Source organism: Malus sylvestris, chromosome 7 (assembly GCF_916048215.2).
Source record: "Malus sylvestris chromosome 7, drMalSylv7.2, whole genome shotgun sequence".
NCBI lineage: Eukaryota > Viridiplantae > Streptophyta > Magnoliopsida > Rosales > Rosaceae > Malus > Malus sylvestris.
In genome coordinates this window covers 33,402,019-33,511,260 of record NC_062266.1, presented here as the reverse complement: position 1 = coordinate 33,511,260, position 109,242 = coordinate 33,402,019, and the positions used below count along the sequence as shown (strand labels likewise).

At 38.5% G+C, this 109,242-nt stretch overlaps 17 protein-coding genes, 1 long non-coding RNA gene and 1 pseudogene across 30 annotated transcripts; 10 read left to right on the top strand and 9 right to left on the bottom strand.

Annotated features, from left to right (window-relative positions):
• Positions 1–2,961: 2,961 nt before the first annotated feature.
• Positions 2,962–6,931, top strand: LOC126628124 (uncharacterized protein PAM68-like). The gene is made up of 3 exons (XM_050297711.1): positions 2,962–3,163; positions 5,534–5,985; positions 6,494–6,931. The coding sequence occupies exons 1-2, from the start codon at positions 3,053–3,055 to the stop codon at positions 5,975–5,977; spliced, it is 555 nt and encodes a 184-aa protein (XP_050153668.1). The 5' UTR covers positions 2,962–3,052; the 3' UTR covers positions 5,978–5,985; positions 6,494–6,931.
• A 2,799-nt stretch (positions 6,932–9,730) lies between these two features.
• LOC126630666 (heavy metal-associated isoprenylated plant protein 39-like) lies at positions 9,731–10,913 on the bottom strand. The gene is made up of 3 exons (XM_050300822.1): positions 10,748–10,913; positions 10,493–10,568; positions 9,731–10,302 (listed from the first exon to the last, which is right to left on the bottom strand). The coding sequence occupies exons 1-3, from the start codon at positions 10,751–10,753 to the stop codon at positions 9,989–9,991; spliced, it is 396 nt and encodes a 131-aa protein (XP_050156779.1). The 5' UTR covers positions 10,754–10,913; the 3' UTR covers positions 9,731–9,988.
• Positions 10,914–16,986: 6,073 nt separating this feature from the next.
• Positions 16,987–21,090, top strand: LOC126630375 (protein REVEILLE 6-like). The gene is made up of 8 exons (XM_050300492.1): positions 16,987–17,287; positions 18,484–18,541; positions 18,704–18,827; positions 18,912–19,088; positions 19,201–19,314; positions 20,057–20,166; positions 20,382–20,441; positions 20,547–21,090. Exons 1-8 carry the CDS (start codon positions 17,058–17,060, stop codon positions 20,643–20,645), a joined length of 972 nt encoding a protein of 323 aa, XP_050156449.1. The 5' UTR covers positions 16,987–17,057; the 3' UTR covers positions 20,646–21,090.
• A 1,722-nt stretch (positions 21,091–22,812) lies between these two features.
• Positions 22,813–25,733, bottom strand: LOC126629407 (heat shock protein 83-like). Its single transcript, XM_050299441.1, has 4 exons — positions 25,456–25,733; positions 25,064–25,205; positions 24,477–24,757; positions 22,813–24,387 (listed from the first exon to the last, which is right to left on the bottom strand). The coding sequence occupies exons 1-4, from the start codon at positions 25,591–25,593 to the stop codon at positions 22,837–22,839; spliced, it is 2,112 nt and encodes a 703-aa protein (XP_050155398.1). The 5' UTR covers positions 25,594–25,733; the 3' UTR covers positions 22,813–22,836.
• A 943-nt stretch (positions 25,734–26,676) lies between these two features.
• Positions 26,677–28,219, top strand: LOC126630310 (probable serine/threonine-protein kinase At1g01540). Its single transcript, XM_050300396.1, has 4 exons — positions 26,677–26,846; positions 27,183–27,269; positions 27,738–27,861; positions 27,944–28,219. Exons 1-4 carry the CDS (start codon positions 26,677–26,679, stop codon positions 28,217–28,219), a joined length of 657 nt encoding a protein of 218 aa, XP_050156353.1.
• An 841-nt stretch (positions 28,220–29,060) lies between these two features.
• Positions 29,061–31,808, bottom strand: LOC126630667 (probable polygalacturonase). Its single transcript, XM_050300823.1, has 5 exons — positions 31,676–31,808; positions 30,834–31,157; positions 30,320–30,615; positions 30,104–30,174; positions 29,061–29,985 (listed from the first exon to the last, which is right to left on the bottom strand). The coding sequence occupies exons 1-5, from the start codon at positions 31,697–31,699 to the stop codon at positions 29,273–29,275; spliced, it is 1,428 nt and encodes a 475-aa protein (XP_050156780.1). The 5' UTR covers positions 31,700–31,808; the 3' UTR covers positions 29,061–29,272.
• Positions 31,809–38,651: 6,843 nt separating this feature from the next.
• Positions 38,652–41,233, top strand: LOC126629879 (beta-carotene hydroxylase 2, chloroplastic-like). 2 transcript variants are annotated; one of them, XM_050300025.1, is made up of 7 exons: positions 38,652–39,171; positions 39,283–39,342; positions 39,605–39,676; positions 39,998–40,132; positions 40,250–40,375; positions 40,781–40,837; positions 40,979–41,233. In XM_050300025.1, the coding sequence occupies exons 1-7, from the start codon at positions 38,770–38,772 to the stop codon at positions 41,054–41,056; spliced, it is 930 nt and encodes a 309-aa protein (XP_050155982.1). In that variant the 5' UTR covers positions 38,652–38,769; the 3' UTR covers positions 41,057–41,233. The 2 variants fall into 2 exon arrangements, with proteins under 2 accessions (XP_050155982.1, XP_050155983.1); XM_050300026.1 differs by lacking the exon at positions 40,781–40,837.
• Positions 41,234–46,048: 4,815 nt separating this feature from the next.
• Positions 46,049–47,690, top strand: LOC126628634 (uncharacterized). 7 transcript variants are annotated; one of them, XR_007625511.1, is made up of 5 exons: positions 46,049–46,352; positions 46,594–46,783; positions 46,864–47,016; positions 47,124–47,193; positions 47,554–47,690. XR_007625511.1 is itself a non-coding variant. In XM_050298401.1 (5 exons), exons 3-5 carry the CDS (start codon positions 46,988–46,990, stop codon positions 47,625–47,627), a joined length of 339 nt encoding a protein of 112 aa, XP_050154358.1. In that variant the 5' UTR covers positions 46,049–46,352; positions 46,594–46,783; positions 46,864–46,987; the 3' UTR covers positions 47,628–47,656. The 7 variants fall into 7 exon arrangements, 5 of the variants coding, with proteins under 5 accessions (XP_050154358.1, XP_050154355.1, XP_050154356.1 ...); XR_007625510.1 differs by having other exon boundaries at positions 47,505–47,656; XM_050298401.1 differs by having other exon boundaries at positions 47,124–47,310; positions 47,505–47,656.
• A 103-nt stretch (positions 47,691–47,793) lies between these two features.
• Positions 47,794–49,126, bottom strand: LOC126628631 (septum site-determining protein minD homolog, chloroplastic-like). Its single transcript, XM_050298393.1, has one exon. It carries the CDS (start codon positions 48,931–48,933, stop codon positions 47,947–47,949), a length of 987 nt encoding a protein of 328 aa, XP_050154350.1. The 5' UTR covers positions 48,934–49,126; the 3' UTR covers positions 47,794–47,946.
• A 2,620-nt stretch (positions 49,127–51,746) lies between these two features.
• LOC126628633 (uncharacterized) lies at positions 51,747–54,479 on the top strand. Of its 2 annotated transcripts, none has more exons than XM_050298396.1 (2): positions 51,747–51,919; positions 53,098–54,479. In XM_050298396.1, the coding sequence occupies exon 2, from the start codon at positions 53,506–53,508 to the stop codon at positions 54,148–54,150; it is 645 nt and encodes a 214-aa protein (XP_050154353.1). In that variant the 5' UTR covers positions 51,747–51,919; positions 53,098–53,505; the 3' UTR covers positions 54,151–54,479. The 2 variants fall into 2 exon arrangements, with proteins under 2 accessions (XP_050154353.1, XP_050154352.1); XM_050298395.1 differs by having other exon boundaries at positions 53,095–54,479.
• Positions 54,480–54,933: 454 nt separating this feature from the next.
• Positions 54,934–58,004, bottom strand: LOC126628632 (deSI-like protein At4g17486). The gene is made up of 4 exons (XM_050298394.1): positions 57,459–58,004; positions 56,627–56,888; positions 56,171–56,238; positions 54,934–55,499 (listed from the first exon to the last, which is right to left on the bottom strand). The coding sequence occupies exons 1-4, from the start codon at positions 57,591–57,593 to the stop codon at positions 55,215–55,217; spliced, it is 750 nt and encodes a 249-aa protein (XP_050154351.1). The 5' UTR covers positions 57,594–58,004; the 3' UTR covers positions 54,934–55,214.
• Positions 58,005–63,069: 5,065 nt separating this feature from the next.
• On the bottom strand, positions 63,070–66,285 carry LOC126629794 (probable receptor-like protein kinase At5g24010). The gene has a single exon (XM_050299938.1). It carries the CDS (start codon positions 65,943–65,945, stop codon positions 63,480–63,482), a length of 2,466 nt encoding a protein of 821 aa, XP_050155895.1. The 5' UTR covers positions 65,946–66,285; the 3' UTR covers positions 63,070–63,479.
• A 2,035-nt stretch (positions 66,286–68,320) lies between these two features.
• Positions 68,321–69,920, top strand: LOC126630669 (uncharacterized). 3 transcript variants are annotated; one of them, XR_007626071.1, is made up of 4 exons: positions 68,321–68,499; positions 68,684–68,787; positions 69,633–69,706; positions 69,800–69,920. It is a non-coding gene; the product is annotated as an uncharacterized LOC126630669 (long non-coding RNA). The 3 variants fall into 3 exon arrangements; XR_007626070.1 differs by having other exon boundaries at positions 68,323–68,499; positions 69,633–69,920; XR_007626072.1 differs by lacking the exon at positions 68,321–68,499 and adding an exon at positions 68,506–68,597 and having other exon boundaries at positions 69,633–69,920.
• Positions 69,921–77,509: 7,589 nt separating this feature from the next.
• Positions 77,510–78,752, top strand: LOC126630668 (uncharacterized). The gene is made up of 2 exons (XM_050300824.1): positions 77,510–77,978; positions 78,089–78,752. Exon 1 carries the CDS (start codon positions 77,546–77,548, stop codon positions 77,825–77,827), a length of 282 nt encoding a protein of 93 aa, XP_050156781.1. The 5' UTR covers positions 77,510–77,545; the 3' UTR covers positions 77,828–77,978; positions 78,089–78,752.
• Positions 78,753–80,721: 1,969 nt separating this feature from the next.
• On the top strand, positions 80,722–86,176 carry LOC126629694 (ferric reduction oxidase 4-like). 2 transcript variants are annotated; one of them, XM_050299795.1, is made up of 7 exons: positions 80,722–80,915; positions 81,021–81,117; positions 81,213–81,410; positions 81,579–81,813; positions 83,918–84,245; positions 84,618–85,544; positions 85,723–86,176. In XM_050299795.1, the coding sequence occupies exons 1-7, from the start codon at positions 80,759–80,761 to the stop codon at positions 85,860–85,862; spliced, it is 2,082 nt and encodes a 693-aa protein (XP_050155752.1). In that variant the 5' UTR covers positions 80,722–80,758; the 3' UTR covers positions 85,863–86,176. The 2 variants fall into 2 exon arrangements, with proteins under 2 accessions (XP_050155752.1, XP_050155751.1); XM_050299794.1 differs by having other exon boundaries at positions 81,021–81,126.
• A 1,716-nt stretch (positions 86,177–87,892) lies between these two features.
• LOC126630309 (ferric reduction oxidase 2-like) lies at positions 87,893–90,848 on the top strand. The gene is made up of 8 exons (XM_050300395.1): positions 87,893–88,109; positions 88,246–88,348; positions 88,437–88,628; positions 88,796–89,030; positions 89,116–89,443; positions 89,545–89,788; positions 89,873–90,582; positions 90,669–90,848. The coding sequence occupies exons 1-8, from the start codon at positions 87,893–87,895 to the stop codon at positions 90,806–90,808; spliced, it is 2,169 nt and encodes a 722-aa protein (XP_050156352.1). The 3' UTR covers positions 90,809–90,848.
• A 516-nt stretch (positions 90,849–91,364) lies between these two features.
• Positions 91,365–97,618, bottom strand: LOC126628745 (uncharacterized). Of its 2 annotated transcripts, XM_050298534.1 has the most exons (6): positions 97,261–97,618; positions 96,260–97,167; positions 95,999–96,088; positions 95,457–95,780; positions 93,115–95,345; positions 91,365–93,035 (listed from the first exon to the last, which is right to left on the bottom strand). In XM_050298534.1, exons 2-6 carry the CDS (start codon positions 96,272–96,274, stop codon positions 91,817–91,819), a joined length of 3,879 nt encoding a protein of 1,292 aa, XP_050154491.1. In that variant the 5' UTR covers positions 96,275–97,167; positions 97,261–97,618; the 3' UTR covers positions 91,365–91,816. The 2 variants fall into 2 exon arrangements, with proteins under 2 accessions (XP_050154491.1, XP_050154492.1); XM_050298535.1 differs by lacking the exon at positions 96,260–97,167 and having other exon boundaries at positions 97,261–97,617.
• A 4,277-nt stretch (positions 97,619–101,895) lies between these two features.
• Positions 101,896–103,426, bottom strand: LOC126630308 (proline--tRNA ligase, chloroplastic/mitochondrial-like; annotated as a pseudogene).
• A 95-nt stretch (positions 103,427–103,521) lies between these two features.
• Positions 103,522–104,463, bottom strand: LOC126627919 (uncharacterized). Its single transcript, XM_050297484.1, has 3 exons — positions 104,174–104,463; positions 103,842–103,953; positions 103,522–103,733 (listed from the first exon to the last, which is right to left on the bottom strand). Exons 1-3 carry the CDS (start codon positions 104,281–104,283, stop codon positions 103,617–103,619), a joined length of 339 nt encoding a protein of 112 aa, XP_050153441.1. The 5' UTR covers positions 104,284–104,463; the 3' UTR covers positions 103,522–103,616.
• Positions 104,464–109,242: the final 4,779 nt, after the last annotated feature.

Here is a 109,242-nt window from a genome sequence, read left to right as displayed (position 1 = left end):
AGTTTATTGTTAATGACTTAAGTTAATACACTTGTTTTGGACACTAATGACGACAGATCTTACCAAACATATTTGATCATGTCTTCAGTTGCGTCCGAAATGGGAAAGGGTGTGGCTACGCACACCCCTTTCCTTTTTTACTATTCAACGTTCTACTCAATTTTTGTCTCTAATTGAATTAATTGAAGATGATTATTTAATTAACTAAAATTAACAAAGAGTGTATAGAAGATTAAAAAAACGTGTGAATAACACTACCTAATTATTAATCACTCTCAGTTTGAACTTTGAAACAAAAAAATGCCAAGAATATTATCTTTTTAATTTGTTGATGGCCCAAAAAAAAACTTCGGAATATACTTCAAGATATGTATGAAGGCAAAACATACCTAAATTACCTAATCTGATTTCGATCAAATGTTAGCCCTGTTCAGGTTGTATATTTTTTGTTACGTTCGAGGAATTGTAATCGGAAGCAGATTGTCTGCCCACCCACTTCCTGTGCCCTCTCATGTCCTTTTGTTTTGTGTGATCAAGGTTCAGTCACATCAACATTTTATATTATTTTTATAGAGATAATAAAACAAAAAAAATAATAATATAAAATATTGACGTAATATAACCATGACTACATAAATAAGAGGGCACGGAAAGTGAGAGGGCAGATAATCTGCCTCCATTGTAATCTTCAATTTATTTGAAGGATGGGGCCACAAGCAGAGCTACAGCAGGACAAGGAGGGGCCGCCCCTCTTGGCCTGCACGGAAATTGTTCGACAAAATGCTTGAATGAAGGCTGGGCAGCTTTCCGAAATTTTCATGATTTGGATGCCCAAACACAAGGTAAATTAGCTAATATTGATCGGAAAAAAATGGTGTCACGGCTGCCGCTTGGTTGCAGAAGCGCCCAAATTACTCCGCATGGAAGAAAGATTCAATCTGACCTACCTAACATTGACGATGAGACAACGTCGTTTTACTACAAAAAAGGGGTTTGGTATCTTAGCTATGTTCCGTTTAGTTTGGATAAACTCCAAGATAGGTCTACAAATGCTATTCTTATCATGTTTTTGTACCATAATTGTATATTATCTTAGGTGACATCTAAATAACCACATTATTTAAATTAATTAAAATTTAATTTCCATTAAAAACTATTTAATTAATCAATAACTAATAAAAATATAATTAATTAAATAATGATTATAGTATACGAGGAGTCCCCTTCTTCCTTCCCCTTTCAATTCTTCTTCTTCCTTTCCCTTTCTTTTTCACGCCAGTTTTTTTTTATTAATTTATGTTGATTTCCATGATTATGATCAAGTTTTATAGAATTCACTCGTATACTATAATCACCATATATTGATTTCTATCTTCAGACTCATGCCCCGTAGCCCAGTCCTCATTCCGCTTCATCTTGTGATATTTTTTTTTTTGTCTTCTTTTCAAAAAAAAAATTGTGGTTTAAAAGTAGGATTTCATCTTATTATTTCATTGAATAACGTATATTAGCTTTCATGAGAATTAGGAGTCAAAATCAAATTTGTTTATCAGATTAGGGTTCATACCCAATTAAGTTATTAATGCCAATGGGAGGAGACTTGAAGTCTGCAATTTTCTTTATTTAAGTGTTTTAATTAATAAGAAAATTGAAATTAAATGATGTGGCATGTCCAACTCATCTGCTACCTAAAATGGTAAATAAATGTGGTATAGAATTGGGGTAAGAATAAAATTACTCAAATTAAAAAGATAATGATGTGAACTAAAAAGATAGATTGGAACTATATAGCAAAATACGCTGTATAATGAAATATAATTAGATATAATATACTAAATTTATACCAAATATTACTTTATATATGAAATATCTTCTCCGTGTGGAAGATAAAAAAAGGGTTTTGATTATCACTACCTATAATCCTAACTCATCTGGTTTATAGGGACCACTTTCTCTACAGATTGAGTAGGGGTCCAACTTCAAAATTGGATCTTATCAACCAGATCTTAATATGTAATATTGTTCATACCATTTTATCGAATACACAATTTTTAAGTACCAACCACTTCTATATATTGTGGAGTTCAATTACACACCCTATGATTAAAAGAAAATACTTTTATATATTCTGGTCTCTTGTGAGGCGAAAAAAAATTAAGAAGAACGGAAAATGACACTTTGGTAAGGAAGTTTCTCTCCTTTTTGGTTGATTGATGAGCTAGTGATGACGTGGATCATGACCTTTGGGACACAATCGCTTTGACTCACTGTGAGTTTTGCTTATACGCTCGTATGCACGCTTTGAAAAACAGAAACAACACTAATACTATATAAATCACAAAACATCTCAAGGTAGACATTTCTCTCTAGTAGTACTACACGATATGAAGTTAAACTAGGAAGTATTATGGATTGACATCATAATTAAGTAGGTTGAGTTTCTTCATATCAGAAGCAGAGTTGGAGAAGTATTATGGATTGACATTTTAAGTTGTTTTTCATTTTTTAGATTTTGTTTTCACTCATTCTTCCCCTCCCTCACATCACGATTCCTCATCCATCATTTTTCTTATAAATTTTTGTCGTCACCTATATCAAGCACAAAAAGTAAAACTAAAATCTAAAAACGAAATAGTTATAAAACGACCGTTAGTGTACGTCGTTTGCAAGAGCACAAGTAGGTCAAGTTGTGATTTACTAATTTGGTTCCTTTCTCACTTTATTATGAATTTTGCTTGTTTAGTATAGAACAAATTATCCTAGCTTAATTTGGTGATCAGAAAATTAAAAAGGTAGTGCACACTCATTTTTGCTTTTCACACACTTTTTAATTTTTGACCGTCGGATTGAATAAATTGATCAAGAACAAAGGACTAAAATTAATAAAGATGTTTAGGACGTAAAAAAGATGTACGACTAATTAAAAATCTCAAAATAAATCACAAAATATCTCCAGAGACCATGTCACCACCATTCATTTGTGATAAGGTTTATAGCAATAAGACCATACAACTTAACTTTAACGTTATAAAGAAGTAACCTAGCCCAAGCCATGAAAACTCTGATTTTTTCCTCCCAACCATCTCTCTCTCCTTCAAGCTCGTCGCCATGGAAGCCCAAAACCCTAACCTTCCACCCCAGAACCTTGCAGAACCAAAGCCACATGTTGACCCTAGAAACTACAAAGCCTACGTGGCGTGCAGACCGAGTAATCTATAAGCTAACTACGTTCTTCGGTGATTGCGGGGCGTGCCAACTCGTCGGCCGAGCTCGGCCGAGGAGTAAATTTGTTGATGTTGCGTTGGGTGCACGGCTGACTTCTACGTCTTGCGATTGCGGCCGAGAAAGGAACACGTCTCGGCCTCTTGGGCTCTCGAACCTGAAGACAAGGTTACTATTCTTACGAAGTTCAATATCAAATTCGGCTTTCAATGTGCCGAATGTAATAACTTGTAACACCTCACTTTGCCGAGAAGGCTGATGAGATGACCTCGACCAATAAGGATTCAGAAACCCTTCTCGACCGAAACTTGGATAGGTAATCAACCGTTCTCGCCACAGTGCTGTTGATGCCAACGGAAGATACTGCGAGACCGATTGATTCTACGGTGACAGAGCTATCTATGCCGACTTAAGATATCACCGGTTGCTTCCACAGTGCTGTTGATGCCAACGGAAGATGTGTCAGCGAAAAAAGAAAATAAAAATCTCAAAGTTGTTGAGAGGGTTTGCGCATGACAGTTTTGTGTGTTGCATTGGAGGTCTTTTCTCAGCGTTCGAAGCCTTGTATTTATAAAGTTCTTAATGCTCAGTCGCCAAAATAGATTTTCCCAGTTCCACTCTAACTCTTCTACATCCGGATATTGTGATAAAAACCCTTTGATAATATCACTTCGCCTTAGTCAAAGTGTCAATGCCGTGCTCCAATTTGTATCATTATCTTAACATATTAATTGGAAAGATAATTAATTGGAAATATAGTTCACTTCCCAAAACAATCACCTTACTTCTCTCAAGAATCCGTATCCCCCACACATTGCAGATGCCTATCCAATTTGCAATTCAAATTCATCCCATTTGCAAGTTACCCATGCATACATGGAGACCACGTATCCTAACAATTCTGATCAAATTGTATTGCCACCTTATCACCACCACATGTAAAATCTTTTCCATTGTTCCACATGGCTTTGTACGCGAGTCCATTCAACCATAGACCCCATGCAGCCAACTAGATACCAAGCTGACATCCATCACCTAACCTTATTGGATTTCCTATTCACCATTATCTTCGGCTTGCAGATCCATGTTAGGCCATGTGAAGAGTCCAAGAATTTGTATAATTTATCTTGTATAAGAAAATTAAGATAATTTATTAAAAGATAATTATTATGATTAAGAACCATAATATTATCTCTTAACAATAGCAAATTATTTTAACTTTTTATCCGACGATTAAGAACCATGCTTACCCAACGGCCTCGATCGCTTGGGCCGATGGTGTAAAATCGGGTCCAAACATTGCCCCCCCCCCCAGTTTCCTTGAACTTCGGCTCGTAAGCCGAAAGGTTAAGGAAATTAATTGTTCGTATCACCGAAAAAAACTTTGTTCCTCGGTAATAACATGTATGTTCTGCCAACGTTGCGGCCTCCTTCGACTACTACAACTCCATACCAGGCTCGGCAATTTTACCAGAGGGTCGAGAAGAATTTTTCTTGGCAACTCGTCCTGCCTAGATATATATACACTAAGCCGAGGTCGAGAAGCTCAGAACGAAGGCAAGCAGAAAGAATACAGCAACAGTGAACATCATGGCGCTGAGATAATACTCTGTTGACTGGCACTTTTTCGTAGTCGCATCCACATGTTTACCATCTAATCCCTCGACCGCTTAGTTCCTCGAAAAACTCAAAACTTCACGTCCAAGCTTTATATATATATATATATATATATATATATATATATATATATATATAGTTTTGGCCAAGGCTTATATATGCAGTTTTGTAAAGTGGCCGAGGAAAGTCTATGACGTCGGCATGCCTTTATACATATATATATGGGTCACGATAGTACCATGTTTGAGTCACATCAAATCTTTTCTGCTTCACCAAACCACTGCCCACCATTCAACTATTGTAAAATAAAGGGAGGGTGGAATCTTGTCAGGGAAAGTGGTTTCAATCCACTTTTCTCGGCCAGATGAGAAAAGTCACCTACTCTTACATCGAAAGGTCGATTAAAGGTAAACCAAATGGCGATCGAACCATAACTTGAGGGTTAAAGGTATTTATTGATCTTAATTTTCAACCCACTTTCCTCGACTTTTCTACCTTCGACTTCGGCCTAATGGTCCTTGGCCGAATTCTTATGCATAATCACATGCATTGGCCTGACGCCGACTGCACACTGCACGCCAAAATGCTTGCAGCATATAATGTTTTTGCAGTAGTCAAATCTGCTCGATCAGCATGATCCTACTTGTCTGCCTTGCCAAAAAAATTTAACGCAAAAATCGGGTCCAAACACCACCCTAAAAGAAGTACGTACAAAACACATGCAAATGCAAAAGGCTTTGGCAGTGTGCAACCAGCCACCACAAAAGAAACGCCGACAAGCAAAAACTCCGGCAAAAATGATAACAACGATGGCGACGAGGAAGTTCCGCAGGTCGTTTTCGAGAGAATGCTAGTGAGAATTATCGCCGCCGTGGGGCTGCCTTTGGCCACGGGCTTTGCGTTTTTGAAAATTTTTGACGCGGTGAAGGAGAACCACTGGTGGGACGTGCCGCTTTGGCTACCATTCTTCACGACCTTGTTGACTTTTGGGACATCGGCCCTTGGGATTGCGTATGGGGCATTGTCTACAAGTTGGGATGCAGAGAAGAAGGGTTCAGTTCTTGGATTGGAAGAAGCTCAAAGCAATTGGGTTGAAATGTGGAGAGAGGAAGACGAGAGTAATAACAGTAAAAAATGATGGTTTAAGTAATTAAATTGATAGATTTTGGTTACCATAGCTTCAAGCACCATTAGTTAGTTTTTGTTTTCCCCTTATTCTCTTAACGTAAATTTATGAGTGTGTCGATTACACGGTATTATTGATTCACTTGTTATAAAATTAGAATGATGTGCCATAAATTTATATGCATTATTTGAAAATAAATTTGCACGTACTATCACATAAATAACTTAGTAATAATATATATATATATATATATATATCAATATGACAGTCATGTTAAAAAGTTTAATGCTAAAAAAATGATGTGTCATAAAAAAAATGAGCATGTTAATCAACGTTTAAGTAATAATTCAACCATCAACTTTCATGTCATTTAATTTTCAAAAGTATTATCTACAAATTTAATCTCCCTAACATTGCATTGTGCTAAAATTAAACTTCTCATATGTATATATGTTAACGTGAGTATGTGATGGTTTGCACAGTTTTTACATTCTTCTTTCTATTCATTTAACTTCAATTTAATTGAAGGCTGTGGAGGGGCGGATCTATTAAGGGACCAGGGTGATTCCAGGACCACCCGGAAACTTGGATAAATGACTATGAGGATCTTCAAGGACCACCCAAATCTAGGCAGTAGTGGAGAAGAACAGCAGTCATGGTTGCTGCAAGCTGTGCAAAACAGAAGGAGAAGAAGAAAACTAATTTTTCTTTTAAATAACTTGGCCAAACGACGTCGTTTTGAGCCAAGTTATTAAAAAAAATTTAAAACTCCTCACCTTCATGTGATAGAACCTGACCAGTCACCATCTTTTATTCTTTATAGAATAGTCAGACTCACCGATCACCATCTTTTATAGAATAGTGCTTTCAATCAACTTGCTCTACCAATAATGGAGGCAGATTGTCTGCCCTCCTTGTATCATACTCTTCCCATCCTTTGCTATTTATGCGATCACGGTTACACCATGTCAACATGTCTTATTATTTCTATAAAAAAAATCAATATAAAATATTAACGTGGTTTAACCGTGATCGCACAATATAATAGGGGATGAGAAGGGTCAAAGAGAAAAAGTTGATTTTTAATACTTTATATAATATTAAAGTGAAAAGTTGCTTTTTAAATTTATAGAATCAAAACTAAATGGTTTACTAGTGAATCAAAGAGAAAAAGAAGAGAGCAAATATGGTTTTAAAAATTTAGTGAGTTGAGTTTGAATTGTTAGTAACAAAATATTCAAAATTTGTTAAAACAGAAAACCCACCTATTTGATTAATCTGGGTTGGGTTTTTAATAAGAATAGAAAGATTAAGTTTACCTGATCAATCAGAGAGTAAGGTTGTACGAGAGCGAGAGGAAGGGTCAAAGTAACTTAGCTTAAGGAAGATGGGACCTTTTTTGAAAAACAGAGAACAAAGAGAAGAAAGAAGTGAAGAATCACCAGTAATATTGTTCGATGCATCCGAAGAAAGTACACAGCAAGTATCCATTGGCTAAACAGGGCCAAGAGCTATGAGCTTAGGAACTGAGACTTCAGTTTTCCTAGTTGCCTTACTCATTTGGGGCTTAGTCTGGCTCATCATGAAATTGCGTAGAGTCATGTGCGAATCTTCAACCAGTTTGAATTCAAATATGTTGTTGAAAATAAAAAGTTAAACTAAATAGTTAAAATAATTTTTTTAACATTGTTCGCTTGTTAATTTAAAAAATTTACAACTTTTTTTGGAGAGTTCCTAGGTATATTTAACTTAAGCTACTAAGGACTGGTTGTGCATTGATGTGCTTTGAAAAAAAAAACTGCTTCCGTTAGTAGAGTGTTTGGTAAACTTTTTTGTAAAAGTACTTTTGAAAAAAAAACAGTATTATAGTGTTTAATAAACTTTTATGTAATACATATGTGAAAAAAAACTAGTTTTTCAAAGCTGGGTTTTGCAGCTTTGTATTTTTTACTTTTTTTCACCCAAAACTGTGAAAAAAAAGCTGAAGCTGAATGTTTACCAAACATAAAAAAAGCTTTGATAGCCACTTTTTTCATAATCAACTCAGTACCAAACCAGGGCTAAGCCTACTATTAAATTATGAGTAGATGTCACTGCAAGTTGTAATACATGTAGGTGCTTAGATCTGAGGTATTACATATGTATTGATGTCATCTCAACAATTATAAAAAAAAACTTCTAATTAATCATTTTAAAATGAACTAGACGACAGTTATGTGGTAATCAGTGTTTAGTGATCATATTATCTTCTCTAATTAAGTACTATTATGTTTTCTATTCTCTTTTTATGTGGTTCAATGTGCTAGCTAGAAGAAGTAAAACAAAATACACAACTTTTTTTTTTCTTTTAGTATTACAGTCTAGTAATTTTCTTATTTACTTGCAAGTGAGAAGTCTTAGGTTCGATTATCGCCAAAAAACAAATTTGAACCACATTATTATTGGTCAATTGTGAGACTAAGCTCATCTCCTTCCCTTAGTGTAGATAATATCTTTTGTTCAAAAAAAAAAAGAGCAGTTGGTGGTTTTACCACAGCAGCTCACTCATTTAGAGGTTAAGAAAACTCATAAAGACATTTCAGCCTCCTCTAATCATTACTGTGTCATTCATGATTATCAAGAATTAAATTCAAAATATATTACGTGGAATGTGAACCTCTAATTCGTTATTAACCATTGAATCACCCCCCAAATCAATGCACAACTTAATTAGACATAACAAACTCTGCAAACACTAACCAAGCTGCGTTAGAAATTTTAAGTAACGACACATATGTACCGCACAAATAATGGTTAATTATTACCGACATTGATGACAACGTAATGGAACCATCTACCCACCAACGGCGACGTTTTCCATTCGATGTTGATGTGGGGAGAGATCACTAGAATAATTAACTAACCAACAGGAAGCCTACTGTTATACGTCTACTTATAGGACAAAGATTGTCTTGTGATCACGGTTAAGTTATGTTAACATTTTATATTATTTTTTTATAAAGATAATAAGACAAAAATGAATTGTAATATAAAATATTAACATGATTTAACTGTGATCACACAAAACAGGAGAGCACGGAAATACAATCCTTGTCCCTACTTATATCATTACATCATACAGAATCCTAATCTTCCGTGCCGATTGAGACATTTTGCATCTGTATTTTGTTTGCACACAGGGAAGTCTTCGTCGCATTTGATTTAATTAACCAGGCTTTTTAGATAAAAATTGTTATTGTGATTAATATAATTTTTCACATTCATTTTTATCATTTCAATAAAACTAATTCATGAGTTTATCCATCGGAAATTATTTTGATAATTCTGTGTAAAAATTTGTCAATTTTCTTATTAAGTTAAGGGGTTAGATTGATAAAAATACCCTTAAAAAGATAGAGTCATTGAGATCTATCAAAAATGATACAAGGTTTTCAAATTTGTGATCAAATATGGAATAAGTATTGTCCTCTCGCAATCGCGCAATCACACACGTAATATTGCCCGTTAACTTTTTGGTGGATGACGATTACAAAGATTGTGGCATGATGTAAACCTCAACGTTGACATTTAGTATCAATCATTAATCTCAACTTTGCATTCTCAAAATCAACAAGTGATTAGTAGATAATAGTGCACTAAAAAAGAAGCACCTAATCAACAAGCGATCAGCAGAAAATTTTACACTAACAGAAAAAAAAATGTGAGAAAATCACTTTTCACTTAAATATTACTAATTTTCATTTTTTTTTAAAGGGAGACAACTGGTGGCAAATCACGGTTATTCATTTCTTTCAGAAGTTGAGAAGACTCACAAAGACATTTCAGTTTTTCTGACGACAAGTCTGGCGGCCACACCAAAAGAAAAATACAAAATAGTACATCAAAAATACCAGAGACTTCTCGATCATAGAAAACCAACACCAACCACATATTACTCTATCGAATTTTACCCGCTGTAGTACTGTACATCTGATTTCTCCTCTTGAAAAACACCATGCATGTCAATAAAATTTTACCAACCATTCAGCAAATGACACAAGAATTGGGATCCTCTTCTGCACTTCTTACGCAGTAATATGTAGGCATTGGAGGATACTGAGCTTGGTAGGCCCTCATAATCTCAGCCAATTCGTCCTTTGGATCTTTCTTCTTCGGCTGCTCCTTCTTTGGCTCCTCCTTCTTTGGCTCCTCCTTCTTCTTCTCCTCCTTTGCCGGTCCGACTGAGAGTATCTCAGTATGGTAAAGCTTCCTTAATCTTGCCACCAACTCCACCGGATCTATGTCCCCTGTGACCGTCAACTTCTTGTCCTTCATATCCATGGAAATTGAATCAAGCCCTGCAAAAAGAGAATTCCATTAACAAATAAAATTAAATAAGTTCGTCACTCAATAGATGTGGATTCGAACTTGAGAGACTAGCAAACTGCTGTAACTAACTTGGCTACGCATAAGTCTGCTAATTCGAAAAACTATTGAAATCGGAGTAAAATGTTGAACAAGAGAGTAATATGGCCATGGATTTAGTACCTTCAAGCCCCGACACGGCCTTCATGGCTTTCTTCTTAGACTTCTCGTTGTATACTTCCAATTTCAACACTACTTTCTGTCATGAAACAAAATAGTATAGTTGAGACTCGCACCAAATTATAGTCAGAAAAAATAAAGCAAAGATCAAAAGTAGCAGCATCAGTCATGCATGCATATCTTTTATGTAAAAAGAATCACCTAAAAAAGTTGTCTGCAAAAAGAACTAGCTTTGCAGCAAAGTAAAAACCCAATTACCTTCATTTTATCTGTGGAGCTTGAGAGATCTGAGAGCAAGAAGTTGAATAAAAGGCTTCAAATATTTCAGCAGAATCCAAGAGATTAAGAAAATAAAAAGAGAGTGTTGGTGAAGTGAAGAGTCCTGGGACTGTAATTTATACTGAAGAACTGAGGAGGGAAGGAAAGAGAAAGAAGGAAGTTACGAAGGAAGGAGCTGAGTCAACCCGTCTAGACGTTATAGTCAAGACGCAAGATTAGCAGAACCGCAGTCTACGGTCAACAAAATCATGTGCTATTTTTGGCTGCAAGAGAAATTTAATTAACTTTCAATTTGTATTTTGCATCATCAAGATATCTAATAGTATTAATTCAGACCTTGAAGAGAAGGGATTTACCTTTTTTTTTTTCAAATGTGGATTAGTCGTGTGATCCATTTCACATCAAATTTCAACATTCCGAAAAGTTTATTTTATAAGCATCGATTCATAAATCATTTTTGCAAAAATTCAATTCAATTCGAAATTATTTATCTATTTAATTATCACGATAAAATTGCACTAGTTTCTTAGAACCTATTGTCCGTCAATTTCCTAGAACTCAATTAGATATCTTAAATATTTTCGATTTAACTAATATTTTGCAAGAAAGATTTATGAGGTATAACTTAAAAAATAAATCATTCGAATTGTTAAAATCTAATGTGATGCAGACTCTACAACTAATCCGCATTTAAAACAAAATTGGAAATCAGAGATCCCTACTTTGAAAAGATTCGGATTACTTAGGGGTGGTTCGGTATGGGATCCCATACCGAAACCCTTGTCCCGATTCCCAAACCAAAAATTTCGGAAATCCCAATTTCAATACCGATCCCAAACCAAATTTTCGAGAATCCCGAAATAGTTTCGGGATTTCGGAACAAATCGGGAATCCCGAAATGATTTTGGGCTTTTGGGCTTTTGGACTAAAATTGAACCTTTTAACACTTTTGGGCTGCAATCTGCTAAGAAACCCGTTGCAATATGTGCCAATTGCAAGACTATGTCAATTTAAATGTAGATGCTACAATTGCAAGACTGCCAATCTGGATTCAAATGTAGATGCTACAATTGCAAGACTCTGTCGATTTAAATCATTCATACATAAATATGTGCAACTATTGAAGCCTTCATTTTCTATGGACTCTGTTGATCTAAATATATATTTAAAAATTAAATAATATATATATATTTTTTTCGGTTTGGTTTGGGAATACCGAAATCTCAAAAACTTGAGACGGATTCCCGTACCAAAATTTCGGGATCGGTTCGGTATTGGGTACCGAAATTTTCGGAAATTTCGGTTTGGGATTTTTTCGGTTTGGTTTTGGGAATTTTTCGATTTGGTTTGAGATTTTTGGGATTTTTTTCCAGCCCTAGGATTACTAATTAAAGCTTATGAAACTTGTTACATCATCAGTGATCGGATCTCCCACTGAAACGGCACCCTAGTGGCTTCTTACACTTTTTGACAAGTGGTTCGGGTTTTTGAAAAGTATTTTGCAATCATAGAGTTCGTATCCAATTTCCAAGAAGGAACCGTTTGGCATTTGGCATTTGCGTGAGCAATTTTTTTGTAGGATTCCAATTTCTTGTGGGGTCGTCGTCGTTGGTAGGCCTTCCACATCTCCACCATAGCGACCTTTCCTTTATTTGTACGATCCTACGCGTTTTTCAGATCATGTCCGGTGAGAAACTGTAGAAAAAGACTTGACTTGGGACTTTGGTTTGATACAGCATATCACTCCAAACCAGTGACGGATCTAGAACTTTATAGGATCATGATCTAAACATAATTGAATAAAATTTAAACGAAAATAACAATAAAGAATTAAGCCGTAGTATATTCATTCATGATTCAAGGCAAAAGTAATATTAAAAACTATAATTGTTCACGGCATCTTTCATATTTTGAAAATATTGTAGTTCGTTATAGGTGCGTTTGGTACGCAGACGGGACGGAACGGGACGGGGCGAGACGGGACGGAACGAAGGTGTAATTTTTGAAAAAGACATGGGGTATATTTGTCTTAAAATGGTAAAACATTGTATTCTACAGACGTGGAACAAACCCGTTCCAGGGGGAGGTGGGACGCAAAAACACCCAAAATCTGTCCCGTGGAACAGCCCGTTCCATCCATTTTTGGCGCACCAAACGCGGGACGGAACGCCTCGTTCCGTTCTGTCCCGTCCCGTCCCACGTACCAAACGCACCCTATCAATATAGACGACCACAAGTTCGTCGGAGGTGCTCACCCGTCATCTTTCCTGTGTTCACGAGTCACCTGATGACCCAATTTGACCCCTTGTAGCACCGCCATTGACTCCAACCATGGAGAACACAAATTTTTGGCACCTCCTTACTGTATCGACCTTAATGCATGGCCTTTTCACTCATTTTGTGAATGGCTATTGTCCGCACCCAAGATTCCTTCTATGTCGCATAATTTTTTTTTAAACCTTTCTAAAAATTTATTTATCGCATCACGTGACTATGAAGTCACATACGTTTGTATTCGATAAAAATGAGCTCTACTTTACTGCATTTTATTCCATTCCCAGCCGTGGTCCCATGGGCTATTTTTAAAATTGTATACGGCCAATTGGACATGAAGGTTTTCTTTTTGGATCTGGATTGTCTGCCCTTCCCATCTCATCCCCTCCTATTTCTGTGATCACAGTTAAGTCACGTCAACATTTTATATTCCTATTGTTTTTTGTCTTATTATTTCTATAAAAAAAATCAATATAAAATGTTAACATAGCTTAATCATAACCACAGAAATAGGAGGGGATGAGAATGATATGAGATGGGAGAGGCCAGACAATCCAGGTCCCTTCTTTTTTTGTTAGGGGTGCTCATAGTGTGAATGGTGAATTTTTTAGTCTAAATATATAATAATTAAGGTAAGGTCTTGGGTCTCTGGTGTCACATGAGTGGAAGGTATAATGTCTGCTAGATAGCCTATATATTTTGCTGGGTTTCTACTTCTTCCTCTAGTAGACTAGCATATCCTCTATTTTCAAGATTCTCATTGCATTAACCCAAGCTAGATTAACATGCTTAATTTAAGCAGCAGATGGAAACGTTTATTATTTGAAATATGAAAATTAAACTAATCATCTCGGGGTGATTACGTGGTTAAGAGCGAATTTCAAGTTCTTATTTCACGGCACTTCTTGAGTTTGATCCTGATGCTTGTGAATCATACAATTGTGATCAGAGGAAGACCAAAATGTCTTTGTAAGCCTTTTTAACCCCCAGAAAAGTGGATTGTTATGTCAAGCCACCAACTGTACCGCATGGGTAAACAGTTAGTTGCCTTTAAGAATTTATTGCACTTGCTAGACGAAGCTGGATTTTGTAAATGGATTGGGCTATTTTCTTCTAATATTGGGCCTGGATAATAGCCCAACTTCTACCAGCAAAACTTGCTTAAATATGAAAAACATATAATTTGACACCATCTTTAATCTTTACTAATTAATAACACTCATTGTCAATCAAAATCTTATGAAATTACCAGTTTAACTCTCTAATTAAAAACGAACATGAATAAGAAATATAGGGCAGAAATGTAATTTCACACAACCAAATTTTGTTGTTTTTTTTTCAAAGCCCCATCTACATGTAATCATAACATATCTTTAATTAAAATAAAAATAAAAAAATTCTCACTCCCACATTTTCTATCACTCTCTTTCTCTCTCATTCTATTTCAAAAACAAAAATAAAAAATGTTCTCACACACTTTGTATGTGCCCATATTATAGTACTTCATTAATAAAAACTTGCTGTTGACCAGAAGATTCGATCACAAATACTTAAGTTTTTATACGTTTTGTTCTAATCCTAATATTAATGTAGATCCTAATTATATTTAGAACTTTGAAACTTCCAATTAACTATTTGTTTGCACATGTGCACTGATTTGATTTCTTATTTAATTTTTGTTTGAAGAAAATATTTCAATGCGACACTAGTCCAGCTACGATTGACAACCTTTTATCATGAAATAAGATGTTTAAACACGACCACACGTACTTCAAGTGCATAGACATGCTTGCATGGCTGCATAGCCGATTTGTGTGCTTGAGATTTTGCCTTATTTGCTCTCAGATATGTACACCAACTTCGGACTTTATCGAAGATGTAAAATAGGGGGCGAAGATTTATCCTCATTTAAAAAAACCAGATACAAAGAGACTTCATAATGTAAACATCACATTTCATATGCCAATTTCAGCCAAAAAAAAAAAATAGAAAAAGAAAAGAGTTACGAGTTATATGCAAGATTTAACCGTTGTATAAATTTACAGAGGCATGGCTATGAAGGGACCAAGATGGTCACAGACCCATCCTAACATTTTTTTTACGCATAAAAGTTAAATGTTATGCTTATGGTTTTCAAGATTTTTCATAGGCGCCTTAGGGACCAATCCAATGTTTTTACTTTAATTTTTTTCATTGGGGTTAATTTGAAGCTAGTGGCTCTTATGAAGTTCAGGCAACCCGTTGGTTGTGAGCTTTGATGAGGACTTTGGTTTGGGATCAGTGGAGGGAGAGAGAGGAAGAAAGTTAGAGAAGCATGAGGTTTATGTTTAAGGAAGAGGATGACACCATATCAAACCCAAACAACGTTAGTCGGTTATTCATTACATGACAAAGTATTTTTGTAAGATCGCAAGAGCGTTTCGGATTGAGACATTTAGGCTCCTCCTAAGCTAAAATTTTGACTCCGTCATTGTAAGTTTATTTTTATTTTTATATCAAAATTAACCATTAATGTTTTGAATGGTTCTATAAAAGAAAAAAGAAAAAAAGAAAGAAAGAAGCTTAAGTGGCATGAAAAGCAAAGGTGATGGAAATATCATGTGGCCTAGTGTGTGGCCATTCATTCAAATAATACATAGAGAGGGAATGGACCATAGATTTTTCCAGTCCAAAGACCATGTGTCTGCATCATTCGGGTCCCTATTTTGCAAACCCTAATCAAATCAAATCATTTTCTCCACGATCCACACTCTTCTGGTGTCCTTTTGAGTGTTGGTTGGCTGGTAAAAATTGAGAGGTGATGTACTAGTTCTTGGTTCACACAAGTCCACCGTTACCAAGATCCAACATATAAAATTAATTTTGGTGGATGGGAACAAAGTTCTTGCTTTTAACAGGAGTGATTTCTGCGTACTTTATTTTTTCATTTTTTGCGTGCCTTTTTATTTGATTTTTTTTATATATTTTTTCAATTCAACGACTAAAATAAAATGTGTGCATAAATTATTTTTCATAAATTTAAAATCGTTGTTGTCACTTAGTATTACGATATAGGGGTATTCCTTTTCATTTATAATTGAGAGGTCTTAATTCGATTTTTGTTAAAGACGAATTCAAACCATATTATTACTAACATATTGTTAAGTTAAGTCTCACCCCTCTATTTTAGTGTAAATAATATATATATATATATAATCGTTGCTTTGGTTTCGCTATGCTTAACTAATGTCAATTGAATTATGACAGAATGATCAAAACCAATTTGCCAACCATGTTCAACTTGTCGTCCTCCTTTTGTGGGAGGCAGATTGTCTGCCTTCTTGTTACCGTGCCCTTCCCATTCCCTTATATTTGTGCGGTTACGGTTAAATCATGTCAACATTTTATATTCATATTGTTTTTTGTCTTATTATCTTTATTAAAAAATCAATATAAAATGTTGACGTGGTTTAACCGTGACCGCACAAATAGGAGAGGATGAGAAGTGCACCGTAACAGGAGGGCAAACAATCTGCCTCCCCTTTTATGAGGTACTCTACTTATCTCATGTCCTCTTCATATCTAGGTCATTAATTAGGCATGCTAACTAAACTGTTATTAGTTTGTTTCCAAATTTGAAAAAGCTAAGGTGATTTTTTCAAGGTGAGACTCTTCATAAACGCTATGTCACCTCCTATTTTAATATCAGTTCACACGTTAATATTATAAAATATTATGAAAAAAATATGAGATAACAAAGAATCCATATAAAATCTCAATCTTAAGATGATTCCCTTAGAAATTCACTCAAAATTTCCTTGCATCATCAAATAAAAAAAACCAATCAGTCAATGCCACGAGACCCTTAAACGTGGCAAGCAACTATTGGCCAGCTCCGCGCCCACCAAAATCTCCGCCGCGTGGAACAATCCCCAAGTCCTTATATAAAATTTCCGCCGCCTCCGGAAGAGCCGCAGGTCCTTTCGCTCTTGCAATTTAAAAAAAAACAAAGGGGAATCCGACTCTTCCGCAATTTATGGTATCCAAAAACCCGAACCCGCCAGAGGGCTTGTACTTGGATCCGAACGAAAGCGGCATGCCGTTGCCCGGACTCGGGCCGTTCGCCTCGGCCACTGCGACGACGTCAACGACTTCGTCTTCGGCGGAGGATCTGAGCAAGAAGATTCGGAAGCCCTACACAATTACCAAGTCCAGAGAGAGCTGGAGTGAGCCGGAGCACGACAAGTTCCTCGAAGCCCTCCAACTGTAATTGTCATTTCTATTCATTTTTATTATTATTTTATGCGTTTGATTAGCTTCACATTTCTCTAAAGTCTTCAATTCTGTGTGTATGAATTTCTGGGGTGCGGGGGGGGGGGGGAGTTGTAGTTCTGATTTGGGTTTTGAAATGTGGTGAAATAAATGGTGTAGATGTTATGTGTGTGTTGAATTTTGTAAGGATTTGTTTGGTTGCTGAGAGAATTCAGGAATGAAATAAAAGGGAGAAAAATGTGGAAAAGGAGTAAGATTTTTTGTTTTAAATTGGTTTTAAAATGTGGGAAAAGGAATGATAGAGTTTTTATTGTGTTTTGAAAATTTGTATGATTTGTTTGGTTGCTGAGAAAATTTAGGGAAGGAAGAAAAAACGAGAAGTTTCAGGAATCAGGAATGTGGGAAAGAGTAGGATTTATAGGGGTGTATTGAATTGAGAATTTGAGAGACTTTAATGAATTTATAAATTCATGGATTTTTATGGAGTTTAATTGATTTGTTGAGATTTTATATGAAATTTTGATTCAATTCCATCGAAATCTCATGTGGAGAGATGAGATTTGTGGATGCTTAAAATACACTGCAAAATCTCTCAAATTCCTTCTAATTCCTCAACTTTCTCAAAAATTTTAAAATCAATTTCTAATTGAACACACCTGGAATGTTATAATCTTCTTTAAAATCCTAATTGAATACACCCGAATTTCTAAAGATTTTAATAAACTATCTTAATGTTCTAATTGAATACATCTTGAATTTTAGAGAATCACTTAAAATCCTGATTGAATACCCTAGATTCATTAAAAGAATTAAAATCCCTTAAAATCCCAATTGAATACACCCCTTCTAGTGTTGAATAGGGTTTTAAAATGTGGAAAAAGAAATGGTATAAATTTTGGGGTTTGTGTTTTAAAATTTGTAAGGACTTGTTTGGTTATTGAGAAAGAGAACGCTTTAGAGGAAAAAGAGTAGGATTTTAGTAGGAAAGAAAGAAAATAGAGAAGTTTTCTCATTAAACTTCTTAACAATAATTTGGAAAAAGAGTAGGATTTTAGCGGCAATTCATTTTCTCAACAATAATTTGGATTATTATTTGTTATGATGCTGAGCCCATTTGAGTTTAAGCTCAATTTGGTATAAATTTTGGGGTGGTTCCCTATTTTTGTTTATGTTCCCTCTGTTGTATTCAGCTTCGATCGCGATTGGAAAAAGATTGAAGCTTTCATTGGGTCAAAGACGGTCATACAGGTTAGTTTTCTTTAGTCATTCTATAGTTTCCAATGCAAAGAGGAATAACTGCTTGAGTTCCAACTATAACCAACTTATGCTTTTGGTTTAGTCTTACATCTACAAATTTATAGATTAGAAAATAATGAATTCCCTTACTCATAAGAAGGATTCCTTTCTCAGATACGTAGTCATGCACAGAAGTATTTTCTGAAGGTTCAAAAGAATGGGACGAGCGAGCATCTACCTCCCCCTAGGCCAAAAAGGAAAGCTGCTCACCCATATCCTCAAAAAGCTTCAAAAAATGGTGCAGATAGTTTCAGTTTTGTGTATCGTATTTTTCATATGACAAAGTCGTTCAACCCTTACTCACATGTGCTTTGTTTTCCAGCTCTGGCACTTCCGCCAGTATCTTGGTCATGTCAGTCTTCATCTGCTTTACTTGAATCTGGGTTTAATCAAAGGCCAGATTCATCATCAATGCTTATGAGTCCTATCCCTGGCCCTGTAGCCCCTTCCTGGCCTAATGGTTCTGTGCAAACAGCCAATCCATCTCACGAGTCCAAAGGTGAGACTATTAAATAAGTTAAATATTCGTCCCAATGACTTGTTCTCAGTGTTCATTAATGTTGTTGTTTGCAAACTTGATGATTTAATTGCATTTCTTTTTCATGTTGTAGTTGTTTCAGGGCCAACTGTGCTGAACAACAGTTGCAGTACCACAGAAAGCACCCCTAAAGCTCAACCAGTTGGTGGAACAACTGATCAAGTGAACCATAGCCATGCATTGAGAGGTGAGGTTTCAGTCTTCCTGCTTGCATTTTTTTCTCACCCGACAAATATAGTCACATAATGATTCTAATTCTTTGATATTGAATTTGAACTCTTTTTCACCTTGAGGTGGGATAAATTGTGGCAAGAACATGGAATTTCGTTCTTGTATGTGCTCATGGGTTTTCTGTTTTAACATGTAATTGGGTACTCAACATATCTAACTTTTAGGAGGTAAACACAGCCATATGCACTTTTCCTTTGTTTGTTCTGTTGTAAACAGTGGAAAAGTTCACGTCTTTGTCATCATTGCCTTGGTTTCCATTTTTGTTGAGCATAGGGTATGTGTCATAAAGAGGTCGCACTTGGTGCGATGGCAAGTGCCTTCGCCCATGAGCGGTAGGTCTCGGGTTCGAGACTTGGGCGCAGCCTCTCCATAAATGGGGGTAAGGCTAGCCGACATTCACCTCTCCCAGACCCTGCGTAAAGCGGGAGCCTTGTGCACTGGGTACGACCTTTATAGGGTATGTGTCATACATGAGGAATTGCACTATTTATTTACTCTCTTTCTTTTCTGGATAAGTCTACACACGGCACGTCACAGTTGGAACCAGTAAAGAATCTGGATTTGTATTAGCAAGGCACACTTGCAACTTTTGAATTTGTATCTCACCTGTTTTGTGTTGTGGCCTGAGATATTGATTGTAATTTATAGCTAGGAAAAAGCATTCTTCCATGAATTTCATACCTAATTGTTTCTTGCAGTTCTTCCCGACTTTACTCAAGTATACGGATTCATTGGCAGCGTCTTTGACCCTAATGTTACAGGTCATCTTCAGAATCTGAAGAAGATGGATCCGATAGATGTTGAAACGGTACTCTTTTCTCCTTTATGACCTCACGTGCCATCAGTTTTAAGTTATGATTGTGGTCTATATATTTGTTTGTTATCTAAACTAGTGTTCGTGAAGAAGTTACCGCCTAATCTTGAGCATTATTACTGCCTCGTAAGGGTTTCCAATTTTTTTGTACTTGATAATGGCATGGTTGTGATCTTATTATATATATATTTTTTTTGGCTCCTCTTCAGGTGTTACTGTTGATGAGAAACCTGTCCATGAATTTGACCAATCCCGAATTCGAGGATCATGTAAGTTTCCATTTCACTAACCTCTGGTTTACTCTTAGTTATAGTTTGTTTAGTCGATGATGTCTTAAAAGCAAGTATATTGATGAACTTTTAAATTGGATCCAGAGACAGTTGCTTTCATCCTACAAGATGGACGCGGATACAGGGAATCTCAGTGATGCAACTAAAACCCTTTGCGACGATCAACATGAGAAAGTTCCTTAAGTGGTTGTTCTGGAACTTCAACGCTTTCTTCTCATCCCGTTGGCAGTGCTTGAATTTCGAATCTAATCTTTGCCCAACCGGTGTTGGCGTCCAGCAGATGAATTGCTGGGGGAAAACCTCAATTAGTAGAAAGCATCAGGTTTCATCTAGGTATTGACTCGTCCTGATACTGCGTTGTAAGTGTAGCAAGCTCAACGACCACAAAGCATGTCAACTGGTATGGCGTTCTGGTGTGGTTGTGTATATATATATATATATATATATCAAGATAAAGGTAATGGATTTTTGTATAGTTAGTTCAAGTTCATCTTGTACATCCTGTCGTAGTCAAGTTTTTAGTTGTTGCTATGTGATGCTGGTGCGGTATTTGCGTGCGTGTTTGAATTCCTCTTGAAACTGGGACGTGTTCGAATTTCTGTATAGTATGATCTCGGTTTCCTGCATACGTATTATCGCGCCATAAGCCCTTGCAACTCGGGCAGCATCCTTACAGGACTAAGCTGATGTCCAAAAGCTCAGTTTTAAAACCTAAATTGCGGACAAGGATCCTTGCAGGATCCTGATCGTTCATCGTATATCGTGCGATTAATTTTTGTTAGATACTATTTATATTTAATTTTTAATTTTTAATTTTGAAATGATTTCTGACTAGAATGATCACGATCACGATACTATTAATATTTAATTTTTAATTTTTAATTTTGAAATGATTTCTAACTAGTACGATGAACGATCACGATCACGAAATCTTTAAAATCCCCAGGAAAAGAATCCAACAAGAATCCTTTTTCCAAGCACCCTTACTTTTTCATAGACAGTACACACCTAATTTTACTTTTTACAATATTCTCAATCGGCACGAATCAACGTGTCATCTCTTATCTTAATTTTTATATTTTTAATTTTTTTTAATTATGTAAATGAAATTTTTAACCATAAAAAAAAATTAAATTTTTAAAATTTTAACTCTCAGATCAAAACAGATGCTCAACCTTAATTTTTTACCGTCGAATTGAATAAAAATTACTCAATCAATTCGACAAATACATATTAACTACGTAAACAGTACGCCAGCACAATAAATATGAATTATGAAACTCAAATTCATATTAAATATATAACGGAGATTCCAAATTCACCACCATTATGTTTACAGACTCAAAAACTAACAAAAGACAAAATAAAAACGGTGATTGTCACTCCACGGCGACAACCGCCAGGGCCGGCCCAGGCCCAGTGCAGGAGGGGCGACCGTCCAGGGCCCAAAAAAATTAGGGGCACCAAAATTATTAGGGCGGTATGTTTATATATGTTTTTATAAGAGTATAAATTTATAAAATTTGATTCAAAGACATAAAAATTTAACTAGAAGTGGTGGTTTGTCATTTGAAAATAATAAGGAGGTCTTGGGTTCAAAACACCATGTGTGCTTATTTACTTTCCTTTTTTTTTTAAATTTCTTTTTACAAGAGTATAAATTTAGAAAATTTGGTTAAAGGATCAAGAAGTTTAATTAGAAATAATGATTTTTGTTGTTTAAAATTAACAAGAGGTCCTAAGTTCGAAATGCTATGTGCATGTTTATTCTTTTCAATTTTTACAAATTTTTGTTTGGTTGGTAATTTATTTTTAGTTACTATCTAGTAGCTATGTGGGTTGTTATTTTTAAATATTCGTTTTAATTCAAGTCTAATCTTCAACAAAGAATAATACGTAGACCAAATTTGCAAATTATATGACGTGTCATCAAAATGTTTAATTTAGTGCCCATTCATTAATAATACATATCAATTAAAGACTCGAAAACATCATTATTTTTTAGTCACATATTGACAAGGTTAGTAAATAAGAAAAAAACACCTCACGATTTATTCAAAAATACATTCAAAGTTCAAATGGAAAACAAAACTCATCATCTATCTACTTGTAAGCTCGAAGTTTTTTTGTTTCCCTCTCTCAATACAAAATAAATTAGTCTTTCTGTATTTCTAAATTATTGAGTTTGAAGTGTTTTTCTAAGTATAATTTTTTCGATATCTTATGTGTAAAAATAAATAATTTTCTTACATAAAGTTAGGGCACTTCTTTTTACGTCGCCCGGCCTCAAAAATCTCTGGACCGGCCCTGCAACCGCCCACCGACAAGATCGCGACAAAAACCCGAAACATCCACAAACTCAAACCTAATCTCATTAGTCCACCTCCTCCATCTTGCTCTCCTCAGCAGCGTCTTCCTCCAAAGCGGGCATGTCAGCATCATCACCGCCGGTCTCCTCCTCTTCAATGCTCAGCCCCAGCTTCAACATCCGGTGAATTCTTGCCGCAAAAGTGTTGGGGTCAGCCAGGCTGAAGCCGGAGGTGAGAAGAGCAGTCTCGAACAGCAGCAGCACAAGGTCCTTCACAGACTTGTCGTTCTTGTCAGCCTCCGCCCTCTTCCTCAGCTCCTCCATGATTCCGTTGTCCGGGTTGATCTCCATCGTCTTCTTGCTCGACATGTAGGAGCTCATGCTGCTGTCCCTCAGCGCCTGCGCCTTCATGATCCTCTCCATGTTGGCGGTCCACCCGTACTCTCCCGTCACCAAGCAGCAGGGAGAGTCGACTATTCTGTCGGAGACCACCACTTTCTCGACCCTGTCGCCCAAAATGTCCTTCATTGTCTTGCAGAGGTTCTCGAATGACTTCTTTTTCTCCTCTTTCGCCGCCTTCTCTTCCTCCGTCTCATCATCGAGCTTGAGACCCTCCTTGGTAGCAGACACCAGCTTCTTGCCGTCGTATTCCTTCAATTGCCCGACGGCATATTCGTCTATGGCGTCCACCATGTAAAGAACTTCATATCCCTTCTTCTTCAGGCGCTCCAAGAACGGGGAATTCTCCACCGCCTTCCTCGATTCACCGGTGATGTAGTAAATATCCTTCTGACCCTCCTTCATTCTGGTCACGTAGTCCTTCAGGCTGGTGAGCTCATCGCCGCTCTTGGTGGAGTGGTAGCGGAGGAGGTCGGCCAATTTCGCCCTGTTCTGGCTGTCCTCGTGGATGCCCAATTTCAAGTTCTTGGAGAAGGCTTCATAGAACTTGGCGTAATCCTCTTTGTTCTCAGCAATCTCATTGAACATCTCAATGCACTTCTTCACAAGGTTCTTCCTGATCACCTTCAAAATCTTGTTCTGTTGCAGCGTCTCACGAGAGATGTTGAGAGGCAAATCGTCCGAATCGACGACACCCTTCACGAATCCAAGGTACTCCGGAATCAGCTCCTCGCAGTTGTCCATGATGAACACCCTCCTGACATAGAGCTTAATGTTGTTCATCTTCTTCCTGGTGTCAAAAAGATCGAAAGGAGCCCTCTTCGGAACAAAGAGGATGGCCTTGAACTCGAGCTGGCCTTCGACTGAGAAATGCTTGACAGCAAGGTGCTCCTCCCAGTCATTGGTCAAGCTCTTGTAGAAGGCAGCGTACTCCTCCTTGGTGATTTCTTCGGGCTTTCGGAGCCAGATGGGTTTCTGCTTGTTGATGAGCTGCCACTCGTGAGAAACCTCCTTTATCTTTTTCTTCTTTGATTTCTTATCCATGTCCTCATCAACCTCCTCAACATCTCCTTCCTCTTCCTTCTTGGTTTCCTCTTCTTCGTCGTCGCTGATTTCCTTCTCGGTAGTCTTCTCAGTCCAGAGATAGATTGGATAGCTGATGAACTCAGAGTGCTTCTTCACAAGGTCCTTGATCCTCCTCTCTTCCAAATACTCCAACTGATCACAACACAACAAAAAATTAGTACCCCAATTTTTCTCTTTAATCATATAATGGAAATAATTAATCAATTAGCTTGGTTTTTTACCTGATCCTCCTTGAGGAAGAGGGTGATCTTGGTGCCTCTGCCGAGCTGTTCGCCACTGACATCCCTCGTGACAATGAAGGAACCACCAGCCTGTGACTCCCAGATGTATTGCTCATCGTCGTTGTGCTTGGTGGTCACAATGACCTTCTCGGCAACAAGATATGCCGAGTAGAAACCGACACCGAACTGCCCAATCATGCTGACATCGGCTCCGGCTTGCAATGCCTCCATGAACTCTTTGGTTCCAGACCTTGCAATTGTACCCAAGTTGTTCACCAAATCTACAGAAACCAATTGCCATCAGATTCACAGCTTATTAACATAAGCATAGACGACGAAGTCACGATTACAACTTTTAATTAACAAAACACCAAGCATAATTAAGCATTCCATAACCAATATTTTGATTTTTGGACAATTTTAAGCGATTACAAATACAATAGTTTTAAACAGGGGATTCAGCTTAAATACAAGATGCAACTTTTACTAACCAAAATATCAATGCGAATCAATTTTCTAAGATTTTCTCGGAAGACAGACAGATCAATTAGTGAACTAAAAGAAACGAAATTTACACAAATATATACCTGCTTTGGTCATGCCAATACCGCTGTCGATGATGGAGAGGGTTTTGTTGACCTTGTCAGGCACAATCCTGATGAAAAGCTCCGGCTGAGCATCGAGCTTGCTTTTGTCTGTAAGGCTCTCAAATCGAATTTTATCCAAAGCCTACAAAGATCAAACCAAATTCCATCATTTCCAAAATCCTACAAATTCCTGGTCATGCACTATCGCGGAAACAGATTTCGGTTTAGAAACAAGATCATTGAACACAAAACATAGCGATTAATATCTTAAAATCAGGGGTTTTTAACGCAAAATACAGCAATTTATACGAAAATTAGGGAAGAAAATCGATCAAATTAGAGAGAATCAAAACGAAGACATGCAAGAGAGAGGGGGGAGCAAAGAGACTCACATCAGACGAATTGCTGATGAGTTCGCGAAGGAAGATCTCCTTGTTGCTGTAAAAGGTGTTGATGATCAAACTCAGAAGCTGGTTGATCTCGGCCTGGAAGGCGAAGGTCTCAGCCTCGCCCATCTGAACGTCCGCCATTGATCGATTAATTGCTCCGAGAAAACGCGAGAAAGCGAGAGAAAATTCGAGCTTGTTTGGAAGAAAATCGAAACGTCGCGATCGAGAGTTTGAGACAGAGATTATGGACTCCGATTATCTGCTGGATTAGGGGATGGGGAGTGAGGAGGCTTTTATAAGGACGAGGACGATGACTCTGATTCTGGATGCTTCTACTCTTCTCTCGACTTGCATATTCTCCCGCGTATAGTTGGGGTTCAAAACGATGTCGTTTCGGGAAGAAGCGTTAGGGGTTAATGGCTATTACGGCGTCGTTTGTGGTCGGGTTTAATGAATTCGAATCGAGAATGTTCTGCTTCGTTCGGCAACCTTCTCTACCCGTGAAATTATGTGACGTCATCGCCAGCTCTCCCGCTCTTTCAAGATCTAAGGCAATCTTCAGCCGAATCGATAAAAAATCATAGGGTTAAAAATAATTCGGAATAACACGAAAATCATCTCCAATCAAGGACTAGACCAAAGGGTTTGTGGGCCTGACAAGGCCAAAACCCCCAAATCGGATTGGTCATTTCCAGCCCTCCAGCCCAACGATGGAGGGTTGGCAAAATGTACCCCCAAATTAGGTCAGCGGGCTGGCCAGCCAGCCAGCCAATCGCCCTCCAGCACCAAAATGTCAAGTTTGACATTTTGCCAGCCCTCAAGCTCAGTTCATTTGAATGTCAATGGCTACTTGGCGTCAGCATGACGCCGGCAAGCAATAGATAGCTAACATCGTGCTGAGGTTAGGTTATCGTTGGAATTTGAAATTTTTTTTTTCTGACGAATTTAAAAAAAATAATTCCTATAAATACTTAAGTCATTCTACATTATTTCTCACATACTTTTCATTATTTCATATTATCTTACCTCATTTTTCGGAGCCAAATTATGGGTTTTGCTTGTAATCTTCATAGCTCTATTCACAGTTATCACTCTAATCACGGTTATTACTGTCGACGAAAATCCTCCAATTCCTACTTTCGTTTCCCCAATCCCATTGTTTCCAAAACCACACACGATGTTGATTGTAATTCGTCCCTGGAGCAGAGGCTGCTTTCGCTAAACATGTCTGAGATTGAGATGAACAGCGGGAAGCTGCAGCAGCACGGGCGTGTGTTTTCCCATCAGTTGTCATGCAATGAGGCTAGTGGGAGAATCCGAAATAGTAATGTGATGGAGTTGGGACCGGTTTCTGTGCACTCGCAAATGGTTAAGGATGTGTGGAGGGGCAACAAGTTTAGTCTCAAGAAGCTTTAGGTTGCCACGAATGGATATTCGAAATAAATTACTGGTTTGGTATTGAGGTGCTTTTATAAAAAATTGGTATAAAAAAAAGCTAAACTCAAAAAGGTGTTCATAAACACTTAAAAACAGTTTTTTTTCACAGTTTTGGATGAAAAAAAACTGAAAACGTGAAGCAGCAAAAATAAGTTTATCCTCACAGCACAGTAGAAGTATTTTTTTTTCAAAGCACAGCAATACCAAACCAGTGGTACTCAAGTTTATCGAATCTATATATTTTCGGTGATTATTGTCAAGGTGAATGCTACATATTCTGTATAAATCAACAGATTCCAAGTCGAGGACTTCGTAGCAGCAATTGTGAGGCACAAAAATCTCGACAAGTTGCTTGGATACCGCATCGAAAGAGTGTACTGGTAAGAGATTTTTTCGACATTGCACAATTTTAGATGTTCGAAAGGCAGCTAATGATTTGATTTTCCTTGTAGTAGATTGCTTGTGCATGAATATGTAGATAACAACTGTCTGCACCACTGGCTCCATGAATGCTCTAGACTAGTCAGCCCTCTAACTTGTGGTCATATGATTTCAAGTGATGTTTTTGCAGATTGGCCTACCTGCACGAGGATATTGAACCGAAAATCCTACGTAGAAGCCTAATATCTAGCAATGTGCTGCTTGATCACCAATGAAATCCTAAGGTCTCCGATTGTGGCCTTGCTAAGCTCTACAGTCCTGAGTGGGGAATCACCATAATGGGATCATTAGGGTTAGTTCGCGGAAAAATCCGTATGCATATGCCTGCTGATGTTCACCATTGGAACATTATTAATTGTTAGTTGTGGATGATTTTCTTATCGTTCTTGAATTGCATGAAAGTTCAGTTACATTGCTCCGGAATATGCTTCTACTGGTGATTGCACTGAGAAATCCGATATTTATAGCTTTGGAGTACTCGTAATCGAGATCATAATGGGGAGGAGCCCTATAGATCGCAGTCAACCCCAAGTATGAGTTCTTAATTTTGAAACATGTAACGGTTTTTTTTTTTTGGTTCAAATGTATGATACTAATGACTACTCAACTGCAGCCATATCTGGTTGACAGGTTAAAGTCCATGGTTGCTGGACAGAAAATTGCTTGCGTGGTTGACCCTCAAATGCCAGAGAAGCCATCCTCGGAGGAACTCAAAAGGGTACTTTTGGTTGCTCTTCATTGTGTTGATCCCGATTCAGAACATAGGCCTCGATTGGGAGAAGTTATTCACATGCTTGAGCTGCGTGGCTTGCTGCTCTGCGATTTACGAACAAGTATTTTCCTTTCAACTAGCCCAAATTTGCAGATTCGAACTTTATTTTCTGCCTAATTTCTGAATATATTATGCTTCATTTTTTTTCTCTGCAATGAGAAGGATCAATGGGTTAAGAGACAAACTTCTTCTCGTTCTATTTGCCGAGAAGAGAGCTTCTGCAAGACCAGGTGATCGGATCCCTAGAAAAACAAAAGTGCAAAGCAGTGTTGTGCCTTGGCCCGTTCGTTAGTACGGAAACGAGATTCAGATTACAACCTCACCAAATCACACACAGTTGAACATAATAAAATACAAGAAATAAAGACACCGAAAAATTTACGAGGTTCGGCAAAAACATGCCTACGTCCCCAGAGAGATTGCTCTTCACTATGAGAATAACACTACAAGTACACATGAGTTAAATCAACATAACTCAATCCCAAATCCCTTGTACACCCACTCATATGATTTTCCTAAGAGCCTCACTCTGCCCCAAGAGTTTTTTCACTAGATTCACTCTAGCTCTCTTGATTTTCTCTCAACCCATGTTCAACCTTTCCCATGGGAGAGCTGGATGCTCTCCCCTTGGATGCTTCTATGATGCTTACCTTCCCACCTTCTAAGCATTACTAAATGCACAAATATTGCATCTAGTTATAGGCATACACTAGCAACTATGCTAACAACCAAGACCAAAAAGTCTTAAGTTCACATGACATAATCATCACCTAGCCTATCTAGCATGCATCAAAGTCTATACCTAGTCTATAAAGTATAACTTTGCTTGTGATAGTCACCATGTCTTCAATTGTTGTCAACACATGACTCATAATTACTCACAAATGTATGAGCCAAACACAACAAGCAGCTGCAAAATCGCTACAAGAAAATCGTGTTGAAGTTAAAACAGCAATCCTGAAAACAGAACAGAGATTTCTTGTACATTCATTTCATGCAGTTGAGATTGTTAATTTACTTAGTTTTCCACCAATTAAGACTGTTTGCTTGCGGTGATTAATTAGTACAACGATGGAGCATACATAGCCTACAGAAAGAGAAATAACGAAAAAAAAATTTACGTTTATTAAAGTTCATGCTGCAATGTTCTTTTAGTATAAGAATTCCCATCTAATACCCTCGGAAGAAGGGGGTGCTTGCAGAGCAAGTCACCAACTCAACATCCTCGATCGCCAACCTATCCTCAGGGAAAGCACAATCAACCACTTCTTTCTTCTCAGGCAACAAATCGCACGCCTTTGGGGTCACATTGCTTGTGATTCCCTCAACATTAGTGCAGTTCCATTGCAATTTTTTCGGCTTCTCAGTTAGTGTGATGGTCACATTCGAAATGCAAATTCCCTTAAAAGGATCATTAGGGACTCCGTCCAGCCTTGCGGAATAAGTAACATTTTCTGCCACAACCTGCTTGTAATTGATGTTTGTAATCTCAGGCAATGCTTTAGGATCAAAGCTGGGGTCAGGGTGCGATCCATAAGAGCCGGTCATCCAAAAGACATACTTCATTGTCTTCAAGGTCATTCTTCTCACATAAATGTCTTTGACATAAGCTCCTCTTCCCACGGCAGTTTTGATCCTCACACTCGATTGAGTGTCAATGGCTGTGATGTCCTCAGCTCTAACGTCGCGGATTCCACCCGACATTTCACTGCCTAGGGCAATGGTGGCACTGTCAGGTGAAATGCAAGTGAGCCTTCTGATCACAAGGTGCTCCGTTGGGATTCCGACTTTGATTCCGTATTCGTCCCATCCACTCTTTACTGCAATGCAGTCATCTCCAGAGACGATGTAGCAGTCTTCGATTCTTGTTTGTGAACAAGAATCTGAAAATTAAGCAAACAGAAAGGGTGAGATTAAGAGCTAATTAACCATGTTTATTTCCCAATTAAGCACTAATGACCAACAACAAGAACAAATTAAGTGGTAGCAAAAATTAGGAACCTGGGTCAATCCCATCGGTGTTGGGAGAATCAACTGGTGCAAGGATTGTGAGCCCTTGGATTGTTATATTGCTGCAAAATTAAACCCAGATTAATGTTAAAACACATTGACAAATACACATAATATATGTCCATGTATAGTGTGATATATTTTTTAGTACGGCCGTCACATTGTCACGTAACACTACATGTTGATGGGATCATCGTGTGTTATTACCTGCTGTATATGGGATGGACAAACCACGAAGGGGAGTTGACCAAAGTGAGATTAGAAATTTGAATCTGATTAGAGTACATGATCTCGATCATGTATGGTCGGGTGAGGGTCAAGTGACCTTGTTTGAACTTTGCCCACCAAGAAGCACCTTGGCCGTCGATTGTGCCGTTGTTACCGGTAATTACAACGTCGGTGAGGTTTGTTCCGAAGACGAGACTGCTGAACCTTCCACCGGGGGCATCTCTGCCTCTCCCATATGAAGGCAGCACTGGAAGATGAGGCCACTCTGACTCATCCTGTGTTCATCAAAAGGTATGACAAAAATATAAGTTTAGTGAAATGGTGACCAATTGATAAATATACACGAAAAAATTTTGATTACGCGATTGTCCAATCACCATAAATATGCGTCGGTTATATATAACTTTTTGTAATTACAATCGAGCCCAAAATATCTACGAAAAAAAGGTAATAACTGAAGAAATATTGCACGAAAAAGGGAAAAAATACAAACCTGAGTTCCAAGAATCACGGCATCCTTATGGAGGAAGAGGGTAAAGTGGCTAGTGAGGTTGAAGCTTCCGGTGAGCCACCTCCCCGGCGGCACAATAAGCTGCGCTCCGCCGTCGGATGCAAGCTGACTTAGATGGCCAACAGCAGCCTTGAAGGCCTTTGTGTTGGAAGTTTTTCCGTCGCCAACGGCTCCAAAGTCGGTCAAGAGAGCACTATGTTTTCGACAGTTAATGGCCCAGTACTCGATCGTGCCCGAAACCGGTTTTCGACATTCTGCCGCTGTTAGGAAGAAAAATCCCAGCGCAACAATGATCGCAGAAGCAACCTGTAATTGTTTAAAACAACATAAATTTGTCAAAAATAACAGAAAAAAAAAATTTAGATTAAATTAGATTAAAATAAAACACCGTATTTAAAAAAAAATAATCATCTGGGAATGATTTTGAAAATCCCATATCGGAAAAATTGATAAAACAAATTACAAATAAAATACATGTTTTTGTTTCTAAAACGCTACAGTGTAAATAGAAACAAAACCATGTATTTTATTTGTAATTACAGAGGCATTACAATATTATTTGGCCATCTTCATGTGATGCATCAGCGTTGCATCAGCGTTGGGAATCAAACCTAAGCTCTTTCATGTCAAATACGAGACCGGTATTTATCGTCAACTATTGGGCCATCTGATGGTAATTAATTTAAAAATAATATCGGTGTTGGACCATTGACCGATCATTTCGAAATTTGGCATATAAAAATAACACCTCAAAGTTTTCCCCAGAAAACAAGCAAATTAACAAAAAGGCAATTGAAATAGTGGTGGAAAGCAAGATAACTTACATGGAATTTTGAGGAGGCCTCCATTGTTTGAAAAAATGAGGAGTTGTTGAATAATGTTGTGGTGCAAGGAAGAGGGATGTGGAAGTTTATTTATAGGGGTGCAATGGATTTCCTACACATGGTAAGATATCTGAACGAAGACCGAAGGGGCGGATACGAAATAATAACTAACCACCTTTTGAAAATTTACCGTACGTATTTGGTATGCCAAATATTCAACTCATCATAATTAATACCTAGAATTAAAGGGAATTAAATCCATTTAAGTGAACAAATTAAACCATTACGTGTAAGGAAAGTTCAGCTTTCCTTATAAGTATGGGTCTTGTTGCCTTAGTGCCTTGTGTCTTCATCATACCTTGGTTTGATTCGTGAATCCCTTCGTGCTTATGTCACGAGGTCGACGAATCTTCTCAATTCAAAAATCTCTTACATGAATATTATACATTTTAGTTGTTGGGATGAAACAGAAAAGTTAAGAATATATAGGGAAAAAAAAAGAATGGAACGGTATCGGATCAACTACTCCTCTAATTAGTCTAATCCCTAATCGATTAGGTATTCAATTACGAATGGTTCACCACGAGCTTGAGTTATTTAAGAAGTTTTTTTTAATTGTGATATAAAAAGTGCAAAAACAGAATATGTATATATGATGAACTGGAGTTGGATTATATGTATCTGTCTGTTACAAGCAAATAAAGTTGAGCTCATCACCCATATCGGTATGTTGCAAAATGCAACAGATCCCTACGTGCAAGTCAGGCAGAAGGCTAAAAAAGTATTAAGACATGACGCACACAGAAATTATGAAGAAGTTGCATAATTCCATGCTCACGTTTTAATTAATTAGATACATGGATATGGTTGCCTCGCAAATTAGTACTTTTGTTCTGTTGGAAACAATAAAGCTCCATAGGTTTATGCAACGGATAGCCGGAAAGTTTTATCAGTAATCCCACGTCAAAATCAAGAGTAAAACATCATCTTTGTTAAAATGTATGTGTTTTTCGCAAGAAACACTTAAAGTGTTTTTTCAGGATTCGTTTGCATTTTATTAAGAATTGGTTGTTGTCAAAGTTCTCATCATCATTATATACAAAATATTCCTAACTTCAAATGCCTGTATTCTTGCGGGCTCCAAACGTCCAACCTAAACTTTTTTATTAACACATTGGAGAATTTAATATTTTTTTATGATCAAGATACATAGTCACTTGATGCCTCTTCGAGCAATTTTCAAGCCCCACAAACTGGAGAAGGTTTTTGGCAGGCATGTTGGCTAATTAGGACAACGCTTAAGTAGGACACATCCTCCCATATCACGAAAAGAGCGTAGATTTCTTCTGCATCACCACTGGCAAGGGTTGAGCGTTCCTTGTACAATTTCGAAGACATACCGTTTCTGCTCACCCTTTTGATATCGTGATCAAGATTCGGAGTTGGATTGGTTTTAAAACACATAAATTTCTTCATTTAGATTGGGTCCAAATCGCTCATACAAAAAGATGGAAAATGATGCCAACAAGGGTTAGTTGAATTAGTAATGATCGTTCTCTTTACTAGACCAAGACTTAAGTTCGAGTTATGTTACTGGCAATCCTTACTTATGGGTGATATGTAAAAACCCAAAAAGAGGCTATGACTCCTCTGTAAGTCTCCTTAAAGAGCCTTCGATTCTTTATCGAATACAAAGGATACTATAGTATTGTACAAATATAGTAAAGAGAAATAAATATCATTTTATATATTTCACAAAAAGAATTTACAAGTATTATATACAGTTTTGACTGTTCCAAAGTAACAAAATACAAGACATTTAACAAAATAATAATCAGTTACAATAGTCAAGTAACTGAGAAGATAGTCAAATGTGATTAGGTGTAATTTCCATGATTTGACATTGTTGAAATCCAGTGGAGGAGAGGTTTTTGCCATGATTTTAGGACAGCCCTTCCATGCGCATTGAATGGTTAAAAGAGAGAAGGGACATGACTTTAACTCGCTTTTTTGTTTTTCAAGGAAGTGGGTCGCTTGTGAAAACGGCCTTGTTAAAAGCAATCTATGTTCCAAAAGTTTCCGCTTAGTTCCATTTGGGCCACGTTTCTGCTGTCGTTTAGGTACCGTTTGGTAAATAGGACGGGACGAAATAGAGTGAAACAAGATGCTCCGTCTCATGTTTGGTGTGCTTAAAATAGGTGGAACGCATTGTTTCACGGGACGAATTTTGGGTGAATTTTCATTCCGCCTCACCCCCTGGAACGACTCATTCCACATCTGTGAAACATAAAATTATAACATCTCCGTCTTCTTCTTCTTTCTCTTTGTTTCCATCCGAGGGCATCTTTACTCCCTCTCCATTTTGTTCCATCATGTCCCGTCCCGTCCCGTCCCGTCCCTTCTGCATATCAAACGATACCTTAGGCCATGGTTAGTTGCCTAGACGCTTGCCTAAATCGTGATTCTCCCTTAGATAGAAAATCGATAACTTTCAATTTGCATTTTTTTAATAAATTGTAAAAGATTTGTTGAATATTTAGATTTATGTGTTGGTTCCTCATGTTTTTAATATGTGCTAATACTTTATAATTTATATATCATTTAATTTTGTAATTTATGTATCCTAATAGAATTATGTACTTTTTTTAGTATAATAGATTTTTAATTATATGTTATTGTTGACCCTAGAAACTACAAAGCCTACGTGGCGCGCAGGCCGAGTAATTAATGAGCTAACTACGTCCTTCGGTGAATGCGGGGCGTGCCAACTCGTCGGCCGAGCTCGGCCGAGGAGTAAATTTGTTGATGTTGCGTTGGGTCGCGCTACTGACTTCTGCGTCTTGCGATTGCGGCCGAGAAAGGAACACGTCTCGGCCTCTTGGGCTCTCGAACCTGAAGACAAGGTTACTATTCTTACGAAGTTCAATATCAAATTCGGCTTTCAATGTGCCGAATGTAATAACTGTAACACCTCACTTCGCCGAGAAGGCTGATGAGATGACCTCGACCAATAAGGATTTAGAAACCCTTCTCGACCGAGACTTGGATAGGTAATCAATCGTTCTCGCCGCAGTGCTGTTGATGCCAACGGAAGATACTGCGAGACCGACTGACTCTACGGTGACAGAGCTATCTATGCCGACTTAAGATATCACCGGTTGCTTCCACAGTGCTGTTGATGCCAACGGAAGATGTGTCAGCGAAAAAGGGAAAAGAAAAATCACAAGTTGTGAGAGTTTGCGCAGGGCAATTTTGTATTGATTTGCAGGCTCCTCACAGTTGCTGAATGGCTTGTATTTATAGTAGCAGCACATCGAGCCCGAGTTCCAATCCTATTCGGACTAGGTCTCCTTCTCCGGATTAACATCCCCTCGATCAGTCCTATCTCCGCTAGGACTACGAATCTAGTCCTTAACTAAGCCGGATTCGCTTTCTAGGTTATTGACCTCGTCGAGAGTCCCTATTGCACTAGGATTCGACCTCTTGCGTTATGACCTAGCCGACCTGGGTTTGGAGGCCCACATACTGAACGATCCGTGATATTCTTGCCGCAAGGCCTCCAGGGCCGAGAATGACTCTACACTCGGCCCAAACTGTTATTTTGGGCCCAAACAGTTATATATCAAATTTGATTAAAATTAAAAACCGCCTAAACGTCTAGGCGCTAAACCCTTGGAAGCAGCTAATCCAAGGACTTGGGCCTTTGGGCTCAATTCGTTGGGGTTAACAATTTTCTCTAATGCACATCACTAATTACACGTTTTTGTAGAGAGATGAAGATCTCGGGAATCCTCCAATCACATCTTTTTATTGTGCATCGTGCAGTCATTTTTCATCAGATACTATTTATATTCGATTTGAAATAAAAAAAATTACAATGATTTATGACCGCACGATACACAATAAGTGGATGTGATTTGAGAATTCCCGGGATCCTCACGTCATTTTATATACACATATAATAAGAACTGTCAGATTAAAATGGACGGCGAGATGAAAGCTTTAATTCAAGTTAAAACCAAAGAAACCCGACTTGCAAATCCATAAAGTTGAATACCCGCTTAACATCACTCCCTATATTTCCTCTCTCTCTGGTGAGGCCCATTGGGCTTAATGGGCCTTCCAAAACAAAGTATCTTTTTCAGCAAAAGATGCATGCACGTTTTTTTTTTTTAAACTTCCTCGTAATTATAGAATTTTTTTTAATTATGACGAAAATATAAATGGTATATTATGTGTTTTAATAGAAATAATAGAAAATTTTATTTTTTAAGTTATTAATTTTTTAGTACACATATCCTACCATTTGTATAATGACACGTAATGTACTATTTTTGTGTACCGATCACACTGAAAAATCTCTTGTAATTATGGACAAAACAAATTAAAGAGGATTGACTCCCATTATCAACAGAGTGTCCACGTGTCTGTCTTAGACTACTAGGAATTTGCCACGGTACCCTACCTACCGGTTGAGCCCAACATTCCCGCCAATTAAATTCCCGAAATGTGCTCGATCCGTTAGTGTGCGAATACGTAAACTGCTACGTGGCATTATCCAAACAGATAGCAAACTGGAACCCGAATAATGGCCAACCCGGTGTCGTTTTGTATCAACATGTTGTTGTGATTCGCTGTCTTCTTCTTCGCAATCCTTCCGCGGCCCATCAGCCTCACATTTCTTAGGTACCGTTTGGTATTTGGAACAGAACGGAACGGAGTAGGACGAGACGTTCCGTTTTATATTTGGTGCGTCTAAAATAGGTGGAAGGTATTGTTCCACATGACGAATTTTAAGTGAATTTTCGTTTCGTCTCACCCCTTGGAACGACTCGTTCCACATCCGTAAAACACAAAATTATAACCTCTCTGTCTCTTTCTTCTTCCTCCTTGTTTCCATCTCAGGGTATCTTTGCTCTCTCTGTTTCGTCCCGTCCTGTCTGTATACTAAACGATAAACCTTGCCTTGCATGAAGAAAGAGAAACCAAATTAATTTTTATGATGTATTTTTTATTTGTTAATGTATTGTTATGTGTAAGTTATTGTACGCATAATAATATTTTGGCCAAATCGGACAAATGGTCCCCGTGGTCATAAGGTATTCGGAAGATAGCCCCTGTGGTTTAAAAATTCGGATTTAAACCCTTGTGGTGAAACCTGTTAGGATTTATGCCCCACATTGAAACTTCCGTTTGTTACTCCGTTAGTAGCAAGTGCCACCCTTCTCTTTCTCTCTTTTCCATCTTCATCTTCCTTTCTTTCTTCTATCTCTGCAACCTGCTGAACCAAAAATAGAACCAACGTGACAACTTCATCTTCCCAATCGGTCGATTCGATTCCCCATCTTAAATAGAAGCTATGGAAGCTACTCATTCTTCCACTCTCTCTGCCCAAACCCGTAGCCATCTCCTTTCACCAATTGAGGTTTTTGAACCACCATTCCATGTGGGTTGGATCACAGCAGGAAGCCAATTTTGATCAGCTGCTTCTGGGAAAAGCTGCTTTATCATCCTCTCAAGCAGCTCAAGCTTTGTGCCGCGCCACCCTCTTGAAAAAAATTGATGGCTCAACTTTGTTCTGTGCATGAATGCACCATAAACATGGTCCAAAACACAGTGGAGCATTCCCAGATTCGCAGTCACCATTTTTGAGAGAAACCCAAAAATTCAAACACCAAAATTTTCACAAAAGGTTGGGAACAGAATTTAGATGGCATTATATGCAAATTTTCAGAAATAGAGAAGAACCCAGAATCCAGTGTTGGGAAAAATAAAAATTTGTGAATTTTTTCATCTAAAAATCATGATTTTGGGGATGAATAGATTAGAGATTACTTGAAATTTTGAAATAAATACTAAAGAACTATGGCCATTATGAATCGAGAGGCATGGGCAGTGAAGAAATCAATAGGAAACTGAGAAGAATGAATTGGTGAGGCCAAAGGAGATGAGAGGAAAGGGGGTGGTGAGAGAGTCCATAACACGAAAGCAAAAGGGGAGAGAGGGAGAAGAGAGAGATTAGCAGGGGATCCAAAATACGGAAGTAAAAGTACAATTTTACCAATCCATTTAACGGACACTTAACAGAAAAGTCACCTTGGACTAAATTTGCTAACAAACTATACCACAGGGTTTTAAATCAGAATTTTTTTACCACAGGGGCTATCTTCCGAATACCTTAAAACCACAGGGACCATTTATCCGATTTGGCCTAATATTTTATTAGATTGAGACGTACCGAGATCAATCTGTTTCATGTTAGTATTTTTCTCTTGCCAAACAAATGACATTCTTTTGCATCCCCACTTTTCTAATTCTCGCCCTTCTTGTTCACACTAAATTACCAAAATGGCATGCCTTATTCAAACAGTTTGTTTCCCCTTTATATTTCATGTGTTTTGCTAATTTCACATGTAAGTTATGTCAGCTAATTACAGTAGTTAAAAATTAAAGAAAATGCTACCCCATCATTGAAAAAAAAATATCACTCACTAACCAGTAAGATTTTACATTCCTCTTTTTCTTTCGTTCACTACCTACTAAATGAGAAATTTTTCAGTGCACTAAAAGAACATTATGGTATATCAAATATTATGACATAATTAGAAATACGTTTAATTATTCAATGTCTAATCACTTATATTGCAACACTTCATATATCGGACCATACTCCCACTAATCTCGGAAACTAAATTTACTAATTTTGGCCACGTGAATGGTTTGCAGTAATTTGGCCGACTGGCATCATTTCTTTAAAAGTTTTTGTGACTTTTGTCAATTCAAGTGAGAAATTTTAGATTGTCAAGGAAACACGGATAGTACATCATGTATTTTTATGTAAATGGTGAAAAATTTTACGTTTTAAATTATTAAATTTTTAACATATATATCGTACAATTTATATAATAACATATAATTTACCATCTTGTGTGAGGATGAGACTGAAAAATCTCTCCTGAGTAGTATTTAAAAACGTTTGTTTGCGTCCCGTAAGTTTTGAGGGACAGAAAGTTGTGGTCTCCCTTCGCTCCGTTTCCACGCACCTTCAACTCTCTATCTCAACGCTCAACCTCATCACCAACAAGTATACTTCCATGGCGGTCGGACTCTTCGCCGTCACAACCCCCACCCCCTTCCGCCTAATCCACTCCTCCTCCTACCACCTCCCAAAACCCAACCCCACCACCGTCTTGTTCCCAAATCTCCGCAACCAGAAGTCAGCACTCCACAGGGCTCGCCGGAAACTCTGTTTCACCGTCTATGTAGTGATGGAGGACCAAAAACACATAACCAACCTCGACGATTCCGCCGGAAAAGCCCCGGAAGCCGCCGATTCTCAGATCCCAATTGTAATTCCGTCGGTTCGCGTGGCGGAGAGGCTGTCGAGGAAGAAATCGGAGAGGTTCGCGTATCTTGTCGCTGCCGTGATGTCCAGCTTAGGGATTACTTCCATGTCTGTCATGGCTGTCTACTACAGATTTTACTGGCAAATGGAGGTAAATTTTTAAATTTCCAAGTTATAAAATTTGTCTCTGCTCTCAAAATTATAAATCCCACAGAAAATCATAGATTATTATTATTATTTATTTATTTCATTTTGTTCGTAGGGTGGGACTGTGCCAATGTCTGAAATGCTGGGTACATTTGCTCTATCTGTTGGTGCTGCTGTAAGTTCCCTCACCGCTTATTTTTTACCAAAAGCAATATTCTATGCTACAAGCAAGAGTTTAAACTGCTTCTGGTTCATGCAAGCGCTTTCTATAGAAGCACTTTCAAGTGTCCTCAAGGAATCATTTAGATTTTCGATAAGAATAAAGCATTTTTATCATAAACGCTTATAAGCAGAAGTGCTTCATTCATAAGTAGTCCTAAGACAACTTCTCAGTTGGGGAAAATGCCAAGTTGAATTCGGTTTTTGTATGTTTCTAGGTGGGAATGGAATTTTGGGCAAGATGGGCACATAAAGCTCTTTGGCACGCTTCCTTATGGCATATGCACGAGGTTTGTACCTTCAAATTTGGCTTCTTTTCACTTCTTAGGAACCCAAAAGATTGAATTTTTATTATTTTCTTTTGTTTTCGAGAAGCAAACATGCAATAACAAATCCAGTCTTTTACTAAGGTTTCAAATAGCTGTCTCGAATTCAATTTGATTATGTTTCACCTCTTCCTCGGAGAAAGACAATCAAATAATTCCCAATCATGGTCCTTGTGGCCTTCACCTCTAAAGCAACCAAACATTGTTCATGGGAATATTTTTTTTTTAATATAAGCGATATTTTATTTTAAACTAATTTAAACTACGTGATGAACTTCAATGCAGTCGCACCACCAACCCAGAGAAGGTCCGTTCGAGCTTAACGACGTGTTTGCGATAATCAACGCCGTTCCGGCAATAGCCCTTCTCAGTTATGGTTTCTTCCACAAAGGCCTTGTTCCTGGCCTTTGTTTTGGTGCTGTAAGTCTCCCACTTCCGGTATCTTTATGAATACATGTGTTTACTGTTCTATTAACGACTTTAATCATAATTACTTAATCTAATTTCTGCTGTTAATATATTGACTTGAAACGACAGGGCCTTGGAATTACGGTGTTTGGGATGGCGTATATGTTTGTCCATGATGGCCTAGTGCATAAAAGATTCCCGGTGGGGCCCATAGCCGACGTGCCCTATTTGCGAAAGGTTGCTGCGGCTCATCAGGTAAACTATACCCCACACGGATTTAGATTCCATTCGGATCCCAATTATGAGGATTATTAAGATTTTTACATCTTACCTATTCATCGTACATCGTGTAGTTAGAAAATATTTAATTTTTTTTTAAATTAAACACAAATAGTTCATGACGAAAACTAATTGCACAATATACGATGAACGGCTAGAATGTGAGGATCCCTACAAAGTGGATCAGAAGAGGATCCTCTTTCCCATACACAAATGCAAACTATAAAATAATACTTATCATATTAATTTACGTGCTTATCATATTAATTTGCGCCCATAATTATTGATTAATAAAATGATTAGGCGTTTAAGTATGAATTTCTGTTAAACTGAGTGTAACTGTCAAGATTTTGTTTTGATTTGGATGTTTTGGACCCTCAGCTCCACCACTCGGAGAAGTTCGAGGGTGTCCCATATGGTTTGTTTCTTGGACCTAAGGTTAGTCATCAACTTTTGTCTCTGTCCTGAAAATATTGTTTTTAATATCGAACTTGAGTGCAGATGGAGAGACAAATTGATTTCGTCAACTTGACTAATTTCAAGTCTGTTTTTTATATGCGGTGCAATTTGTGGTTGCAGGAACTCGAAGAAGTGGGAGGACTAGAAGAGTTGGATAAGGAGATCAATAGGAGAATCAAAGCACACAAGGGCTTATAACTAAATCGAAATTTTCAGTGTAGAAAAAAGTGATAGAGATAAATTAAATTAAATGGGTTTTTGTGATCAATAGTGTGTTACATGCATGGCTCTGCCAGCCTACTTGCATATCTTTGTATGTTTTGCCAATTTGCTGAGTGTGTATATTTTGCAATGAAGAAAGAAGGCATTTATATATTTTGTATGGAAAACGAATGAAAATGATTTGAAAACTTTGAGTTTTAACGAAAACGACAAAATAAAGAGTAAAGTAAATAGTATCATGATTGATTTTTTAGTGTAAAAATATGATTTTTCGTTAAACTGAACAGTATCGAGAGCTTTTCGTTAAAGTTCCCTATTTTGTATGGGGATTAGTATTTTGTTCCACTTACGTACCATGACGTGCGACCACCATTTTTTCATTGTACACAAGTTAATATTTAAATGAGTAGTGAAGGTTGCATTTTCAACGCCACACGTAAGGTCATCTCCAGTTATAGAGGGTAAACATAATCCTTGACTATGATTTTTTATTTATTAGAACAAACAAAATATCTACACTAAGAGAGAGTGACGGGCCAAGCTTCACAATGGGTTAGTAATAATATGGTTTGAATTCGTCTTTAGCAAAAATTGAACATAAAATATCTCACTTACAAGTGAGAAAGAATATCACTACGTCGTAGTACCAAATAGCAATCCTATGGTCCTTGACTATGTTTTAGTCTTCAAAAAAATAATATTTTAAATACTATTTTAGGGTTAATTTTTTTTTTTTTATGTCCAAAGGTGCACGACTGTGTTTTATTTCTCTTCATATTTTAGTACTTTATGTGGTTAAATTTAGTCCGCCCTGAAACTACATATTACCTGCTGTCTTAAGGTCAAATTTAGCCTGATGCCCTTTTGATTACAATTTTGTAGGTCAAAAGATTTAGTTAGTTCATGGATTATCACATCCATGATCTAATATGCTATCACTTTCGCCGACGTTTTTAAAAATGTTACTTCTAACTGTACATGAAACACGATGAGGACTGAGGGAAGACTTATCTTTAGACCATTTATTAATTTTGTCTAAAAATATTATTAATAAAGAGATAGAGAGTTCAAAGCTATTATCTTAAGACATTCGTTTATTTATGTGTGTTACATCTATTGTCGAACAAACTCGTATAAAACTTACAATTGTATGTACAAATTAAGAGAATATTTGGTAGGACTGCTTCAAATTTAATTTATATGTTTTATGCATGAAACATGTTGGGGAAGAGCTTAACTTTAGATTTACACGTTCATTCATATATATATATACAACTTAGAAATTAATGTGAGTTCCACGGGCCTCATCATGCATACTGCGAGTTAGTTTTTAGGTTTTTTAAATTAAATCTCAGTACGAATGAAGTTTTATTGATAATAATAAAAAAAGGAAAACTAATGAAAATGACTTGAAAACTTTGATTTTAATAATAAGGATAAAATAAAGGGTAAAGTGAATGGTAACAGGATTGACTTTTTAGTGTAAAAATGTGGTTTTTCGTTAAAGTGAACAGTACCAGGTGCTTTTCGTTAAAGTTCCCAATAAAAAAATTATATCTAGTCAAATGAGACATAAGCAAACTAGTTGCTCCATGTCCATAGTAAACGTAAGTAATCATGTTTTCACTAACTAGGAATATTGATTGGAACTTTTTCTTCTTTTAAGCCATCAAATTGATTTTAGTTGGAGGCCACTTCTATTTTCCTAATGAGTAATCTAAAACCTATTTATCCGTTAAGTAGCTAGATTGACACCCGAAATGGTCAAGAATTAGGTTTGGTTTATGTTGGTCAAAGATCGATGAAGGATGGAGGCTTGTGTTTGGTAGGTATGCTTTTGTAGAAAATTTGTCAAGCATCCCACGCGTAGAAAGTTTGTAATAATATATTCAATACTCCTCCATAAAATAATCTCATAGAACATCTTCAACTAATACAAAAAGGCAACCTCAAGTCAATAAAGCTCTCTACTTTCTGAGAGTCAGGAGATGAATGTCTATCTTATGCAGTGCTGTTTCTACAACTTGAACTCGTGGCCTTTAGTCACAAATGAATAACTTTTATGTTGCGTTAAGGTTTGCGATGCAAAACAGACATCTCTAACTACTAAACACAAAAAAGTATACATGTATATGTATATGTGTGTATATATATATATAATTTCAAAGAAAAAAAAATGAGTCGTGTTCATATCAAGTAGATATGATATTATTTTTTTCAATTTTATTGTGTTTCAATTTAAACTATTTCTCTCAATTTGGTTTAATTTCGAGTAAGTAATATCGCTTATAATAAATAAATTACCAAAGTATGATTGAGTTTGAACAATTTTGAATTTTAATCACGTCCTTTTCCAATGAATAGGGTTTATGTGTGATTCAGTTAGAGAAATTTGATCTAACAACTACAAACAAAAAACTTCTCTAAAAATTATAATAATTATAACCGTTGAATCAAATTTTAACGTCTTAAAGCTTTTTCGGATCGCTTCCCATTCAATTATGCAAAAGTTTGTGACATGAAACAAAGTATAGTTATTCAGATATACATCCAATCTGTTAAGGCCACGTATTGTATAGAGGGTCATACTCCAAACTCTTCTAGGTTTCGTGGTGCTGACTCAACTCAACCATGCATATAATTGACCTAATTCATATCGTGTGTGTGCTGTTGCGTCATGAAGCTACCGCGTTTTGTCCATTTTGTTTGGTCATGCCATCGCTCGACGTGTGGAGTGTCGTGCTTGTTGTATCACAAATGATGATGTAAGACTCCAATAATTTTAATATAATTGGATTAATATACATAGTTGACTTCCAATTGAGGGAGAAACTACACGAATTCATACGAAGGATATAATTTTTGTCGGACGGCTGGTTGAGACGTGAATCCAACTCCAATCTAATTATTTAATTTGCTTTTCGTGATATGTGATTAACTTGATTAAGTTGAAGCAAACTCAATCTAAGTTTAGCATATTAGACGTATATTTAGTTGAGTTAACTAAAGCAATGTGTTCCACTTTTATACTCAAGCTCGAATTAGATTGAACTTGGATTATCCAAACTATTTGAATGACTCGTTTGACAAGTGCTTTTAAACGATAAAAATCGCTTTTGGATAAAATGTTTTTGGAATCAAATTTTAGTAAAAATGCAAGTTAATTTTAAAAAAACACTTGAAGTATTTCCAACAAGAAACACAAAACTAGTACTTTTAGCATAAATCACTTCAAGTGTTTTTAAAACTCAAAAACATTTTTTCTAAAAACACTTTCAGCAGTTTAAAAATACTTACAAATTGAGCGCTAATTAAGCGTAATCAGCTTATGAGTGCATGGTTTGGAATAACATGATATATCCGCTGTTTGGTGCAAGTCCTTTTACTTCTTTTAACAGTAGGAAATTAGAACTGTCCTAAAAGTATCTTGTTAAGAAGCTGACTTTATACGACTAGTGATTCTTTGAAAAGTTTTCATTATTGTTTTAAAAATTTCCGTCTAACGCCGTCTAGGCGTTAGGCGGCTAGCCACCTTTCTGATTATTGCATAGGTGTTTGAAAATTAAAAAAGGGCACCTAGACCTGCTGAGGCGCCGGCCTAGACTGTCTAGGCACCGGCCTAGCCCTCCTAGACCCGCCTAGATACCTGCCTAAGTTGCAACTCACTTAGATAGAAAATAGTAACTTTCTTTTTGCATTTTATTGTTTCCAATAAATTTTAAGAGACTTATTGAACACTTAAATAAACACACATTATATGTTTGCTCCTCATGTTTTCATTACGTTCTAATAATTCATAATATATATGTCATTATATTTTCTAATTTATGATAAAATTATATATATTTTAAGTATAAACAGACATTTATTTACACAAAATACAATAGATTTACTTAAATCCGTCTAGCCGCCTAGGTGTTAGGCACCAGCCCGCCATCCAACTAGTGCCTAGCGTCTTTTAGAATCTTGGTTTTCATTTTGTTTGTTAATATTCTTTATCTTTCTTTCTTTTTGTACACAAACGATATTATCTGTACTAAATCTCACAATAGACTAATCATAATAATGTGAGTTAAATTCGTTTTTAGTAAAATCAAACTTAAAATAAGTAAAAAAAAAATCATAGTTTCAAATATTTGGTTTGATGTGGTCAAGGTCGGCGGAAATTCACCACCGTGGGACCAAATAAATAGACAAGCAAATTTGGGTTGGGGGCCTTTGGAATTGGGACCACGTTGGTCAGTTGGTCTCCTACTGCCTCACTGCCTCACTGCCTCAGGCCCACAGTTATGAATTTACGAAAAGCCCTTGCCACGTGTGGTTACAAGATGGGTGGACAAGGTGACAAATTGAATAAGTCTTTTATTTTATAGTGTTCTTGCATTCATTATTTATGAGAGGTAAATTAAAAATATTTTATTTACATGCGAAAATAAATAATAATAATAATAATAATAATAATAATAGGCGTTGTTTTGTAACGATAATTTACTTTTAATTTAGTTAATGATTATTCGAGCAAAATTTACAGTGAAAAGAAGCTACAAACTTGACTGTATTGCTTTAGATAATAAAAATCATAATTCGGATCCTTACTAGATCCTCTTTGTGAGGATTCTGGAGATCCGTTCATCGTACATTGTGCTGTTAGAAATCATTTGAAATATTTTTATTTAAAATTAAACACAAACAGTAATTGACAAAAATTAACTGCATGATGTACGATGAACGGACACAATTTACAAATCCTCAGGATTTTCACCAAAAGGATCCGGAGAGTATCATGTTAGAAAATGAAACACATTGTTTGAAGTTGAAAAATAAAAAAAGGTAAACTGGGCCTTTTGGATATCAACTTAAGTAAAAAAGAAGGATTGGGAGTTATTGGGCCGATATAATGGGCTTTATAGCCCATTTCAGATTGTTAAACCATCCGTTTCTATGTACGAATCCACGATCCAACTTCAAAACCCGTCACTTTCCCGGGAAAATCTGTGTCAGTGTCACACCGATGGATTTCCCGGCAATATCAACGTCCAAAACCCTCCATTTTCCCGCCAATATCATCCGCAGATCCAAGATCAACTTCTAGATATTTATCAGGGAGAGCTTTGTCCAGTGCAAAAGCAATCGAATGTCGAAATCCGTGCGATCCTCGAGTAAAAATAGCGGCGGCAGCATCTCAATCTCGACGGCGTTCTCGGACTGATTCACTTTGTGGGGGATTGGAGGTTGCGGATTGTCTGCGCTGGCCATGCTTGCCCTAAAACAGGTAAAGTGAAGCTTGATTGAAGCCTTATTTCTCTGTTTGGTTGCTGAGAGAATGTCGGCAAATGATAGAAAATGAAAGAAAACAGTGCAATTCTTTAGTTCAGGAAACAATAAAAACGAGATGGAACTATTACAATGTCATTTGACTTGGGTCAATTTCAATGAGTGTAATAGACTACATAGAACTGCACAATTTTCAGGTTTCTTGAATTTCCACACTTTTTCTTTGAATTTTTTCGTAGGGTTATGAGGTTAGCGGCTCGGATATTGCTTGGAGTAGCTTCGTGGACGGGCTGCAGGAAGCAGGGGCATTGTTGCACACAGGCCATTCGGTGGCTAATATACACGGGAGTGGCGCCTCGAGATTACCTGAAGCTGCTTTTGTATGCAATGTCCGTCGGAGTTCCTGTGTGAATACATCTCTGCTAATTGGTATTTGATTTGAAGCAATTAGAACCTTTTTGGTGTCTAATATATAACACCTAAATCTGAATTCCAAAGTGTTACTCCAGTAGTTGTGCGAGGCCGAGTTTGTAGATTGTGTGCAACTGTATATATGACGATTATGCTCATCATCCATCAGAAGTTAGTGCAGTTATTCAAGCTGCACGCCCGAGGTTCCCTGTCAAGTCTCCTATGGTCGTATTCCAGCCTCATATGTACAGGTATCCACGCAAGATGAGAACAACGCAGAGTCCCTTTTAGCACAGTTTCTGGTATCATTAGCACGATTCATATAATCGCGCTGGACTGATTGGTGATATGTTTGCAGTCGTTTAGCAGCAATGAAGGATGACTTCGCTAATGCCCTCCGTGGTGCAGATCAAGCCGTAGTCACAGAGGTATGTTGCCTGGACACACGGTTTTATGCTGCTAGAGAAATAGATGTCCAGAATGTTGGTGGGAGGGAGTTAGCTGCTACTGTAATTGGCCCGCCATCTGAATGCATCCCTTCTTTGGTAATACCAGTGTTTTCAAATTGTTTAGAACACATTTGTTTCTGAAATGCACACAAAACATGACTTGAAAAGATAAAAATTATCATGTCGGGATCAAAAGAAAACTCGTTCATGCCCCAAATGGTTACCTACGAAGGATTCTGGTAACCGGATGATTTGAAGATTGTTGAACATGAGGTTTGGTGGCTTTACAGGGTGTGGAGAAGCAAAGTAACCCGTTTGTAGCTACTCTTTCGTATGCAGTGAATTTGGTTAGATGGAGAAGCAACTACAGGAAGAAAATTGTTTGGAGGAAGCAAAAGCTTCGACTTGGCTGAAAGAGAGCACCATAAGAACTTGTAGTGAAGAGGAGAAGCGGGAGCCAACAGATGAAAGTGATTGGGTTGGAAGTTAAAGCGTTTTGTATCGGTGCAACGAAAAAGAGCTCTTCAGTAACAAATTCATCAATGGTAAAGATCAAGCATGAAACTTTTCAATCCGGGATATTCGAAAGACAGGTACCAATTTTACTTGTTTCTCAACCGAAGCAAATGCATCACATTAATCCTTGCATTCCCTAAAAATAAAAACTAGAAATCTAAAATTCTAGCTATCACTAACTTCCCTCTACTGCTGAACATTCACCTGCAGCACTTCCTACCCTCCGAAAAACGAGAAGAAGCCACGCTTCTTGGGCTCTTCCTCCACCATGACAGCCTGCATACTATCCTGCTCAACAAGCCTCCACGCCGCCTGCTCGAAAGCCAGTCCTGCCAATGTAGGCGGCCTATTCAAAACCAGAGGGTACCCTCTGTTGGTGCTTCTGATGACCTCCGTGTCCTCCGGAATCATCCCCAACAATGCCAATCCCAACATCTCCTGCACATCGAGCACGGACATCATGTCCTCCCCCTTGATCATATCTGTCCGGACCCGGTTCACCATCATCTTTATATCCCTAATCCCATCACACTCCAGCAGCCCAATGATTCTGTCAGCGTCTCTCAAGCTCGTGATGTCCGGCGTGGTCACCAGCACGGCCTCATTGGCCGGCGTAATGGCGGTGATGAAGCCGGCGTCGATTCCGGCGGGGCAGTCGATGAGGATGAAGTCCGGGCAGCCCTCTTGCCTGGCTTTCAAAGCGTCGACGACCCAGACCAGGGCCTTGCCGCCGAACCCCATTGGTAATTTGGACCGGGGCTTTGAGATGCAGAGCAATTCGAAGTTGGACCAACGCTTGTCCCTGACGAGCGCCTGGTCGAGGCGGCAGTCGCCGTTGAGGACCTCGACGACGGTGTAGTTGACGCTGTTCTCGAGGCCGAGCAGGAGGTCGAGGTTGCGGAGGCCGACGTCGGCGTCGATGGCGACGACAGAGAAGCCGAGGCGGGCAAGGGAGAGGCCGACATTGGCGGTGGTGGTGGTCTTGCCGACGCCTCCTTTTCCAGAGGTGATGACGACGACGCGGGGGGTGTCGCCGGACAATTGGGGCTTCCTGTTGTATTGGAGGATGGCGCGGACTGTGAAGGTGGGAGAAGGTTTGGGTTTTAGGGTTTTGGGTTTAAAGGTTTTTGGTGGGTTTGCGGCGGTGAGGGAGGAAGAGGGCTTGGGGCTGAGGAGGGCGGGCAGGAGTTGAAGAGAGAGCATTGCGGCTTTTGTGGCCCTTGGATGATGAGATCAGGTGGGATCATCAAAACGAAAGGAAGGCGATGAAGGTGAACATTTTGGTGGGGAGTCTGGGGACTCTGCGACTGCGAGTGATCGTCGACTATTGAGCAAAAGGGAGAGTTGTTGTAAGGGCAACTCCACCCTAAAAATCAAGTCGGGTAAGAATCTATTCAATCCATCCAAATAAATAGTAATGGGTGAAGTGCATTTCTGCCTCTAAATTAAATAGCCTAGTCAATTTTTATTAAAATATTATTAATTTTTATTATAAAATAGTAATTGTATTTTTAATTTTTGACATTTTCTTTATTTATAATAAAAAATTATTAATTTCTGACATTCATTCATTTATTTTAAAAAAAAATTGGCCAAAAAATCTGGACCATTGATCTAAAAATCGAACAGTCCAGATTATGCCACATCACAAGCTGTTGGGTTTGAATATCAATTTTTTTTAACGTTGGAAATCCAACGGACACGAATGCGCCATGTATCCCCACGCCCAACATCTCGTAGTGTGCTTGCATAGCGAGCCCCCCTTTGCGAGTTATCGGCAACGCGTGCCCATGTGCGTGTGTTTTCTACGCGCCTAGCACAATAAAAAAAGGGTTCACATGGTAGACGTCAGATGGCTCGGTTTCTTGCTCAGTTCATTATGGGTTGGGCTCAAAGATGGCCTCCATTTTAGGCCAGCCTATTGGGTGGGGTGAAGTGAGTTTTGGGGGGACTAGGATGGAAAAGTGGACTTTGGGCTAGTTCATTTGTTAGGGGTGAACTTGCTTTGAGAGAGGGATTGAGAATTTGAGATCCACTCAGCATCTATATGTCATGTGCATGTGGACCAGGAGATGGTTTTTATTAGAGCAAGTCCACCAGAGGTGGAATAGCCCAACACCTAGTCAAAAAACTGGCTCGGCACACATCCAATTCACTCCAACCCACGGGATTGACTGGCACCCAGCCCAAGCTGGTCTCTAGGCCAGCCTAAAATTGACAGACCTGGGGACCGGGTCATCTGATGCCATGCTGACGCCAGCGTGGCGTCACACACTTTTTTTTTTTTTATTCGGGTCAAGGATTCAGAGAGAGAGAGACATCAGGGATGGAATCGCAGAGAGAGAGCGTTCGAACCCGGAGAGGGATTCGAATCGCTGAGAGAGATCTAGCAGCACCGAAACCCTTGGACCCACAAAAGCGAACAAGGGGAGAGAGATCTGAGGAGAGCTCAAGCTCTCGGCTTCAATGGTAGGACCTCGCATCATGCACCGATGCCGCATGCAAGGCCATGGTTGGGTTCCTTGAGCTCTAAGGATTACAAAAATAATATTTTGTGTTTGATTTGTTGAAGATTTTGAAGAGGAAGCAGAAGGAAAGCTCACAGCTATGAGCTGGAAAAGAGAGAGGGAGAAAAAATAGATGAGAGAGAGAGAGAGACAGAAAGGACCGGAGAGTGAGAGAGAAAGAGAAAGAAAGGACCTGAGAGTGAAAGGAAGAAAGAAGAAAAAATAAATTAAATGATAAAATATTAATTGTTATGAATAAAATAATATAATATTAGATGGGCTGGGTGCCAGCGTATTTTTAGGGATGGAGATGTTATTGCCTATTACTGTGATCTATTACTGTTCATTTAAGTGGATAAATGCGCTGGGTGCTGGCACAAAGCCTTTAGGGTGGACTTGCTCTTAGACAATCTCATTGAAGCACTTTACAAAATAAAAAATTTGAGTGACTCAGATCTCTTTCCTGTCTCTCGAATGATTTGAATTTCTCGATCTGCAGGCTCTAGACAAATAAATCAAGAGTGGATCTCATTCTGTGACAAAAATAACACTTCAACAAGGCAATTGTGTAAATTAATGAACCTAATTTACCTTCATCATACCAATTAATAATTTTACACATCAAAATTTGCAAATTGATTCATTCAAAATTGAACGAAATATGACTTTATGATGATTTTTTTTGTAAAAATTCGTAAAACCAATTAAAAATACTAGTGGAGGCAAGAATGGTACGAGAATGGAAATTTTCAACCAGAACATCTAAAACATTAACTATGATACGATGAAAATGTCACCAAAACTATTTTTATGGCAACTTTTTGTAGAAATTTGCAAACACAATTAAAAATGGTGAGTTATTCCTCCTTTTTTTTTTTGTTAAAAATTTCAATTTTTAGCTTTTACAATATTTTTGTATGTGACAGACGCTTAGGGCAAAACAGATAGAGAAAGATATAGAAAGATTTGGAAATAGACTACAAGAAAAAATATGACGTACTTGAAGCTAACAAAAAAACTCAGGACAAAATCGAACGTTTTGGTGTTTAATTTATGCAGTCAACTTCACTTAGTGCAATAGAACTTAGTTGTTGTTAGAGTGGTTACAAGTCATATGAAAGCAGTTCTGATATTTATTGAGTCCCACCTCCTTCTTCCTAGGAATAGGCCCAATGTACAGGCCTTCTGCCATGCCATTACCCCATCTACATCACAGCCCCACCTTCATATTCCTATACTAGAATCCTCACCGTCGATCCAAATCCATAATCTTCAGATCTGTAATCCACACCGTCAAATAAACAAGCCAATAGGAACACTTTGACGGAAAGCAAGTGGCACCCATTGATTGCCTCGCCCCCCAACCAACCTAATCCCAAAAGACCAAAGAAAAGTCAGATATTCCAGATTTTTACCCTTTCAAAGATCAACTCCCCCGTCCTCCCGCCACGTGTCCCCAACTGATCCGTAAATTACACGATTACCCCCCTTCTCTCTCTCCCTCTCTCTCTCGAGTCGGTCGGTTATCAAAATCAAAACAGACACCAACTCCCTGTTTCTTCCTCGTCCGTTTCTCCCTCTGGAATCCGATTCCTTCCCCAATTTTTTTCTTTCCGATTTCGTCATTCCGCGGATGAGATTCCGAGCTCGAGGCCCTTTCCTCTACCTGTGATTTCAATCTGGTTCGCTTTCTCTCTCTGTTCGTCTTTGATTTCGTGTATTTGAATTTGGATTTGGTTGTTGATTTTTGTTATGATTTATCTGTTTGGATTAGTTTTTTACTGGATCTGGATTGATTGGTGTTTTAATTTGATGCTGCTGTATCCGAATTGATTAGATCACGCTGTTATTTGTACGGATTTGTGAAGCTGTGCTGATTTTTTGTACGGATCTATTTGGTTTAGTGTGGATTTGAACGAATTGGATACTAGAGTCTGTTTGGATGGTGAGAAAATGGAGTGGAAGTTCAATTTGTGGTTATTAAATTGAGTGAGAGAGCTTATTCGTTGGTTTTTTGTGTTATTTCATCATCTCACCTATACAATTACGATTGGATTAATTGGATTGGTGTTGTTTTGTAATTCATAATCGAAGCGGGTTTACGGAGTTGCCTCGATTGGTAACCCTTGTTTTTGTGAGCTTTTTCTCTACTCTTGGTCCAGAGCTTTATGACTAACAAGTATCCGATGTGTATCTTTACACTTAATCGAAATGATTGTTAACTCAGTGTTTGTTGGGATTTTGGATCTAGCTTGTGAGGTCTATGAGGCTATGACGACGTTATTTAGATCCAGTTTTCGGTTATTCAGGTCTCTTTTCTGGGAAGCTTGACTTCACTTTTAGTTATGATGATTGTTGGGGTTAGGCATATATTAGGGGGATGCATTTCTGTTTTATGTTGCTTGCATTTGTTGCTTGTGCTTCTGCCTGTGAGTGTATTTTCGTTTTCAATGGCGCACCGTGCTATGTCCATGGTCATGATTAAGAGGTGTTTTTTTCCTTATTGTGGTCGGCTAAGTCTTTTGGGCTATGATCTTGATATTATGTGTTGTTTCTTTGGATAATGATATTTGTGTCTATTTTTTGTTTTCTTTTGAGAAGATTGGATAAGTTGTTTTCGGATTCCCAAAACTGAAATTGGAATTGAACTGCTTTCTGAAATGTTTTCAATTGGGTTCTTTCGGTGTTGGTTGTGGCGTCTGATTGTCGATGTTCAGACATTTTTACAAGACGGGTTGCACTTCTGTTAACTGTGTCTTATTTGTTTATATATTTCGTTACTTTTATGTGTGCATTTTAATGTTTACTGAGGTAGAAGTTTTGGTTTAACTTGTTACTCTCTTTACTATGTCTGCAGCAGGGAAGGCCATGTGAGCTGTTTGGAACAAAGTTTCGTTATTGCTTCCACATTTGGTATTGGATGATCAGTTCCTCTGGTATGCTCAAGATGGGTGAATGCAAGGGTTGTGGGAAATTAGGAAGAATGATGCCGAGGGGTGGATCTGTGAGTGCATATCGGTTTTCCCTTCGGTTGTCTCCTGTTGTTTCCGTTTGGGATTGCATCATTCGCAAAATGAGGTACTCTTACGGACCTGAGTGGGTGTAGTTGTTAGGATTATAGTAATTATATTAGTTTTCAACAAGAAGATAATTAAGTTTATTTACTAATATAGAAAATTAAGGGAACACAGTTATAGGAAAATGTATACACTTTAGAGGAATTCTTGGCAAGTTAAACAAGGGCAACAATTTGGAGGTTGTTAGTCGAATGGATAACATGGAGTGTAATAAATTGCAACCTGTTGTGAGAAAAGTTAAGAAAAAGCAGGTGAAGGACGAGTTGGATCGTCAAAAACAGGCTGAGAAAAAGAAGAGGCGCTTGGAGAAAGCCCTTGCTACTTCAGCAGCCATCATTTCTGAACTAGAAAAGAAAAAACAGAAGAAGAAAGAAGAGCAACAGAGGCTTGATGAAGAAGGCGCTGCAATTGCCGAGGCTGTTGCGTTGCATGTCCTACTTGGTGAAGAAGACTCAGATGAAACGTGTGAAATTGTTCTGAACAAAGATCAAGTGTTCAATCGTTGGGATTGTCCTGGCGACGTTGACCTATTTATGGGTGGAAGGAGGGCACGCTTTCCTTATCAAGACTCTGCAAAGTGTTCACTCGAAAGGATTGGGTGGGTGTCTAGTGCTTACAGATCGGGATACAAGTTGGGCGGCTTAGGGAACAGTGAATGGTCGCTCTCTTCTGGGCCTTATGGAAGAGAGTACCCTGAATCATTTTGTGAGGATGGAGGTTGGGGTACCACCGGATTTGCAGCTGGGCTCATTGCGGCGCAGGCTGTTTCATCTCTACAGATCGCGGAGGATGCACATGAAGGCACACTTGTGCTCGATGGAATGCTAAGACGGTAGATGGACATTTCAGTCAAGCTGCCATGTTACTGGAAGAGCCCTCAGCTGTATTTCGTCAACAATGTTCTGTATATAACTTCGTGGACGTGTACTAGGTGTTTGTCATAAACACGCGTATCTTCTTCGGCTTGAAGAATGTTGCAGTGTCATGCTCTTGTGTTTTCTTCTCTTTTCCCGTCGAGGGCTGCTATCTTTTTACGTGCAGTGACATTTCATGACCTTGAGGCATCAGCTGACTCATCTTTCCGATATTTTTTGTGGATTGTATCAAAACTAATGTAGTTTCAATAATGTTAAGATCTTTTCTGGTATGAAATTATTGTGATTTATGCCGGTCGACTAGTCACTTGTTGATTTTGTGTTGCATCTAATTCAATAGCTCCTGGGTTCGACTGGCATCGCATTGATGATAAATCCTACTATGTAATTTCTTCGTTTCTAAAACGTACCTCAAATAAGTACGCTTATAATTCAAAGGAAAACTAATGAAAATGATTTGAAAACTTTGAATTTTAACGATAAGGACAAAATAAAAGATAAAGTGAATAATATCAGATTTAAATTTTTAGTGTAAAAATGTGGTTTTTCATTGAAATGAACAGTACCACGGGCTTTTCGTTAAAACTCTCATAATTCAATCCACTCATAGGCACCAAACGAGCCATCGGTGTTTCAGAGTGATTTAGATTGGATACCCTAACAAATTAAAAGAAACGTTCAAGTAAATAAGATAATTTACGTAAAACTAGTCAGACTACAGAGGGGTCTGATGAGAAAATGGTGTGCGAAAATCATTTTATATGCACAATTAACCATTCAACAAATACCATATCAGAGCTTCCCTAACTCTCTTGAAAACTCAGCTATATATCAAATCATGTAATGAAACCAACTACCAGCTGAGCAATCTAATGAATATATTCCAGTTCTTTGGGGACATGAATGGGGGGGCATAATTCTGTTCAACAAACAAAAGAAATCTTTTCATTGGTACACGACGAGCGGACTCGTCGAAGGCCTTTGCTTGGATTTGACTAGTGCACATTGGCAAAGTGTCCTTGAAATTACATACTTTGCCATGTCCGAGAATTCTGCTGCAGCTGCGGCTCTGCATCTGGTTGCTGGTGCTGCCGGAGTGCATCTTCTTCCTTGGTCTCGAGATCTGAACTACTAGATGGCTTTGCTCCTGTGGTGATTAGGTTTTTGAACCAAGCTGCTTGAAATCTAGGAGCACCTCTGTTTGAATTTCCTGCAGACTCGGGAGAAGCTGTGGCGTTATTAGTAACACCCACAAGGAAACGATATGCTACTTTGCTAGCTGTAACAATTTCTGTCTTCGCTTGTCTAAACTGCAACGACCCAAGAAAACTATCAGACATGTAAGCACTGAAGCAACCAAAAGTAATAAGAAATTATTGTAAACCATGGTAACAAGTAACCAAATTTCATGTGATTATGCAAACTATTATTAAAGCCACACCAACAATGAGTTGAATGCCGAACAGAAAGATTGGAGGCAAAGTCAAGCAAGCATGGTTATCCACATCTCATGGAACTCGCCAAAGTATTATCAAAGTAAAGTGAACTGTGAGCTAAGAAGTAGGCCGTGCTAAGACTGTAGGTAACTTTAATTAAACACATCCGTAATGATAGTCTGTTCATGGGATTCTTGGATATGTTTCGGATTATTATGCTGTAAATTGCCCTTTTCCATTTATGATAAAACGTTCACGTAAATATGATATTTAGCATATTAGAAGAACCATTGACCAAACAAAAAAAGCACATTACAAAAACTAGGGTTGGTGCTTGAAACCCATGCACTAAACACATGCCTACAATAAAAACGGCAGCCGAATCATGTATACCATGGTAATAATAAGGATTGTGAAACAAAACTAATACTTCAACAAAAGAAGATCCAATCAACTGACAATGAGACTTCAATAAGCAAAAATGACTCCGAAAGATAAGTTATTCTAAAAGGTTGTACAAGTTATGCATTCTGAAAGTAACTCACCCGTACTGCAGTGTTTCCTGCAACTTCCATAGCAGCATCACCAGCATGCGCAAAACGATTAACCCAACCTGTAAAAGAAGCTATAAGAATACATGCCATGTATCTATTTACAAGACTACATTTTCATATTCAAACGCACAGTTCTTTTATTCTTAAGAAAAAGCTTAAGCTTAGACTTATCAAGTTTGTAACCATAACATTATTATCAATTTTGTAAGTTGACCAAGATTACGACCAAACAACAACCAACTTGCATATCAATAGCGAAGTCACCGAACAAAAGGAATTCACAATAACACAATTAAAATATCTCAATATAACGTTCACCATATATGAAACAGGAACGAAATCACTGACCATTGTACATATAGTCGGTCAAGTAAACACTCAGTTGCAACTTGCATGGCATATAAATCTTTAGTATAGCCAGTAAACCCTACGATCTCACAAAGTTACCTGGAAGCTTTGGCACCCCAAGCCTTTCACAAAGCTCATCACAAAAGTGATTGCAGTTTTTTGATAACAGGTCATACGAATACCCAGGCCACTCTCTACTGAGTTCCCTCAAGATTTGGTTAACCTTGAAGATCGAACAATCTGTTGTCCCAAGGACGATGCTTTCACGATATGTGTACATTGGATTTTTTCCAGAAGGGCAACTAAACACACCAGATCCTTGTTCACAGAACCCAAATGACCATTCATCCTCTCCATAAACCTGTCAAATGAAGCGTAAACAACTTTGATCAGAACTTTTTGCTGACAAAGAAGATACCATATGAAAATAAGTAATTAAACGGAACTACATACAAATCTGTTAATTTTCGAAGTTAAAAGGTCTTATGTAACAAAACAAAGAACCAAACTTTAGTCATTCTTCGTAAAAGAGAGCTTCTTGGCTGACCATGAAATTCAACAATAAGGCACTTCCATCATACCGCGAAACATCTACTAAGGCAACTAAAGCAGTAAATTTCAAAACTGATAAATCGCAAACACAATAATATAGGCAATCTCAATCACCAACAAGATAAACAACTTGTCAAGAAATTTAGTAACTAATTAGCTATACATAACATGTCATTTCTATAATCAATTAACATATACACACACAGAATCAAAGTGAAAATTTCCAATTGCCTAAAAAAACCCAAGATCTCTCTTCCAAATTCACAGCACTCCAAAATTACACTAGCAATACAAAATTTACGTATCTAACTTCACATTACATACATACATACACACACGAGCAAGCGCGAGTACGCGAGAGAGACGAGAGAAAACGAACCTGAACGGCGCTGTGGAAGATGCCGCCGAGGCCGATACCGTCTTTGAAGATCTTGTTGATCTGCAGAATGGTACTATTCGTCTTGTCCGATCCACTATTCGTCACATCGTATATATGCAGCACCACCTCCGCCATGTTCTCCAAATTCTTCACCAAAAACCCTAAATCCCCAACCCAAAACTCTCCCTCCCTCCCTCCTCCCAATTCGAATCACAAACCCTAATCCTCTCTGAAACGAAGCAATTCAATTCAATTCGAACAAAAGCACACCACTTTTCGCTGCCTCACGATTTGAATATTCTCTCGTCTCGATTTGCTCAATTGCTTTTCTCTTTCCTTTCCTTTTCTTTTCCTTTCTCGCTCTAAACTGGTCCAAGTTCTTCAACTTTAGAGAGAGAAAGCGTCTAGAGAGAGAAAGTCTCTGTCTGTGCGGGTGGGTGTGTTTAACAAAAAATCTCAGAAACCGGGTTCGTAAAGTAATTTTCGCGGGCGGAGGGGTAACTCGGACACGAAACAGACCCCGGAAGTTGCGAGAAATTACGGAACTGACAGCCGTTGGCGCAGCCGTCCAGTCTGTCTGCCACTGCGGTGCGCACCTCGGGTTATGATTAGCACGACTTGGATAAGTGGGGCCCACGTGCCCACGCCACGCAATTATTAACGGTAAAAGGCACCGACTGCTTTTTGTCAAATGACCGACCTGCCCTTGTCTTGTTCGAACGAGTGAGTGCTCCCGTGCCCCAAGAAAAGTCTGCACCCGTCGACGTCGGTGATCTGAGATCTTTTCGGCTTTGCGACACAATTGGGCATCCGACGTCGGCTTCGTACTATTCCTCATTGTGTCTTTTATTGTTTTGTCATTTTTTTGTTTACCAACGAAAGTATTATCCACATTATAGGGATGAGAGAGTTGTCTAGGTTTCGTAATGTGTTAGTAGTAATATGGTTCAAATTTATTTTTAGTGATAATTGAATCAAAAATCTCTCACTTACAACTTACAAGTGAAGATAAGTATTAGCACTTGTTAGGATTCCAGTTTTCAGTATTACAGTGACGATATTTTGATCTAATTATGTATTATTGCGTCAAAAAATTAAAGCGTACGAGATAATATTTTTATTATGTAAAATAGTGTCGCAGTGACAATTTAAATTTCGCTCTTCCTTTAGAGCATCTCCAAAAGGAGAAATAACAAAGTTCACATCAGTTATAACAGTATAAAAATAAAAGTGCAAATTCCTATGTGGTACTATGACAGCAATTTCAAATCTATTTTTAGTGATCAGTAAATGGATTTTATAATTTATTTTTTGTTGTAAAAATATTTATAACAATTGTGAAAAGTAAATAATATAATAGATAATAGTTTAAATTTGACATATCAGATGAATAACTAAAAGAAAATAAATAAATAAAAGTGCCGCATAAGCTTTCAAATTTGAATTTTATATTTAAAATTTGACATTAACTTTGAAGATGCTCTTATCTGGTTGAACATATTATTACTCAGCTAGGCTCCTAAATTTGGAATAAACTCTCAAACAAACTTTGTTGAATAATTGTAACCAAGGTATTAAATATCGATGATATCGGAAATATCGGTAGTCCGAAAACACGGAAATATCGATGGAAATATCGGGATAATATCGATATCGATAAAAATAATATGGAAACCACGGAAATTGTAAGAAAAACTTGGAAATTTTTATTGAAACTTTGCAGGATGTTTATTTAGTCGATTATCTATTAGTTTATCATAAAAAATTGGAAGGAAATGCATTGCATGATGGATTTAACATTATCAAGTTGATTATATAGTGAGCTGGCAAACATTGTGAGTGTAGAAAATTATACCATTCCTAAAAGCTGTAAAAGTTGAATTATTTAGATGTTTTTCTTTTCTCACACCGTCACACACCACCTACACATACACATGCGCACACAGGGATCGCACACGCCATCACACACGCACACAGAGACGTCAGTCGTCTCTGGATCCTTCTCTTTTCTCCCTCTCCCTTCTCCCACAAACACACACACAGATCTCTCGAATTCTCGATCCTTCTCTATTCTCCCTTTTCCCACACACACGCACATAGACCTTTCTCGATCCTTCTCCCACATGGCTTTCTCATCCTCCCTCACCTTCCTCCTCGTCGGCGAACCCAGGAACTCTTCGGCGAGTTCTGTTGATCCTTCTCCGCCTTCCTCACCGATCCTACCGACAACAACCCCACATCTGTCGTTGACTCCAGCGACGACCACCATAACCCCCAATTACCCCCAAACCCCAACCTTAACCTCCACAACAACCACCCATTCTCCTCCTCCCTCGGAGCCTGCCCCGCCGGCGCCGCGCTCGCCTCCGTCTCTGTTCCACGTTTGCTTCAACCAAGACCATGCATGTTTTGCCGTGGGGACAAACCACGGGTTCTGGATCTACAACTGCGATCCGTTCTACGAGCTCTTTCGCCGCGACTTCGACAACGGCGGGGGAATCGGCGTCGTTGAGGCGCAGATCTTGGGTCTGAGCCTGGATTACAGAGAGAGATCTGGGTAGCTGGGACGACGCAGCCTCGGCTGCCTTTCTGACAACGGAGCCACGACGACTTTTTTGATAATATCGAATATATCGCGATATTATCGATATTATCGATAATATCACAATATTTTGACGATAATGAGATAGATACATGGGAAAATATCGGTGTCTCTGAAAAACGATAATATCGACGATATATCGCCGATATTATCGATATTTTAGTCATTATTGTAACAGGTCGTCTTCAAAGTGAAATGCTAGTTTTGTAGGCCATAGGTGTCGCATCACTCTTTTTGTATATCAAGTCGAGGATACCCAAAGAATAAATCGTAGTAATTGTCTCTTAATTTTAATTAAATTGAAACAATGATTATTCAACTAAAATTCATTATTATTGGTCCATCAACTCATCAAAATATGTAGTTATGGTCATTTTCGTCGACTTCGTTAGAATTTTGTTAAAATAAGTTATGTTGGAATGACTATTGCTACAATTGGGGTCCCTCAACTCATCAAAACATGTAGATTGGTGGTCCATTTCGTCAACTTAGTCAGAATTTTGTCATAATGAGTTATGTTGGAAGAGTTATTGCTACAATTGGGTTAAAGTTGAGGGACCATTGCTCCAATTGGGTTAAAGTTGAGAGACCATTTCTCCAGTTGAATTAAAGTTAAGGGACCAATAGTAATTTATTTTTATTAGCACTCTACACGTTGTTAATACAGCCCATATGAAAAATTAAGACTCCTTGGAACTCGATTTTAATCTCATTTTGCTCCTTGTAACTCAAAGTCACTTCTTTACTCCCTGAAACTCAAAATTCGTTTCACTTTACCCTCTGGAACTTGATTTTGATCCCAGTTTGCCCATGAAACTTGAAAGCCATCTCTATAAAACTCAAAAATCCCCCCCACATTGCCTTAAATCTATCTTATGTGGAATTGATTTAGGTAAGACAGGCCCATGCTAATCAATTTCTTTTTTTTTTTCATTTCTTCAATTTCTTTTAAAATTAATGTTCTCTGATTGTCGAATGTTGATGCATAATGGAAATTTATAATCAAATTTATTGCACATATATGTTTTAGAAGACGGCCTATAAGTTTTAGGGAGGAGAGAACCCACAAGTCAAAGTGGAACGAATTTTGAGTTTCAGAGAGTAAAGTGATGACTTCTAAGCTACAAGAGGCAAAGTGAGACTAACAAAAAGTTCAAGGAGACATAGCTGAAAATAAGCAAAAAATTAAGGGAATTGTTATTGGCACTTCAAAAATCTCATTCTACACTCAAAACTTTCTATATTTGGAAAGAAAAATACACTTGTGAGGAGTGTAGAATGAGATTTTTGGAGTGCCAATAACACTTCCCAAAATTAATAATAATTTGTGAATCAAATATGAAAAAACCCTAAAAGCACAAACACGTTGATGAAAAAAAATATATTAATTTTGACAAACTACACATAAAATTAAGTTCCGGTTCCCCGTTCATTTGTTGCTTTCGGCATTCAAGAAATTATTTGAATGATGGAATATAAAATTGACTTTATGCAAAGCCATGCTCTAATTGAAGTCGAAGAAATAGGAAGAAAAATGGAGAATGTTGTAAAATTTCCAACTATAATTAAATGTATTATCATTATGGATGTTTGATGATGAAGAAAGTCAATATTTCTTGGCAGGTTGAAATTGGAGCAATGCCATTAGACATATAACCTTTGAATGGGATTTGGAATTGGGTTATAATCTTTCACAAAATGATGCATGTCGCCCCCACAAGGTAACGATATGCCCCTTTCCCAGCTGATACAATTTCTGTCTTGGCTTGCTTCACCTGCAAGCAACAACCCAACAAAAACATCACACGTACAATTATACATAACAAAGTTAATTAACTAAGGACACTTGATAATTATTTCGCACGTGCATGCAGTACACGAACGCATGCATGCACGCAAGCGATAGATCGATAGAAAAAGGGGGACATGTATGGCGGTATGGAAGATACCGCCGAGGCCCATCCTTGAAGATCTTGTTGGTCTTAAGAACCGAGTTGTACTTAAAGCGGAGGAATCAATTCTTCAAGGACGAAGGAATCGATGGTGCCATTTCTTTCTTGCTAAACTTAAAGAGAAAGAACGTGTTCGTGGCTCTTTATTTTTGTGTGTTCATGTATGCAACTACTCAAACCAATAGGATCATCTTCGGATCCTTTTGATACGAATCATGTGGATCCGTGAATCGTGATCGTTCATTGTATATCGTACGGTCAGTTTTTATCAGGTACTGTTTGTGTTTAATTTTAAATAAAAATATTTAAAATGATTTCTGACCGTACAATGTACGATGAATTGACCTGATTCACGGATTCTCAAGATTCTCAAAAAAATAATCCGGCGAGGATCCGGATTCCTACTCTAATCGGTTTTGTACTTAAACGGAGTGTCGTATTTCGGAGACGAAACAGACCCCGGAAGTTTGAGAAAATTACGGAGTTGGCAAGAATCTTTGAGTTGTGAATCTTTTGGGTGAATTGGTTGGAGTCGTGGTGGTCCTATGTGCAAAAATACCCACTATTTATTATAATTACCATAATGCCCTTGTCCTTCCCGTGAACCAGATTTTCACCTTGGCAACAAAATTTGGCATCCAATGTCGTTTTATCAAAGTTTTCAACTTGGATGATGATAGGTCAATCAATATTTTTACGGACCATATCCTTGTGTTTTGTTGAGGATGATTCATATCTAATTCACGTGAAAGTTGCAAAATGATAATTACTTCGATACTTAGTTGAGTGCTTTGTTTGTATCTGCTTTGTTGAGGAATATATCATGTCCAATTCGCGTGAATATTGCAAAATGATAATCAAGTTCAATACTTAATTGAGTGATTTGTTTGACGTTTATTGTCACATGAGATTACAAACTCAGCATGAATGATGCCGAAACCATAATTAAGTTCGATACTTAGTTGAATGACATGATTTTCCACTATCTCTCTCACACCATACATTGGTACTTGGTATTTGCTCAAGCAAACCTAATGCATCACTGAAGACATTGTAGTGCAGAACGGCTAGCTAGCCAGCTAGAAACAAATACATTATTTCTTACACTTCAGACAGCAAACGCCGACGACTCACTTAGTGAGATAAGGTTTTGTTGTTGTTTATTTCAGATAGCAAACATGAGGAGCTTCTGTAATTCCTTCACTTGCATACATTATACAGCAGTACGATAGAAAAAGATAAACATACGACATCTCGACGCGAGGAAGATAGAGCTCAGAAATTCATTACAAAGTTGCGTGGATAATAATCGTGGTAAGAGAAATGAGAAAAGAATGAACAGTGGAAGGAGGGAGAACCTTAGAAAGATGTATACCTGTATGACTTGTCACAGTGGTAGTTGTAAGGTGATCTTGTAAAATTCTTGTATGGTACTATGATCAATATATTGGTGCACAAGCACGGAAGTTATCTGCCATCGTTGGTCATCAATTGAGAAAAAACTAGGCTTGTGTTAATCTCCGAACTACCATTACCATCATTTCCCTCTGTTCTTACATTGGTAGACGGATCTCCAGGAACGATGCTGTTCGTTAGAGGCTCATTGATATCGCAGCCTTGAGGCTGTTCTCCACGCGGTCGAGATTCCTGAAGCTGAAGCGCGTATTCTAAATTCCATAATACATCACCCATGGTTGGCCTATCCGCACCATATTCAGCCAAACATTTCTCTGCCGTTTCTCCAAACTTTTTCAAAGAGCTTGGTTTGATCTTCCCAACAAGGTGGCGATCAATAATTTTCTCGAGCATGCCCTTTTTCTGCCATTCCAATGCCCATTCACCTAGATTCACCTGCTCCCTGTCAACTGAGGGATCCACAGCAGGTCTCGCGCAAAGAACCTCAAAGAGCACAACCCCAAATGAATACACATCTGACTTATCAGTAAGCTGCTGCCTCCGGAAATACTCAGGATCAAGATACCCGAAACTACCTTTCACAGCGGTACTTACATGGGTTTCACTGAGACACGGACCTGATCTTGAAAGACCAAAATCAGCCACCTTAGGTACATAATTCTCATCAAGCAAAATGTTAGTTGATTTAATGTCACGGTGGATGATTCCTTGAGCAAAACCTGTATGAAGGTAGTGAAGACCTCTTGCTGATCCAATGCATATTTCAAGCCGTTGCTTCCAGGATAAAGGTGGAAACCCAGAACCATACAAATGTTTCTTCAACGGCCCCTTTTCCACGTATTCGTAAACTAGGATCATTTCAGACTGTTCTTCACAATACCCAACAAGTGATACAAGGTGGTGGTGGCGAATTTGGGACAAAACCGTTATTTCAGTCTGGAATTCTGGAAGGCCCTGCCTAGATCCAGGCACACCTCTCTTCACGGCAACCTTTGTGTTGTCCTTCAGGACCCCTTTGTAAACCATGCCAAAACCACCAGAGCCTACAATTAGACTTTTATCGAAATTGTTTGTCGCCAACTGTAATTCAGCAAAAGAGATTTTCAGGAAATGATATCCATTTGTGCCTGGAGACACAAGTGTAGTCCTTTCAGACGTTCTACTGTTTGAACTACCTCCATATACGCGTAAAGGTGTCCAAACGGCACTTTCTGCAGGTTGGGGTTTCAGTTTCTTCTTCCTGCGTTTCAAAGCAAGCAGAAATACACCAATTGCAAAACACAGAACAACAAAGCCTCCAACAACTGTGGCCACCAAAATCCATATACTTCTCTTCTTACGCCCAGTTCCAGCCCGTAAATTGGAAGCATTCACCATTTTCATGATCTCCGCCCCATTCAATATAGCATTAATCCTCATGGAACCACTCAGATCAGAAGGACCAACACTGATATCTATCATCCCCGAACTATCTGAATCCACAACAAAATCAATATAGACAGGAGATGCAAGCACGTTGGTTGCCAGCACTGATAGATCAACATCTCTATACGCAGCATACCCGTTGATATACACATTAAAGTACAACAAGTTAAGTGCAGGACTAACAATGTCACAGAAGTGCAACCTAACCAAATGCCCGGAATTCGTATTCACGGGAAATTTCCATGTGAGATTAAACTTTGCACCTGTAATTGCCTTATCCGTATTCATCTCCTGGGCAGTCATATATACATTATCCGGGGCAATCTCTCGAGTTGCACCGCTCCCCTGATAATTCGGAGTATGCGTGGTGGAAGCGCGCTTCGCAGCCGATTTCAGAACAAGATAATCGACATCAGGGACCCAATCCCTCCACAAAGTATCATTAAAAGGTGTCAATTTCGAACCTCCAACATTAATCCTATAAAGGGTCTCTAAAACTTGTGAAGAAAGATTCTTGTATTCGACAACATTCGCACCCACCAATTTAGCACCGTAATCAAGAACAAGATCCTCAGGAGCTGTAAAAACTTCAATTGCATTTACATAGCAAAACCCAGAATCGCCCACAGGCGCAAACACAATTTCAACCACATCTGCATCAATTCTCATCACAAACTCTCTAATCACAGAGTCCCTAACATGTAATTCTCTCAACAGAACAAACCCATCAACTGAAACGCTAAAGTTTGCAGCTTTCAAGTCAAAACCCTGAGCTACAAACGGCGAGAAGTGAAAACGTACCAAGTGGGTCCCGGATTTCTTGATGCTGAAGGTGTAGCTCGAAGCCCTGGTGAAAACTCTGGCCGTGCGGTAGAGGGCGGGCGAACTCGGAGATGGGTTTCGGTCGGTGAGCGAAATGGATCCCGCCGCTCCGGGTTCGTAAGGGTCCGCCGAGAAGACCCTGTTGAAGACGGAGGCGTTGGAGGGTGAGCCGCAGTTGATGAGGTAGTTATCGGAGGGAGTGAAGGAGGCCGAGAAGTGGAGGAGAGAGAGCAGGGTTAGAGAGAGAAAGTGGAGGTTAACGGCGTCCATGGAAGGTGGCTGGAGCTCATGCGAGAGTGAGGATGAGTTGGAGGAACAGAGTCACAGTGGAGTCTGACTAAAGTGGAAGTGTGACACGAATGGAGGCGTTCTGTTTGAAAATGTTTATATTATATTCAAGATTTTTCCGGACCTAACTGGATGACATGTTTTCTTCTCTTTTGACATTTTTGGCCAAAGTGGGTACAAGAATTACAGGACTTCCAGAATCCGGCAGGAATGCTGATGAGCTGCATTTTGCTGAATAATGCCAAAGGGCCCCATAAAAACTCTGTGCTTATAGATCGCACGAGTGGTTAAATAAAGACAATATCTATGCTTTAGCGGTGGACAATGGCCCGTCTCTCAGAAACTTTAACTATATATTCTTTTTCTCATGATTTAACATAGCAATGCTGCGATTTTCAAAACAAATTTTTATGTTGTACTTAAATTTTTCTGTTTAAAATCTTTGATGAGAAAACTTGCGAGATTCTACCGTGTAACCGAAACAACATCCAATTTTTTCTGCTATCACGTGATATGCATAAATTTGAGTGTTATGGATAGAGATTAGAGAGCAAGATGTGCTCCAAAGTCAACAAATAATAGAGAGTTAATTAAAAACAGCTTAGATCCAAGGCATTGAAAAGCATTGATGCATGCCAGCTCAATGGAGATGGTGTGTTACGTTAGTGTATTTTTCACCATTGCCTAAAGTCCCTACCTTTCGTATGCTTAATAAAAGTATTTCTTTTAGGTCCATAGAAATTAAGGTGTGAAAAAATACACCGCACGCGTCCTAATATAGGACTAGGATCATCTGGATGTTTTAGTTTTTTATCCCCTGCAATACTGTGCCAGGGTTCTTGTTCATCCAACAAGATCCGAGAAAAATTAAAGATGTGGCAATCCTTTAGCTGTCAGATATTGTTGGATGGACAAGATCAAAATCTTCATAGTTTGCGCAAGGAAAAAAACGCTCATTATTTTTCAAAATATACTTTAAAACAATAATAATATTTAAAATAAGTAAAATTAAAAAAAAAAGTATAATAATAATAATAAATAAATAATTCAATTGTCACATGCACGCATGTGACAAAAGATTAGTATATCTATAAAGCCAAAAGACAAAAATGGTTGATCATTCATAATTTCAAAAAATACCCCTCTCTAATTAGGACAATTTAATTTAAAAAAAAAAATCTAAACTAACGGAATAAAACTACCCACGTAATAGGCAACTTTTCCTTTTAATTTTTTTAAATAAAAATATGAAAAAATATTTAAAACAAAAATAAAAAAATAACATCTGAAAAAGTAAATTACCGCACGCGTGAATGTTTAACAAGATGCTAGTGTGCTAACTAAAAAAGTTTCCAAATTTCGAACGTTATTCAATCACAGAGTGATTGGTGGTGGACCAAATTGTTGAAATTTGGATTGAGGTTGGTGGGTTGAAGTCGTTTTCTTAAGGACATTGCAATTCATAAATTGACACCTCTCACAAATAGAGCATCAAAATTTGGCTTTGCCTTACAAATTATCACTAATTTACAAAGAAAAAAAACTTGCTTAAAAGTACTAATTATAATTTTATAAGATCACAATAACACAACTATTGCTCCTTAGATGATGTCAATCATCACTAGAGACTGTTTTGGCCACATTTTGTATTGTGCCAATATAGTTTTACTTAATTTAACTCGTTTTTCTCATTACATTAGAAATACTTATTCATATTTTGAGAAATCACCCAATATCCTTAAAGGATACTTATACATAATTTTCAATTCGTCATATAAAACAAAATCTTAACCGATTTGTCATATTAATTCTTTTGAAATCATCATTGGTTATCTCACTCTAACTCTGTTAAGTTTTAAATTCAAAATAAGTCATGTGATTATGTTTAGGGCTATTTCAGACTTTTTGAGCATCTTTTCACAAGTTTTTTTATTTTTATTTTATATTAAATACAAGATATATTTACATTAGGATAGGAGAATATATTGGTTTGGGACTTTTGACCCCCTTTTTATAAGTTATCTACTTCTCTTTGGTATGAACCAAACGATTTTGGCTAGTAGAAAAAATATGTCGCATTCGTTTTAAATTTTTTTTATGACATTAGGCTCACTTCAATGCCGTTAATCATGTTAGAATTGAAATGTCCGAAATACCTTTGAAATTTCATAACATGACTTATTTTGGAAGAAAAATATTATGAAGTTAGGATGAGATGACAAAATAATAATTTCGAAAAATTAATATAATAAATCAGTTAAATTATAGTTCATATAACAAATTGAAAAAAAAAACGTACAAGTTCATGTGTCTTTCAAAAATTTTCTATTTTACTTATTAATCACAACGACGTCGTTTATCTTATGCTGTTCTACTTCTATGACTCCTACATTCGCACCCGGAGCATCAGCCCAGCTTCCCTGCGCCGCATCCTATCTCGCCATATGATAATCTTCGACTCTCTCTCTCTGCGACGGCCGGCCGGCCGGATTGCTTTTGATAACTCCCGCAGGATTGCTTTGGATAACTCCCGCAGGTACCAAATTCTCTCAAAAAGTATCAATCTTTTAAATTTCCGATGCTGTACATAGGGGTTCGTCTCAGATCAATGTGTAATTTAGCTTCCCTTACCTGGTAATCTCCAAAATCTTGTAATTAGGGTTTCATATCAGGTCAACTAAAGGGGCTCTTACTGTTATTATAAATTTATTTACTTGCAGGTGCACGAAGCGTGACTCTGGTAAATTCCCGAAGATTCTTATATACTTGTTGAGTGCTGGAACTTGAAGTTGAACTGTCATCATATTCCCCTTTCACTGCAATGGTAAATTTATTTTCCAAGCCTTTTTATTTTTCTTAAACTTTTGCAGCCTGTATGTTTAGAAACCATTTTCCTGTTGAGATATGTAACGTATGATTACATGGTAAATTTACGATGCATGGACACGGTGGTATCCCTCGTATCCCCATGTCATGTCGTGTCACATCCCCGTGTTTGTGTCTGTGTCCATGCACCGTAGGTTTTCTGTACTTGTGCTGATTGTTTCTGCCTTTTGGTTATTGCATTGTTGGATTTTTTAGTCTTGGTAGTTTTTAGAGCTGGAAATTGAACCTTTGAGAGGGATGGAGGGAGGGAAAGAGAGGGGGTAATTTGATGAATTGAAAAAGACTGTTTCTTTACGCTCTTGCAAGCTCTATCAAATGCAAGGCTACTTAAATGCAAAGGATTTGTCCATCTTTTTATTTCCTGTGGTACCTGCTATTTGATATGTCTTGGTGATTGTGTATGTTTGTGTGGGTTGGGGGAGATATGTATCTTTGAAGCCCCTGTTTGGGGCTACTTATGGTGATTGGTGACTCTGAAAATGGCCCTTGATTTTGTCGTTTTCTGTATGAACTGTAGACCTGAATTATGGGCCATTAGACCACTCAAAGGTGATAGGATTTTTGTATCTGCGTAACCAAGGTTTTTGCTTTGGCACTTTTTATGGCCTGAACAAATCTTTTGCACGGGAGTCTCCTTGAAAGAGATTGCTTTATGAAGTAAAAAGAGAATATAAAGTGATTACTTATTGTCCCATTATTGAAAACCATTGGTATGAACATACTATACAATCTGATCTACCTGCTGAAGTACAGCGTTACGGAATGTGGTGATGACTAATGCAGGATCCTAATGGTTCTTTTGATGAAAAGAGTGAAAGTAGAATCTACATTGGTAACCTTGATCTGAGAATAACGGAGTAAGTAAACCTTTGGAGTTGAATCTTTGTTGCTCTAGTCTAGTACTATGAGGCTATGATACTTCATATAGATCCTGCTCTTGCATTTTCTAGGGCTGCTCTAATTAAGATGTTTTCTCCGTTTGGGAAGATTATAACCGAGGACTTTCTGTGGCACACACGTGGCCGAAAGCGCGGAGAGCCACGGGGTTTTGCTTTCATCTAGTATAGCAGCAAGATCTTGGAGACTTGGTGCAAGGAATTGCTCAGACGGAGAAGTTATTTATAGGAGGAGATTTAAATGGACACGTGGGCAGGGAGACAGGCAACTATGGAGGTTTTCATGGTGGCCATGGTTTTGGGGAGAGAAACGAGGATGGGGAAGCTATCTTGAATTTTGCAATGGCATATGATCTCTTCTTAGCCAACACCTTCTTTAAGAAGAGAGAAGAACATGTGATCACCTACAAGAGTGGGTCGTCAAAAACACAAATAGATTTTCTTCTAATGAGGAAAGGGGATCGTATAACTTGTAAGGATTGCAAAGTTATACCAGGAGAGAGCGTGGCTAATCAACATCGCTTGTTGGTGATGGATGTACATATCAAAAGAGTAAGACAAAAGAACAAGACTTGGAAGTGCCCAAGGACTAGATGGTGGAATCTAAAAGAAGAAAAACAAGCCATTTTCAAAGAGAAGGTAATCACCCAATGTGTGTGGGATAGAGAGGGGGAAGCTAGCCAAATGTGGGATTCCATGGCTAGTTGTATCCGAAAAGTAGCAAAAGAGGTATTAGGAGAGTCCAAGGGCTTTGCCCCACACCAAAAGGAATCTTGGTGGTGGAATGAGGAGGTACAAACAAAGGTGAAGGCTAAGAAGGAATGTTGTAAAGCCTTATACAAGGAGAGGACTGATGAAAATGGTGAAAGGTATAGAAAAGCGAAGCAAGAGGCGAAGAAAGCTGTCAGAGAAGCTAAGTTAGCGGCTTACGACGATATGTATAAACGACTAGATACCAAAGAAGGAGAGTTGGATATCTATAAACTATCTAGAGCAAGGGAAAAGAAGACAAGGGACCTAAACCAAGTGAGGTGCATCAAGGATGAGGATGGAAAGGTTCTTGCTACAGAGAACGCGGTTAAAGACAGATGGAGAGGTTATTTTCATAATCTTTTCAATGAAGGACATGAAGTGAGTGCTTCTTTAGGGGAGTTGAGTAACTCAGAAGAGTGTAGAAACTACTCTTTTTATCGTCGAATCCGGAAGGAAGAAGTGGTTGTAGCTTTGAAGAAGATGAAGCATAAAAAAGCAATAGGCCCAGACGATATACCAATCGAAGTGTGGAAACTTGTGGGAGAGACAGGTATAACATGGCTCACTGACCTTTTCAATAGGATTTTGAAAACGAAGAAGATGCCAAATGAGTGGCGAATGAGCACTTTGGTGCCTATCTACAAGAATAAGGGCGACGTACAAAATTGCATGAACTATAGGGGTATTAAGCTAATGAGTCATACAATGAAGCTCTGGGAGAGAGTCATTGAGCATAGATTGAGGCAAGAGACACGGGTTTCGGACAACCAATTCGGGTTCATGCCAGGGCGCTCAACCATGGAGGCAATCTATCTCTTACGAAGATTGATGGAAAGATATAGAGATGGGAAAAAGGATTTACACATGGTCTTTATAGATTTGGAAAAAGCGTATGATAGGGTCCCAAGAGACATTCTTTGGAGGATTTTAGAGAAGAAAGGAGTACGAGTAGCATATATCCAAGCTATAAAGGATATGTATGAAGGAGCAAAGACTGCCGTAAGAACTCATGAAGGACAAACCGAAAGCTTTCCCATAACTGTAGGATTACATCAAGGCTCATCCTTAAGTCCTTACCTTTTTGCGTTGGTAATGGATGAGTTAACACGACATATTCAAGATGATATTCCTTGGTGTATGCTTTTCGCAGACGATATAGTGTTGATAGATGAAACTCAGGAAGGGGTAAATGCAAAGCTTAACCTTTGGAGAGAAGTGTTGGAATCTAAAGGTCTTCGCCTAAGCCGATCAAAGACAGAATATATGGAGTGCAAGTTCAGTGCAAATGGAGGCCAAAACGAGTTAGGGGTGAGGATCGGAGATCAAGAAATACCAAAGAGCGACCGTTTTCGTTACCTAGGATCTATCTTGCAAAAGAACGGAGAATTAGATGGAGATCTCAACCATAGAATACAAGCTGGATGGATGAAGTGGAAGAGTGCATCCGGCGTGTTGTGTGACCGCCGTATGCCACTGAAGCTCAAGGGAAAATTTTATAGGACGGCAATAAGGCCGGCGATGCTGTATGGCACAGAATGTTGGGCGGTGAAACATCAACACGTACACAAAATGGGTGTAGCGGAGATGAGGATGCTTCGTTGGATGTGTGGGCACACGAGAAAGGATAAGATTAGGAATGAGGATATCCGGGGTAAAGTAGGAGTAGCCGAAATTGAAGGAAAGATGAGAGAAAATCGGTTACGGTGGTTTGGACATGTGCAAAGAAGGCCTACTGACGTTCCGATTAGAAGATGCGACTATGGGACAGAGGTTCAGGGCCGAAGGGGTAGAGGAAGACCTAGGAAAACTTTGGAAGAGACTCTAAGAAAAGACTTAGAGTACTTGGATCTAACGAAGGACATGACACAGGATCGAGCACAATGGCGTTCTAAGATTCATATAGCCGATCCCACTCAGTGACTTGGATTTTCCAAGTCTCCAACCGAGAAGTTTTCCTCACTCGGGAAATTAAGGGAACACTACCCCAACCTACATGCTCCACTCAGAAAGCTTCAACATACAAGCTTTAACAAAAGAAAATTCAAAGAACTTAGCGAAGAAGGCTTTGGTGTATTTAACACAATACGTTGAAATGAAGGAAAGCTTATTTATTGATATCCCCGATAAGCTACAAATATGTACATATACATGAGTCAAAATAAGCACACAAGAGGGAGCCTTCACAAAGGTTGCTTAGGAGAAGTCTCAGCAGTCGGTAGAGCCCCAGAAAGAGAAGGCACCGGAGGGGGATCATTTGGAGCCTCAGTACTGGACAGAACCCTAGAAGGAGGAGGCATCAGAGGTTGATCATTTGGAGCTTCATTACGCGGTACAGCCCCAGAAGACGAAGGCAATAAATGCCTTTGGAACAAACCCACAAATCTCTGATGATCAAGTAAAACCTGACCATCAGTTTCCTTCATCTGGTCAAGCTTCCTCTTCATGTTTGTAGCATAGTCATGTGCGAGCCGGTGCAACTGTTTATTCTCATGCTTGAGCCCTCTAATCTCCTGTTTGAGACTCATCACTTCAGCCGCCAATGATTCAACTTGGCGGGTTCGAGCAAATAGGCGTTGGGCCATATTAGACACAGAACCTGCACACTGAACACTGAGAGCCAGCGAATCCTTAACAGCTAACTCATCAGACCGTTTGGAAAGTAGTCTGTTATCTTTGGGAGTGAGAAGGTTCCTGGCCACCACCGCAGCGGTCATATCATTCTTCATCACGGAATCCCCAACGGTAAGAGGACCAGTAGGGGAGACGAAGGATGGGCGCCATATGTTGTCTGGAGAAGGCGGGGCTGCCTCTTCAACAAGGTTCAAGTCAAAACGACGGTCGGAGGGGCCAGACATTTTCAAAGGTGTTGAAGAGAGAAGAGGTCGGACAAATCAAGATCTTAGAAGTGCAAGAATGAAGCTTCTACTGGTGGAGATTCAAGTGTGCTTTGGAACTTAATGCCAGCCCCTATAAAAATCTGCACTCGACGAAGCTTCAGAAATCGAAGAGGCGCCTGCTCAGAAATCGAAGAGGCGTTTGCTTTCTCAAAAGCTGGGCTGCTTAGAGATCACGAGGGTTGATCTCAGAAATCGAAGAGGCGTTTGCTTTCTCAAAAGTTGGGCTGCTCAAAGACCACGAAGGCCGATCTCAAAAATCGAAGAGGCGCTCGCTTTCTCAAAAGCTGGGCTCCCCAGAGACCACGAGGGCCGATCTTAGAAATCGAAGAGGCACCTACTTTTCCAGCCTTTTCTAGCCTTGTCAGCACCTGTCACACGCACACTCAGTTTTGCGGAAATTATGGGCATTCTGTCAAAGACTTCTGGGGAAGTAGAAAACACATGAATCTTACTGTTCAATCACCCACTTCCCATACGCAACAATAGCTCATGGGTACCACAAATAACTTTGCCAAAGTTCTCTGCCAAAGTTGAGCACGTGAAGCTTGCAGCTCCCACTACATCGCTCTGACCAAGAAGGGTAAAAGAATAGCAAAGAAACAGCACTAACAAAGTTTAGACCCATAAATTTTGACGGTCTAGCTACCATATTATTACCCACAAGGGTAAAGGAACAGTACCACTGCTGGATAATTGGAAAGTCTCTGTGTGTCAACCTCTGTGCTTCGTGGCAAGGTAGACTAGCAAACATGCCCAACCTTTACTCACATTCGAGAAAACACTCCCAATAAGATTGCTTGCTCCAAAATCGAAGAGGCACCGTCCTCCGAATCTCGAGAGCCAGACTCCCAACATGACTACTTTCTTAAAAATCGAAGAGAGGGTAAAGGAACAGTACCATTGCTGGATAATTGGAAAGTCCCTGTGTGTCAACCTCTGTGCTTCGTGGCAAGGTAGACTAGCAAACATGCCCAACCTTTACTCACATTCGAGAAAACACTCCCAACAAGATTGCTTGCTCCAAAATCGAAGAGGCACCGCCCTCCGAATCTCGAGAGCCAGACTCCCAACATGATTACTTTCTCAAAAATCGAAGAGACACTGCTCCCCGAATCTCGAGAGCCAGACCCCCAGCATGATTGCTTTCTCAAAAATCGATGAGGCATCGTTCTCCGAATCAATCGAAGAGGCGCTCGCTTTCTCAAAAGCTGGGCTGCTCAGAGACCACGAGGGCCGATCTCAGAAATCGAAGAGGCACCTACTTTTCTAGCCTTGTCAGCACCTGTCACACGCACACTCAGCTTTGCAGAAATTATGGGCATTCTGTCGAAGACTTATGGTGAAGTAGAAAGCACATGAATCTTACTGTTCAATCACCCACTTCCCACACGCAACAATAGCTCATGGGTACCACAAATAACTTTGCCAAAGTTCTCTGCCAAAGTTGAGCACGTGAAGCTTGCAACTCCCACTACATCGCTCTGACCAAGAAAGGTAAAAGAATAGCAAAGAAACAGCACTAACAAAAGTTTAGACACATAAATTTTGAAGGTCTAGCTACCATATTATTACCCACAACTGTAAAGGAACAGTACCACTGCTGGATAATTGGAAAGTCCCTGTGTGTCAACCTCTGTGCTTCGTGGCAAGGTAGACTAGCAAACATGCCCAACCTTTACTCACATTCGAGAAAACACTCCCAATAAGATTGCTTGCTCCAAAATCGAAGAGGCACCGTCCTCCGAATCTCGAGAGCCAGACTCCCAACATGACTACTTTCTCAAAATCGAAGAGAGGGTAAAGGAACAGTACCATTGCTGGATAATTGGAAAGTCCCTGTGTGTCAACCTTTGTGCTTCGTGGCAAGGTAGACTAGCAAACATGCCCAACCTTTACTCACATTCGAGACAACACTCCCAACAAGATTGCTTGCTCCAAAATCGAAGAGGCACCGTCCTCCGAATCTCGAGAGCCAGACTCCCAACATGATTACTTCCTCAAAAATCGAAGAGACACTGCTCTCCGAATCTCGAGAGTCATACCCCCATCATGATTGCTTTCTCAAAAATCGAAGAGGCATCGTTCTCCGAATCTCGAGAGCCAGATACCACAGACCACTTTTTCAAAGTGCTCTGACAGAGTTAAAACATGTGAAACTGGCAACTCCCACTACCGTGCTATGACCAAGCAGGGTAAAGGAATAGCATTACTACTTGTTGTTAGGGAGACTCCTATATATGTCGACCTCCATCCCCAACGGACAGGCAGACCTGCAAAAATGCTCAACCCTTCATCATATCTGAGAGGGCACTCCCAACGAAGCCTTTCGAAATATTCAGCTTTCTTTCCCCCCGATAATACCTCTGCAAACAAGCTATACTAGAGCAAGAATATCTCATATCATCAGGGTTAAAAGCAAGAGTATCCCATATCATGCTTTTTCCCTGTCTTTTCTTTTGGCCTTGTTTTTACCTGCAAGACAAGGAGAAAGAGAGCAATCAGTCAGCACTTGGAATCAAGCTTCCAGCCAGGAACTGACTGCCTGGAACCCCTTACCTGATTACTTACCTGGCATTGCTCTCGAGTACTCATCTTCAACATCTTATGTTTCCAGGGAAGATTCCGCATCTGCTTGAGGAACAGATAGGGCAAGTGCGAAGGATACAAGGAAGCATGTGGAGACAAGCGTAACAGCACACGTGCCGATACATTCATTACTCTGTCAAAAGCAAAAGTATCCCATATCAGCAGGGTGGAACGTACTCTAGATTTGATGGACTTGTTTTGACCCTCAAATTCTTCAGTCGGCCTTATACTCTGGAGGAAACCAGAAAACCCTCCAGCTCAGTTCAAGAATAAGCCTGTGGAAAGTTACTTCTTCAAAAGCAAAAGTATCTCATATCATCTCCTCATTTTTCTTCTCTTTATCCTTCATGCTGCTGCAAGATGGGGAGAAGGTGAACAATCAGTCGGAGCTCTGATTGCTTACCTTGTCTGTCACCTCTTTCAGCAGACCCCCTAGCTCGGCGACTTGGGGGACTCCTACTACATGGTTTGTATTGCGCTTGACTAAGCCTGAAACTACAAGTAAGCTTCAAGTGAAATTGATACATTACCTTGTGCATCTCCACCAGTTAAAGATACCACCCCTGGATGGAGGAAGAGTACTTCCAGAGAAGATGCCACATCTACCTATGAGACAGATAAGGCAAGTCAAGACGACACCACACTCCGATACTTAGAAGTTTCGTGATTACGAGATCATTCTCCCACAATATTTCCTAATGTCATTTGTACTAAATCATTCACTTGTACTCACTAAATGAGAGCTTGAACCTATGTACTTGTGTAAACCCTTCACAATTAATGAGAACTCTTCTATTCCGTGGACGTAGCCAATCTGGGTGAACCACGTACATCTTGTGTTTGCTTTCCTATCTCTATCCATTTATATACTTATCCACACTAATGACCGGAGCAATCTAGCGAAGATCACAAAAAGCGATCGTTTTCGCTACCTAGGATCTATCTTGCAAGAGAACGGAGAATTAGATGGAGATCTCAACCATAGAATACGAGCTGGATGGAAAGAGTGCATCCGGCGTGTTGTGTGACCGTCGTAGGCCACTGAAGCTCAAGGGAAAATTTTATAGGACGGCAATAAGGCTAGCGATGTTGTATGGCACAGAATGTTGGGTGGTGAAGCATCAACACGTACACAAAATGGGTGTAGCGGAGATGAGGATGCTTCGTGGGATGTGTGGGCACACGAGAAAGGATAAGATTGGGAATGAGGATATCCGAGGTAAAGTAGGAGTAGCCGAAATTGTAGGAAATATGAGAGAAAATCGGCTCCGGTGATTTTGAACATGTGCAAAGAAGGCCGACTGACGCTCCGGTTCGAAGATGTGACTACGGGACAGAGGTTCAGGGCCGAAGGGGTAGAGGAAGACCTAGGACAACTTTGGAAGAGACTCTAAGAAAAGACTTAGAGTACTTGGATCTAACGGAGGACATGACACAAAACCGAGCGCAATGGCGTTCTAGGATTCATATAGCCGACCCCACTTAGTGGGAAAAGGCTTTGTTGTTGTTGTTGTTGTTGTTGTATGTTTTCAAGCAATTCCTGATTTCCACAGTTAAAGTGAGCATGCAGGAAGCAAGATTGGCCAAGGAGAAGATGCATGGGAGACTAGCATGTGGACGCCCGCTGGTTGTCCGCGTTTCCAGTGACAAGTACTTGGAAGAACCAGCAGAGAATTCTTCCAAAGGAGTGGGCGAGGCCACCAAAACGAGCGCTTCTGGCACTAGTTCAGGACAGATGAGCCGGAGCTCCAAAATTACAGCAATCAAGAACAAATTGAAGGCTCTGGAGGAGGAGGGCTACAGCGCCAAGAAGCAGAAGCAAGAAGCCGACACATCTTTGCAATAAGAATGTTGCTTCCATCGATAAATCTGCTCAATTCCAAGTTGTAATCTTCCTAAACTTGGCCCGGTTGAACATAATAGTGACAGTACAGTTGATTCAGTTTGGGATTTACAAAACTATCCCAGCTTTTGGAGTTATTTTACTGATTCAGCGGGTATAATTCAATCAAACCACCTATCTGAATCATTTCTATGTTGGTCTACCTTCAGTTCTAGCATGCGTTTTGAAACGATATGCTTTTACATGGGGCGTTCTTTGCAACAGGTATTCTTTGCAGTGTTGGGGGGTAGCGGGAGCGTATGGAATGTCATCAACACCGCGCCTGGTATCTTTTTCCTTGCTCTAGTTCAAGTAACCCTCCATCTTGCCGTGGTACTTGGATTGGGAAGGCTACTTCGGTTAGTTCAAATAATCGTCCAATGTCGGAGGGCCAACGACAGCAGCGGAATGGCGAGGTCCAAAGGATGGGATTCGTTGGTTGTTCCTGCAATCCTTGCGGGCAATTTTGGAGTTGCCATTGCAACACTTCTTGGCAGTGGTTTTGGAATGATAGTCCTCAGACACTTGCAGAAAATTTGGTTTACATATTATTACTGTGTCATCTCGGCATTAGGGCGAGCTTTGGCACCATAAAAAGGTTACTCTTTTGTGATTGAAAGGTTACATATTTGAATCCTAGAAATAACCTCTTTGCAAAGCAAAAAATAAGATTGTGTACTATACCGTTTGGTACGTGGGACGGGACGGAACGGGACGAGCCGTTCCGTCCCACGTTTGGTGCGCCTAAAAACTGTGGAACGGGTTGTCCCATGGGACGAAATTTGGTTGATTTTTCGTTCCACCTCTTCTTCCTGGAACGACCTGTTACACATCTGTGGAACACAAATTTATAACATTTTATGACAAAATTTCTCTTTATCTTTTTCAATATTTACATCATTTGTTCCGTCCTGTTTCGTCTCATCCCGTCCCATCCTGTTCCGTCCCGTCCCGTCCCATCTTGTTCCGTCCCGTCTGCGTACCAAACGGTAAAGGTCTTCTTATTTTTTTTCTCTCTCTCGCAAAATAGGAAGCCTTATTAACTTGGAATCATCTATTTGACATTGCATAATATATTTGGTCATTTATTTTTTTATTTTCATCCAAACAGGAAAATCTTTGAGCTTAGGAATAATTAATTAATTAATAATGAATGTTGACCAACAAAATATGGATAAAGCATTTCGACAATTAATTAAGGGAAGTGTTATTAGCACTCTAAAAATCTCATTCTACACTTCTAACAAGTGTATTTTTCTTTCCAAATATAGAAAGTTTGGAGTGTAGAATGAGATTTTTGAAGTGTCAATAACAATTCTCTTAATTAAACATGGAATAAAATGAATTGAATAATGATATGGAAGTTGAAATTTTAAATTAATTATGTAAATCTAATAATGTGATAACTGATGATTGGATTATAAATTAAGTATTGATTGATATATTTTTTTTATTTTACAAATTTGATTTAAAATTTTAATCTCTAACATTACTCAAATAATAATTATTTGATGTGACAATCACATTTTTACATGGTATTATCAGTCTAGCAACGTTGTAATACGTGTATCTGTTTATCATATCCAAAAAACATGATTAATGTACTGATCTTGTGTTTATGTCAACTATTATGGTGTACGACCTGTACTACACGGCTCGAATGCAGCCATTGTCAACCGTACTTTCATTACCCCACAAAAAAAGTCTACTCTTCTCTCTAATCTAGTAATGTTGCATGTGGCATATTCCATATGGTCATACAGAAACCAGGATATAATTGAAATTTTAATATTCAAATTAATTTATGACCGCTGGATAATATTTCATTTTCAGTTTTTTTTTAAAACTGAAAATTGAAATCTTATTTGATAACTAATTTTAATTTAAAAAAAAAAAAGAAAAAGAAAAAAGAAAACCGCAACCAAAAAGTGAAAAACGAAATAGTATGTATCAAATTGGTTTTGAATCTCCCTTGGTTTAAATAATTATGTTTTTATTTGTCAAACATTTTTGTTATACAACGATATATTTATACTCTAAGGGAGTGAATGAATAAATTAGTTGCAAACTCAATATTTTCATGATTCGAACCTAAACTTCTAACTTATAAGTGAAGAGGAACACAAACGAGATAATAAAGAGCACGTGTAGCTGTTGGGTTTCATAAGGGGACAATGTCTCTGATACCATGAAGGAAGTTGAGATCCGACTATAAAACCAATTAGCAATACAAAAAGTAGCCAAATTTACTTATAAACTCATGCAATGTCCATTCTTCCACCAATCTGAGATTCATTCTCCGAAAAAAAATTAAGTAATTATGTTCACATCATACCTTTTCGAGGTTTGGAAATTAGAGTCCAAAAGCATTTTATATGGAAAAGTTATTAAATTATTGAATTATGAGTGAGAACTGTTATTCACATTTAAAAAAGAAATTATCACGAGTTCTTCATAATACACTCGAAATTAACTAATAAGTACTCTCGTGTTAAAATTTTCATTACATCATTATGCACTCTTCATCACTTGAATTTATCTAATAATTCTTCTCATATTAATCCCAATGTGCATTCCTAAAATACTTACATTTCACTTGAATTGATTTATTAGTAGCTCAAAGTCCACTCTCGCAATAATTGGATTGACAAAATTAAAAGTAGCGTATGATGACGCTTTTGGAGTGTGAATAACACCATCTGATATCGTCAGGTAACACGTTTATCAAGGAGTTGTAAATGGGCATGACAAATGCCTCTCTCCTCAACCCTAATGTACGATTAACCCTCGCCTATAAATTGCAAATCTCATAGTTGCACTGTTGCACTTGCACAGCAGAAGATTGTATATTTCTGAATAGCTAGCTTCTCATTGACACTCCTCTCAAACAGAAGGATGAGCAACCGGACAGTGTCAATTTTAAGATTGATTTTCCTTGTGGTGTTTCTTGGATGGCTTGTGATTTGGATTATGATGCCTACAAAAACCTACAAAAATGGCTGGATGCCCAACTTACAAAGCAAGCTCAATTCTACATATTTTGGAGAACAAGGTTTTGTTTGTTCCTTAATTACAGTTGCTTGCTTAATCAATTTAATTAAGGTTCATATTATGCTTAAAATATAACCTTGTGTTGTGTCATACTAATTAATTGCAGGGGTTAATCTTCTGCTCTTCTCATTCCCAGTGATGTTAATAGCAGCTTTAAGCTGTGTTTATCTCCATCTCCAAAAGAAATCAATTAGGTCACCATCGTCCACAAGGTTTTTACACTATAATACAACTTCTATACAAATTAACACATGATAATTCTGTTAATATGCTCATCGACCATCGTTGACTGGTGCAGTACTACTACCACCGGTGTCAAGACAAATCGATTAGCATTTTGGAGACGTCCAGTGGTTGTGAAGGCTCCTCTGGGAATTGTCACTGCAATAGAGCTCGCTTTTGGACTCATGTTTGTTTCACTCTTGGTCTGGTCTCTTGCCAATTACTTATATGTCAGCTTCGGCCAACTCCATATGCATATGCCTGGCGAGAAAGTGTAAGCATGTATAAATACATATACTTATACATATATATACATACATACATACATATATGTATGTATCCTTTCTTAAATGCTTTTTAAAAGAATGATATGATCACTTGATTTTTTTCTCTTGATTTTAGTCAATTAAATTCATGTTAATTAAGAGTGATTATATGACAGGTGGGAAGCGAAGTTTCGAAGTGTGTCATTGAGATTAGGTTACATTGGGAACATTTGCTGGGCACTTCTCTTCTTCCCTGTAACTCGAGGATCTTCGATTTTACCTCTCTTCGGGCTGACATCCGAGTCAAGTATTAAGTATCATATTTGGCTCGGCCATCTCTCGATGATCCTCTTTGCTGCACATACCGTAGGGTTCGTCATCTACTGGGCCATGACTAATCAGATGGTTCTGGTAATTAACTAAATTCAATCATTTTTTATCTTTAATCAATTCATTCAGTCTTAATTACTCTGGTATATAGCTACTAGCTCTTAGCTTAATTTGGTTGTATTATGCACGCGATTCATGAAAAGTAATCGTCTTGTTTTCTAGTTGTGAGAAGAGAATCTCTAACCTCATTTAGAATTTCAAAAGGGAAGAATTTAAAAGAATTGTGTGGTTCAACTTAAATTCAATATCATGTCTAGGGCAGCAGCGAATCATTATATGAAAACATATGTAGACAACAAGGACAAGAATTAGGGAAGATATCTTTTTGGAATTTTCTCACACGTGATTTCTACACCCTTATTTAGCTCATCATGATGATATGTATCCTAACCAAATGACTTCATGCATGATGATTTATTTTTTAGTTATGTATATAAATTCTTATAAGTAGTAGTGCACATGACTTGTGTTTCCATGGAGAAACACTCATATTCCACTTCTTTCGAATAACGTATATCTATTACAAATGAATTTCACGATCACGGCTATATATTCAACTAGTCGATCGGATATGCAAGTAAATACAACTTCAACTAGATTGATTCATCAGCATGATTAACTCGATCCATATATATATACAAATAGCTGGTATACTAAAAAAATTATAGTTTTCATCATCAATAAACATGACAATAAACTATACTGACTTTTCGTTTCTTTAATCTTTGGATGATATGAGATTCGAAGTTGAAAAAAAATTCATCTCATCTTATCGTGGATGAGAAATATTATTAAATTAATAGCTAGCTGATATTATAATTCACTGGTAGTCTATGACCAAATGCGGCTTGATCAATCCGCATGGTTTCAAAATAATTAGAAAATAATTAGGTTTCCATCCTTATTTTTTCTACTCCATTGATTAAAATTTTATTCATTTTCAAATTTTGATCAAGGTCCTTCGGTTTTAATAAACGCCATTAATTATACAAAAACAAAATATTTACATGTCAAGATAATTAAGTTTCATTTTTAAATAGAGAAGTGTTATTAGCACTCATAAAATCTCATTCTACACTCCTCACAAGTGTATTTTTCTTTCTAATTATAGAAAGTTTGGAGTGCAAAATGAGATTTTTGGAGTGCCAATAACAATTCCCTTTAAATATATTCATTTAGTGTTAGAAACAGTACATTTGATATATTATATTTATGGCTAAACTTTTTATCATACATTTCTATTTCTAGTTTGTACCCATTTTTAATTTGCAACCATTTTTTAAATTGTACCAATTTTCTTTTAAATTTTAATTTGTACCCATATATTAATTTCTTTTTGTCCCTTATTTTTTCAACTTTTATTTGTACTCATAATTTTTTTAAACTTTTATTTGTACCCATAATTTATTTATAATGTACCTTTTTTTTTTTACAAATGTACCACTTTGTTATATGTAAAATGTATCCCTATTTTTTTTGTAAGTACCATTTTTTATGTAAAATGTACCCATTTTTTAATGTAAAATGTATTTATTTTTTTTAATATAAAATGTACCCATTGTTTTCTATATAAAATGTACCCACATTTTTATGTAAGTGTACCAATGTTTTATATATAAAATGTGGCCAAATTTTATTATATAAATGTACTCATTTTATAAAAATAAAAAAAATTCCTTTTTTTTTTATAATCTAGAATGCACCCATAAGCAATTATATATATATCAAAATCCATAAGCAATTTTGAATAATTAAATTGGTAGTGTAAATGAAAGCAAAAACAAACAAAAAAAACAGTTGAGTCTTTATTGGTATTATTGCATCTCTTTTATTATTATGTCATTTATGTAGTAGGAGAGAGACTTCAATAAAAAATCTAACACATAAGTTTTGAGTCTATAACAATTAGGGATCAAGGACCGCAGCTAAACTATCCCTAATCTTAATATGCTTTGAGTACTATGAAAAATACGGGCAAGTACACATTGCCGGCGCTCACATACGTTTGTATAGTACAAGAACTACCAGTACTAGCACTCCCTATCCAATTAACTTACTACAAATTTACCTAATTAAGAGGTTGTGGTCAACCCTTTAACATGTGCTGGACGTTAATTAATTGCAGCTGCTTCAGTGGAGCAAAACCTACGTATCAAATGTAGCTGGGGAGATTGCAATTGTGTTGGCAATGGCCATGTGGATCACAAGCATTCCTCGTGTTAGGCGTAAAATGTTTGAACTGTTTTTCTACACTCACCATCTCTATGCACTCTACATCTTCTTCTACGTACTGCATGTTGGTGCTTCCTACTTCTGCATGCTCCTCCCCGGCATCTTCCTCTTCATCGTCGATCGATACTTGAGATTTTTACAATCGTACCAACGAGCCAGGTTAGTCTTAGCTCGTGTTTTACCATGTGGTACCGTTGAGCTCAACTTCGCCAAGACACAAGGTAACTATTCGTCATTAAATATTTTAATATCAACTTTGTAGCTTATTCATATTATAACGCGTGTATTAGTAACGTTTTTAGCTTTAGGCATCATTAAATATGTCGCATTTATACTTGTTACGTGTTTCATGTGTATCTATGTATTCATAATTTCATATTATATGGTAGGTTTAGAAAATATCAGCTATTATACCGTAGCTAGGTTTGGAAAATAGTAATTCTATTGCTCACTCATATTATAACGCATTAGTCTACGTGTCATTGTCATATGTGTTAGGTATTGGTTCATTAATATCATATCCTAAATTTTAAAAATATGAACCGTGTCATTCACCCGTGAATTTATACCATTACTTTTTTGTTTTCTTTTAGGATTGGATTATAATCCCACTAGCATCTTGTTTATAAACGTGCCAAGCATATCCAAGTTGCAATGGCACCCATTTACAGTGACTTCAAACCCTAATATGGAGCCACACAATCTCAGTGTTGTCATCAAGAGTGAAGGCGGTTGGTCTCAAAAATTCTACAAGCAACTCTCTTCAAATGTGGATCAAATCCAAGCTTCTGTCGAAGGACCTTATGGTCCCGTTTCATCTCATTTTCTAAGGCACGAGGCTCTGGTGATGTTCAGTGGAGGGAGTGGAATCACTTCTCTCATTTCCATAATCCGTGAAATTATTTTCCAAACCACCAAACCCGATTCCCATTTGCCACGTGTGCGGCTCATATGTGCCTTCAAGAACACAGATGATCTCTCCATGCTACAACTCTTGCTTCCTATTTATTCAACCCCTTTTGATTTTTCCCTCATAGATTTGCAAATTGAAGCCTATGTCACGAGAGAGACAGAGCAGCCGCCGGCATTGGCTTGGAAGCCCATCCAAACGGTGTCATTTAAGACCGACTCGTTGGACTCACCCATTTCTAGGGTTTTAGGTCCAAACAATTGGCTATGGCTTGGTGCAATAGTGACGTCCTCATTCGTCTTGTTTCTTGTTACTTTGGGACTTACCACTCATTTTTACATTTACCCGATTGACCACAACACTGGTGAAATTTACCACTACTCCTTTACCTGTCTCTGGTACATGTTTCTGGTCTGTTCTTGTATTTTCCTGGTATCTAGTGTAATTCTTCTTTGGTGCAAGAGACAACAAAATGCCTTGGAAGGGAAGCCAATCCAAAATGTGGAAGTACCAACTCATGACATAGAACTTGAAGGCCTTCCACACCATCCTGAAACCCTAATTGCTCAAAAAACCCAGGTGCAGTATGGAACAAGGCCTGATCTCAAGAGTAAGTTAATTAATTGCGCTTCTAGTCTTAATTAGTAACTAATGAGTTATTTGCCACTAATAAGCTTTTTATCCAACTTATTCTGTATCGCTAATTTAACGACCATTTTCATGTCCATGTTCTTGTAACGACACATTTTTGGATAAGTGATAAATTATTTTTTTTGTTTGCAATCCAGAAATTCTGTTGGAGGCCGAGGGATCTGATATTGGAGTGTTGGTGTGTGGGCCAAGGAAGATGAGACATGACGTTGCCAAAATCTGTTCATCTGGTTTGGCAGATAATTTGCACTTCGAGTCCATTAGCTTCGACTGGTGATGCATGCATGCATGCATGCATGCTAGTTTCAGTCTGAAGCCTCTATTATAACGCTCAATAATTGTCATTCATGAGATTTGCTTTCAGCACCTCTGTGTCGTCTTTAAAGATGTGTGAACGTAAAGTGTTTATGGATTTGTAATTTCTTTCTTTTTTTTGGTTGGGTGGAAATAAATAATTGATGTATTATAATTTGTAATCTACATATGCTCGAATTGTACAATGAATGTTAATTACTATGTAGCCATCATCAGCCATGGCACTTGATCATTTGCTGAAAACAATGAGGTATATAATAATGGAATATTCATATATTTGCATGCACTTTCTTAATTACTTACTGGAAATACTGCCGGTACACCAAATGTCATAATACAAGTGGTTGAATACTTAAAAAAAAAATTCAACCTTGTATAATTATGACACTTGGTATAGCAGACTGTTTTTGGCATACTGAAAAATTTCTCCACTCACACATCACATAATCCCTCTAAACCTTGTAATTGTTATTTATGTACTATTTTTTGGCCGGAGTGGCGGGACGAACCTTCATTGTATCAAGTTGTCTTTAGGTTTTGAAGTTTTGTCAATTTCCTGTTATTCCATGGGAACGGGAAGAACGGTCGTTAATCACATGAGCTCTTAGTTAAGTTATTATAAATGAAAATAATTAAAAAGCTATAGTAATTAACTGGAATGTTTTACTATTGCTTACTGAGTGAAGTTATGCATTGGAGAATTCAATAATATATAGCATGTAGTCCAATAACCTAGTTAGTAGATATAGGGTGTTGGATTTCTATCCATCCGTTCCTGGTTTAAAACTCTTTTCTCTCTTAAATTATTCTAATAGTTTTGAACCCTCTCCTCTCCTTAATGTTATAAATTTAAAAAAATAAATAAAAAATCAAGAATGTGAGATATGAAATGGGCATGGAATCAACTATGCGTCCTAATCAATGTAGTTCCTAGTTTTACATTTTGTTACGGATTCACAACCTCCCTCATTTTCAGTAAAGAGGAATGCCCTCGTTCCACACCAATGAGACGTTATTTAACCGTATAAACTTCACAATCAGAAATCGTTTTTATTTTTATTTTTATCATTATCTAAAGATCATTTTTAAAAGTGCATATTCATTTGATTTGGAGACTATTTAGTCATTCATATGTGTCGAACAAATCAATAATTCTGATACCGAGTAACTACATTATGATGATCCATTCATGAATTCTCTTGATTAAGAGTAATTTAAGATCTAGAATGTTAATAGGGTCAACTAATTCAGAAGGGAAGAGATTAAATACTTGGATCATAAAAGACAAACATATATGTATGCAAATGAATTGGGGAATGGGCAGACATGTATTTATGCCAAAGACAAGTTGACAACTGCATTGGAAGGAACACTGAGATCAGTATTCGGCATCTCCAATGACCTCTATTTGGTTTTCACTCCAGCTCACCCGGCCTTCACATTACCAGTCAACTTTTGCATTCACAATTTGTACAAATTCTATAATCGAAATTATTCATTATCTTTATGATTTGTAGAATAAATGCTTCATATTTATAATATTTGTAAAATGAAATAACGTTGTGTTTTCATTAAAATTAAGATGAATGTATCTTTATATATAAAAGGGCAACCTCAAATCAACAAGGTTGCTCACTTTGCGTGAGTCGGGGGAAGGGGAGGGGGGGGAGGGAATGTCTATCGTACGCGGCTTTACCCTTACTTTGCAAAAATGTTGTTTCCACGACTCGAATCTCACAAAAGAGAACCGTTCCGTTACGCCAAGGCTCAAACCCATGAATTTTTATATATAAGTAGCAAATATTGTCTTTTTTTTTCTGTTCAATTTACACGTGAATTCACTGAAGATTTGACTAAGTTTATGTTTTTCATCGGACAAAATTTGTAAATATTTTCATTTCCCAAAAAGTTAAAAAATCAGATAAAAGTTCGTGTTAAAAAATTGCAAGCTATATAAAGATATCAAGCAAACCTCTTTTCTATAGCAGAAATATGGTTTCCACTTCAAGTCCAGCAGAGGTGAAAGAACAAGAAACCAGTCCTTCTGGTGAAGGAATGAGGACCGTTCGATCAATCATGAGGCTGCTTCTGATGGTGGTGTTTGTTGGGTACTTGATGATCTGGATCATCATGCCAACCAACACTTACTATCTGAAATGGTTCCCTCATATTCATAAAAAAACCGATTCCACGTATTTTGGCCAAGAAGGTTAGTTTGGTTTCATAAAAAAACCACAACTTCTCTCAAATTCAAAATCCCGTATATTAGAATAGTTTAGAATATCGTATAGTTTAAAAAAGAAACATTTAGTCTTACTGCATTTTTCTGTTTGATGTTTTTGCAGGTGCAGACATACTTATTTACACATTCCCCATCCTATTTACAGCAACCATGGGCTGCTTATTGCTCCACACGGGAAACAAAAATGTTGACATTAACAACCAAAGGTATACCCTCTTTCTCGAGCGAAACTTACTTACACCTGGGATGCCGCAGCTGTATGTAACGTTTTTCTTATATTTTCACTTTGATTAGCAGGGCGAAAAAATCATACCGGGCATCGTGGAATCGGCCTGCGCTGGTGAAAGGTCCTTTAGGAATTGTTTCTTTGATAGAGCTTTCTTTCCTGGTGATGTTCATTGCCTTACTTGTCTGGTCTATCTCTTCTTACTTACACGACATGTTTGCATATGCCACCCTGGAGGCTGCAGCCAAGAAAGAGCATGTGTAAGAAACTCTATTTGTTCAAAATTACATTTATATTTTTAGTATTAAGCCGAAATTCCCCTGAACTTGTACCTCACTTTCAATTTATCTCCGGAATTAGCCAATTTTCCCCTAACCGTTATGTTTATCCACATTTAATCTAAATTCGAGTCCTAATTTTTTGGCAGGTGGGAAAATAAGTTGGGAAGTGTAGCACTAACACTAGGGATAGTTGGGAACATTGGCCTAGCCTTTCTCTTCTTCCCTGTGAGCAGAGGCTCTTCCATTCTGCAGATCATTGGCCTCACATCAGAGGCAAGCATCAAGTACCATATCTGGCTAGGGCATCTTGTCATGACGCTCTTCACGGCTCATGGTTTATGTTACGTAGTCTATTGGGGGAGCACTAACCAAATTTCAGAGGTAATTTTTAACTTCCGAAACTTCAAAACGCAATTTAGAAATGAGCCTTTCTCACTATAAAGCAAATTTTTTCGTGCCGGTGTAGATGTTGAAATGGAACAAGGTAGGTGTTTCGAATGTGGCAGGAGAAGTTGCTCTGCTTGCAGGACTAGCCATGTGGGCTATGAGCATCCCTCGCATCAGGCGCAAGATCTTCGAGCTCTTCTTATACACTCACCATCTCTACATTGTCTTCCTTGTCTTCTTTGTGTTTCACGTGGGGTTCTCCTATGCGTGCATCATGCTCCCGGGCTTTTACCTCTTCCTGATTGATAGGTTCTTACGTTTCTTGCAATCTCAGCGTAGAATTCGCCTGGTTTCAGCCCGTGTTCTTCCCTGTGAGGTGGTTGAGTTGAACTTCTCCAAGAGTCCAGGTGAGCAAACAAAGACGATACAATCCTAGGCACCAAACGAGAGCTAAATGAATACTACATCGAGCTTTCCCATTAATTGTTTTTATTGAACTTGATCATAGGACTGAATTATTCTCCAACAAGCATGGTGTTTGTAAATGTGCCTGGTATTTCAAAGCTGCAATGGCATCCTTTTAGTGTTACTTCTAGCAGCAAATTCGATCATGACAAGCTGAGTGTTGTCATCAAAAGCGAAGGAAATTGGTCTCAGAAGTTGTATCAGGAACTGTCATCCTCTCAGCCCGCAGACCACCTAGAAGTCTCGGTGGAAGGACCGTATGGACCTGCCCCAAGCAACATGCTAAGGTGTTCACATTGTAAACCCCTTTCCCAATTTTTCATATGCCAAATGTGTGTGCTAACTCTAACGTGGTGAAAATGCCGGTGCAGGCACGACACGATAGTGATGGTGAGCGGAGGAAGCGGTATTACTCCGCTAATCTCCGTCATCCGTGAGCTCCTCTTCGAAGCCAATAACTTAGGCGGCAAGGCTCCAAAAATTCTACTCATATCTGTTTTCAGGAAAACACTAGACCTCACTATGTTGGACCTAATCCTTCCCGTTTCGGGCACAAACCTCGACATTTCTCGCTTGCAATTGCAAATCGAAGCTTATGTGACAAGAGAGAAACAACCCATGTCAGAATCCTACAAACCCCTCCAAACAATTTGGTTCAAGCCGAACCCTTCAGACGCGCCAGTTTCTGCAATTCTAGGCCAAAACAGCTGGCTCTGGCTTGGATTGATCATATCGTCGTCTTTCGTCATCTTTCTTGTGCTGATGGGCATCCTCACAAGATATTACATCTATCCAATTGACCACAACTCCAGCATGATATATTCTGACTCAGCTAGATCTGCCTTAAACATGTTATTTTTATGCGTATCTATAGCCACAACTGCTACAGCAGTTTTCTTATGGAACAAGAAACAGACCCTCAAGGAGATGGGGCAGATTCAAGTCCTGGACACACCAACACCGACAACTGCTTCGCCGAGCGGGCGCTTTGCCGTTGCTGAGCAAGAACTCGAAAGCCTTCCCCACCGGTCTTTCGTCAAGTCCACAACCGTGCACTATGACAGAAGACCCGATCTCAAGAGTGAGTAATATATATTTTTTTTTCTTTCAAATGATGATTGGAGTTAGGAGAAAGATTAGGGTTTTAACATTTGGTAATTTTTGTAGGGATACTATCTGAGCGTGAAGGTTCGAGCATTGGGGTTCTTGTTAGTGGCCCAAGAAAGATGAGGCAAGAAGTGGCTGCAATTTGTTCATCTGGCTTGGCCAACAAACTTCATTACCATTCCCTGAGCTTCAGTTGGTAAACCTCAAAATACAAGAAAAGGAAAATGTTGTCATAGGTGATTGAGGACTTAACCTACACCAAGTAGGTCGCCGTGTCTTAACATTGGTTTGAGATACCATCAAAGTAATCTGGCCTGGATACTAGTTTGAGATACCGTAAGAGTAATGTTTATGCAGCCATCGTTGTGTTGAAATTGTAATTGTACTTGTATTAGGAGTTGAATTCATTCTTGGTTTAGACTTTGTCCAATTTATAAGACAATTAATCAAGTTCTCAACGCATATTAAACATCGTAACGAAGGAACAAATTACATAAACTTTTTTAAACTTCCTCTATTTTTATTATTTTTCTTCTTTATTGATACAAGCAATAGTGGAAGAGAGAATCGAACTTGAAGGTTTAGGGCCATAAACAGCTGAAGCCTCATTAATTTTTTTCATCACCTAATAAATAAAGTCGAGGAAAATGATTTTCACACGCCCATGTTATAGCTCTGCACACCCCTTTAATTTCGGTCAATTAATTCTTTATTAATTTATTCACACTTGAAACTTGCATTTACAAATGTCACAAGGAGGCAAAGGAAAATTATAATTCAAGAGAGCGCGAAGAAAAAGTGCAAAGCAAACAGCAACAAGAAGGGATCAGCATCGAAACTAAAAAGCTTTAGATTCTGCACTAATCATTAAAAAATGCCTAAAATAAAATTAAGAAACAAAATCAAGATGAACCAAAGCAACATCAGGCCCTAACCTAAAAAAAAATTTGCCTAAGCGTAATCGGAATGGTAAGAGTAGCTTCCACAGCGCCGGCAGCCGCCGGGAAGAGCACGAATATTTCGGCTTAACCATCACCGGAAAACAAAAATTCGGGAGAACTCCTATCTGCCCGAGTAACACATCGATTTGATGAAACGCCGGCAAGGGTGATGGAGGATTTCTCCTCTCGGAATTACGAATGTTGCAGGTTAAATGAGTTGAGCTGCACCAGAAGCTGGAGTTTTAATACCGAGTCAGCGTTGGAACCTTAATTTACTCTCCTCTTCGCTACTTCTCCTACGTAGGCTTCTCGAGGCCTTCTCTCGGTTGCCCTGTTGTCAGATTCATCGTAGTTGTGTGTGTTGCGAGATGCAAAACGGTCTTCATCAAAGCGGAACTGACGCACAACACCATTTGAATCAAAACGCCTCACGCGGCGAACGATCTCAAATCTTCCATCAGGTCTCCGTCTATCATCGTCGCTACCCTCGTATCTATACTCCCTACCACCACTGGGTAACTCGGAGAATTTTGCTGGACGAATCATGGATTCAGAGTAACCATCTGAATTCAATCTCTGAGATGAACGCTCTGAGTCAAACCTCTGTCCTGGCTGGAACCGCCTTCCCGCAAATCTCCTGCCCCTGAAATTGTGATCTACACCTGTATTTGAATCATCAAACCATCTGGAATTCTGTTGTGGGGAAAAACGACGCTTTGGTGAGGACACGAACCCTACTTCATACTTGCCTCCGAAATTTTGCTTCTGGAAAGGCACCCTCAGCTTCTCGATATTGGAATCAAACCTATCATCAGGAGACCTGCTCCCACGATGTCTTGAAATATCATTCAGTTCTCTCCATCCAAGAGGAGAGCGACTTCTGCATCTAGACTGGGGCTTTTTGTAGGGTCTACTATAATATATGGGTCCTCTGCCAGGGGGTGAAGTGCTTTGTTCTCTCCTGGCCGTTCGTCGTGGCACATTATAAGAGCATTCGTTGGGATCATCGGGTATGGATCTGTGGTAGTCCTCCCTGATGCCTCTGTTAACCCCTTGTGGATATCGTCTAAACCTCCGCCTATCAGGACTTGTATCTCTCATAGGTATCATTCCCCTGTGTATGTTGTGTGCATCATTTCTTTCAGATGGCGATCTTCTCCTAAACGAACCCTGATACGGACGATTTGATGAAAAAGTTATAGCTTGCCTGCGGACACGGTTGTGAACTCCTGGTGCTTCTGAAAATGTTTCGTCTGATTCCATCTCATATCCATGGTTCTCAACAACACTTCTTGGCCTACAGCGTCCAGAGCCAAAGGAACCATGATAAGTGGGTGATTCGCGTCGCTTGGAATCCCAATAACTCCCTGAAGAATAAACCACACCTCTGAAGCTTTTACCCTGCATATGTGAGTCATACTTTTCCCTTCCCATGGTCTGATCAGAACCAGCTTCCTCAGAGCGAATAGAATCAAAGTTGCCCAACCTGAAGCAAACGAATAATTAGTAACCAAGATAGAAAAACCAAAGTTGCATTAAAGATTACAAGAATCAATAGAGTTTACCTCCTCCTCCTTGCACATTCAGTACCCATCTTATTTGAGGAGTCAGATGCCATTGATCCAACCACGTTGGCAGGAGAATGTTTGGCATCATAGCCATCGAAGCCATTAACAGCATGTCTCCTTACTGTGCAGCCCTCAATTGCTTCCGCAGTTCTGTTTGAAGAAGCTTCAGAATCACAAGGTAGTTGATCAGATCCTGAAGTTTTTGTCTTCGAACCAACGGAACATTGTCTCAAAGCATGTTCATTTTTGTCACACATGTTATCAGATCCTGGACTCACTCCTCTCACAAGCTTAATGTTCCTGTCAATTTTCCTTGACTCCCCAAATAATTCTGTTTCTCTGCATTCAGGTCCCATTCCAACTTTCCCTGATATAGAGTCATCAGCAGCTTCACCGTCACATGTATCAGAACCATAGTCAACACATTCAGCTTCTACGTCATCAATTTCATTCTCCTCCCAATATGGTACATCCGACTCCCTCAGCTCCCCATCTTCATACTGGGAGTCGTAACCAGCTTCAGGTTCCAGAGTGTTTCCCTTGCCAACCATGTGATCCTTATCATCTTGACAAGTATTCAAGTCATAACCATCACTGGAAGGATCTTTAGTTACTCTATCCAAGCTACGTGAGCTATCTTCGCCATAGTGGCATCGCTCAAGAGAGGAGGACCCAGCAGCAGCTACTTGATTTGTCATGGGATTCCCTGCAGGTTTATGCATTACTTCCTCAGAACCATCATTTGGCAGAGAATTGACAGTATGAGTGTCAGAGGCAGCTTCAACAGGCTCCTTTGCAATTATAGTCACCAGCGACCGGCCTTCTCCAACAGAAGCACCTGATGCAGATTTTTCATCAGAATCAAGGCGAACGGGTGCGAGCGAGTGACAGCTTTCTACTCCCATCATCTCTTCCAGAGATTCTGGATCATCATGGACGCTAGATGTTGCACCAGAGCCCTTGCCATCTTCATCTAGAACAGTGCTTTCAATCTCACAAGATGCCCCTTCTGGCACACAAGCTAAAGCAGGGTTTTCAACCTTAACACTTCCTGAACAGACAGTTTCACTTGGTAGTTCACCAGCCACATGCTCAACAGAAAAGCTGGAAATTGGGGTTTTATCGGTCTCCTCAGACACAAGGCCTGTGACTGCGATGTTTTCAAGTCCAGCACAAGGGGAACCATCAATGCATGCATCTACACACGCATCCTGAGAGGAAGCTTTAGCACTGCTACCAGAATCGTTTGAAGATCCCAAAGCATTATCAGGAGAAACACATTTACCACAACTCAAGTCAACTTCAGGGCACGCTTTCAATCCCTGTTCCTCATTGTCAGACAGAGGTTTCACGGTGCTTGCAATGTCATTCTTTGCATCTTCCTCCTTAGGTATCTCATTAGCTTCTGAAACTTGGACGTTTGCACCCTGCTTATTATCCATGGAGATATCATCTGCAGCAGTTGTTTTAGGATCAGCAATCGCCAAATCACAAGGTTCCTCCCAAGCATCCATACTAACATTTAGGTCCCAGTGGAACTTGACATCTTTTGAGGAACTCAATCTTGCTTCTGCTTCGTCGTGTGCTTTGTCAGTATTAATTCTGAACCCATCAGCTTCAAAGGAAGCGCTCCCGATTTTATCTTCTCGTCGAACATCTTTAGGGGATGAATGTACTGTTTCCAATGATGCAATACTTTCTTCCAAGATTGCAGAGACTGATGCATCTCTTGCTTCTGAAAATTCTGAAGCAGTTCTCATGACTGTTAAAGAAGTTGACACAATGGTTGTTTGCTCCAAGGGCCATGCAGAAGTTGATGCATCTTTTTCATCCAGAGGTGAATCTTCACCTAGTGGATTCTTCACAACATGATTGATATCATCATTTATGATGTTGTTGCAGGCAGCATCTGCCAATATCTCAATACCTGAAAAGTCATCCACGTCACCAGGCTTTTGATTTGTCATCTCGTTCAAATTCTCATTAGCACCGCTACTGGCACTATGACAGACCCTAGTCAGGGTAGAAGTATCACTCCTTGTGGGATGCTTTTTGCCAACTGATTTTGGACAAGACTTGTGACCTGAAGAACGACGACCATCCAATAGTGGTTTGTTGCCTTCAAGGTGTGGAGGGGGTGACGGAGACCGGACCATAAGTCTCCTTTTCTTAATCGGTACATGCTCAATTTTGTCACCAAATCGTCTCCCAAGTACAGCCACACCAAGCTGAAAAACAGTAAATTATATCAGCGACATGAAAAAAACTTATCGGAAAAGCACTCTCATTAGATATATTGGTACAAACGAACAACAAAGGAAAACTTGTGAAGCATTAACCTTCTCTGAATCAGAAACTGATGTTTCTGATGCACTTCTAGCACTTTTTTCTGCTAGCTCTGCACCCATTTTTTTGCTTTTATCAACAGGTTTCCGTGACCGCCTTGATGCACTCCGATAACCCTTTGAAACCTTCCAGTTCAGGTAAGGACTAATAGATTTTGTAAGTTCTACACGTACTGTATTCATCATGCCTTGGCAGAGAGATTTACTCCCATCAACTGTTTGTCTGTCACCACAAGTTCTGCAAGATGCAGTCCTTACTTTCTTTCCACTTTGCACCAGAGAGGTGGGTACACCCCCAGTGCAAGCACACAAATGAGTCTGCAAACCAGAAAGAAATAAATATAACTACTCGGTCTAAAATTGCAAAAAAAGCTTCGAAATACATGGTAAGAAAGTGCAGGATGAAATAATTGAGACAGGTCAATAAATTGCCGTGCCAATCAAAATCAAGAATTAAATTAGATTATGAGAAAATAAATACAAACTAAACTGTAGAAACTCTCAAGTAAAAACCATCACAAATCCTAGATGCTTACAATGATTGGGTTTCTGATGAGAACTCTCTGATAACTTTTATGAGAACCCTCCAAAGGAAATATGTCTCTGGAGTTTTCCACCCAACGCACCTGAAATCAGCGAAGACGAAGATCAGCACAGAAATTAGACCATAAAAAGGAAACAACAGTAAACATTGAAACAAAAGCTGATAAATAAATGAAGACTCAAAATCTATAACAATGTTATTGAGCCGAAAAGCTGATAACTAGACTGCCAGCACAGCCTCCACAGGCCATTACCTTGAGGCAGATCATGTTAACCAGTTTTGTAGGACTGCAAAAAATCCCTTGGTTCAGGATGTCGAATTGAACATTAGCAAGACCCTAATACTCGAAATCGGGCTTCTTTTTGCAACCATATAGTATTAGGACAACAAATATACTTCTTCTAACATAATTCATTCAATCTAGTAGACTGGGTTTATGTGCCCAAAATAGAGACTAATCACAAAGGTTTTTATTTCTAACAAGAAATTCAAATTGTCTTGCTCATTATCACCAGCAACAAGAGCAGGCAGTCTCCGTGCCTCGAAAGAACTAAGACTTAGGACAGACCCACAAAACTTTTGCCTAGTAGATTCAAAATTCTTCCATATTTTGTGAAGGGTTCTTCGATCCATACCGATGGGCACATACAAGATGAATCAGTAATGGAATGGAGTTCAAGGACATGGGGATTCTGCTACAAAGCAGATCACCCATGACCCATCACAGATCCAGCCATATCAAACTAAAAATTCTACTTTTGTTCAGAGTCGCTATCATCAATTTTATCACCACAGCAAAGGCATGGCTCCTGGGGAAAAACCCAACTAGTTTATTCCTCAACCGCCGACAGCGACACCCTTCAATCCAAATACCATGATTTGGCAGCAGCAGCCGATCGAAATCGACATCAGAAGACTCGTAGATCTCGGCCGTATGCCTCTACCTATGGTTATACAATCCTAGAGCCCATTAGGATTAAGCTCCATGAAATCCAGTCCAGTCCCGCAGGGCAACTTGAAGAAAAATCTGTAGTCCTTCAAGATCTGTAATCGGACTAGCTCCTTTTCAAAGACAGTGGCTACAGAGCCCAATAACTCGGCGATTTTCACAAATCCGGCGCCGATTAGAAGCCTCCTCATCATTTCGCTTCGCAGAAGTTTCTTGAAGATGATGATTGATGATGATAAAGATAAAATTAACCACAAAAAAATGGCGAAACGCAAATTATCAAAAGCTTTTAGGGTTTTCAATACCTGTTTCTTCCAAACTCTCAACAAATCCGCCGCCGCCTCCGCCGCGGTGGTCTCAAAACGAATCGAATCGATCAACAACGAAGAGATTCCCGCCCCTCACAAGATCAAAATCCTTCATAATATCACCCAAGGAAAGCGATTGAAAAAACGGTTTTCGAATCAGATTTCTTCTCCTTCCTCTAGATTTCAATCAGAGAAGATGAGTTTCAGTCCCGATCTTGATCGTTAAATATGGGCCGTCGACTACCGGTCCCTTGGAGAACAATCGCTGCACCTTGCCGCCGCCGATTAAATCCACCCTTTTGTTCGATCCTTCGCCCTACTTCTTCTTTCTTGTTTGGATGAGAGAGCACAGATAAGAGCACTCAGACCACGTATTTATGGTGGTCCTTATGCCGAGACTGCCCTCCGTCTTATTTTTTGTTTCCCAAAATACCCTTTAATTTCCCTAGGTGCGTTTGGTACGTGGGACGGGACGGAAGGCGTTCCGTCCCGCGTTTGGTGCGCCAAAAATGGGTGGAACGGGCTGTTCCACGGGACAGATTTTGGATGTTTTTGCGTCCCACCTCCTCCCCCTGGAACGGGTTTGTTCCACGTTTGTGGAACACAATCTTTTACCATTTTAAGACAAATATACCCCATGTCTTTTTCAAAAATTACACCTTCGTTCCGTCCCGTTCCGTCCCGTCCCGTCCCGTCCCGTCCCGTTCCGTCCCGTCTGCGTACCAAACGCACCCTAAATTCCAAAAGAAAATAGGAATAAAGAAAAATTTAAACACGAATCTCGAAGTCAATAGTCAAAGAGTGAGCCAATTTCTTTAGGACTTGAAGGGCAATTTTGACTTTTGGATATCTGTGAATTTTGATTTGCGAAGGAGAGTACGAAAAATTAATGTTTGTTTTTGGACCTCATCAATTTTCTAAACTTGTATTTCACATGACACATTTTTAGTTCGATTCATGATGCTAGTGCTGAAATTATGAGTCTTTCACCTTTGAAAAGATGGATTGTCGCGGCGAAGCCACAAACTGGACTTTTTAAGTAGAAAAATTATTGATACTTTATACCTAATGGCATTTTGTACATATAAACAAGTTGTTATTTTTTTATTATATATGTACAAATTTTTTTGTGTAATGCGTCAAACAGTGTCATTTTCGACAATTTATTTATACTCAACTTTTTATTGATTACTCGAATAAGTTATGAATCCTAATATCGAGAAGAGAGGAAAGTATGGATTTTTTACTACAATTTTTGTGATAAACCTAACCTTTCATGTGTTTAAGAATTAATTGAGAGCATATTTGTTAAAAATTAGGAAATCACATGGCAAAAATATTTAACTTAATTGACATGACAATTGAGATGTTTCAATTACAATTAAACTAATAATATCACCGATTCCCCCATCCATATTGGAAGCCCTACATTATTTAAGAAATTTAAAATAAAAAAAAAAGGTTTGTCACATCATTTAAGTTTTTGTATCATGAAATCTCCTTTATAAAAAAGGTTAGGTATCAGATGCGCTTAATTGTGTACTGCCTCTTGCTACATGCGTTGATTTGCTTTTTTTAAGTATATAAGATTATATTTTTATTTAATTTTGATATTTTTATCTTTTATTAAAATATGTATTTTCAAAAAATAATGAACTTACTAACTTCCTACATTTTTTTTAAGTTTTAATGGAAGAAAGCAATTTTTTCCAAAAAAAAAAAAAAAAAAAAAAAGGAGAAAGCAATTTGGTCATTATAAAAGTTTCACCATCTCTATCTTCTCTTTTTATAACTAGCATTTGCTGTGTGTATGAACATATTTTTTTTAGAAAATGAGAAGGAGAGAGGGAGAGAGAGAAAACGAGGGGGGAGTGGGAGATTTTTTTTTTTTTAATATTGAAGATATTTTAACATCACATGTAAGTGAGGCTTTAATAAAAAACAATAAAATTTGGACCTGTGAAATAACATTATTGCCCATCGTTTTTTTTGTGTGAGAAGACATGAGCACATTTATCAATGTTTAAATAATAATTTAATCATGAACTTCCACGTCACTTAATTTACAAAAAATTTGTCTACAAATTTAGTCTCCCTAACATTACTCATAGAGATATATTTATATTTGTCTCCAAAACTTGTAAGGAGCGGCAAAGTTTACTCTAAACTTTAATTTTTGTCAACTACACTTCAACTTTTATAATTGACCAATTCTTTTTAGTCGATTACCTCCTCGACTATGAATCTTCTCCATAGTCTTACTTTTTCAGCATCATGTTGCGGTTATGATGTCATTTCATTAGCCTTCTTTGTGATTTAATTCACATGATCATCTCAGTTCACATATTTCAATTCAAGACATAAATTAAATAAAAAAATTAATTTCTCATCTCAACAAATTCATTATTAGAAACTGGTCAATTATAAACATTCAAGAGGTAATCGGCTAAAGTTAAAAGTTGATAAAGAAATTGTCCGATTATAAAAATTCAAAGGATAATCGATTAAAATTAAAATTTATTAGGTAATTGACAACTAATGTGGTGAGAATTTATCGAATAGCTCTTTGTAAAAGGAAAAAGAAAATTAAAATTAAAAAGAGATAGGAAATCTCCACTATCCTCCAAAATCTCCTACGCGTTTTCAACTTTTATTCCACGGAAAGAACCCCACCCACCACAAGCGAAAGCCCAGTGGGCCCCACTCTCCCGAAAAGTCTCTTTTTCCATTATTGTCCAAGGAAACGGCCAAACAGCATCTTAGTCGTCCATCTCATCTTCCAACCGCGGACCCCACTATATGAGAGAAATTAAATCGTACCGTGACGTAATATTACAATACGCATAGTATTACACGTTGTAATTTTTTGAGGCTATCTACCTTGTCGTCCGAAGAGTTTTCTGGTTCGAACACTCACCACGTGGTTGCTCGGTCGAGACTCATCGGGTGTCATTAATAACGCGTTTACTAATCCGTAATTGAAATGAGAATAAGAAATCTGATTCCGATTACGGATTATACTTGTGTTTACTAAAATTAGAAGGAATCAAAAGTGTGTGGGGCCCACACAAAAAATGAAATCCAATTCCTTAAATTGAAGGATTTGGATTCCCAACATATATAAGGTATTTGGATTCCGGATTGCTCAAGCAATCAGAATAATAATTTTTTTTCCTTTATACCCTCACTTACTTTCATTATTTCCAAGATTATCCTTTTAACACTAGACTTATTTTTCTTTTCACCCAGCTCATTTTCTAACTTCACCCAACTCATTTATTTTCACCCAACCCATGTCCTTCTAGTTAATTAAGCATAATTCTATGCTTATTCACATTATTCACAACTCCATACATATGCCGAAGAGAAAAAACTACAACTTGAGCGAGAAAATTTAGCTATTAAAGTCAATACTTAAATTTATAAAAAAATAAACAAAATCATTTTAGTATGTCTATGAAATAAAAAAGCAATTTAATTTCTTCTTACTATTATATACTATATCAAATTTTATTAAAAAAAAGTACATAAAATATTTGTTTTGAGACAAGGGCATTTTAGTAATCATACTGATTTATATTCCGATTCTACTGAATTAGTAAACAACTTCAACATGAATCTGATTTTGATTTCACCTCATTTCAATTCCTCCTCAATCCAATTTCTCTCAATTTGATTACGGATTAGTAAACGCGCTATAAATTGCGACGGTATGGCCAGAATGCAAGATGGTCCTAAGTAGGATGTTCTTTTTGTCTTTGTTCACGAAAATAAGTTGCACTTTAGAATTTCACCGTATTGTCCAATCATATTGCAACACATATATTAGTAACAGCACATGACGGTGTCACTATCTAGCTATTCCACCAAGATGGGACTCCACAGTCAATCCAATCATATTAGTGAACCCTCGGAATCGCTTTCGGAGTAAGCAACTAGTCCTAAAGTTTTGACTTTTGCTTCAGAGCCCCTAAAGTTGTAGGCTTCTAAAGTTTGTGACCATATTTGTATTTGTCTTCTACATTGTGACCAAAAATAAAACGGAAGCTGTCAACCAGGTTTGAAAGGAACATCTGCAAGCATTATACTTTCTTTTCTTGGTGTAAACTACAAAACATTCGGCAAACAAACCGAACAGGCGTTTTACGGAGAATGGTATGCTACAGCAATTGGTGTAATATACTGTAGGGTATAAGAAGAAAGTACGACAAAACAGACCACAGGTAACATCTGTCTTGAACAATATCGGTTGGATGCTTGTGTTCCAAGCGAAACCTGAAACCTTATGACTTTGCAAAAATGGAAACTTCCTCGGCAGGGTTACGAGTCATCAAGCATCTTTTAATCCCTTGCGGTCGCTCAAAAGGAGAGCATCTGATGGTTGCCCCGGTTTCTTCTTTTACTTTTAACTCTTCCTCGTTACTGTGCAATAATTTGCAGCTGTCAATGTATTAGAATGAGAATGCAATTTTCCTCGACAATGTGTTTTATAGAATTAACAACTACGTTACTGAAATAACTCAAAAGTACACATACCTAGCCGACTAAGGACCTCTCGCCCATTTTCTCTAGAGCATGAAAGTGCATCTATCTGGAAAAGATTCTGCTTGCCTCAACAGAGATGACTGGATCTCACTCAACTTGTCCGTCGCATAAGCCAGCAAATTCAAAAGGCCCCATGGATATCCCGAAAACCTTCTCTTGCTTTCCAGGAACATCTGTTCTAGATACAACCACACTCTGGTGTTAAACATCACGAGGACCAATTTCAATCCTTAAAGGGACTCCTTATAAAACCAAACCAAGGCTTGTTATTGAGGTGACTGACAATAAGAGAACAATAACATGCAGCCGTTTTAATCTTCAAAGAATTAATTCAATAAACAGCTTCTCGAAAAAGAACCAATATGTTAGCCGTGCATGAAATGGTATAAGCACTCAAAACAAACAATAAGCACTGTGAGCATGAGAAAAGGTCAACTTTTGGTCTTATCTTTCCCCAATCTTTGGAACTCATATAAGTATTAGGTAAACATCCCCATCAAATCTGATGCAAGTCAAACAATTAGACAATGAAACGGTTAACATATGATGGCTGTTCAGTTTCTGTAATTACGAGAGCTTATAAATAATTAAGTTGCTTTCGAGTCATAGTATGCCAAAAGCAACACACCAAAGGGTACAAATTGCTTTATCTTTAAGTTTCAGGACAAACCTTCGTCTCCCAGAAATTGAATTTCCATCTTGGGGTTCTCTGCTCAGAGCCGACAAGTTTAACTTTATTCCCTGCAGCCTGCAGAGCTTCTTTGACCAATTATGCAACACTGGGGACTTCTCTACTATCATCATCCTTCTTCCAAATTGGTATAATTACCACCACCTATACGCAAGCGAGAAATTTTGTTGAAATGAAAACAAAATAAGCCATGCATGCACACATGCCTGGGCAGAGGAAACATACTAAACAAGCAGAACCAAACTGAATTCTAAGCATACCACGCTGAATGCTTTCGGATGAGAACAAATAATATTATAAACTAAACTAACAGACAAGTTTCCAGATGACCTTATACTAAATACAGCACATACTAGACACAGACGTCCACATATTTTTGCAAAATGCATAAAGATCTCCAACTTTAGAACTTTACCTGTATCGGTGCAATCTTTGGGGGAAGCATTAAACCTGTATCATCTCCATGAGTCATTATAATCCCGCCAACAAAAGGGGTACTCACAGCCCTTGAAGTTTGCCACACATGTTGCCTCTGTCCACTTCCATCAGTAAACTGCATGCATAGATTTTGGTCAAATTCTGTTCTAGCGCCTATAAAATGAGGCTTTGATTATCATATCATAACTAACAAATAACCACATTATCATATCATAATCAAAGTACCTGTGTTTCAAAGGCACGAGAAAAATTCTCCCTCTATCGTATAGGTCCTAACTGAAGAAAGTTGGGGTTCCACCATAAAACCAATTGGCAATATGAGAAGTAGCCCAACCTCTTATAAACCCATGCAAGATCCCTCCTCCCATCAATGTGGGACTTATTCTCAACACTAACAGCACCAGCAAATGTTTCTACTTTTGACTTTCCACCTGCAATGACAGGTACTTCAGCTTGCTCATAAGCAAATTTCAAATACACATCAATCATCTGTATAGCCTGCAGCGGCAGGAGCAGTATGTCCCTCCAGCCATAGAGACTCAAGAGTCCTCACGAAAGGTTTCATTGACATCTCCCATCTTGTGACATTTGGCCACTGAAGTAAATTAGACATCAATTCATAAAGACCAAAGCTTACGTAAAATGAAAAACTCCTCCACTGAAAATCAAAGTACTTCAATTACGAGACCAAGCAAGTGTGGTACCTGGTTAACCATACAGGGAAGATCACGGTAACTATGAATCCACTGGGTGAACTGAACATGTGATTGACCATGGTTTCGCTCGTGGGTCGAACCTGCCAGAGCCTCAAGAAGTGCAACAATCAAAGATAACACCTTCTGTAATATTCACTCAATAACTTATACAATCAAATACAACACAATTTACTGACGGAAATGCATACGACAAGTTTCTCTTCGAGCTCCTTCCCTCTTCCTATTGTCACAAGTGCTAATTTGGGACTAAAACCCTCAACATGGCTGGCTTCTTTCTCTATAAAAAGAGTAGGGTATAAACTGCAGCATTCCAAATTTATCAAACAACTAAGAATTTCAAATTTTAAGCATTACATTACGCATCAAAAGCTCGAAAATCATATGAACATGTTACTGTGATCAGTCTCCTTGAATTTCACATTCAGATAATCCTACAAAAACTAAATAAATTCAAAATTTCAAACCACTGAATGTGAAATGAATGCAATCAAATGGATAGAGATAGCGGCAGCTGGAGTACCAGAATGGCTTCCCAAATGGCGTAACCGTAGGGACGGATGACCATGGTTCCACGAACGGGAACGTAGTCGTCGAGCTCCGCCTGTTCAATGACATCCAGGTACCAAGCATTGAAGTCTTGTGATCGAGGAGTGACACCTCGGTCCTGGACTCGGTTGCTCTTCTGATTATCGACTCGGTCCTTCTCGTCGGTAACCGACGTTGTTCTCTGAGCTGATATGCCGGTGGTGGATTCCGGAAACCAGAGATGGTGGCGGTGCACCACCGGATAACGGCGGGAGATGGAGGATGAGAAGATCGAGCTCGGTAAAAATAGGCAGACGTGGACTGGGCCGGTCGTGGCAGCCCAATTACAAATAGGTTCCCTGGCCCTGCCTTTGGGCCGATGTTCTTGGGCCAAGGAATTGTGTTTTATAGAGGACTTCAACTTGGGATGTAGGAAATTTAAGAAACTTCACAAAAGCTTATACGGAGATGGGTTACTTGTCATTTCCCTGTTATTCACGAATTTAGAAATTTATATCTTGACCTTCTGTGAAGCTCCTCTAGTGCACATCTAAGTTACACATCTAACCGGGAGCCGTTAGATATTGTTGAGTTAAACAATCTAATAACTCTTATTCAGATGGTTAACTTAAATATGCACTTTTATTGTGCAGTAGATAAGCCTCCGACTTTCTTTAGCCTTTATTCGAATGTTAAAAGAAATGAACTGAATTAAGCTCATCTATAACATCAGTCCAACCCAATTTGGTCGATAACATCTATTGGACGGACCCTTGACCTAAAACTAGGGTGTCAATTTCAGATCGATCTTACGTACCTAGTCTACCGTTCATGACTCAGTTGGTGGCAATACATTTTTTGTCATAATTGTTCAATTTATGGACCGTTAATTAGTCTTCAAATGCTCAAACACATTAGATACGTGAGAAACTTACTTACGGAATGCTATGTAATACAGTTTGGAATTTGTATTTTTGACAAAGTTGAATTCCAATAATTGCTTGAAAGTTTTAATTATTTATTATTTTGTTTTGCCAACACAAAAGATTTTTGACTTTGGGGGAGCTTTGTGCTGGGTTCCTTTTGGCAGTGAGATGGCAGATACGGTTTTATTCAACCTCACTTTTGGGTGACACAAGTGAAGTGATAATTCAACCCATCAAATCCAACACTCCTTCCATAATTATTACTCATTTTTTTCTGGGCAGGCATATGTCTTAAATTCTTCTTTTTATTTTCTTCATTACCTCATTTAATATAATAATAATTCAATGCTTCCCTCCCATGCCTATGTCATTATTCCTCTATGAATGCTATTTATTTTCTTTTTATTTCTACTCCTACATTGAAAATCATTTGAAAAAAAATTATCAACCTTCTCGTTCTCTCTATCGGGTAGTGTTTCGTTAAAATTCCATTTATCCAATACATAAAGTCCAGATGGATCATGTTTCTTACTTAAGCATTGACATTTTAATAGCATGACAGATGTTTAAACGGTTTTTCATTGAATTGATTTTCTGTAGTGTTAGCTTTAAAAGGCGACCCATATATTGGACAATTATAGTATCAAACAACATTGAAAGATGGAAATAAAAACCAAGAAAATAAAAATAGAAAATCCAAAATAAGAAGGTTGTTGACATCCCTCGTATTACTTTTAATTTAAAATGATAATTTCACTCCCTAGCCAACTACAATAACTGTGCCCCATTGATGATGATAAGCACTCCGATTACTGTGGAGCAGCAGTAGAGCATCTAGCAAAGTAGCAAGCAAAGCATGCACTCTCCGTCCTTTACCAAATACATATCTGAAAATAGCGCAACTTATATGCGGATGGTGCTTTATTATAGTGGCGAAAAAATAATAATGTATATGCATTCTAATGCGATTTTGATCTTTACCTACTTCCCTTCTTTCTAACATTTTAACAATTTAACTCACTATTCATATCATTTGTAAAACAAAAATAAATAAAATAAAAAAAGCTCAACTTATCAACTTGTCAACTTGTCCCCTTTTCTAATTTATAAATGTGTATTTATTATCTATAGAGCAAAAATTGTACATAATATGTAAACAAATAATTCACTCGACATAATTTTACCCTTGTTCATTTTTTCCGAATAGGGTTTAATTAATTTGAGTTCGACCCATTTTAGACCATGCGTCTATTAATTACAATCATTCGTTAAGGGGAAAAACTCTTGATTCCAATATGAATAAATCGTAACTTGGGAATTTATTTGATTTTGTGACTGCACCTAGGTCAAGCCCTAGATTGCCTACGTACCCTCGTTGAGGGATCAAGTCACTCGTAGTTCCTTAGTATTTGGTATTTGTTTGGATTTGATGCCTTGTGTAGCTTTAGCTCTTGCGAGCGAGATCTTTGAACCATTGGAGCAATTGGTGTCTTATGCAGTTTCAGCTCGTGCAGGCAAAGGCTTTGTGCCAGTTGGAGCATTTGATGCCTTGTGCAATTTTAGCTCGTGCGGGCGAGGACTTTAAGCCATTTGAGCATTTGATGCCTTGTGTAGTTTTAGCTCATTTGAGCATTTGATGCCTTGTGCAGTTTTAGCTCATGCGGACGAGGACTTTGAGCCATTAGAGCAGAATGCGGCTTCGTGCCATTTGAGTCTTGTTGCGGCTTCGTGCCATTTGAGTCTTGTTGCGGCTTCGTTCCATTTGATATTCGATACGGCTTTGTGTCATTTGAAGCGGCTTTATGCCATTTGAGTCTTGTCGCGGTTTCGTGCCATTTGTATCTGCTTTGTGCCATTTGTAGCGGCTTTGTGCCATTTGGTATATGATACGGCTTCGTGCCATTTGATATTTGATATGGCTTCGTGCCATTGGCACTTCGAGAATTTGATCTATTAAATTTGACATAGTGTAAGTCCATTGAGTTTTGTGCTTTGAGATGGTTCACATCTACCGTATTTAAAGTGATTTACATCCTCCATGGATTCGATGTCGGAATCTCTTCACACATGATCTGCCTCCATCACTCTATTGGATTCCTGCCCATTTATTATTTTGGCCCAATTTCCAATTTGTGAGGCCTAGTTAAAACTACATCTTTTTCGTGCCTTGCCCAATAAAGTTTGAGAAGGGTTAAGATCTCATTTAAAATGGGTTTTGATCCCATGACTTTCCCTTTCGATTTTCACTTGAGTGCCTTTCCCAAGGGAAGTTGTTAGCAAGCTTTATTTTCTCTTCTTTTTTTTTGTGAATTAAGCTTTCAAGGTTCAAATAGAACTTTGTTTCCTCTTCCTTTTATCGTCAGCAACTTCTTTTCTTCTTAACTCTAAGACGACTGTTGTGACGGGATTGTTTTTTTGCAAATACATCGCTCGCTATGACCTTGTCCGGGATCATTGCTCGTTGTAGCTTCCTTTCTTGTCAGGCAGGAGTTGTTGTTTCATGCTTTGAACCACTCCGAGAGATTGCCGGAAGAACCGAGTTATTTATCAGTATGATTTCTAAAAGGACCTTTGGAAAGCATCAGTTGAAGGGCTGTTGTATGTGCGAGTACGGACAGCATGGACGAGTTTCATTTTTTGTCTTCATTCGCTGCAGGTTCATGCATGTTTGTGGGAGTAATGAAACAATGGAAACACCATTTCTACACCATTGCCTTGTTTCTTGTATAGAACCATCTTTTATGACTTGGTGCACAAAATTTTGAGGTTGTTCCTAGTTGCTTTTTACGGGACAAGGCTTGCACTATTGGGCTACTCGAATGACGACTCGACGATTCAACGATTTTCTTCCTGATAGCTTTTCTATAGGGACCAGGTATTCAATGGCCTCATTACGGTGGACAGAACCTTCTAACAGCAATGCTACGACAACAGGTGGCACGAATCACTTAGATTTGATTAGAACTTCACGAGGTGGTTTAGACCATCCCGAGAAATTCATAGAATTAACGGCAGCGGCACGGAGCACTTAGATTTTATTGGAACTTCACGGGGTGGTTTAGACCACCCCGAAGAAATTCATGGGATTAACGGCAGCAGCACAGAACACTTGATTTGATTAGAACTTCACGGGGTGGCTTAGACCACCCCGAAGAAATTCATGGGATTAGCAGTAGTGGCACATACGAACTTGCTAGGCATGGAAGTCATAGCATGGCCGCTATTAGTGGCACAGACGACGGTTTCTTTGCTGCTATTGGCGGAGAAAACGGTAAATTTTCTCCAATGGTGGAGAAAAAGAATGAGCACTCCGTGGCTGAAAGAGTTGACATCGACAAGGATGGAGAATCCATTGGTGAAGAAGATGAAAGAGCAAGCCCAAGGACAGGTTTGGGGGGTCGGTGTGAATTGGTGGTGTCACATTCCGGCCCAAGCCCCCACCACATCCCGGGCTCGACTCCACCGTAGCACAATATTGTCTACTTTGGGCCCCGACCACGCCCTCACGGTTTTGTTTCTGGGAACTCACACTAAAACTTCCCAGTGGGTCACCATCATGGGATTGCTCTCGAGCGACCTCGCTTAACTTCGGAGTTCCGATGGAACCCAAAGCCAATGAGCTCCCAAAAAGCCTCGTGCTAGGTATAGATGGAAATATATATATATATATGGCTTAAAAAATCCACTCCCTTAAGCGATGTGGGATGTTACAATCCACCCCCCTTAGAGGCTCGACGTCCTCATCGACACACATCCGGCCAGGGATTGGCTCTGATACCAAATTGTCACATCCCCGCCCGGGCTCGACTCCACTGTAACACGATATTGTTCCCTTTGGGCCCCGACCACGCCCTCACAGTTTTGTTTCTGGGAACTCACACGAGAACTTCCCAGTGGGTCACCCATCATGGGATTGCTTTCGCGCGAACTCGTTTAACTTCGGAGTTCCGATGGAACCCGAAGCTAGTGAGCTCCCAAAAGGGCTTGTGCTAAATAGAGATGAGAATATACATATAAGACTTAGAAGATCCACTCCTTTGGACGATGTGGGATGTTACAGGTGGTGCATGTTTCCACCACCATCTTTTTTGCTTCGGTCAAACAAGAAGAAGAGGAAATTTCCCTTCTTCTTTTTTTT

Bases quoted from the DNA above. Each gene is read 5' to 3' on its own strand.
- LOC126628124 (XM_050297711.1), top strand. From the start codon at position 3,053: ATGAAAACTCTGATTTTTTCCTCCCAACCATCTCTCTCTCCTTCAAGC. The intron at 3,164-5,533 runs ATGTTGACCCTA...TCCAAACACCAC, and splicing joins CCTTGCAGAACCAAAGCCAC to CCTAAAAGAAGTACGTACAA.
- LOC126630666 (XM_050300822.1), bottom strand. The intron at 10,303-10,492 runs GTACTAAATCCA...CTCTTTTTGCAG, and splicing joins GGCCGTGTCGGGGCTTGAAG to GGCTTGATTCAATTTCCATG.
- LOC126630375 (XM_050300492.1), top strand. From the start codon at position 17,058: ATGGTATCCAAAAACCCGAACCCGCCAGAGGGCTTGTACTTGGATCCG. The intron at 17,288-18,483 runs GTAATTGTCATT...TGTTGTATTCAG, and splicing joins TTCCTCGAAGCCCTCCAACT to CTTCGATCGCGATTGGAAAA. The intron at 19,315-20,056 runs GTGAGGTTTCAG...TGTTTCTTGCAG, and splicing joins CCATAGCCATGCATTGAGAG to TTCTTCCCGACTTTACTCAA.
- LOC126629407 (XM_050299441.1), bottom strand. From the start codon at position 25,593: ATGGCGGACGTTCAGATGGGCGAGGCTGAGACCTTCGCCTTCCAGGCC. The intron at 25,206-25,455 runs GTGAGTCTCTTT...TGATCTTTGTAG, and splicing joins TCATCAGCAATTCGTCTGAT to GCTTTGGATAAAATTCGATT. The intron at 24,388-24,476 runs GTAAAAAACCAA...TGTTGTGATCAG, and splicing joins TCTTCCTCAAGGAGGATCAG to TTGGAGTATTTGGAAGAGAG.
- LOC126630310 (XM_050300396.1), top strand. From the start codon at position 26,677: ATGTCTGAGATTGAGATGAACAGCGGGAAGCTGCAGCAGCACGGGCGT. The intron at 26,847-27,182 runs GTTTAGTCTCAA...ATAAATCAACAG, and splicing joins GATGTGTGGAGGGGCAACAA to ATTCCAAGTCGAGGACTTCG. The intron at 27,862-27,943 runs GTATGAGTTCTT...ACTCAACTGCAG, and splicing joins TAGATCGCAGTCAACCCCAA to CCATATCTGGTTGACAGGTT.
- LOC126630667 (XM_050300823.1), bottom strand. From the start codon at position 31,699: ATGGAGGCCTCCTCAAAATTCCAT. The intron at 31,158-31,675 runs GTAAGTTATCTT...AAACAATTACAG, and splicing joins AGGCCTCCTCAAAATTCCAT to GTTGCTTCTGCGATCATTGT. The intron at 30,616-30,833 runs GTTTGTATTTTT...TGATGAACACAG, and splicing joins CCGTGATTCTTGGAACTCAG to GATGAGTCAGAGTGGCCTCA.
- LOC126629879 (XM_050300025.1), top strand. From the start codon at position 38,770: ATGGCGGTCGGACTCTTCGCCGTCACAACCCCCACCCCCTTCCGCCTA. The intron at 39,172-39,282 runs GTAAATTTTTAA...TTTTGTTCGTAG, and splicing joins GATTTTACTGGCAAATGGAG to GGTGGGACTGTGCCAATGTC. The intron at 39,343-39,604 runs GTAAGTTCCCTC...GTATGTTTCTAG, and splicing joins CTCTATCTGTTGGTGCTGCT to GTGGGAATGGAATTTTGGGC.
- LOC126628634 (XM_050298397.1), top strand. The intron at 46,784-46,863 runs GTATTTGATTTG...GTGTTACTCCAG, and splicing joins GAATACATCTCTGCTAATTG to TAGTTGTGCGAGGCCGAGTT.
- LOC126628631 (XM_050298393.1), bottom strand. From the start codon at position 48,933: ATGCTCTCTCTTCAACTCCTGCCCGCCCTCCTCAGCCCCAAGCCCTCT.
- LOC126628633 (XM_050298396.1), top strand. From the start codon at position 53,506: ATGGATAACATGGAGTGTAATAAATTGCAACCTGTTGTGAGAAAAGTT.
- LOC126628632 (XM_050298394.1), bottom strand. From the start codon at position 57,593: ATGGCGGAGGTGGTGCTGCATATATACGATGTGACGAATAGTGGATCG. The intron at 56,889-57,458 runs GTTCGTTTTCTC...TTCATTTGACAG, and splicing joins TCTTCCACAGCGCCGTTCAG to GTTTATGGAGAGGATGAATG. The intron at 55,500-56,170 runs GTGAGTTACTTT...GGGTCGTTGCAG, and splicing joins CAGGAAACACTGCAGTACGG to TTTAGACAAGCGAAGACAGA.
- LOC126629794 (XM_050299938.1), bottom strand. From the start codon at position 65,945: ATGGACGCCGTTAACCTCCACTTTCTCTCTCTAACCCTGCTCTCTCTC.
- LOC126630668 (XM_050300824.1), top strand. From the start codon at position 77,546: ATGCAGGAAGCAAGATTGGCCAAGGAGAAGATGCATGGGAGACTAGCA.
- LOC126629694 (XM_050299794.1), top strand. From the start codon at position 80,759: ATGAGCAACCGGACAGTGTCAATTTTAAGATTGATTTTCCTTGTGGTG. The intron at 81,127-81,212 runs GTTTTTACACTA...TGACTGGTGCAG, and splicing joins AGGTCACCATCGTCCACAAG to TACTACTACCACCGGTGTCA. The intron at 84,246-84,617 runs GTAACTATTCGT...GTTTTCTTTTAG, and splicing joins CAACTTCGCCAAGACACAAG to GATTGGATTATAATCCCACT.
- LOC126630309 (XM_050300395.1), top strand. From the start codon at position 87,893: ATGGTTTCCACTTCAAGTCCAGCAGAGGTGAAAGAACAAGAAACCAGT. The intron at 88,349-88,436 runs GTATACCCTCTT...CACTTTGATTAG, and splicing joins GTTGACATTAACAACCAAAG to CAGGGCGAAAAAATCATACC. The intron at 90,583-90,668 runs GTGAGTAATATA...TAATTTTTGTAG, and splicing joins CAGAAGACCCGATCTCAAGA to GGATACTATCTGAGCGTGAA.
- LOC126628745 (XM_050298534.1), bottom strand. The intron at 95,346-95,456 runs GTTAATGCTTCA...ACTGTTTTTCAG, and splicing joins CAGTTTCTGATTCAGAGAAG to CTTGGTGTGGCTGTACTTGG. The intron at 93,036-93,114 runs GTAAACTCTATT...CGTTTGCTTCAG, and splicing joins GAATGTGCAAGGAGGAGGAG to GTTGGGCAACTTTGATTCTA.
- LOC126627919 (XM_050297484.1), bottom strand. From the start codon at position 104,283: ATGCTTGGTACCTGGATGTCATTGAACAGGCGGAGCTCGACGACTACG. The intron at 103,954-104,173 runs GTACTCCAGCTG...GGAATGCTGCAG, and splicing joins CCATTTGGGAAGCCATTCTG to TTTATACCCTACTCTTTTTA. The intron at 103,734-103,841 runs GTATGCATTTCC...AGGCTCTGGCAG, and splicing joins AGCTCGAAGAGAAACTTGTC to GTTCGACCCACGAGCGAAAC.